Source organism: Pyrgilauda ruficollis, unplaced genomic scaffold (assembly GCF_017590135.1).
Source record: "Pyrgilauda ruficollis isolate IOZ18807 unplaced genomic scaffold, ASM1759013v1 scaffold58, whole genome shotgun sequence".
NCBI classification, from domain to species: domain Eukaryota; kingdom Metazoa; phylum Chordata; class Aves; order Passeriformes; family Passeridae; genus Pyrgilauda; species Pyrgilauda ruficollis.
Window position 1 is genome coordinate 927,402 of NW_024527488.1, and position 143,094 is coordinate 1,070,495.

Genomic DNA, 143,094 nt, shown 5'->3' on the forward strand with positions numbered 1-143,094 from the left:
CTTCCAGTAATTTCACTAAAAACAGGAGCAAGCCTTACATGTGCTGTTCTGCTCTCTCCTGGCATGATCCCACTCTCCAAGATCTTGGGAGCTCCCCGTGGGCCAGAGCTCCATGGTCAGCTGACACCTCATTAATTTATCCCCTGGATGCAGTATGTCTTGAAGCCTTTCCTTTTCCATTTCTACTGCTGCTTGTTATTTTAGGGACATTTTTAAAGTCACCTTGCTCATGCTGAAGTGCTGTGAGCTGGAAGGTAAGATGCAGGAACTTTGCAATTTGACTCTGTAGCCTTTGGAAGTGGAGGTATCCACCGTGAATTAAGACACTGTCCTTAGAGCTTTTATTCTTCCCATTAAGCCTGGAAAACACAGGAGACCTGGAAAATACGTGTAAAGAAGCCACTTTACCCATTCACAGGAGCAGACACTGCTCTATCTGAGTGTGGTCACCTCTGTGCCTCAAAGTAACCCTACCAAGCAGCTATCCACAAAAGATTGGGAAAGATTACATTAGAGATGTATAATGTGCCAGAGGATCTCCTAGGCAACTTCCAAAGCCCTTGGTTGCTTAGGGCACAAGGATTTCAAGCACTGAACACAGGTAAGTTGCATTGCACAGTAATTTACAATACTAAACCATCACTGTTTCCTGTGTTTAATGGCTCTCCACAAGCACAATTTTGACAGCATTCGGTCTGGTTTTTGTGCCACAATTATTACCTTCACATCCCTTCTTTCACCCCTAAATAATTTTCCTAAAATCTGCACTTAAGCATCATTATTCCCTCAGTGGCACAATTATATCACCCCTTCAAATCCATGTTATATTTGTGCATGAAGAATTCACTGTTGGATTCCTCCATCCTTTTCACTTTTAAACCAAAAAATGAACAAGTAATGAAAGGAATAAACTCCCACAAAGTCTCAGTATGGTCCTGCCACACAGCAGTCATTGAGACACCAAGTGAAAAGTAGCTTCTCCAACAAAAACGCTGGAGGAGGTTTAAAAGAAATGTAGGTGGATATTTGCTATTAAAAAAGGCTTATTGTACAGAGCTGGTATTAAACATGGGGTGATACCCCTGTGTCTGTCTTTGTACACCCAAACTTCAAGTCTGTGGGAATTTCCAAAGTGCAAAGAACATGGAGTATAAGCCAGAATTATTTGTAAACATGGAATAGCTGAGATTTATATAACAGGCATCTGCAGATTTATGAATCCAGGAAAGGAAATAATTACAAAGGAAATTAAAGTTAAAAATAGTCACGAACCACCAAAAAGAATGTGCTTGCACCTCTTTCTCTGGCAACAGAGTGTAACACCCACTTGCTGTGTGGCAGTTCATTCTTCTAGATAATTAGTACTGCCAGGAATGGGGTCTCCAGTTTAAAAAAGAAACTTTACTTGGTAAATACTTCTCATTATATGATCAAAATGGGTTTTAGATTGCCTAGACAAAAGGCTTATACTATATGCCTATACATCTAGCACAAAAAGTCTAATAATAGTGTGTTTCAGTATAATGCACTTCTTTTGAGAGCCGGAATAACTAAAAATAAGAGAAATTTTAAAGCCTAAAGCTAACCTACCATCTGACGCCATTTATTACCAGCAGAACTGCATAAAATGCAGCGTGTGAAATGTAAGATATGAATACTAGAGGAATGGCCACAGCTGCTTCTAGTTACCCTGCAGATAACTATTTATAAGGCTGGAGACACACAATAAAATCCAATATAAATCAAGAATGCAACTGGCCAGAAACAAGATGGGGAGAAAGAGCTCTACACAGCTGGATATTGCTGTCACCTGTGGTGCATATGGTGACACTGGGTCCATGTCAGGGAGCTGGGAGGATGTCCAGGATCTTTAGGGGCATCCAAATACTGCCCTGAAGCCAGGCACAGGTTTTTAGTGGGTTCAGTGAACACATCATAGCAAAACACAAGAGTGACCATTTTCTAAAGAGTAAGGAAATTATAATCTGTACCAAAAAATTCCATACTGAAAAAAGGAAGCAATAGCACAATTAAGCTTCATGTGTGCACATCCAGCAAGTGATGTGGGGTAGAAAGGTGGGATTTTAAAATAATAAATGAAGGATTTTATGAAAAAAAAAAAAAAAATATGTGCAGGTGCAACACAAGGACATTCAAGCGTGTTTTATGGACTGCCAAAATACAGCAATGGGATCTCGTGGAATCCCTACTGGTTTGCTTGCTTTCAAGTGTCATTTTCTGAAATTAAAAGTACCAGTTGTTCACAGAAATAGGATGTTTAATGCTGTCTGAAAACACTTTTCATAGAGGAATTTTAGCAAGTTTTTTTGTTTCTACAAGCTATACCCTGGGCTTGCTGAAATCACTGTCAATTTTGTGTGTTTGATGCCTGTTTCCTCACAGGACAATCTGTTTCCAATAGGTCTGAACGAGAGGCACAAGAACAGTCCTGAGAATCTGCCTAAATAACACTCGTATCAAAAATGCAGATTTTATTATCAGTGCTGGTTTTCTGTCACACTCATTAATTACACCAGAAGGAAATAGTTTATGAAAGTGATAGTTTGAAGAAATTAATAAAAATGAACATGTTTTGTTAGTATTCTCATATTCTACTCTGACTGCTGATCAAAGTGAAAATTATATTGCTTAGTTTAGAGGAATATGACAGCATATCCTTTATATAAGCTAAGTTATATTTTCCTTTGCATTTTATTTAGGGATTGAATTAAGAATATCTTGATCTTTCTACATTTTTCTTATATTCACATAAGATCTGGGCGCACAGATCCAGACAACAGTAAATTATTCATGGAGCAAGGATGATTTCCTCAGTTAAGGAACCTGTTTGACAATCAGTTTTTGGGTGCACCACAGAATGGGGAACTCCTTTGGAAGACAGGCAATGTTCAGTGAAACTCCTTGAACAAATATGCTTTGGATGTTAAAAAGACACTGAGTACTGAAAGGTCAAGTATGGAATAAATTAATTCCGTAATTGATAACAAGTGACTTCCAGCCCTGGCAAATTATGTACTTAAAACAAATTATTAATATTTGTTTGTTTTCTGAACTAAGTGTCTGTGATTTTATCCTCAGATGAAAAGAACCAAGGAATTTAAGATTTTGCCCTGAAGTTAAAGGATGTGGGTGTTTTGACCCAGCAGCTTCTGGTTTGTTGAAGTGAGTTTTCGCAGTGTTGTGAATATTTTGCATAAGGAATATTTATATTTCTTTATCTCTAAGCTCAGTGGTTGTTTGTTTTTAATGTAATCTAGAATGAACTCTTATAGTAAATGCTGATGTTATTTAGAGGAAGCATAAATCAACCACTGATATCCTCACAGCTCCAGCAACTTCAAACCCCCTAACTAAAGCAGAGCTGAAGACAGAATAAAGCACAGAGAGACAGTAATATGCTTTTCTCTTTCCTATTTATTTGCAATTGTTGTCTCAGCTGGGAGCAAGAGGGAAACATTTGGAATTCTGAGTTGATTACATGCTGCTCTTGGTCCAGCGAAGGTGTGAGATGCCCATGTCTGTACCCTGCAGCCTCCTTTGATACCAAACACAGCATCAGGAAAACAATTCCCTGGTATTCTTAGAGAACTCCCTGTAAGAGGATTGCCTGACAAGGACTTTTCAATCTGATAAGGTTATGGAAGGGCTCTTTACAGCCTCCTGATTAAATGAATTGTCTCCTCAAGTAACTGATGCCACTGAATCAGCTTCCAGCTCCACGATAGTGAATGCCTCATTCTGCTTACTGGGTTGTTGCAGGATTTTTAGAGGAGTCATACCTGTGAGTGTCATTTAATGTCAGTTGCAGTGACTGCTCCATTCCCCTAGAAAATGCCAAGGCTGCCCTAAAAAGGTGAATGGCTTAAGTCCCAGAAAAGACTATGAATATTCATAGTCATATTTTTGCTTTTATTAAATAGTATCAAGTACCCAGCAGCTTCTGGCTCTGTCTGAATAAATTCTGGCAGCCTCAACATCAGCTTGTCTTTGACCCTTGGATGGCATCACCCAAAGATAAAGCAATGGGCTAAATGACTTGGGAGCTTTTAGAACAGTGTTCAGAGAAGCATGTTCCACTGCAAAGCAGAAGAGGCATAAATAATTTAAAGACAGCGCTTTTACTCAGCTACTCCTCTTTGCTTACGAAGAAAGTCTTGGAATTTCAGGCATGAAAATAAACACAATGAGGTGAATGGTAATGCCACCCAATGTAAAACAAGTTAAAGCATAGAGGATGTAACCTTCCTTATCTTTCCTTAACTTGAAAGTTATATAATGAGACAACATTTATAAAATCTCTTTTCAGTTGCTATGCTAATAACTAAAGATGCAACATCATATGCTGGGAAAAATTAAGGATGAAATATTCTCTCTTTTCTGGACCATGAGAAAAAATTTGGGCAAGATTGAAAAGTTATACCCTAGAGACAACATTCAAGCCTGGGCCATTCTTGCTGTGTGCATATACATAACACCATCAGAAGCTGCCAGCCTTGCCCCAAAAAGGAAATGAACCTCTGGTATGTTACAGAGCAGACAGGGGTGAAAGAACCCCTTGATTTAGCCCCAGCCTGCAAAATGTGAATCTAGATATTACAGTCATTTTGTTACTCTGCTTTAAAGGTATTGAATTGTGTTGCAGTGCATTATATTTCATCTGTTAATCTCAAGCTGCCTCGAGAATGGCTGAATGTGTCAGGAGAGGCTTTCCTGGTGCTTCAGATCTGAGTCATCAACTGGGTTACAGAAGACAAAGGTAATTAATCAATTAATTTCTCCTATGACATGAGCTTTTAGGTTTGTGTGGCTAAGGTATCTTGAAGCTTTGATTATTAGTTTACCCTTTTAAAAGTAATTTCTACAAATACATTTCAAATGTCAAATATGTTTTATTGTCTGGAATCAGCGTACAGAAGGAAGGGCTGAGAAAATTGATTCAGCATCATTCCTTATTGGAAAGAAAATGAAGGAAAATCTCCTTCAAGAAGAGAGAGAATGAAAAGAAAGCAGGGGAAAAATATCAGGAACTAATTTGTAGACACTCCCCCAAAAGGTCATGGGAGGCAATGGAAGGAATGAAACTGGTGATGGAAATCAGCATCAGAGGCAAACATCCCAAAAATGCAATCTTCAAAAAAGCAGCAGGCAATCAGGCAGGGGTGCTGTGAGAATCCACAAAGCTCACGTCAGCACTAACCTACAGCAGCCACCAGCTCCAGTCCCTGTCACACCCAGGCAACACTCCTGCTTCCAGGGAGCTGCACTCAGGGGTCAGAAACGTGCACATAACACCAAGAGGCCACCTAAGAAGAGAAAATCCTGGCACCCATTTTCCATGGTCCTAGGCTGGGATGCAGTGACTCACTGCATTGTCCATGTGCAAGGCATGGTGAGAGCCTGAGGAGAACCAATTTCCTTGAACCGAGTAAAATGATGCTGAAAAAATAATTCTCAGGTGTAAAAATAGAGGGATCAGAAAACAGAACAAATCTAAATCTTAAAAATTATATGAATTGTTGGCACTAATTGCTAAAATTACTCTTTGTTACCAGTTTTGGAAATAGTTCTTATTCTTGCTGCATTAACAAAGGAAGCAACAAAGACATAGAAAACTGCAATGCTGCTGACTCTCCTAAGGCAAAGTGAAGCTGTTAAATCCCAGGTTACAAATACACACAGGGTAGCTCATTTTTTAGATCAACATTTTGGACTTAAGCTGACCTTTGCTTAAAATTACTGTGTGGAATAACTTCTGCACTTGATTTTATCTGTTGCACAACTAGACTTAAAGCCCCTCCATTTCCTGCCCACCAAGGGAATTGGAACAAGACCCAGAGTTTTGGCTATCCTGGCTTTTCTATTTCAAACCTGGTAACTTCAAGTTGTGGCATTACACTAAGAATAGAAATAATTTCTCCCTCTGCCTTATTTTGGTTGTTCTGGGACACATTCTGCCCTGTATTGATAAGAGTTTAAAAATAAGTCTAGTCAAACATAAAAATATTTTTGTGAGAAGAAAGTGCACGTTTTTTTACAGAGAATGTGAATATTAGTGTCCTTCAGAAAACAAATAAGTTCAAAGTTGTAGAGAGGTAAATATTTTTCCTTGTGTTAATTCCATATTTCAGTTTTTCAGCCAGGCCTGTATCAGCATTAAAGTTTTAACCTCCATCTCTTACAGCAGGCACTGGCACAACTTCCCCAAGTTCTAATGATAGCTTTGAGCTAAAATTTCTTTGTGTGACTTATCTGCATGGACCTCATTAAAGCCTTCAGGCACCATGTGGATAAAATAATTCGGAAGAGCCTCCCAAGACCCCATCCCTTCGGCACAGCAGACCAGGAAAGAGTGCTGGAGTGCACCAGCAGGGAAGGAGGTGGAAGGGGGACCTTCAATATGAAAACCAGGAATACTTAAACAATATTTTTCTTACTATGCTTAGTATGATGGGAATGTAATAGACAACAGAGAGGATAAACCTCGTTAGGTAACGCTGGCTTTGATTCTGGTCCATCTGCGGGGTGGAGCATGCCTGGAGCTGCTCTGAGCACGGCTCTGTCCTGCAGGGTGCTGGAGGCAGCTGGGGTCAGGGTTCACCCGTGGTTTGTGGCACTGCTCAAGGGATAATCCTGCCAGTGCCTTTCTGTGCCAGGTTAAGAGCTCCTGCCAGGCCCCCAGGGGCATCCATGCCCTTGTGCAGCGAGCGGGCTCATGCTCCCTGTTTGCTGATCCAGCTGAAAGTTGGCTCTGCAGGGAAAACCATGCGGAATGCTGGAGCAGACATGAGCTAGGAGGCAGGAACACGTGGCTCACAGAGAGGAGCCACGAGCCCTCTGCTCAGCTGGGCTCAGTTTCACTTTGGCCCAAGCAAATCCAGGCAGCCCACAGACAGGTCTCACTGTCAGGCCAGTGAGAGCAGCACCATGGCTTAGGAAATCTGTGTTTCTCACCCACAGGATTTATTTTGCAGGTACAAGGGGATACAACAGCCTTCTGATCCAGGAGCCCAAGGATGGGTATCCCTCAGGAAACACGGCATGGTGCAGCTTCTGGAAGCCTCGGGGGCATTGAGGGAATGTGGAGCTCAGCACCAGTGTTGACAGTGTGCAAGGACCTCGTGGAAGAAGGTACATGTACACACACACACACACACACACACACACACAGAGTCACTGTTTTGGTTTCCTCTAGTGTGCTACTGAAGGCTGGAGGAGGCACGCCTGGCTGATTTTAAAGAAATCTATGTGTTTTACCATGTCTGGGCGATTCTACAGAAATCTGTGTATTTATCATATTTGGCTACACCTGGCAGTCAGTCATGGCCATATGGGTCCAAAAACGCATGAAAAATTCACTTTTTATCTGGTGTCCGGGGGCCAGCTTTCTTCACCTGCTTCGGAGGGCACAAACAACGGGCGGGAAAACGAACAGCCCGTTACCGGGCGGCTCGGCCAACAAACTTCTCCGGTGCCTCGCAGTTAAGCGCTGCGAGGACAGGGGCGAGCGGCAGGTACCCGCGGGCGCGCAGGCGCTCGCTCCGCCAGCCGCTGCCGGGCGGGCAGCACCCCTTCTCCCGACGTAACGGGCAGCCAACCGCGCCGGGAGAGGGATCCATTAGCGAGCCTCCAATTTCGGGGCCGTGTGCCCGCCAGCTCCGCAAGGTACCGGCCCCGGCCACGCCCGCGGCCCCCGGCGCGCCGCGCACATCTGGCCGCTCCAGCTGTGCCCGCGCCTGCGCGCGCCGCGGAGGGGCGGGCGCGGCTCCCCGCACACACACACGGGGCAGGCACCGCCCCTCGCCATTGGCGGAGCGGCGTCTCGGTCCCGCCCCCGCGGGGGGCGGACTGCCTCGCCATTGGCCGGGCGGGCCGGCGGCGCCTCTCGGTTGGCTGCGGCGGCGCCGTGGGCGGGGCCGCGCCTTCACCGTGAGGTGCGGGAGGGCCCCGGCTGCTGCCGCCGCCGCCGGTTCCGGGTCCGCGGGGGAGAAGCCGCGGAGGGCGATGGCGTAAGTGCGGGGGGGAGCCGGGACCGGGCTGCGCTCCGCTCCCCACCGGGATGGGCCCGTCGCGCAGGGGTCGGCCCCGCCGCTCGCCCTGGGCCTGCCGGGAACACGCAGCCGCCCCCGCACCGGGAGGAGCCGCGGTTCGGCGCGGGGCTCTGCCGGGCCGGGACGGGGAGGAGGCCTGGTGCCTGTCCTTCCGCACCGGAGGGCGGTGTGGTGACCCTCGGGTGCCGGTCCCGCCGTGCTTCCCGCTCGGCGGGGGAGCGGTGCCAGGAGAGCCCCTCCGGTGTCTGGGATTCAGTGTTTTCCCTTGGCGTGGGGTAACGCCGTGCAGAAAGGCTGTGAGGCCAGGGGGCGGGAGCTCAGGCGCCTCCGGTTGTGTTTGGCCTGCGAGGGAAGTTTCCCTGTGCTGGTCCCTGGGTGGTGAAAGGCGATGTCTGCCAGTGCCTCTCGTCCTGAGAGGGTTTAACACACACACTGTGCTTTAACACGACGTGCCCTTGCTTTTTGGTGTGTCTGAAGCTGTAGTGGTAATGATACATAATGATGTTGTGATAACGTGTTTGCACTTTGCATTATCAATAAAAAACTCGATACCAATGTAAGGTGTGCATAACAGATATAATATGTAACATAACACTGATACGGGGGAGGTGTGTTTTGGAGGTGGCCATGTAGCAAATATCCCAATCACAATTTCTGTCTGGACTGGTTTCCCATCATAAGACACATCTCCACAGCAGCTTTCACTCAACTTTGTGAAAACTTCCCAAGTTGGCAGTTTGCTGCAATGTGTAACTTTATCAGGTTTAATATAGAGAAGGCCACGTTGTTGCCATGTGAGTTCTTCTGTTGTGTCACTTAATCCAGTAATTCTGCTTTTCTGGCTTGTTCTTTTTATTGTGGCCGTGCAGGGCCTTTTTTCCCCACCTCTACTTTTCATGTGTAGTGAGCAGTTACAGTGGGACCAGAAATTTTGGCAACTGAGAAGAAAAACTGGACGGGAGGAGGGACTATTGGTCTTGTTTGTTAAAGTATGTTAATAGGTTACTCAAACAGTCATTGACAAAAACAGTATTGAGCATCCACTTAGGCAGTTGGCTCTGAGTGGACGTTCAGGGGTGTTTGTTTAGGGTCATGGCCTGAATTTGCACATTCTGACCGTGGTCATGAGTAGGTTTTACCCGTGGTGGATAGTCTGGGCTCATTGTGTGAAGGTATGGACACATTTAAGGAGATCTTATCCTTGTTTATGGTGTGCTGAAGTCACTCACCCTTTTGGGAATGCTGTTAGAGAACTTTGGCATGTGAAATGTGCATCAGCTGCTGTTTGGTGATTGCTCTTTTGCACCATTTTATCCTGTGGGAAATAGGCAAGAGGTTAGTTAATGCTTTTAGTTAGCAGTGTGCAGAGTTATCCTGTGTTTACTGTCATGTGTAATAGCTTCTCCTAGTCACTTCTTATCTCTTCACATAACTTATTCTAGCACTTGTTGCTGCACCAAAATCTTTGTGGTGACTCCAGGTATAGGTAGTTCCCTTAAGGATGATGGTGTGTGTAGCTACAAGACTGACTCTTAGTTTGATTTATGGCAAAGACTTCCTCTTTCCCCAAATTGTGGGGAAAGAGAAATTTAGAGGAAGTATACTTCTGGAAGAATTCATAGGTGTGGAGTAGATGGCTTACTTTCATAGAGTATTTCAAACGTACAGTGCTGTACTCAAATGAAAAAAAGAGGAGGCAAAAAATGTTATTGCCTTGTTGTTAAGACCAACAACAAAGGCCCCAAAGGCAATATTTTGATTTTTCCCTTGAAGTTGAGGAGTGTGCATGAGGGAAATTCTTATTTATTTCTCCTGATGTAAGCCTTTAGATTCCGCTGCTCGTGGGTTTTGGGGGGTTTTTTGGTTTTTTGTTTGTTGTTTTTTTTTGGTTTTGTCCTTCTTTTCCTCTGCAGCATGAAAGCCTGACATTGTAAGCAGGAAAAGAACCGGCTCCCCTGAAGAAGTCTGGAAGGCAAGGTTAAGAAGTATTTTACTTTTAAGCAGTTAAATGAAAAATCATCCCAATTCAACCTAGAGATTCCTAGGCTAGCAATGGAAGTACTGTGTGTTGGTTGCCATAGCAGGAGTTTGTCTTTGATCTCTTTCCTAGGAAAACTCATGTCATGTACTATTAAAAATAGATAAATAAAAGCTACCTCTTGTGCTGTGAAACTCTACCTCATTCGGTGGGTTGTTGTGAGAATGGTTTTAATCTTGTATCTTACTGTTCCTTTGAGTGTGCTTTAATTTTGATTTAATTAATTTTGAAGTAGATCTGTTATTTGCTAAGCTACTGTAGTGCAAATTTTGTTTGACTAAGGCTGTCCACACACCGGCTCAGCCAGGTGTGGCTGTGCTGGGCTCTGCTTTCAGCACAGCTGCTTCTGCTGGGGGTTGCAGCAGGATTTCATTAGTATAATTAAAGCTCTAGTTTATTTTGTTTACAGTTTACCGCTAGTGGGACTTCAAGCACGGGCAGACAGGGAGGGAAATAGACCTGATTCTTTGCTGTTTTCTTAGAAAAGCTCAGAGCTAATTTTAATTGGGTACCAGGTATGAAGGCAATGCAATTTGCCCTGTGGCAGAATTGCACTGTGGGTGCTGTCACTTCCCTTGGTTTTTTGTCTGATTTTTTAAAAATTTTTTTTTAGTTTTTTTTGAGAACAACTTTCCTTCTCTTCCTTCCTCTTTCCTTTGCTTGCTGACTGAAGAGTAGCTGAGTTTCCTAAGCTGTGCTGGGATGGGTTTGAAGTGTTTGACCTAGCTGGAGAGTTTTGGGACAGGCGCCAAGGTTGGCAGCTTTTTGTTTTGTGAGATGTGTTTAGTGTGCCTCTGGGTGCTGACAGTGTAAGAATATCCTGAGAGGAAAGTTGTGTCTGTGTTGGTGAGTCTCCTTTATTATATCATTTACTTATCTAAACTTCTGATTTCAGAGCAGAAGTGCTGGAGACCCTTTGAAAGGCAGTCATGGAGTGGGTAATGCAAAAAAAACCAAACTTTTCTTTCCTTTAAAGAGCTGCATTAGGTATGGCTTCTGTTTTGAGATGAGGCATCCAGGCATGTCGTCTGTTTGCATTTATTGAGACCAGGGGGATTTGCCTCCTGTCATTTAATGTGTCACTTTGGGTGTAATTGTAACTCCACTGATTAGTAATTGCTGTAGAAGTTGGGAGTATCTTCGGAATGGCAGTTAACCTCTAATAACACCAATTAACATATATTCGATAAGCACTTGATTTCTGTGAAGATCTGAGGGATATGTCTGGCAGATTTAACCTCCTGGTTTATTCCCCCTGAGAATTCCAGCAGTAATTAGAGAATTGGCCATGTCCATTATTTCCCTACCCGCTTCATGACCATATAAAAATATTTCTTATCAATATAAAATGCCAGTTTTCCCCCCACCTTTGGACACCCCTTTTATTCAGCTGTGTCTACAAGGGAGTGCCAGGAAAATTACTTTACAAAGGATGTGGTAAACAGCCATTTCTTTTTCTTTCTCCTCTTCTTGCCCAGCTCAAGACCCACATCCCCCTAAGGTTCCCAGGCACCGAGTAAAACATTTGTTGCCTTTGTGCTCAGCTGTAGGTGCAGGACAGACCTTTTCCAGGTGGGCGCAGCTGTCCCTGCCAAGTGGCTGCACTCTGGTCACCGAGTTTCTGGTTTCTCTCCTGCCAGCTCTTGCATCTATGCATGCCTCCTGTAAATTTTTAATGACTTAGCTCAAGCAGAGGTTTGTTCTTGGTGTTGAGTTAATTTGCCAAGCTGAGGTTAAAACGAGTTTACCTATCTGATGTGATTGGAATGAGTTTATAAAGATTAGGAGCAGCTGCTTTTGAGTACTTGGCATTTTAGGCATGGAATATTTGAGGTGAAAATTGGTTTGGACTTGTAACACTGGAAGCAGGCTGAAAATGAAGTGCATCCCCCCAGGATTATAACTTCCCTTGCATCTTTTTAGTACTGTGAAGAATGGATTATGTGTGACACAAGTAATTAAAATTCACTTTTTACAGTGTGTTAAGTATATGTGTTTGCTATAAAAACAGCCTGGCTGACCATGAGGTTCAACTTCACAGTAAAATCAAACCCTCATATATTAAAGGCAGTCCAGTGTCTGCCTTGAGCCTGCTAAGTGTTCCAAACATGCATAAACTGAAAAGCAGACCCCTAGTATTTCAGTTTGGGCATCGTAAATGAGGGATTTGGCCTTTATCTCTCCTTGCTTCAGATATTCATTTGGAGAAAGACAACTGCATGACACCCTAAAGGACTGCTGTGAAGATAAAATATGAGTATCAGTGTTCTGTCACCTCAGTGCCACAGAATATTTCTTTTCTCCTCTCTTCTTCCCAGGAGAAAGCTAATACATTTTGTATTTATTAACGTGGTGTGTGGAAAATTAGAGCCACAAGTGACATAATGAATAGTAAAAATGTGCTTAGAAAATAAAGCAAGGGGGAAGGCAAATAAATCCAAGCACTTGTCATGGTTTTGGATTGTATTTCAGCATGCTGACTGAGCTGTTCAGCACAGAACAGCACAGGCCTTGAGAAAAGATGATAAAATAAATGTAGAGATACAAATGTGAAGTTCTGGGTTTCTGTTCCTCTTTGTTACATTTTCTTTTGTGTATTTGTATGGTTATCAAGAGTCAGTTTCACACCCTCGGGTCTTGTCATTCCAAGAGCAGTTCCTTGTAGAGTTTACTTCAGAGAATACAGTAGGCAGTATGAAAGAACATTCCAGCCCCAGCAGCCTGTGGATCACTGCTCCTGGAGAGTGCGGCAGTTTGCTCTGATGGCCAAGTTGTTTGCACACGGGAGTAAATGTAGCAGCGTGTGGGCAGCGAGAGGCCTGCGGGACTCATTGCTGTGGTTACAGTGTATAGGCATGGAACAGGGAGGCTGCCAGGCCCAGGATTTAAACCCATGGTTACAGTGTATAGGGGCTGGAAGGTGCAGCCCTGTGGGCAGAAAGAAACGCTGGTTACTGAAAGTAACAAATACCCCTTCTGAAAAGACTGCATCCCTACCTCTAAGCAATCCTGATGGTGCAGGTCCTGCCCCTTCATCCTCTGGGCTTTATAAATGCACAGGGGCATTATGAACAGTGTGTACTCCTTAAGTCTCTGCTTGTATCCCCTTTTTATTGCAGTAATTAATCATCTAAGTGGATTAAGCACCTGATTGCTCTGAGAGGTGTGTTGAGAGCTTACATCCAGTACAGGTGCTGCTACTGCCTGGTTTTGGGTGGTTATACTTTTATTGCCAGCATCCTCCCTCCAGGAACTTGATCAAAGGCAAAGACTACCCTAAGTAAAGAAAAAAAAAAATCTGTGGGCCAGGGTGTTAAAGGATCATCTTTGAAACTCAAATATGTTGTATTGACACATGATGAATGATGGGGGATTGCTGAATTTATTTGCATGCAGGTAACAAATGTATCCCAGAAAAAAATGTCTTTAAGTAACTAAGTATCAAGATTCAATACTTTCAGTCTCCAAATTGTCTTGCCACGGTTTTCTTTAATGATTTTTAATCATGTTTCAGTATCTTGTGGTTTTGGGTGATAATTTCTTAGGAAAAAGCCATGGTTTGCTTTCTTGATGAGATAAATATTGGTGGTTGAGGAAAGAGATACGCAGTCCTCACCTACTGACAACATTTCCATGGTGGTCTTGGTCACAACAGAGTGACCCTGTTGCCCTTTGGTGAGAAAGGGCAAGGTCAAGTCCTTCCATCCTTTTATGCTGGAAGTGTTGATTTGGCTTTCTCTCTTTACCCTGTGATTCAGGGGTTAAAGGCTCCCGGAGGCTGCCTGCAGAGGCATCATCTGCTCCATCATACAAACTGGCATGTGGCTTTTTTATTAAGGTACTGTGGATGTCTTAAAGCAAATCACAGTGCCATTATGTGATTTAATTTGCTGTTCTAAAGTCCCTTCTGAAACAACGGCTCCTTTCTTATCCTGTGTGCCTGTGTGTGATGTTTATTCCTCTTATTCCTCCCCCTTGTAGGGGAGTAAGGTGGTAGCTTTTTTATCATCCCTGCTTGAAACTGGTGTTGGTTCATGGTGTTTCTTTGTTGTTTCTTTTTTTTCTGTTGTTTCTTTGTTCTGTTGCTGCTTTCAATTTTATTTCCTCCCCATTCTGTTCCTTCTTGCAGGAGGGGTAATGAACAAATTATTAACCCTTATTCTTGGGACTGTAATCCTATAGTTGCTCTAAACACAGGCTGTTGGTTCAGGGTACAACAAGTGAAACAAGTGCATTAAAAGTAATTTTTTCCCAACTTCTTCCAGTTAAAATAATTAGAGCAGTTTGAGTATTAAAGGGAAAAACAGATGAATAGCTGCATTTACTGCAAACATTTGCAAAAACTGATTATTCGAAGCTGTTATGCTGAAAAATAAAGGACACCTCAATATTAGTTTTATGTTCTAGAGCCCTTGATGGAGAAACCAGCAGAGACTTCATAACAAAGGGGAATCAAGTCTACTCATATTTTTTGAGGGGTGAATACTGTCAGGAAGACAGGCTGCCAGGAGCTGGAAAGTGTTAGAAAATAAAAAAAAAAGAAGCAGAATTAATGCTTCTTTTTTTGTAAGGAGATTTGACAGATAACATCCAAGGGAGAAGACTTCAAATGAAACCAATGCAACAAAAATACTGCTGTGTAATTACAGATGTTGCTGAGTTGAGCAACTACCTGCTAATCACATTTGATTAATATAACCCATTTGCAAGTGATTTGAATGTGTGTGTAAGATGAGAGGGCTGGTTTTCTGTTCTCTGTAACAGATCAACCAGATAGTCGGTTTTAACAGAATGATACAAATCCATCCTTAAGCAGAATTATGGACACAGCAGATCAGAGAGTTTTGGGAATTTTCTGTAACTCCTAGAAGTCTCTCCTTTGGCCTTCCCTTCTGCAAGGGCAGGGGTTTAGTCTCATGTTACATTTTTGCATATTGGTAAGCTTAATACAGCCTCATTTTTACTTGTATGTTCAATTGCCTTTTGACTTACTGCTGTGGCACAACAGTTTTAGACATTTATTTGCTTTTGTATGCTGTGCAGGGCATCCAGGGTACTAAATTTGGAGAGCATATTTTGGTATTTTTTTGCTCTGTAGTTTGTTTGGAGCAGTCTTGTGCCAGGAAACTGTTCCAGCAGAGATGAGTGAAAGTGTTTCTGGAGCTCTGGAGTAGAAGAGGAGGTAGCTGAGAATCATGAAGTTGTTATTGAAGGAATAAAACAAGTACATTTGTATTTGTGTGAAACAGACTGATGGAGATGATTTAAGATGGCACATAGTCCGTTTTTTCCAAACTGTACTGTGCTTGTTACTCATTTTGGTTTTGGAATGGTTTTCTTTTTCTTTCAGTTCTATAGGTGCTGGTGCAAAAACAGTGTAGCAATGGATCAAAGAAAAAATGATAGTTTTGTCCCAAGTATCACGCAGCTGGAAGATTTCCTCACAGAACATGACTCCAACGTGGTTTGGCTGTTAGTAGGTAAGGTTAACTCTTCTGTTTTGGTTAAATTTCTTCTATGATACCATGACAAAGGATTAGCATGACAGTCAGCTACAATAACTTCCAATATGTGCCTACCTGCCATTTAATCTGGTGTAGTTTGGAAAGTGATCTAAGGATTATTGTGTTTAATGACACAGCTTCCTGACTAAATTTTGTTCCACAATGAGCCTTTAAGCCCAGCTGTCATTTAATCAGTTATGAGCTGCATTTGTAAACATGCCTGATTTAGGTATGCTGGTTTTTTTTTAGCACTAGTGCTATTGCTTATATTGGTGTAGGCATTTTTATTCATCTACGAACAAGTGGCTCAAGGACAGCAAAATAAATATGAAGTTGTACTCAGGTCCATCTAACAATACTGAAAGTGTGAAATGAGTTCAGACTTTTCCGAAGGTAGATAATGCCTGCTTTCCAGCCTTGACTCTTGGACTTGGAGTGAGGGGCAACACAGGTTCAACAACTTTATTTTTTCACTTTCACTTCTGACAAGTTAAAGTCTATTGGCTGTTGACATTCTGGAGTTATTTTTCAGTAGGCCAAATTGAACAGAAAGGATATAGGTAAATTATTTGAGGGTGCTTACTGTTTGTTATGTATTTCACTTTTATTGTGTTGAAATGGAAAGTTTCTACTCAACATAGAGTTCTCAGTGTAGTTGAGATGAAAATAGGGGAAGTCACTGGTAGTAGCCCATGGTAAAATGTGGAACAGATGCAAATAGATCTGAAAATTTTGTCTTCAAAAGCTTTGACTTGCTTCCTGTTATGAGGTTTGATAGAAACACATTCGAGTGATGTTTATTAACTGATCCAATTTCAACCAGCCTCTCCTCCTTTGCTTTTATCTGCTGACCTATGGCATCCTGTTATAAGGGGATATAAAAAGATATCAGTTTTCCTCTCCTGAATGCTGAAACAGCTAACTACTGCTCTCAGTAAAAGGTGATGAATTCCAGAAATGAGCGTGCTCCTCAAAGAGCCATTGCTCACTTCTGGAACCATTTCTAAACATCACATGCAGTAAAACTTTGGAAATGCAGTTTCCAAAACTTGGTTTCAGTGAAGAGGCTTTAAAAATCAAGAATATAATAATGAAGTTAATGGGATTTGGTCAAGAAAAAGGCTACAGTTTGTGGCAGAGGTGAGTCTAGTGATGAAGGCAATGGATCAAGACTGGAAATTGCACTGGTTTCCTAATTTTTCTCAGTATGTTTAACCTTGAGAGGGCATCTTCTTGACTGCAATCATCCAGCAGTGCCAAGTTGAACTTTAACCTCAAATTAAACTCCATGGACCCTCAGAGTGTGAGTCATCCCACCTTTCTCCCTCCCCACAGAGGACCAGCAGGGAGGAGCTTACTCACCTGAAAGTGGGGGAGGTGAGCATTGTCCTTGGAGTGTGCCTGCCTTCAATGGCAGCTGGAGTTTCTTTCCTGGGATGTAGCTTCCACCCTCCCTGCTCTTTCCTGTGTAATCACCCACACAGATTTGGTTTGTTTAACTTGTCAAGCAGCTTATTGCCCAAGGGTATGACCTGCTTGAATTTTGGTCACACTGGATCCATTTTCTAGTAAGGAAATGACAAAAGTCATGGGAGTCATTTTCACCTTCTCTTTCTCTTTCAACAAAGTACTGTTATGAAGCAGTGGAGTATCCCACTGAAAAAAATAAAGCAACAGTAGAAGAACAGCTAGGTATTTTTTTTTCAGTAATTATCTGAACTCACCTCAAAGTTAAGGCTCCTATGTGTTTCTGCACATCAGTTTTTCCATAAAAATTTTCCATTTTTAGCATAAATAAAAAATTCTTTTACAAAGTTCAGGGGTTTTTTTTCCCTGTTCTGCTGTGGGTGAAACAGAATGGTAATTATCAGTAAGGTGAATTAGAACTAGTCCATTCCTTGGCAGTGCCATTCCTTTTGGGTTTGTCCTTCTGGAAGCTTAGAGAACCCTTGTAATTAGAAATAGGTTACTAGCTCTTAATCAACTAAAGTAAAAATTACTTTGGGGATTAGCAGACCTAATTTTTTTTTTAAACTTGTTTCTCATTGGATTGCTATTTCCTTTTTTCCCTATCAAATTCCATGCTTGAACTGTTGAGGTATTTCTGCTAACCCAAGGGCTGGTACATTTCTCTCAGGAGGCAGCAGTGTAGGAAATGGTTTTGTATGTGATAATGCTTCCTGTGATAATATATGAAAGATTAGAAATTTAAGTTACAGTTCACAATTTGGAGAAGAGTAGGGAAGGTATGTGGTATGACTTTGGTGGTGTTGGGGTTTTTTAGGGTGTTCTGAAATAAATGTCCATGTGGGACAATGCATGTTACAATTCGATTTATAAAATCTGGCTTCTTAGATGGTGAGTGATGTAATGAAATAATGTGGTGCCTTCTGCAGGTCCTCTGGGAGCACAGGTTTTTTTTTATATTGGGGAATGGAAGAGCAGTGAAGAATCTGCATTTTTCTGGACTTCCCATTTCTCCTTTTTGTTCCCCCTCCATCTCTTCACACCCTTCTCACACCATCTCTCTGAAATCACCCATTAAATTGTCCATCGGTTTCAAATTTTTTGGAGAGCAGGAAGAACACTGCTGTGCCTTGTAGTCCTAATGGGTAAGGTTTTTATCTGGGTCAGTGTACTTTAAAAAATGCTTTAATTCATTGTAATCTTTCAACAGCAACAATATTGTCCTGTGGATGGATTATCTACCTAACTTACTATAATTCCCGGAACATTGGACTCATTTTAACGTTGGTTCTTAACAGATTATATAAACATGGCTACATCCATATTGGTAAGTTATGATTAATGTAATGCCACTCTTTGTCTGCTGCTGTTTATCGTACCTCAGTTTGCTAAAAACCTGAAGTCAACTCAGTGTTCCTTCGTTAGAGTGATTTGAAAACATTCAGTGGATTCCAAGCAGAGACTCAAGCATTCCAGCACTGTTCCAGCACTGCCCTTGCTTTCTAAATAAGCTGTCAGAACAACTAATCACAGGTTGATCCATACTGGGACTATGATATGTAGAATTGATACTGGCTAGAACATTTTGCATCAAAATCCATTAACTTTTTATTAAAATATTTTAAACTTTTTTCAATAAAACAGGTCAGTGCAAATCACTTGGGCACTCACCCACTTACAAAAATATCTGGTGCTGAGTCACAGAGGGCTGTAGCCCACAACCTCACTGATCACACTTTTAATTTTCTTTCACTTGCTCTTCTGCCTTCCTCTTTCTGCTTCACAGATTAGCAATGACTTCAGTTCTGGACTTTTTCTGCAACTATACCTCATAAATGTAATGGAAACTTAAAACCAAAAAACCCCACTCACACTTGGCCTGCCACAGACACCCTTGCAATTCAGTTGCTTATATCCTCAAGAACCAAAGAACTGTACTCCAAACCATGTTCAGATCCAGGTTTTTTGAAGAGCAAAATAGATTAAATACTTACTGGCTGCTACACTTATCTATAGCCTTTTATTAAAATTTCTCTGTGAGATTGCCATTAAGTAAGGGCAGCTGATATGGCTGGCCAAATATGTGGTATTCTTTATGAACCTCATCAGTAAGTAGAACATAACGTTAATTAAATCCTATGATTTGCAGCTTGGTTTCAGTTGTTTAATGTTGATTTTGTTTTTTTTTTAAATTATGGTGTACTTTCTGTGAGTGAGGTGAAAAGCCTTAGGAGAAATCTGGGCTATTGCATTACCTGCTGGTCTTTTCATACTTATTAATCCTTTTTGATACAAACATAATTTGTTGTAATAATTGGACCAAAATCCTTACAGCCATTTAAAATTTTTAAAAACAGTCCATCAGGAATCTTTGTTCCTCTGATTATGGTCTTGCACACCATGTCCTGAGACTTTAAATGTTCAAAACAGCTTTTTTAACTCTTTTGAGATTTGCATGGCCCCTGGGTGTTTCTGAGTCACTTTTGTACCTCAGGGGCTTGGTTGTATTGTTGGGTGGTGCCAAACCCAGCATCCTTTAGTTGTGTACTTTGTCTTCTGTGTTCTGAATTTCTGACTTCCCATCCGAAAAGGAACTCAAGATACCCAGTTAACCCAGTTCAGATAATTGATAATTCTCTCTGTTCGCAAAATCAACAGCTTTAGGGTAATAAGCTTTTTTTTTTTTTTTTATAATTAGGTTCCTTTTCATTTTCTGTGCTGTCTGGAAAAGTCATGGTGCGTGAAATCTACTTCATCACAGAGGACATGTCCATCAGGTACATATTTACAAGGGAGTCCCCTTCTAAATAAGTATTTTAAATACAGATCTAAATAGCACAAATCAAAATGTAGTTTTCCAAATGAGCAGTGTATTTATAAGTGTTAGACTGTCTCTTTTTTTTTTTTTTGCTAGTATTTAACACTCCTACATACTTGGGAGCTCGTTTGCTGCTTTAGCCTTATAATTTAGAAGTGAGTGCTGGATAAGATGGTAGTTGTCCTTCATATTTGTCAAATAAACCACTTTGGAGTGTGAAGGATAACAGTATTTTCTTTTATGTTTTTGACTCGCTCTTGCTCCTAAGTCTGAAAGATTCATGTTGGCCAAGTAGCTGGCATTTACTTACTGAGATACAGAATAATTTGTTTTGTGAACAGTATGCCAGCAAATAGTTTGTAGTTTTGATTCATGCTGTTAGAATTGGAAAGCCTTGAGGAGGAAATGGATGTGGGGTTTTATATGAGTTTCAGCTAAAGCAGGAATTGTGTAATACACCATGTGCAGTAATGCTTTGTGCTTTCATGTTGCTTGTAGACTGCCTCAGCTGCAGATCTCTGCACAAATTGCTTATAGGATGTTGGATTGTCACTCTCTCAACTTCTGTTTTATTCCAATTTATTTGATTTAGAATTCAAGATGGATTTATTATTTTTCGCTGGTGGAAGATGTACAACCCAAAGCAGAAGCAGCACGGTAGGTTTTCCAAAAAGGTTTCAAAGTTTCAATTTACAGGTAGCCTACAGAAACACACTTCCTTTGCACAATCACAGGCATGCAATTGCTTTGTTAATATGTACCTGAAGTACTCTGGATCCTCAGAAGGTATGGATTTGTTCACTGGTTGCAGAGGAGATGAAATAAATACAGGATTCATTATCGAGAACACGAACCCTTCCTGACACAAACCATTAATCTTAATAGTAGCATTCATTAGCTGCAGTCCAAGCATAATTGTCTCTGTATTGAAGTTGATAACTATGATGAATAGAGATGTCTTATGTTCTGCAAGTGATTTTAGTTTGAGTTTCAGCAAGTGTGTTCTTTCAGTATTTTAGTTAAAGTGTTACGGTAAGGGATGTTCTTTAGTATTTGACAAGCCTGTGTCTTGATGACATCTGTGGTTGCAGAAGTGGGGAAGTATGAAAAAAGTCATTTTTCGTCCTTATCTCTGGCTGAAGATGGATGATTAACACAGATGCAGGAGATTAATTCTATCTGCAGAAAACACAGAGAGAAAGCATAAGTAGCCTAGGGCTGTGTGCTTAATCATTTATAGGATTAGAATTTTGTTGGATGAGTCTCGGGTCCTGTTTCTCTTGACTTTTGGAGGCATCACAGCTCCATTGCTCATTCAAGGAGGTCTGGAAATGTCAGCTATCTACATCTGTGTACACGAATAGAGAGGGTCATTGAAGTTTGGAGGTTTTTTTTTCCCCACCTTGTCTTTGGAAGTGGCTTCTGCTGGTGTGAAGCCTCTTAGACTTGTCAGCAAGCTCATGGAGCTGTTGCTGTGTCAGTGCCAGTTCAGCAGTGGCAGCAGTACTACATGCAGAGTCAGTCAGGTGAATGTGAGACACTGCTCTGGGCAGTGATAGGAGTTTGGAAGAGCTGCTCATTTCTATTTACTGAGGCACTGCTCACCCTATGAGGTGGTAGGGACCATTCAAATTCATTATACTATAAAAAAGTAATTCAAGAAGTGGACCCCCATCTTAGAGTTAATTAGATTTTGCCAACCACAGGTTGCTGTCCAACGGGTTTTCATAGGATTGTCTTCATCTGCTAGTTAAAACATATTTGTCTGGTAGCTCAAAGAATGAAAAAAGGAATTGAATTTAATGCAGTGAAGATGGTTGCCTGTCCTCTGTGGTGGCATTTTTGCTTGGCAACATTGCAGGTCTTTAATGTTTCTTGCTGGCATTTAAGGCCACGTGATTAGTGGACAAATAATCCAGGTAACCACAGAAGTTAGAGGTGTCCGGGTCTGACAAAAAAAAGTAACGTGACTAAAATGCTCTTTAAGTGTTAAGTCATGCTGGGACTTGAGGTTTTGTATATATTTGGGAAATGAAAGTGGTTTAGGAACAAAAGGTGGAGGATCATGTTGTGGATAGGGCACACCCCAATGACTTGGCTTAGGTGCCACAGCCCATTATCAATTTTCACATTGTGAAACAATCTGGTAGTTACTTGTACATAATCTACCTAAATGCTTCTTTGAATCATTTAGTATCATAATATTCAGATTTGCTTGTCTCTTTTTCCTTGCCCCTTTTTTCTTTCTTTTCCAAAACTGTTTTAGCCAACCAAATTGATGTGTGGAGGTCAAACCTTATTTTTGTTGTTAGGAAAAAGAGATACTCGTCTCTTTAAATCCCGTTTAAGTAAATGAATTAGTATATATGATTTCATTTAGTAAATCAAGTCTAATGCTTGCATCCAGGAATTGAAAAATTACATTTATTTGTGTTCTTGATGCTGCTGAGATCTCCCGGGTGAGCAATTGTGTGTCCCAATCTTTGTCCATGTCATTCTTTGCCTGACTCTTATTGATGCAAGTTAAGATTGGCAACAAATGGATTTGATGGTGGTTTTATGAAAACAGGAAGGAACTGAAGCTGGCTCATTAACTTTTCTCTGTCTTCTGTTCAAGAAACCTGTGATGTCAATGGGTTCTGGAAACGTACTTTCTATGTGTATATATTTTGATAATTACATGGAAATTTCTGGTACTTTAGGTGTGCTGGGGAAAAGTGGGTTGTTATTGGGCCAGTGTTGCAGAGATGTGTGATTTTGGGGGACAGATGAGTTTTTTATCAAATTGGGTGCCTTTAATCAAGCAGATATCTCTAAACCTTGGATCTTGGGCATCTGCATTTCTTCTTTTGACCCTGACCACGAATGTTTGCTCTGAGTTTTAATTTTCCGTTTCTTTGCTGCCTTCAGTTTGTACCCCCTGAATTACAGCTTGGGGACTGCTGTAATAACCATTGATTCTTCAGCTGCCTGAAGTCTGTTTGACTTAGAAAGACCAGATGAGGTTTTTAGAGCAGCTCAGGTCTCTTGAGTCAATGTGTAATGGGCACTCTTTCAACTGGGTAATTAGGGGGAAGTGGTGCAAGCTTTTCCCTCACATTAACTGCATAATTAGGTCATACTTTCTGAGGCAAAAGTATGTCAAAGTATGTCACAATCAGCTCTCTATATGATCAGCAGATGTTAAAATAGATTTTAAGGATCAGAGAGCCAAGCTGATATAACAGTTGAAATTTTAAATTTGTGAGAATGTTGGCTGATGGTGCAAAATGAGTATGATCTGGTTAATTCTGCATATTAATGTTTTCTGTTTCTCTGTAAAAGAAAGCTTTTTTCCACTTCAGGCATGCTGTACCAGGGAGCTTGGCTAGAAAACCATTTGGGTTTTGAGATTGAGTTGCTCTCAGTGATATCTGTGCTAAAAAGCAGACATTTTTGCCAAGGCTTCTGTTCTATGCATCAAGCGAGATATTTGTTTGTTTTCATACATGAGACTGAAAAACTTCATTTACCATTTTGTGCAGTTTTTGTCTGGGTTTATTTTTGGACTGTGACCTAAGGGTGAAATGCCTTTCAGATTTAATATTTTGTATGCAGCTGTCTTATTTGCCAAGTTTTACTGATTTGCTTAGAATGCTGTAATTATTTCATGGAGTTTTTTACTGCTTTTTAATATGCACTTCAGCAGCTGTTCAGTACTGTGTGGATTGGTTTTTGCAAAATGTGCATTTTTGAGAAACTGTAAATATTCCAAGGGAATGTTGAAATAGAATTAGAACCTCTTTTCCTACTATTTGGTTAGATCCAAAGGCAGAAACTCGACTGTATATTATGGTGAATGACTTTGAATTTCACGTGTACAACCGCTCTGAGCTTTATGGACAACTTCAAGAACTGTTTGGCTTGGATCCCACAATAATTCCAGCAAAGAAAGATGATGAGAGAGCACAAGTGAATGGTAGGCAGAGAACACACACCAATCTTGAAAGGTAAATAGTTATTAATTTTGCTGTTTTGTTGATGCTTTGTTCTGCAAAGTGCTGAACTAATTGGGGAATGTTTTGTTAATGTGTGCTCTGGAGGCCAAACGAGGGAAGTACAGCTGAGAGAAATTGCACTGACAAGCCTGACAGTCTGAATCTTTTCCCTTTCCTCAGATTTCCTACCAGTAATAATTAAAAAACACAGCCAAACAAACCAAGCACTCTTGTTTAATGATCAGAGACAGGCTGAAAAATCTATTTGAAATACAGTGTGGAGAGGAAGCATGTGTTGAAGAGGATTATGCTGGCAGAATAATAATGGTTTTGCTCAGTAGAAGTAACAGCTGCTCAAGACATTGAATAGGCAAAATGTGAGGATCTCTATGGTCTTGTGTTCAGCTACACAAACTGTCTTCTGTTAATTCCTCTTTTTGGGGTACCCCAGAAAACATGGAGTGGAAATATAAAGAGTATTACATGGCTTATGTGCAGTGCAGTCAGATGTTCAATAATCAGCCTCTCTTTGGGCAGGACCTCACCAGACTGATTTACTGTCAGGAGCAGAGAGGATCTAATGAGACTTGAGTCCTGCCACTGCTGCTGGCCAGTTGCTAAATTTCAGAGTGGGCAGCTGCAGGATGCTGTGGCAGTCCTGAGTTTGAGTAAGGACTCTGCCTCCCAGCCAGTCTCATTGTGGTTTTATCTCAAGCCCTTATTGACAGGCACAGGAAAGATTTCTGCCTTTGAGGAGGATGTGTCTTGGGAAATGAAAAATCCCATGCCTCAACAGGAGTATTTAGAACAGGCCAAGATCCTCTGAGGAAGATTTATTTAACTATTGCTCTGAATTAAACAAGGCATGCTTGTTTCCTACTTGTGTCCAGCACCAAGGTGTAGCTCCATGTGCTTCCTGCTGTTCTCCCAGGCTTGGGAAGCCTGGCCAGTCATCTGCTAGCAGGTCCTTTGCAGGAGGCACTCTGCTGGGGAAGGCGTGTTCCCCAGGATCTGTGTCCTGATGACCTCTAGAAGAAAAATTTGCATGATGCTTCAGAAAAAGCAAAATACTAACTCCTTTTTTTTTTTTTGTTTTAAATTTAGTGTTAAAGTAAAAACAGAATCTCAAGACCCCTCTTCTTCCTGGAGGTCACTTATTCCAGTCATTAAAGTCAATGTGAGCACGGTGAGTGAAAAGACCCTTATAAGGAAACTATCAGTATTTGCCTAAAAAATGACACTTGCCATTCATTTTTCTTACACATTATATTTAAAATTTTTCTTTGCCTTCATGCTTTAAAAAAGCTAAAATTACATCATCAGCACTCCCCTGATAGAGTCACAAATCCTGCTGGTGCTGGTGGAAACACAGCTGTGTTCTAACTTCTGGGAAATACTCATGCCTTAGGCTTAGTAATGATTTCCAGAATATCACCAAGTAATTAAATTGTGGCTGTAGTACAGTATAGGGTGTGTTGGTTTTTTGGCTGGTGTTTGGGGTTCTTTTTTTTTTCCCCCCTGCATGTTTTAATAGGGGAATTTGGACACATTGTTTAAAAGTTGATGTTATATCCCAAAACCACACCCCGCCTCAAAAAACCCAAATGAACGACAGCAAAAAAGGATCAGGAAAGCTGTTATTGAGTTAATAGAAGAAAAAAGTCAGAGTTTAACATACAAGGTAATATTTATAGATATGCACAGGTTATGGCCAGGACTTTTGTCCATGTACTTCATTTGTCCATGGCTGGTTCAATTGCATTTTTATAGGTAAATAAATACTTAAATGTAAGAGTTTGAGTGTAATGTAAACAGATATGTAAATATAAGAGATCAGTGATTACCTGTGAGTTACTGGTTTTGCTTTTTGATTTAGGGTCGCTTGGCATTTGGGAATCATTATCAGCCACAAACACTTTGCATTAACTTTGATGATGCCTTTTTGACATACACCACAAAACCACCTTCAAGCCACCTTGACCAGTTCATGCACATTGTGAAGGGAAAATTGGAAAATGTTCGAGTCATGCTGGTTCCGAGTCCAAGATACGTTGGTCTTCAAAATGATGAGTAAGTTTGGGGTATTTCTGTATCCATATTGTTTTATTATTTATTTTAGAAACACAAAAAAGAGAATTTTTTTTTGTGCTACAATGTCTTTAATTTACTCAGTGTGTTTAGATAGTTGCCATTTGTTACCACTCTGAAGGTTTTTGATTTTGGATCTTTGAACAAATTTCATTTATGGAAAGCACTGGTTTTCTGTGTTATTCTAGGTTTGTGGGTTTTGTGTGTGTTCTGCTCTATTATTAATCATAGAATAGTTTGAGTTAGAAAGGTTTCTTTGAATGCCATCTAGTTCAACCCCTCTACAATGAGTAGGGACATCTTCAACCAGATCAGATTACTCAGAGCCCCATCCAGCCTGGCCTTGAATGTTTTCAGGGATGTGGCATCTTGTGTCCAAGGTCTGTTCTCCTTCTCTCAGGTACAAGAGCTATACCCAGGCTTTGCCACCACTGAATTTCTAGCTGAAATGCAAGGGTTTAAGGTGTTGACTTTTGTGAAGCTGATTCATGGTTTAGGAAATACTAATAAAAACTGGGCAAAAGCTGTGTAATACTTGGTAGAGGGGAAAATGTGTTATCTTTTGAAGACAGATTGCTGATCCTTTTACCTCTGTGTGTTTTGCATAAGCAGGGTTAGGCAGCTTGAACAAACTGAAGGAAGTCAAACACAAGCCTGAGTACTTGCATGAAGTAATAAAATAAACTGTACATCATTTGTACCTTAATTGGCTTTTTATCAGCCAAATACTGCTGTTTGTAACATGGCTTTATGTTTTTCCAAGAACATTCTGTGGCTGTGCACAGAATCTTACTCTTTCAACATGACGACAAAGGAAATTTCTGCAACTAATATTGAAAACAAACAAGATTAAAACAAAATAGGATTAAGATACTCAAACTATTAGCTTTTCCTCCTGCTTCCTCTAAGTATTTGCTTTTTATGCTCTTACCATCCCTGCAGCTCCTGATGGCTGACGGATGGCATTTGTGCACAAAATGTGCTCTAATTTACTGGACAAATTCAAAAAATTGCTGAATTCACTGGAAATTGAGAATATTCAACTCTTTAGAGCCTGCACTCTTACCCTGCTGGGTGTTTTAACTTACAGAAATTTCTGTAGCCAGTGAATATATGAAAAACAGCCAAGTAGCTTGATGAAATTTGTAACAGACTGACAAATCAATACAAACATCAACATTTCACCTTGGAAACTGACATTTTGTTTTAAAAACATCAATCTCAACACTTTTATCACTCTTTGCAAATAAGTCCTCTGAAATTGAAGAAAAGAAAAAAAGTGGTGCTAGGGAAAGCAGGTCAAAGTAGACATTTGGAGGCAGCAGGCTGAAGGTTCAGGATAGATATTAGGGAATACTTTAAAATGATAATGATAATCTCATTTTAAATTATTGCCAATATCTAGTTTGTGTTAAAGTATTTGGTCTTTTGCTGCTGTTGTTACTGTCAAAGTAAACTTAGTTTCAAGGTTCCTGCTCTGTTGCTTTTGAAGTTTCTGGCAGTACATGATTTCTACATCTGCAGTCTACCATGTTTTCCAAGGTTTCCTGCCTTTGAAAGTGAGCTGTGGTAAAATGGGCTATGTGCTCTAACAGGTCACGTTCAAACAGTCATAGGAATTGTCTTTTTTTTGTCAAGAAATGACAGTTTATGAAAGTGGCTGAGAAGCTTCAATAGTGCCTTTTGCAGTAAAACCAGAATTATTAATATGTAAATTAAGGTGGGAAAGGGATTGTAATATACCAGTATAATAGTGTTAGGAGAAATGTTTCATCTCTTAGCTTTATCACTTAGATCTTTTTATATTGAGGGAAGTGTTATTGAGGCGAAACAGCTTTTTTTTTCTTTTTCCTTTTTTTTATTAACTAATAGTCTAATTACTGAAAGTCTTGTCCCTTTGGTGTAGAGGGCTATTTTAGTGAGAAAACAATTAGCAGGTGAAAGAACAATATAGGACAAGGAGAAAGGAACTCTTGACTGAAAGAAACACTGAAAGTAAAACTTCAGTAGTTACTTGTGGTTTAGAATGTGAGAAATACCTTTGTGGAGAAGAACCTGGTACCTTCATGCTTGAGTTAACTAAACTTTTAAGTTATTTAATGTAATAGTTATAATAGTGGTAGCAATGTTATGATCAAGGGTTTGGTTTTTTTCTCAAATCATTATGCAAATCCATTATGCTTAATATGTTGCATTTGAAATTACTTGAATTCATCAAGGTCTATCTTGGCATGTGGAATTTTACTCTTCATCTTTTCACTCTTTCCTTGCAGACCACCGAGGCTGATGGGTGAAGGTTTTGTTGTAATGCAGTCCAATGATGTTGATATCTATTACTACATGGATGAACCAGGTACAATCTGTTAAATACAAAGATAGTTTGGGTTTTTTTTTAGAGGTGAAAAATCCAAATGCTAAGAGAGCTAATGCAATGTTTTGGAGCCAATAGAATTATCATAAATATGCTTTTGCTCTAACTGCCCTTGAAGTATTGCCTGAATCTTGAAAAAAGACAACACATTTGGTAATGGTGTGTACAGGTGTAGGACAGGTGGCAATTTTGGATCATTTCTGGTCATATTTCTTGTCCTTCCACTGGAAGTCTGCATTGAATTGTGTCTTGATATGTACACACTGTAGTGCTCTCAAATCAAACTGCTCTGAGGACACTAATTGTCTTGTGCTTAAGCAAACATCTCTCATGCTGACTTGAAGCAGCTTCCTTTAATAATGTGTTTAATATTTTATGTAATACAGGTCTTGTACCAGAGGAGACAGAGGAAAGTAATGATGGAGAAGCCAGCAATGAAGACAGCAAATTACAGGACCTGCCACCATGCTGGGGTTTGGACATTGTGTGTGGGAAAGGGACAGACTTCAACTATGGGCCTTGGGCTGATAGGCAGAGGTATGAACATGATTTACAGCTTTCATCTTAATATCCAGTATTACTGAGAAAGCTTTCTCAAGTTTTCATTGTGTGATTGCTCAGAATTTGTGTGTTTTAGGGCAGACCAAGTCTGAAAGAAGAGTCCTGCCACAATGGTTTAAGATTAGTAAATTCACTGGTGTTTGTCTTGTTGACCTTCCAAAGTTAGGATTACTCTCACTATTAAATTAATAGATTATGTTCCCTTTTTGTAAGCAAAGTATTTTTACTGTTGATTATCAAGTAAAAGGTTTAACTTGTTAATTGGTTATCTTAGATTTATCAAGCTCCTGTTAGCTAATATGGGAATAAACTGCATATTGATGAGGAAATTTTAGGGAAGCGGAAATTTGGCTATGAAAATACTAAAGGAGGAATAATTTATCCTTGCTTAACATAATCAGCTGCTTGATGTTATCTCCAAAGTATTTATTATCTAGCTATTTTAATACAAAATATTAGGCTAGAGTTCTATTGCTCTTCACTTGGCCCTGGATGTTTTGCACATGAGCATTTCTGGTGAGGACAATAGGGTTGTTTAGAGAGTGAAGGACTATTAAGCACAAGTGACATAATCAGTGCTTTCCCTCTTTTCCCCTGTTAATTACAGGCTGGCACTTGGCCTTCACTAATTCTCCTGTGAAACTGTTATGATTTCCTGTCTCTCAGGAGTGTGAGGATGGCAGCCCAAAGAGTAGTCATTAGATATGATAGTGCATTTAAGAGAAAATGTCGCTTTCTAGAACTTTTGGCTAGAAATATGAGGTCAATGAATCATTAATGATACTTTTAATACTCCAAATAAAGCTTGCCCTATAATGGACTGCTTTTTATAATCTTAACTGGCTCAGTAGAAAGCAGTTTAGTGCAGAGTGCATACAGTTCCTAGATACTAGGAACAATTTTGCATCTTGCTGTGGATAGATCATGGAAGTTTGGAAACTTTTAAGCTGCTACAACAGCCAGATACAACAGGGTGCAGGAAGGAATTCCACCCCATTGAGACCTATGTAAGCTCTGCTGTCTGTGCTTCATCACTCTGCCTTTCCTGTCAGGTATTTCATGGCACATTCAGCTATAAATCTGTAGAAATGTGGCTTCCATTCTGAGGTCTAAAGTTTTGTATTTTCTTCATTTCTGGGCTTACATCCATTATTTATGCACAAAATGAAGAATAAAAAGATGACTTCCTACTATGCTTTTGTAACAGATTTTATAAACCAAGGATTAGAAATAAGAAGAAAAACAAGATTTGTTTGCCTTCTGAATTAACTTGAAGACAAAAGCCACAAATTTTAACTTCTTGCCATTGGCACTTTTGGAGATTTCAATAATGAGTTGGAAGATGAATCTGGAATGATAAAAATATTCAACAAACATTCTTCCTTACCACATCCACTGCTTGTCTAAAGACAGCCAGTCAGAGTGAAGACCTCTCAGCTAAGATAGTTAAATGAACCAAGTAGATGCACAAATATACGTATGTATTTCTTCTGAGAACAAAAAGCAACTCTGTTTTTTTTTTCTTTTTCTTCTCCACTAGGGATTGCTTGTGGAAGTTTTTCTTCCCACCAGACTACCAAGTTATGAAAGTCTCAGAAATTGCTCAGCCTGGGAAACCAAGACAGATCCTTGCTTTTGAGCTGCGAATGAATATCATTGCAGATGCCACCATTGATTTGCTTTTTACCAAGAACAGGGTAAATAATGAAACTTTATCAAGAAATTAACTTTGTCTACTGTGCTTTTTGGGTGTGCACTGTTTTACTTGTCTCAGGTGTTTATTACAGAACTATGGATTTAAAAGCCAGGTGATTTTTATCTTAGTTTTTTATAATTATGAGCAAACCTTTCAAACGGAAATGTATTCTTAGTGGCATTACTTTAAGTTTAAGCTTTAAAGGTAATCTTAAGCCATGCCAGCTCCTACAGTCTTGGGGCTTCATGATCTGGGCATGTCCTGTGCAATCTTAAATTCTGATGAAGGTCACCATGGTAGATAAAAAACCCAATTTGTTCTAATATTTCTGAATGAGGAGATTGCATTGGGGGGCACCAAACTTGTATGTGTAGGAGTTGGGATTTTTCTTGTCCTTGTTGCTACTCTTCTAAGTGGGGTACAGCATCACTTCGTTGTACCTCTGTTTTGCTCTTTTGTGGGGGAACTGAAAGGGTTAGAATTGTAGTGTCAGATACATAAATTAGTCTGTCCTCCCAGGCCTTGGATCAGAGTATTTTATGCTGTTTCTCTAACTGGACTTCAGTCAGCACTTGTTAAGCCTAAAAACAGTGTTATTTTGTATCAATATATATTGATAGTTCATTAGTGAATTTTCCGAAGGTAAGAAAGACTTCAGTCATCAGGTGCTTTAGTCCAGGTGTGGATAATGGCATCCAGGGGCATAAACAAACCTAGGAATCACATTTGGACTGTTTTGCTTTCTTGCAATGCAGGAAACAAACGCTGTGCATGTAAACGTTGGTGCAGGATCCTATTTGGAAATAAATATTCCCATGACAGTGAGTGAAAATGGTGAGTTAAGGCTAAGCCTGATTTGTTTCCCTACTGTTTTTCCTGAGCATTTACCTTAATTCCTGTGTGTGTCAATATCTTTTTTATTTTATCTTTTTCCTTTGTAGTCTTGAGATTTGTATTCCTAAGGAAAGGAACAAAAATACTTCCTTGTACAGTTTACTGCAAGATATTAAGGCAAATATCCCTTAGGGTACTACTTGTAGTGGACTACTGAAATCACTGGTAAAAATTGTTTAAATATTGGTCTAACTCTTGTGTCTGAATGATCATTTGATAACTTTTGTTTGCCAGGCTATTCACCTACAATTAAAGGGCAACTCCTCCACGTGGATGCCACCAGCAGCATGCAGTACAGGACTCTCTTGGAAGCAGAAATGCTGGCTGTAAGTGTTCATTAATAAGCACAAAGCTTCAGTCTCCAGAGGATTTTTTAAAAAGAACATATTTATTTTTCTGTGGAGCAGTCTTTAGTTTCTTAATGCAGGAAAATGCCTTTTTAGTATGTTTTGCAGGACCTTAATATATAAGGAATTTATATATATCAACATAATTGTGCATGTGTGTAACCTTTAGCGACTTAAAAAGCACTAACTTGGTGTATAAATTACCTATTTAGAAATGTTGCCTCATTTGCTATGTAGCCACGTGTTCATACACGCTTTGCCTTAATTAATAATTATGCTCACTAGCTCTGCTAAAGGATGTGTGTGCACAAGTACTTAAAAACACTCAAGTGTGCTTGAACTACTTGAGACATATTTAATGCTGCATTAATCTTTTGTTTGCCTAATATTTAACTTCTGCAGTATTGTGGTTGTGTAGATTACCCTTCTTATTGGTTTTTAAATGATCTTATTCAATTGATATTTTTAATATTTGAATTTGAACAATATATCAATGGTTGAAAAATATTCTGGGGTATTTTCTTTTTTTCTTTTCATTAAAAGTGGTGCTTTTAATGAAAACTTTACATTTTAAATTGCTTTGTACATCTACAGCAGCAGATGTATCTGAAACTCATACTATACCTTTCCAAATAAATGAATACACTAACATTTGACCTTCAAACACAGAAGGAGAGACAGATTAAATTATTAAGGAACTAGAAGTACCTTCTGTTCATCCCAGCAGGGAAACAGTTTTAATTATTCAGCAGGGTACATATGTGAAAACTGCTGAGAGACGGGGTCGGGCATTGTCATCTTTTCAGGTAATCCTGATGCTTTAATTTCTTGCCCACAGTTCCATATCAATGCCAGCTATCCCCGGATATGGAACATGCCACAGACATGGCAGTGTGAGCTGGAGGTCTATAAAGCAACCTATCATTTCATCTTTGCTCAGAAGAGCTTCTTTACAGGTAACCTCTTTGCTGAATAAGTTATGTGACAAATATTCTTTCTTTGGGATTTCTTTTCAAATTTTGCTGAGTTGTGCAAGGTCAGGTTCTCTGATTTCATGTATTTAAGGTAACAAATTGTTTCTGAGGACAAAGTTCCTGATGCCTATAGAATGTCCAACTACATGGTATTCTTACATTTGAATAGAAGTACAAATAATTTAATTTTCTAATGTCTAAATAAATTTGATTTGCAGTTAAGTGATCCTAAATTTATTTCTTACTAGAACTCTTACCACAGCTACTGATTTGCTTAGTTTGTCACCCATGATGTTGATTTCTTCTGATATCTCTCTTTGCTTGGCTCATTTTCAACTACTTGGGCTTTGGATTGTGTCCCTGTGGCTGACAGATGATGAGGAAAAGTAATTTGCTCCTCAGGGTTCTGGCTGTGAGAAAGAAGGCAATGCAAGGTGGAACAGCACCACCCAACTGCTACTGGAAGCTCCAGCTGCAGTAATGGAAAGAATACAGCCCCATCACTGCAGTGCTGCCTGGGCTAATTAGCCCTGCTGGGAGGAAGGTTTAATTAGCGCCAGCATGGTGCCGTGCTAATAAAGTTATCCCCTGAGTGAGGCCAGAGCCATTGTCTGGGTAGTGCCACAGTGCCCAGAGTAACCTGCTGCTGTGGTCAGGGCAAAAAATCAGCTTCTCCAACACAAAAATCCTAAGGAATCACTCACCTGATAGCTACTAACTCACTTTTTATTGCTTGGGGTGGGTCTAGATTTGATCCAAGACTGGTCCAGTGACAGCGCACCTGATATTTTTTCATTTGTTCCATATATGTGGAACTTCAAAGTCATGTTCCATCAGTTTGAAATGATCTGGGCAGCAAATCAGCACAACTGGATTGACTGTTCCACCAAACAGCAGGAGAATGGTGAGATCACTTTTTTTTTATTAGGGAGAAGTAGCATATACAACAAAAAATCATCAACAAAATGCAGTGTGTATAAATGTACATAAAGTGCTAGAATTACATCCAAAACCTTGTGGGTAAAAAAAGCACCAAGTTATTATAGTTATTTCTATTGTTTTCCTGCAGTTTCCTTGTGCTAAGTACAGTGTCTTTTTAGAAAGAACAAGCTGTAGGTAGCAAATACTTTCAGAATAATTGATTACAGTAATTTATTACTTCAAGTACAGCATAGTTAAATGGTAATATTCTGTGTCATGAGTTCTTTAATATCTTTTAATTATAACTACCTTATGTTTGATATTTTATCCAAGAACGAAATAGGGGGTAATTGTGACAAATTTGTTTGTTTTTTCCTTTTCCCTCCCAGTTTATCTAGCAGCTTGTGGAGAAACACTGAACATTGTTTTTTCTCTGCCTTTCACTGACTTTGTTCCAACCACATGCAATACTAGATTCTCCTTAAGGGTAAGGAGATGTTATAAATGTGAGACTTGTCTTGTAAATGTGAGACCCTTTCCTGAAAGAAAAATAGTCTTTTTCACTTTCAGTTCATAGAATTTTTCTTTTAGTAACCCAGAGGTAAATGGTTTCAGTTTACTTGTGCGAAGCATTTAATCATAGGCTGTTGTAATTTATATATACATAGATGCACAAAAATAAAAATATTTCTGAAAAATACAAACATGCATATGCTTCACACAATACATATAGATACACATTTAGTATGTATATTTATTATACATACTTAAACTGTATGTCTATGTTTTATCACTTGGAATTCTGTTCCCCTTTATTTATGGAATGTGAAAACCTAATGTGTGTTCAAAGATAGAATCAAATACTGTACTGGGTACCCCCAAACCATTTTGGAAAGCAATCTTCCAGATTTTTAAGGGGTTCTGTAACATAAATGATGGTCACAAAGTGTTTTTAACAGATGCAGATAATTCTTTGAATTACTGTGCTTTTTGTCTTCCTTAAAATAGAAGCTGTCTACTGCTGCTAAAAATAAAAAACTAATTGATGGTGATGTTGCTCATTTGGTATAATTTGATAGCAAAGAAATCGATGTTTTATAGATTTCATTCTTTTTAAAGTGTGATTTAGTTGAGATGTGGAGTCAGCTTGTTTTAGTTATTTAATTTCTGCAGTAGAACAACAGTGATCACTAAAAGCTGCCCAGTGTTTTATAGATTGCTCTAGTGATGTGAAAGTTATTGGAATTGTAAGCATTCAGAACTGCAGAGCTCTTGGGATTGCACTAAAACTTGCTGGGAAACAGATTTCTTGTCTAATTATGCCTTTATGGAAAATAAAGATGGTGGCACATATAAAAATGAAAATAGCTTGAGCCTTGTGCATAAAGTGAATGTAAACCAACTTTCCTGTTGCTGATGTTTGTTTTTTAGGGAGAAGATGTTGATCTTCATTTGTATCTGCCTGATTGCCATCCTAGTAAATATTCCCTTTTTATGCTGGTAAAGGATTGTCAGCCCAATAAAATAAGTCCTGAGTCCTGTATTTCTTCAGAATGTCAAAGTGGTCAGAAAACAGGCAAACCCAAATGGAGGAACATTACTCAAGAAGAGTGAGTTTTATTGAGCTATTTCAATATATATATATTTATGTTGACTATTCTTATTTATTTGTTTTGTTTGTGACTCATGAACTTTTGAGGTTGCTTTAAAAATACTTAAAAGAAGTATTGTGCTTGAAATAAAAGGGTGCTGTTTCCTTTTGAAAGGGCTGGATGGGTTGAATGCTGGACAGTCCCAAGTGTTGTGTTTACAATTGACTACTCCTGGCACCCAATTTATCCTCAGAAGGCAGACGAGCAGTTAAAGCAATCCTGTAAGTGTCACTACCTTTTCCTTGTTAGCTTGGTTCATTTGGGAAGCTGCTGGGACTTTGGATCACACTGCTTCCATCTGTAGAGATGAACTTGGAACTGAATTGCTGTTTTATGTCTCAGGGGAGTGTTTTGATCATTAGAATGCACTGGGATTGATTTAAAACCTGACAGGATTCCATGCTGCTACATTTCAGGATGTGTCCCAGTTCCTGATGTAAAAAAGAGCATACTGTCTGCAGTTCACTTCTCCTTGTCCTTAACAAAGTGGATCTCTTAAATAGGTTGTTGCACAAGATAAAATATCACTTGGTATATTAAACACCAGGATATTAAATAGGAAGTAAAATATTTTTGGCCATATCATGTTCCTTAGGTTTTCTAAGTTTTTTTTGATTTTTGGATGTTGTGATCTGATCTTCTGATTTAAGTGTTTAAATACATTGTATATGAGATGTAAAATACTGTCTTCCCTTTATGGATATCAAACTGTGACTTTATTGTTCACTGTTCAAGTGAACCATCAGAAATGAGTGTTGAACTGGTCAGTCAAATTCTCAAGTCCAAGAATTTATTTTAACTGTCTAAATATTTCTAGATAACTAACATCCTATAATTATGTGCTTGCAAAAAAAAAATGTTACAGAGATTAAAGTAAGTTAATTTAAATGCAGAGGGAGGTGTGCAGGAGGTTATGGGGTTACATAAAACTCTTTCCAGTTGAGATTCTAGAAGCAGAATTGATGGAGGAGAAATGTTAGAAGAATAATGAGGGCTAATTTGAAAGGGCCACAATCAGCAGGTGTTAGAAGACATGCTGGATGGCATTTTTAGGGTTTGAGTTCCAACAATTCACATCTAAAAGAACTCTGATTTGTGAGGGTGAAGCAGAAAAGGTGAGATTGATTTTGCAGATGCTCATTAAGTGCTCTTGAGAGACTGTCAGCTTGTGTCAAATGTGCATCCCTCACATTCTGCAAACATTTCCTCATATTTGTAGCAATTGAAACCTGCATTTGCAAGTTTGTACATACACAGGTAATTCATCTGCAGCTTCCTCAAGTGATTAATTCAGCAGTCCACCTCATTCCTACTCTGTGGTGCTGATGGAATCTGCAGTAGCAGCATCTGTGTTTTATTTTGAGTCAGTCCATAAAACTCTGAGAAATCTGTTGCATTACAGAAGCTGTAGTTTCCATAAAAAGTGGTCATCTCACTGCAGCATTTGGCTGATGCATAACTCATAAGGTGGTGCAAGCACTGAAGACAATAACTGGGAGTTCAAGCCTTGGAGGTTTCTGGCTGCAGGTGTCTGCAGTTTTGTGTGTGCCAGTTCTTCCCGTTAAACTGGCACCTGAAATCTTCCTCCAGCTGGAGCATCAATTTTTGATGGTTTTCCCACGGAGTTCTCTACTCCCCAGCAATCAATTCACATCCCCAAAATACTTCCAGTTACTCATTGCATTCTCATTGCCTTTCCTCTATTAAGAAAGACAGTTTTTGGGCTCTCTTGTTCCTAACTCCAACTAGAAAGAAGGGGTAGGAAGCAGGATGTGAATTTCCAAACTGTTTTGTGACTAGAGTAATTGAGTTGTTGGAGACAAAATTTTGGCCTACAGAGCTACTAGTTGAGAATAGATTTTTAGTACAACTTTGCACTTTGCATGTTTATTCTCTCTTGTTTATCCTGCAGTAGCTGTGTGGTTGTGGGAAATCTGCTCTGCTGAAATGAAAGCATGTCTCTGTTTAACTTCAAAAGCAAGATAAATACACTGAATACTTTCTTTTCAGAACTTCAGGGATTGTTTTTCTCTTGCATAATTAACATTGACTAAAATATTCAATAGTTTCTTGTCTTCCCATAGTTACTAGAGATGAAAAACTAGATCTGTAGCATAGACATGCTAATGTAATTATACAAGTTAGATGCCAAAAGTTGTATATTTAATACACGTTCCTGTTGGCTAAACTTTGTCCAACAGAAGCCTAAGTTGTAATCGGAATCTATTTTCTACTCTTCTTTTGCTCCCAAGTGTCAGAAATGGAAGAAACCATGTTGTCTGTGCTCAGGCCGTCGCAGAAAACCAGCGACAGCGTGATTTCATCTCCCACAGCTTCCACCCGCCTCCCCCTCGACCCCTCGGAGCTGCCCCCGGATAAGCTGCACGTGGAGCTGGAACTCTCCCCAGATTCCCAGATAACCCTCTATGGACCCTTGCTCAAAGCCTTTCTCTCCATAAAGGTAGGCAGAGGAGCACGACTGGTCAAATTTATGAGTGGCCACTTGTAGGAAAGGGAAAGAATTGGTTTTAACATGGAAAGTTCAAATTCTGAAGAATAAATAAATTTGGATGCAAACTTTTGGTAGGCACTAGTTCTGGTTGAGAATTGCTTTGGTGATCTGGTATAGCTGGGATGAATTTTATTGTCACAGGCTTGTGAGAAGACTTATTCTTTCCAGAAATACTGCATGTTCTGGACATGTGCAGAAAATTTCTTCTTTCAGTTTTCTACTAGTAAAATAAAAAAAAAAATTCCATGATCATGACTAGAGCTAATCTAAACTCCAATTTTTATGCCAAGTTATACCAGAGCCCATGCTTTTGGTGCATTTTAAGTTCTCCAGTGTGTTGTTATTCTTAGCTAGATTCCATGACATTTCTGGAGTTGGGATCATGGAGGGGATTGGGGAAGGACATGAGAATAAGCTTAATTTAAAAAGCTTCTTCAGTAAATATTAGAGAAGGATTATGCATCCTTTTCTTGGCATTAGTCTATTATGCTTTAGAATGTGTGTTTTGTTTTTTTTGCTGTTTTGTCTTCCATGACTGTTTTTTTAGGGTGTCTAAATTTAATTCCTTCCTATCTCCCTTGCCCTCCCTTGTGGTGACAAAAGCCAAGACAGTTGAGTGTGTCAATTCTGTTGGACTAACAGCAAAATGCTTGGGGTTTGGTTGATTTTTGTGGTTGTTTGTTTTTTGTTGGTTTTTTTGTTTGGTTTTTTTTTTTTGTTTTTTTTTTTTTTTTTTTTTTGTGTGTGGGGGGTTTTGGGTTTGGTTTTTTTTGGTGGGTTTTTACTGGTTTGTTTTCTCTGAACATCTGTTCAACCTGTGCCAGTCTAGGCTGAGGTAATGCTTCTGGAGGCTGGCATTTTGGAGCAGAGGTTGAGGAATTTTCTGAGACAGGTGATCAATATAAGGACTCGCTGAAACAGTAATTTTCATTAATTTCTATAAACTATAGCATGTAAGCAAGGAACAGCAGAAAATACTGTTTTGTAGAGTATAGGACTTGCAAATATGCTCATTATTTTTTCATGTTGTCGATAAAATAAATAGGATTAAAATTAGGCCAGTACTGCATCTTGAAGACTTGTTTTCTCCTGGTACAGAGCAAATGAAGCCATGTTTGAATTGTTTATTGGACCCTCTTTTTGAAGCCCATAAATTCATGGGGGAGTTCTGGCTTTTCAAAGCAGCCCCATTTCAGTGCTTTTTGCCTCCGGAGAGAAATGCAAACATTAGATCCCTGATTCTGTAGTGATTTCATTTTTAGGTGCACATTTCTCATGTGAAATTTAGCTTTTCTATTCTGATTCTCAAAAGAAATTTTTAATTAATAGCTTGTTTATGCAAATGTGCACCTATTGCTCTTTTTAGCATTTTTGTGGCTCTGTTTAGAACTTTTAGTCCAGCTGTGATGGCATAATCTCTTGAAAGATTTCTAGGAGGGCCTTTTTTTTGTTTGTTTTCCTGACTTGTGGTTGTTTTCAGTTTGTTTTCATTGATTTTTTTTTTTTTTAATACGTGGTGTAGAGATCCCTGGACACACATTGTCTATGCAGCTTTGTTGAGCCTTCTAGCCTTGGGAGGTAGTTTTTTGGTGTAGCACACCTTGCTAAGGGTTTACTGTCTGGAAATGAAGGATTCACAGCAGGAGTTGTCAGGAGTGAGTTACTGGAGCACCTACCACCCTCTGCTGGGTCTGCCTTATTAAAAATCTCTGGAAGAAAATATTTCTTGAGAATTTAGCTGTTCTTTTAAGGGAGAAGATGTGATAGATTGCCAGAAACCTGATGGATTTTCTGTTTCCCAGTAGAATTTGGCAGTGTTACTTTGGCCTTAGATAATTGAAGGGGATTTGCGTAGACACAAGGTGGCTTTTAGACCTGAGCAAGAAATGTTTATGACCTAGTATTTTAGAAGCATGTTTAGGACTTTTAAGCCTGCTGAAAAAAAGGTTCAGAAAGTTGGAGGAGGGTGACTTCCTGCAGGATCTGTTTTGTGTTTTTACTCTGTTATGTATCTTTAAAAGCACAGAATCTGTTTAAAAGTGTCAGTAATAATATTTCAGTTACTTGTGTTGCATGTTTCTCCAGTACCAGTACTGTGAGAACTACTGAGCTGCCTTCATTTTCTGCAAAGCACAATGCCTAAATTTGCACATTTAAGCTATCCAGCTTTCATGAAAGTACCTATGTTCCTTTAGCTATAGATTATAGCTATGCCACTTATTTTAGGGAGGTTTAAAACCAGAAGATTTGATTTCTATTTCAATTCATTGCCTGCGTAATTTTCATTTGATTTCCCTATAATCATAACAATTCTTTTTCCTAGGAAAATTATTTTGGGGAAGATGACATGTACACTGATTTTGAAGAGGTTATTTCAAGCCCTGTTTTGTCTCTGTCAACATCCTCAAGCTCTGGCTGGACAGCTGTAGGAGTGGAAAATGACAGAAAAGAAAATGAAATTTCAGTCAAGCCCGTTCACCCTCTTACTTTACGCCCATGGGATATCACTGTGCTTGTTAATTTGTACAAAGTGCATGGGAGATTGCCAGTGGTAAGTACTTTATAATAATAAAAGAATTTGCTTCATGTAATTTTTATTTCTTTTTTTTAGTTTTGTAATGTGGAATCACATTTAACTGCCTGGAACATTTAGTTGCTGTGGTGCTTACCAAAATGTAAGCATACATACCAAAATGTGTAGATACTCTCTGCTGAAACTGTGGCTATCTAAACAATTTTGAGACAGGATTGATTTTGCTTATCTGGGAGGCAGAACTGGATAATTTTTTAATGCCTTTGTTTTTCCCAGAACATGATTTGTGTGATATTTTTGATTGACCATTACAATTTTTCTGCTGATTAGCAAATTTGTCGTATAATGGTGCAGTCTGCTTTATGCTCCTGACTTCTGAGGGAACCCCAGGAATAAAAAAATCCAGATAAAACATTGGGTTCACCCCAATCTTTTTAAATTACTTTTTATGCAATTGTCAAAAGGTTTTTGAAGTGGCACAGGCTTATTCTTGAGTATCCACTGAGAGGAAAATCAGCATACTTCCTGCTCACAGGTTTGCAGCTGATAGTAAAGTTTCAACCATGTTATGTGCTTTCAGGTTCTGAAACAGATGTGTTTATCTTTTATTTCAGCATTGCAGTCCAGATGGTCCAGACTGCCCTACAGCTTTCTTGGAGAGGCTATGTTTCGAGATGAAGAAAGGATTTAGAGAAACAATGCTTCAGCTTGTATTGTCTCCAGTGAATCTGTTTCTGAATGACAATTATCAGGTCAGTCAGTGTTTGTGTGGCTATATTGTGGAAGTTGTGTTGATGTTAAAATCGAATTATTTTTTGGTGGAAATTTTCCTGTTGTGCAAAGGTTTTATTAAGGCTTGTGAATCATAAGAAAAATCTGATGTGTATTTTGTAGAAATCTTTATTTTTGTCCAGATTTTTTTGTCAGTAAAATAAATGGGATAAAGTTGAGCTAGTGTTGCATCTTTTCCAAGAGTTGTCTCTCACTTCCTTGTCCTTGGCAGCGCCCTGCAGTGGACGAGGTGCTCCGGGAGGGTCACATCAGCCTGTCGGGCCTGCAGCTCCGTGCCCATGCCATGTTTTCTGCAGAAGGGCTGCCCCTGGGAAGTGACACTTTGGAATATGCCTGGCTGATAGATGTGCAGGCTGGAAGCCTCACAGCCAAAGTGACAGCACCACAGGTACCATCCAGAAAGAAGTATTGCCATCTTCCTTCTAGAACTGGCGTGGCGTGGATTTCTGGAAAGCACATGATCTGTGCCTGAAGTAACCTTTACTTTATAGCTTTAAAATCCAATAATTTCTGTAAAGGGACTGGAGATGCCAAATAAGCCATTGTCAGAGTGATGTTTTAAAGCAGGAGGCAAATGAGATCATTTGTGGGAGCACAGTATGGACAGGCCTCTGGAATAGCTGCTCACTGCAAAAATTCTGCTCCCTTGTCGCACTGGAACATAATTTGTTTTCCCAGTATTGCGTTTTGTTAGGTCAGTCTTAGCACTAACCCCTTTTAATTTTGCCATTTATGTTACGTTTGTCTTTCCACCTAGATGAATTACTCAAAGTGTACAACAGGCAGATCATTCTGATTTATTTCTGCTGTGGTCTGCCAGAAAGGAGGGTTGCTTTGCCAGTCTATTCTGGGGCACAAGAGAAGTCCATACATTCTATTTAGTAGTTACTATTTGCTTTAATTATTTTTAATTTTTTAAGACACTTCTACATCTTCTTATTCCTCTAAAAATTGGTATTATTTTCTAGGATTAAGCCCATATTTAATTGGGAGACTTCTGCAGCAAATAAAATAAGGCATAGAAGCAAGTTTAGTAAATCTAAAGAATAGACGTTTTCTTGCTACATATACAGACATTTGTGGTGGTACTTCCCAAAATGCTGCCACTGATTTAGATCATCTGTAGGATTTGCTCCACTGTTCTATGGGTCAAAATTAAACTTTATTGATTCAAAGTAGTCCAAGGTTAACAAATGTTTCTTAAGGCTTAATGCAACTGAAGGATTTTCTTCCCTTATAAAGCCATTCTCAGTTGTATGCAATTGTATTTTTTTTAGTTGTCAGTGCTTGAATTTGCTGTTTCAGGTTCATTGGCTTTTTTCCTTCCATAGCATGATGTATTGCAAGAAATTGTGAAGGGACTACACTGAATGGAGAAGGAGAGATTTTGTGCGGGATCCTACCATAGCCAGATTAAATTCCATTCAAATTACTGCTGATTTTAAGTGCCCTTTCCTTCGGCAAGCCAAAGAAAACCCATTTCCCTCTCATAACAGAGACAGACAGTCATGAATCATTTCCTTTATGAGCGAGCTAACTATATAAAAGACTTAAATCAACAATAGGCTAATTACTAGGTCTAGGAAGAATCAGCAGTGTTTTCTTGAGCCAGTTTCCTCCTGTGCAATCTAAATGTAACTTTGTTGCTTTTATAGAAGCAAATCTGACATTTAAATTATGAATGGTAATGAAGCACCTTGAGCTATTCTTTGTGATAAAGCTGGGGGAGCTCTGCCTTTACAATGAAGTTCTCAGCTGACTGTAAGAGCAAAAGTTGCTGCCTTTTATTAAGAAATAATTTAGGAAATTGTTTAATATCACCGTGCTTTTCCATTGGGAAGTACAGACTCGCATGTTGTGGTGCACACAAGAATAAAAGTCAGCCTTGAGTAGCAGGAAGGTGCTGCAGCCAGGAGGGTGTGCTGAAGCCTCCTGCCCACATCCCAGCCCTTGGGGTTGTTTTCTGTTCTCCATGGAATGCCACAAGTCTATTTTGTGTGGGTGGTGATGGACAATGTGCTGTTGTTTGCTTACAGCTCGCCTGTCTTCTGGAATGGGGGCAGACCTTTGTGTTCCATGTGGTGTGCCGGGAGTTTGAGCTGGAGAGGCCCAAATCTGTAATCCTGTGCCAGCACGGCATCGATCGCCGCTTTTGTGACCCAAAGGTACCTTTTCATCCATCCCTGCTGCTCACTGCACGGGCACAGGTTCTCTGGAGCACTTGAGAAATCCACCCTTAATGTTATCAGAACATAAATAAAAGGCTCAGCCCAAATTAAGCTCCTAGTAGATGTTTATATGTTTTTTCCTTTATTCTTTCTTTTCCTTCAGACAAACTCTGTGCCTGGGCCATGCCCAACATCGGATGACTTAAAGTACACGATGACACGCTTAGCCATGGATGGAGCAGATCTGTATGTGGTAGAACATGGCTGTGCCACCAATATCAAGGTAAAAATAGTTCTCTTAACAGCAGTTAAAATACTTTGTCAATTTTTTGATAGAATATCTACCTACATTGATGGCTTGCTTGCACGCAGTGAATTAAGCAGAATTTCTAAAACTTTAAGTGATAAAAAGTCATCATGGGCTGGGTCAGGAGTAGATCAATTTGGCTTCTATTTAATAATTCCATTAATTATGTTGGCAAATGGTAAGGGGGAGTATGTCTCCCAAAATAAAAGTGGAAGCTGCGGCTTTGGTTTAAATTAATTTCAAACACCCTGGGCAATATAAATCTCAGTGTTTGTACCTGAGAGTTGATAAGAACTTGTGCTGTGAATTAATAATTCAGCAAATGGAAATTATTGATATGGATTATGTGCAAGTCAGTGCTGGATAACTCAAGATCCTCTTGTGAGAATTTAGATGTATTTTTGGTAGAGAAGGGAGAAGTTTGTGCCACTGCCTGACTGAATCCTCTGTTCAAAAAGGGCTGTGCAGAGAAGAGCTGATATTCTCTCCATTATCCTACTGCACAGGAAAAAAAGGAATAATTTACTCAGTGTAGCAAAATATAAGTTTAGATACAGTTGAGTTATGGTAACAACAGCAAAGAAGAAAACCACCGTGCTGACATAACTGAGTAGTAATTGTACTGTTAGTTAATAAATGCAGTTTTAAATGGTAGACTTAAAACTAGAAGTTTTGGGCACAGCCTCACATTATGAGCAAGAATCTAACTCAAGGGCACTGGTAATTATTTTAAACATTTTTTTAATGACGTGATATCTCATCATTTGAATGACTTGCTGCCCTGTGGCAGTAAAAAAACCAGTTTGAGTCTCCAAATCGGTTGAATCCAATATTAAAAAATGCCATCATAAATATTAACAATGTCTGTAGGCATAAATATGAATGGCAGTATTTTCAAAGGCAACTTAATAACCTGAACCACTCTAGAAAATTATATCCTGAATATGTTTCATTCAAATTAAAAAAAAAATAAAGAAGGTTTCCTTTATCATCTGTGACAGAGATGAGAAATAGTAATTTAATTTTAACCCTGTGGGTAGCTCTTCTATGGCTGGGTTATCTTTCAGCTTTTCTTGGTTTAGATTTGGCAAACTCCATCTGAAATTTCAGGTGCTTCATGGTGGTATTTTGGAGAGGACTCAAGCTATGCAGGAAATCTGGTCCAATGTCTTCCGATTACCTGAAGTTTGAGGACTAAACAAGTTTGAAAGATTCAAATTTTTTGGGTTTTAGATGACAGTGAAAAAGTTAATGATTTAAGTTTTTTAAAGTTTTGTGACAGTGTCTATTGACAGTTGTTTTCTGTGTTGTTTACAAAAGGGTGCTTCTAAGCAAATTTTTTTTTTGGTTAGGTAAAAAGTGGCTGGGATTAATTTCCAAGCTTGCCTACTTTTGTGTGTGTGTTGACTTGCAAATCAAACTGCTTCCCCAGACAGAATTTTACTGAGATCTTTTTGGGCTGTAGTTTGGGATGTGTTAACTGGTTTAAGGCCACTCTTCCTTTGTTTCACTGACAAATAGTCAGAGTTCCTGTGTAAATCCTGTTTGCAGATGGGTGCCATACGCATTGCCAACTGCAACCTCCACAACCAGTCTGTCGGGGAAGGCGTCAGCGCTGCCATCCAGGACCTGCAGCTCAGGCAGTACGTCGAGCAGGTGAACAACTGCAGAACTGGCCTCCAGCCAATACTGAGGAGGGCATACTGGCTGGAAGCTGGCTCTGTCAACCTGGGCCTCATCACTGCTGACATTGCTTTGGCTGCAGATCATCCTTCTAAACACGAGGTGCAGAGGCATTTCTTGGAAACGCACGATAACCGAACCAAGAGGTGAGCGATGCGGTCCAGGGAGGTGCATTTGAGAGGGATATTTTTTCATCTTGCTTTCACTGAGCTTCAGCATGGTCATGTTTTTCTTTTGTTTTCTGCTCTTCTTCCTTTTATAGGTTGTGGTTTTTGTGGCCTGATGATAATTTGAGAAATAAGAGAAGCAAGAACAAGTGTGGCTGTCTCGGTGGTTGTCGATTCTTCGGTGGCACCTTAACGGGACTGGATTTTTTCAAACTTGAGGAACTGACACCTTCAAGCAGCTCTGCTTTCTCAAGCACAAGTGCAGAATCTGATATGTTCTATGGACAGTCTTTACTGCAGCCAGGAGAATGGATAATTACTAAGGAAATTCCTAAAATTTTAGATGGTGAGAATTCACGTACTGTATTTTTACTCTATTTTGCTCAAAAATATAATTTCTTAAAATTTTGTGGTTTGTAGTGTTTATACATCTGATTAGTCAAGTACAACTGCTTGTGCTCTTGTGGCCTGACCCCTTCTAAGAGCAGGCAGAGCTTGAGCAAGCTTTCATGTGCTGGATTTTTATATTAACATGCACCTCCTTGCTGAGTAAAAAGGAGATTTTTGAGTCCAAAAAAGAAAGCAGCCAGCTGAGACAATCTGATGTTTTGCTGACATGGTTTTATTAATTTTTGTCAGGACAACATGCTAGTATGTGCATGCATTTCAAAACTAGGGCTTTTATTTAATAATTTTTCTTTCAGTAGGCAGGGAAGAGTCCACTGCAGTTGTGTTACCAGATACTCAGTTTTTCTTTTCCTTCCCTGATCCTAGGTAAAGCAAATGGTGTCAAAAGAAAAGATTGGGACTGCAGATCTGTGGGGATAGAAGTGGAAAGGAAAGCACAACACCTGAGCCTCCAAGTGCCGCTGCGCTCCCACAGCTCCTCCTCCTCTTCAGAGGAAACAAGCAGCTCCAGTGCTGCCCTGCCCTTGCTTGCAGGGGAGAAGGACAGCCCCTCATCCACTGCTGAGGATCACCTGGGACAGAAGGAGTTCCTGCCCAGTGCAAAAAGGGAAGATGCTCATGGAAGGTTAGTACTCTTGTCTGGGTAGGCATCTAATTCAACTCTTGAATGCTCTAAGATGTAAGAAAAACCTTTGATTTAGCTATTTTTCAAGAGTTATTGGTGCTGCTGAAATGTGTTTCCTAGTTTAAATGCTGATTTGGATCCCTAATAGGGGCTGGTTACCTGAGCAAGGTGGAAAATTCAGCATGTAAAGATACCAGCACTTGTTAAATGCTTGGTTTTACATGCCCTGTATGTAGACAAGTGACAGAGTTTTCAGTATGTAACCAGCATTATGAAAATAATGGCTATGCTAGTAGAGAGCCACAGAATCACTGATGCTGCTGCAGTGCAGGAAGAGAAGCATTAGTAATGAAATAAGCAAGTGAAGTGTTGGTTTGTGTTCCCAGTGTCACAGTGGAGGGTGCAGAGGGGCGGCCTGCATCCCCTGGCCCGCAGGAGAGGCCCGTGGGCCAGTCCCCCATGAGGTCCCCCCTGAAGAGACAAGCGTCCGTGTGCTCCACGCGCCTGGGCAGCACCAAGAGCCTGACGGCGGCCTTCTACGGGGACAAGCAGGCCGTGCCCGTGGGAGTGCAGTTCAGCAGCGACGTGTCCCGCAGCGACGAGAACGTCCTGGACTCCCCGAAGCAGAGGAGGAGCTTTGGCTCTTTCCCCTACACGCCGTCAGCAGATTCCAACTCCTTCCACCAGTACCGCTCCATGGATTCCAGCATGTCCATGGCGGATAGCGAGGCTTATTTTTCAGCTGCAGAAGAGTTTGAGCCTATAAGCAGTGATGAAGGTCCAGGAACCTATCCAGGGAGGAAGAAGAGAAAAAAGCAAGCTCAGAAAGCTGAATACAGTCGGGGCTCTATTTATCACAGCGTGGAGGGACCCTTAACAAGCACAATCCATAGAGAAATCAGTCAAGATATGAAAACGTTGCCAATTAAGACTCATCCTTCCCAGGCTTCATTTGTTTCAGCTCTGGGAGGAGATGATGAGCACGCTGACAACATGTATGTCCTGGACTCTGAGAAGACTGTGGAACGGGAGCAAATCACTTCCCAGCAGCCTGTAATGGCATGTTACCAAAATTACCTGACACAGTTCCAGGTGATCAACTGGTCAGTAAAGCATCCAACTAACAAAAGAACTTCCAAATCCTCATTGCATCGCCCTTTAGACCTTGACACGCCAACGAGTGAAGAAAGTTCCTCATCCTTTGAGCAACTCTCTGTCCCAACTTTTAAGGTATGGAAGATGCAGGAGTAAGAATTCAAAATAACTGAAAATTGCTTAGTACCAGTTGTATGAGTAAGTACAAGAAACTTGAAATTCCTTTGCTTTTAGTTAAAGAATACCTTGAATTTCTGACTTCAGATCAAGGGGCTGAGTGGCTGGAAGGTTGTGGGCAAAAAAAGGAGTTAGAATTCTGTGAATGTGTGTTCTGAATTATCACTGTTGCACTTAAAAATGCTGCCTGTTGAATGATATGCAGCTGGGGGACATTTATGTGAATTTTGTTTAAAATACATTATAGAGAACTGCAATAGCAGTACATTTAATACTGATAAAGTATAATTCAGGCTCTCAGTGCTTTATTTCAGAATGAAATTGGAACTCGGATTTAGGGAATGATTTTTTTTTTTTTAAAGTGACCTGAGCATACATGCTTAAGGAAGGAGCTGAACTGAAATATATGAAACATAATGGAAATTGCTTGATGTAAAACAGGTGTTTGAACTCTGGAATTGAATTTGTTATCATTTTGCAGAAAAGGTTTGTGTTGATGCAAACCTTATGTAGATTAGTATTTGAAGGTTTTTTTATAAAAGCAATAAATAAATGTTTATGTAAAAGCAGTGTAATCTGATTTTTGAAGGAATTTAAAAGGCAAACCTGCAAGTTCCTGTATCCTATATTGAAGAATCTAAGTGTTCTTTTAACAAAAAGAGCTTTAAGAGGAATTTTTAAAGATCGCTTGGCTGGGGTTTTTATTATATATAGAAGGAATGTAATAAACTTCTTTGCACTTTTATCTTAGATTGTTAAACAGGGTCTCACAGCTAATTCATTACTGGACAGAGGCATGCAGCTTACAGGATCAACATCTAAGTAAGTTGAACACAGCCTGACATTATTATCATATTTTTCAAAGTAGGATTTTCATGATAGTCTTCTGAAATATTTTGGCTCCCATGAGCCCTTTCAAAATTTGATTTACAGGAGTAGTTTTCAGTACCAGATCTATTTCAGAACAGGTCATTCTATTATGAAATATTTGCGTTTGGTCAGACAGAAAGTACACAGTGCAAGCGTTAAATCATTTCACATATACATTTTCAAGATTATGGATGGTCATTTCATTTAGATTAATTTGGGGGTGCTAATGGCAAGTGTCCATTTCATTGCCAGCAGCTTAACTTGAATTTAGGGAAGGCCTTACCCTGGGATTGTATTTTTGTACTTTCTAAGATACACAGTAGAAGAAACCTGCTGTTATGTGGATTTTGTTAATAGTGAAAATTATACCAGAACACTTTTGTATTTGTTTTTACAAAGCCTGATCATTGATGTGTGTTTGACTTGTTTAGCACACCTTACACTCCCTTGGATAAGAAGTCTGCAGAGAATACAGATGATGAAACAATAACAGAGGAATGGACGTTGGATCACCCGGTCTTCCAGACAAGGACCACGGCAATCGTGGAAGTAAAAGGAACTGTAGATGTAGTTCTCACTCCTCTTGTAGCAGAGGCACTGGATAGGTAATTTTATTTTCATGATACTAAAAATTGTCTAAAATCACAGCTGTTCTGTTCACCAAAGGCTTAGGTAAAAGGAATGAATAGCGTGGCTGATGGAGCAGCAGGGCCTGGTGCCCACCGGATGTAATGCTGCATTTCCTGTGAGGTGGCTGGAAGAATGGGAAGTGCCCATTGTGTCTGTCAGTGCTTGTTTTCCCTCTGTAGTGTTAATTGCACGTGGCTGTCGGTGTGCCATGTGAAACTGGGAGCTTCAATGGTCTCTTGTGGCTCTTTTCCCCTCGCAGGTACATCGAGGCCATGGTGCACTGTGCCAGCTCCCGGCACCCGGCAGCAATCGTGGATGACCTGCACTGCAAAGTCCTGAGGGATGCTGTGCAGAACAGCAAGACCAGTTCCTCAGAAAATGTGAGGAGAGAACAAAGAAATCCACATGGATTTGAGAAAATACTCTTTTCTGTATCTTACATGGAAAATGTTTTAACTGAATTTAGTGTTTTGAGATATAATAGCTAAATTAATAACTGTATTAATTTGGAATGCATACTTTCATGCATTTTCATAATCAACTCTTACATATTGTCTTTGACTCTCCAGGAGTCTTACAGGATAGAAGTTTTTCTGTTTTGGATGGTCTAGAGTAATTTACATCAGATGAAATCACACATTCTCTTCTTTGAAATTACTATAGCTGGTATTCTTAAGTATTACATTTATCTCAGTGAGATGTTACTTATTGTTTTATAGTAGTTAGGGAGAGCTGTGAAAGTGCCTGTGGGCTTTTTTTTGCAGTTCATCTGAGACCTTAAAAAATTAACTTAAATAGAATTGCATGATAGTTCTACAGAATTAGGTCTTCTTTCTGTCCAAGGTAATGACCATATTTATATTTTATGGTTTCTTAGACTTCACAGTGTAGTGGACACTAATAACTTGTTTCATAGTAAGTTATTTTGTATAACTTACATGTGTAGAATTCAAACTTTCAGCTGAAGTCTGGTTGTAAAAGTTTACTGCAGAATGGCACTGCTGCCCTTAGGTTTTAGACCTACTCTACCTCTAAATGCTGTAGCCCTTGTTCTGAAAGTCACGGTAAATTGCCCGAAGTGAAGTCAGAATCTCTTTCTGCTTCAATGCTAATAAAAAATCCTGTTACTCCTGAGCTCAGCAACTCTTGAGTTTGTGCTAATAAATTATTTTTCTCCCCTCTTCAAGTTGTCTTCAAAGCAAGACATCAGAGGAACAAAAATAGACACGACCACAACAGGAACAACAAACCAGGGACCAGCACAGACCAATCTCTCACTTAAGCAGGATAATGTGACAATTAAAGGTCTTCAGGCCAATGTTACAGTTCCAAAGGTAACAACTTTTTTTTAGCTTATCAGTGGAAAAATGCTTCACAAAATGACCCTTATTTTGGATCCCTGTTTGTTCCCCAAAAGCTGAAGTGAAGCTGTGCGTTTGTGCCAGAGAACTAAAGTTTTGACTTTTGGAGCTGTTTAATTTTATGATGGTAGACATGCAGTAGTTAAATATCAACCACCATAGAGGTAACTGGTGCCATGTCTTTAAATTATATTCTGGTTGTCATGGTTTTATTTTTCTTTTTGCTGAAAGTATAAGACAAGGTTCTGTCCGAAATTAGTGATTAATGTAACATATCTTTCTGAGTGTCTTTACTCTTTCATGGAATTCTGTGTGCAGGTGAACCTGTGTTTGCTACAAGCATCTGTGGATGAATCCCCAGGAGTTTCTTCCAGCAAAACAGTGACTCATGTTTCCTTAGTAGCTTTGTGTTTTGATAGAATTGCCACTCAAGTTCGTATGAACAGGTAACAATAGCACATGTCACTGTTTGTCGTAAACTTCAGACATGTTTCATTTGATTGTTTGTGTTTATCTTGAGATTTGCTTCATTTTTTTTTTCTTCCCTGATATTGTAAAGGGGTATAGTTGAGGAGACTTCGAACAACACAGAAGCTGGGAGGAATTCTGTCACATTCGATCGCTACATCCAAACCAGCAAAATGCAGCCCCAGTCTTCTGGCTCACTGAGATCAAATTCTGGAGCAGAAAAAGGAAAAGAAATTGCTGCTAAATTGAACATCCATCGTGTTCATGGACAGCTTAGAGGTCTTGATACAACAGGTATGTAACAATATTATGACATTATGTGGAAATGTCACTTTTAATAGAACCAAGTAGTTAGAGTTGGCCTTGATCTTGTAGTTTGGTTGTAGGTTTTTTATCAACATAGATAAAAAGCTACTTGCACCCAGAGCTTTTTCAGGTACTTGAAAAAGAAGTTTGGGATGAATTATTATTCCACTAAGTGCTAGATTTAAACTTAGGCAAACTAAAAGCTGTCAAGACAAACTTGTAAGCAGTTTGTGTGGCAGATGTGTTGCCCTGTAAACATCGACCTGCATTGCTGGAATTTGAGGCCTGAGCTCTCTTCCTCCCAGCTAATCTCTTTTCAGCTACCATTTCTTGTCACCTTTGGCAGGGAATGAATTACACTTATTTGCTTTCTTACTGCATTCTAACACTTTCAATAATGTGCCTGTTGTGCCAGAAATGTCAGCATGACAACCTGTAGATTGTTAACTATAACAGCTCTAAAGCTGAAAATGAGATCTACCCAATTGACTTCCTTGTTGTTTGTGTTAAGGAAATGCCTTCAAGAAGCTATGAGTTAAATTTTGCTATAACTCCTGATCCAGGAAAAACTAACCAGGAAAAGTTGACCAAAAGTAGAAGCAGTTTTTGTTAAACTGCTTCAATTTTGATGCAATCTACACCAGCTTTGACTCCGCTCCATAAGGAACAGGAGTCTTCAGACATGAGGAAGTACTCTGTAAAGCCAGGATGATTAAAAAATACACAATAAATAAATAAACAACAGAAAATCCCACTGCTGTGCAAAGATGAGGGAGCAAATGAAATAAGAGAAAAACTAAAACAGAACGCTGAAATGGTTACCTCCCTTTTTATTTAGTTGTGCATAGAGTCTTAGGAGTAGTGCCCTGTCAAGTATGCTACAGACATTCAAGAGGGCCAATTTTGGAGTTCTAACCAAGAAATGTCATCATCTTCTATTTAAAAGGTTTGAGAAGAGCCTTTCTAAAGATCTTAGTATCTCATATTTACTTCAAAAGTGGGTGCAGTTACAAACTGGAGGCAGAGAGTAAGGATTAGAAGAGATATAATTGACTCAGTGTAGTTCTTTTCCTGAGGTATTTGACATTTAGGTATAAAGTGATTTCAAATTTGGCTCAGTCCTTGGGTTTGGGATTTTTTTTTTTTTCAAATTTAAGAATTATCCTGCCCATATTAACAAACCAGGAGAAAGGCTTTTTTATCCTCTTTATGTGCTTCTTTTTCTTGCTCATGTTTCAAGTTTAGACATTCTTTCTTTTTTATTTCCCCCTCCTGTTTGAGGAATACTAAAGGGATAACTCCCCCAAAACACTCTAAACTTTAGAGAGCTTTTTGGAAGACATAAAGTTTTTTCCATTTTGAAGCAAAGTTGTAAATATTTATTTATCTATTTATTTTCACAGATATTGGAACTTGTGCAATAACAGCCATTCCTTTTGGGAAATCAAAAGTTCTTTTTACTTTGGAAGAGTTGGATGAGTTCACTTTTGTGGATGAAACAGATCAGCAAGCTGTTCCAGATGTGGCTCGAATTGGTCCTAGTCAAGAGAAGTGGGGTTGGATAATGTTTGAGTGTGGGATTGAAAATTTAACTATAAAAGGTAAAGCTTTGCAAGGCTGTATTTTGGGTTTTTTTATGAGATTATTGACAATTCTGTTGATAGGTCTTCTGGCTTAGCAATTATTTGATTAGAAATTGTTGCATCTGGATGATGCTGAATAATACATGTCTGTGGTAAATAAATTTCATAGGTTATACAGTGAAAACATTTTTAGTTGTAAGTGCCACTACTAATTGTATATGAAATAAATTCATATAAACTTTCATCAGTTTCTTAAGGTTAAAAGTGATGCTTTCACTCATCACTCAAATCCTCACCTTATCCACAGGAAGTGCGTTATAGAGCCAGAGTTTTGCTCTTAGAAGGGAAAGCTAGTTACAAAAAGTAAAAGAAATCCCACAGTATACATGTGTTTTCTATCATCCCAGTTACTTTTTTTTTCCAGAGAATAATGTTTAAGAAGTCTTTATGTGAGTACTCTTCATCTACTTGTGGAAGAGGCTCAAAAGCATCAGAAGCTCAAAATAGTAGTGATAAGTTGTTGAATAGAATGGTAATACATCTTGTTTAACCAAAACCATGTGTATTTCTATGCTTAAGCACAGATCTTCTCTATGGGCCATAACTTACAGCAGTTTATGTGTTGCCAACCTTTACAGTCTGGGTATTTTTCCAGGGGGAAGACAGTCTGGGGCAGTGCTGTATAACACATTTGGAGTCATGGGCAAATCAAGAGACGCAGAGAGAGGTGGATTGCTTGCATCAAACAACTCTTCAGATTCCCCCACTGGTAGTGGCTACAACACTGATGTGTCTGAAGATAACCTCCCTTGTGACAGAATAAGTCCCTCGTCAGATATTAATGGAAATTCAGTTTCAGATGAGCAGGTATGTTCAAACTGGGTACAAATCGTTAGTAACTCATCCTGTTTGCTTAGACACTAAACTTCCAGCTTTCTGCAGGGTCTCTTGGGAGGATTAGTGGACAGCATTAGTTTATTTTGCTTTGCCTAAATACCTCTGGAAAAAAATAAATTATGAGCACGTGTGGTATGTTCATGCTTTTCAGTGTAATAATTTTGGGAGATGATTTCCCTTCTAACTTCATGATTCCTTGTTTTTGAAGGATGAAGGTGTTGAATCAGATGATCTGAAAAAAGATATCCCCTTGATGCCTCCTCCCCCTGACTCCTGCAGCATGAAGTTGACAATCAAAGAAATTTGGTTTAGTTTTGCAGCTCCCACCAATGTGCGCTCCCCAGCCCATATATATTCAAGGTATAATTTTACCTGATATAAAGGAGAGAAAATGGCAGTTCTGCTTTGTTAAATTGCATTTGTATTTAGTAGGTTCTGAATGGAATTTCAATAATTTTTGAAGCTTCTTTGGAAATGATAATTTTGAGTTTGTATATATCAGAGTAAGACTTCAGTTTTTTACTGTTGTATTTTCTGTGGACGTGCTGCTAGGAAATTCTTAGTTAGATGTGATTAAAAGAAGAAAAAAGGAAGAGTGAAAAAGCCAAATGAAACCAAAAGCCCTCACTAACAACTTCTGGTGAGATGGAAATGTATGAAGGAGAAAGGCAAGGGAAGGTGTTTGTTTTGAGTAGGTGAGATGCTAGTGAAGAGAACAGCTCAGTGCTTTTGGTATTCAACCTGATATCATGCATGATCTGACTGCCATTGCACTGTCAAGTTCTAGATGTGTGTTTCTAAGATAGTTTTTCACATCATGTATGTAGAATTTGCCAAATATTTCGGTCTGACAGTATAAAGCCATAAGTTAGAAAATACTCTGCTGGTACTCTTGCCTCAGCCCTTTAGCAAAAGTCCTTCATGACATGTAACACTTCATGTGTGATTCAGTCAGTGATGGGAATTTCAAACTGTATGATTTCAGTAGGGAATACAAATGGGAAAAGGAAGGAATTGCAGTAGCAAAAGTGGGAAGAATCATGAGTGTGTGAGTGAGTAAAACAGAAATTGCCTCAGGTACTTTCTGCCAGTTCTTGTTTTCTGGGCAGTAAGTCTGTGTTTATTACTTTGCATCAGTGTCCCACCTATTTGGCTGTCGTTCATAAGAGCACCAGAAAATCCTGCTCATTGCTGCTGCTGCCTGTGAACAGCCCTTTCTCTTTGTCTCCACAGGCAGCTGAACCTCCTGAGCACTGCAACACCTGCAGTTGGTGCTTGGCTTGTTCCCATAGATCAAGTGAAGTCTTCATTAAATAAGCTGGAAACTGAAGGAACCCTGCGAATCTGTGCTGTTATGGGGTGCATTATGACAGAAGCTCTAGAGGTAAATCGCCTTTATAAAATCAATGAGCATATCAGAACAGGACAGTGTGATAGGTAAAATGTAGTTTGTGGAATTCTGGATGTCTTCCCTGGCAAATTTAGAGCATCTCTTGTGAGCCTTTGGAATTGGTCACAAGAAGTCACAAAAAGCTCTGCTTCTTGCACACAGTCCGAGTTTCAGAGCCAAGTCTCGTGCTTCTTACAGGAGTGCATCTCCAGGTAAAATAAGAGTAAGAAGTATGGCTGTGGTGCCTGGTATATTTTATGAAGTATTTTTGTTTGCTGTTGGTTGGATTGGCACCATCTAGTGGCAAGATTTGGACGTGATACTCACACTGAGATCCTGTCTTGCTTAGTGAGATGGATGACCTAAGTGTGACACTGATTTTCTGCTCTGTTCAAATATTACCCTTTGCAGCAGTCTCTTATTCCTACCTGCCTTCCTGTTTCTTTTTCCTACCCTCTCTCTAGCATTAAACCAGATTTTAAAAAGTGCCTGTTTTGTCTTTAACTAGGAATAAACTGTTTGTTCAAAAACTGCAGCTAGCTTTGCATATATATCTGTTAGTGCAGATGTAACTTTATAAGGCCTGCAATTTGAATCCATTGAAATTGAAAATTTTGAGTTTTCTTTTGTTGCTTCATATAAAGAAATATGCATCCAGAATTATTTTTCACATGCAGTATTTAAAATGAGGTGGGTACCCATAAGGCAAATCCTTGTTGCAGAAGTTCAAAATGAAGTTAAAAGTTTGTTGTTTTGTGGATGAAATCTTGTCATTGGTGCTCTATTTGCAATTATGTTTATATGTTGAAAATGTTTATATTTTAATCTAGAATAAAAGTGTGCACTTCCCTCTGAGAAGCAAGTACAACAGGCTTACCAAAGTGGCTCGTTTCTTGCAAGAAAATCCCTCTTGTTTACTCTGTAATATATTGCACCATTACCTTCATCAAGCAAATTACTCCATTATTGAGGATGCCACGATGGTAAGTTACCCTGGAAAACTGGAAATGTCTCAGTCCTTTAGTTTCAAATATGCCAATTCTAATGTCTTAAATTTGGCAACAGTTTGAGGAAGGTTAACAAACAAGGAAATATAACCCAGACTCATATGCATCTTTAAAGTGATAAGTAAATATTGTTTTTCTAATTTCATTTTCTTTGCTGTTTTTGTTATGGCCTGCATATATGCATGTTTATCAAACTATTAGTAAATACATGAGATCACAAACCAAAAAGGGATGTCTTTAAAACTGTATGTGGCTTTTAAAATCAGATTTCATTCCCTCTCTATCATATTTCAATGGCCTTTTTATAAGATTTCATTTTTCATTGTTTTAAAATTGAATAAGTCTCAAATATTGAGGCAAGTGCATGAACTGGTTAGTTTATTCCAAATTCTTTCCTTGGAACTAGTTTTCATGTCTTCTAGAAACACTGGGGTAATGCAGACAGTTTAAGGAAGGAACTAGAATTGTACAAACTTTAGGGTTTAAGAATCTAATATTTTTCTTAATGGCTTTAGAATGTTAATATCTAGATTGTAGTGGGAAATAATAGTTATTTGAACAAACATCAGGCAGAAGGGGAGGAGTGTTTATTCCTGATTTTGTGTCATTTTCATAATCCAATTCCACAGCTGTCAGATTTAAACACTTTGGTATTCAGCTGAGAGCCAGTGATCAGGAATAGCACAGTTTGATTTGTGGTCAAAATACCAAGCTTTTGTTTTCTTTAGGCCAATTCAGTGATGTAATCAGAACAATCCCTATATTTGGCCTCAGATTTATGCTCCTAAAACACTCCTTATGAACAATGGAAAAAACAATCTTTTTGATTTCAGTTCTGTTTGTAAAGAGTTGCTATGAATCTTAGCCCATAGCTCAGAGCCCGATAATTACTCAAGTGCTTTTAGCTTCTTATTTAACAAACCTGCTTCCTGTTGTTTATTTTTGGCCTCTTGGGCTAGATCCTCAAGTCATGTAGACAAATGTATTTACTGTGTTCATTGAAGCTGTAATTTTTTATCTCTCAGTTCCTTGGCTTCTTGCTTGATGTGTTGTGGTGCCAGCATGTTTGTCATAAGCTTCTTAAGTATAGAGATTTAAGAGAGCTTTGACTTTTTCTCCCCTCCAGTTTACTTCAAAATGCTGTGATATGAATTTTTAATGTGGCTTTTTTAAAAATTTTTTATTTAAAGAGTGATGGTCTTCCTGCCTTAGTGACCTTAAAGAAAGGTCTGGTTGCCTTAGCAAGGCAGTGGATGAAGTTCATTGTGGTCACCCCAGCCTTTAAAGGAGTCAGCTTGCACAGACCAACCCAGCCCATGAAACTGCAGCCGAATGCCTGCCATGAGCATGAGGATGGCCTTGGATTGGACAATGGAGGGGGCCTTCAGAGTGACACAAGTGCTGATGGAGCAGAGTTTGAATTTGATGCAGGTATTTTCATGTTATCTCCATAAAAATTTATAGAGGCAAGCAGCTCCTCTCAGACATATGTATCTTGTTTACTTTTAATGCTTGACACATTATAGTCTCCTTTTTAGAATTATCAAGCTGCTTTTTTTATATCACCTTCATTCTGAAGCTGCTGCTAACAATGACAATTATAGTATTACAGTAACTAGTGCTTGTTCAGGGAGAAACAAAATAGGAGACCTCTCTTTCTTCACATCTTTTGTCTTTTTTCCTGCACAAAATAAATCAACTTAATTATTTTCTACCTTTCAGTTAAAAGCCAGGCAGCAGTTAGCAGCTTTAAGAGAGCAAAGATGTTTGTGTGAGAAACTTGTATGTAATCATACAGTATAAAGGAAATTTTTGCCCCCTTCTCTCAAATATGTTTAGATTAAGAAGAAACACTTGGATAATTAAACAAAACCCAGCAGACCCCTGTCTGAGGTATTCTTATTTGTCTGTAAATCAGACAGCACTGTGTGGGTGTGTGCCAGCACTTGAAGTTCATGACTGCTTGTAGATAAATGTGCCTGATAATAGATAATCTTGGTTCTCCAAATATATCTAAATGAGGACAAATATTTGCTTGGGTGCAGCTACCGTGAGTGAGCACACGATGCTGCTGGAAGGAACAGCCAATCGCCCTCCCCCTGCCAGCGCCTCCTCCGGGCCTGTCACTGGTGCTGAGATCATGAGGAAGTTGTCCAAGACTCACACTCACAGCGATTCTGTGCTGAAAATCAAGGTGAGTGCACAGGGCTGGGCACCAGGGCAAAGGGGGTTGTGGCTGGCCCATTCAGGAGCAGTTCTGTAGCTGCAGATTTATAAATGCATGCAAAAAGTAGCTGTAGCACGTGGAAGGTGTGCTCCTGACCTTAGAAAAGGGATGCTCCAGCAGTTGGTCTGTATTCTTCATCTGTTCTTTGTTGTTTTCCTTGCCAATTAACTTCATGTGCATCATTCAAGGATGTGCCCTAACCTTTACAGCTTTTGATCTTTTATTTAGGGCAGCAGAAACAATGATTTAACCGTCATGGTACAAAATCAAAGACTGGCAAGGCTCTCCAGTAACTTGTAGCAAAATTATAGTGTTCCAACCTTATATTGCTTTGTTTTTGCAGTGTCCACAGTACTTCATTAATTTCTTTGTTTTCTGCTCACAGGGCATCCATCCATATCATTCCCTGAGTTACACCAGTGGAGATACAGCTACGGATTCACCAGTGCATGTTGGCCGCTCCGGAATGGGAGTCAGGGAAAGCCCAAGGAAAGAAAGTCTGCTCAGCTATCTCACTGGGAGCTTTCCTAGCCTGCACAATCTTTTGGAAGGGACTCCTCAAAGAAGTTCAACTGCAGTTAAAAGTAGTTCTTTAACAAGAACAGGTAGGATGTAGCATAAAAAAGTATGATGTAGCATAAACAGGTATGATGTAGCATAATTTTCGAGTCTTTTTGAATGAATAAGGAAATAACCTTTTTGTATTTGTTTTTTCTTAACCTTGTGAGTAGTTCAAAAAGAGAGCTGAAACTAATATTTCAGTAACATAGTTTGCCTATGATAAACTGAAGACTTTTAGTAATGGTGTATGAAGATGTTTCTTTTCAACAAATATTTTAGAAGCTTGAAACATTGAAATGTTTATGCTCTGTGTTATTTTTCAGAGTGTATTGTTATCAGTTTTTCTTAATATGTAAATTACGTACTGTATTTGATACTGTATTTTCTCTAAAACCTCTCTCCTTTGCTGTCAGGGACTGAAATATTGTTCAGAAAAAAAGGTATTTTGGTTTCTTAATGACTCCTTTCCTCTAATTAATGGTAGAGATGCAAATGCAAAGCCATGTGTAGTGCAACATCCATTAGTGCCACATGTAACTTCTGTGGTAGCACCCATAGTGCTGTTTGACACATAATTTAGTAGAATAAACCTTGAGAATTAGGCTTATTTTTATAGTTTATAGGTGTTGGCAGTGAAATCATGCCATGTTCCTTGTTTCTCCTGGCTTGGATGCAAGAAATGCTGAAGTTTCTGCTTTACCTGCACAGGAAACACCGTGGCCACAGACATGTTGTCTGAGCACCCTTTGCTGTCTGAGCCCTCCTCTGTGAGTTTCTATAACTGGATGTCCAATGCTGTGGGCAACAGGGGAAGTGTCATGCAGGAAAGTCCAGCCACCAAGTCTGGGCACAACAGCCTTCCAACAGGTATTGCTAATTTGCAGCTGAGCTCCAGGTGGTTCTGGGTTGGCTGTGCCTGTGTTTGCCACTTTGTGACTGAAAGTAATTGAGAGAGTGATTTATGGTCAACAGGACTTAATTGGTTCAAAGTATTACTTGTGGGACTTCACAGCAACCTGGAAAATGAGAAGATGGGATTTAAGCAAAACTGTTGTTTTCTTTTGCCTCACCCTGCCTCCAAAAATTTAGCTTTTTCTTGCATTTCGAGCTGTCAGTATAGCTGCCAAAGCAGTGTGTAGCTGCCAAAACTTAAGCCATAAAATCATCTTCTGTTGCTGAGTTCCTTGGTTTTGTTGGCTATTTTTGATCTAATTTGCATATGCTTATTTTGTGATTTGTGCATTGGAATCCTTGCTCTTTCTCAGTTCAATTTTGAGACTAAACGTGTTTTGAAATGAGTTAACTGGCGTAAGGGAATAAAGAAAAAAATTATTTCTGCAAGTTTATAAGTGTATTAAAGAACCAGATGTAACAATTTATCGCAGCTCATTTATTTTTCTTCTTGGCCTGATGATGATTCAGACTTTTCAATGTGTGTCTTAATTTTCTTTTTCACTAACACTACACTGGAATCTTTTTGCTGTTAACACCCCTTCAACTGTGCTATATTAATCTTAGGCAATAGGAGGTTGTTTTAGTTTGTTTTTAATATTGAACCAGCAATCTGATCCTACAAACATCATTGTGCTGTACATATTGCTGAGCTATTGTGGCTCCTTTGTAAACTGGGATATGTTTCTCTGCAGAATGACTCTTTCCAAGTTTGAATTGGACAATCTCTACCTGTTCCAGCAATATCAGGCCGTTTCTTTGTCCTGAATGCCACCTTTGTGAGGTTACAGAACCCACTGTGGTTTGTTTATCTGTGTAAATAATCTTGCTGAATTAATCGAGTCAGCAGTGGTAAGATTTGCTGTGGTGTTAGTGTTCCATGGGTATTTATTTTCCAGGTGTGGCACCCAATCTTCCTACTATCCCCTCTGCTTCAGACTTCAACACAGTTCTGTCCAGCGACCAGAACACCCTGGATGGCACCCACTCTCAGCACAGCACCAGCCAGGATGACATTGCAGGAGTAGAAGAGGGCAACCAGGGCTTTCCTGCTGTCCAGCTGGCAGATGCACAGGTAACTGGGGTTGCACATCACTAAATGGTGAGCAGGTGTGTGGAAATGATCAAGGCCTTCTGTAACTGAATGGATGGGTTTTGTTTTGTAGGTTGTTTTCAAACCTCTGCTAAGTTACACGGGGATTCAGTCGCAGGATGCGATGCCTCTGTGCTACAGGATGTACTTTGGAGAGTACCTCTCTTTCTCAGGAACTCTGGACTGCCTCAGAGCAGATATTGTTGATTCAGACACAGCAAAGGAGAGGAAGAGCAAGCGAGCCCGAAGGTATGATAAGAGGTTTAAACATGCGTGTATTGGCTAAAGAACAGAAATTAAGCTTTTCATGTGGTGACAGATTTCCAAAGCACTTTCACAGGATAAGGAGCAGCCCTTTATTCTTCTAATCTTTCATTTTGTCTTCCTGTTAAAATATTTTTTTAATCTTCCTATGGAATGATTTGGGAATTGTAACTGTTTGAATCTCAGCTGCTTTTGAAAATTGAAGATTGGGGAAAGGGAAGAGCTGGTGGGAATAATAGTGGGGGAGAATTTGAGTGGCTCTGAAATAGTGTTTAGTAATTAATCCTGTAAATAATAATGACGTGACTTTTTGTGAAAATGCTGAATCTTCCCCCACACCAATTCTGGGCAAAGCTTTAGGATATAATGTAATTGTTGCATGCCAAGCTAGGTTTCATAGAACTGGATGATTTCTATGTTAGTAGCACACAGTATGAAACTGTAAAAGTTCATTTTATTATATTTAGAACTGTGGTAAAAAGGTGATATCCTAAGGGAAATAAAAGTCTGGGTTCAATAAATTAGATGTAAGCTGTGTAAAAAAGGTATTTGACACTCTCATAAAAAGCAGCACAGTAGTAACTTTTACCTTTCCTTTCCTTAGGCAAGGAGCTGTCAATCTTCCTCCTCTGGAATTCAAACCAGCTTTGATGTTGGAGACTTTCAGCATTAGCGCTGTGGTGATGGAGAAATCCATGTGCACACCTCACAACTCCACCAACGCCCTTTCCTTCCACGACTTGAACAAGCGCTATTACAACACCTTCCACTGCAACTTCACCATTTCCTGCCAGTCCATCAGCCAGCACGTGGACATGGCCCTGGTACGCCTCATCCACCAGTTCAGCACCATGATTGACGACATCAAGGCCACACAGACAGACATCAAACTGAGCAGGTACACGGCTGGCTCGGCCTCCCCAACCCCCACCTTCAAAACCCGCAAGCACCGGGACTTCCGCTCCTCGGATTTCAGCCGCAGCTCCCGGGGCAGCCTCAACGGGGGCACCAGGGTGAACAACACCAAGAACAAGAGAGCAAACAATGACAACAACAAGAAGGAGGCTCGCAACAAGAATTCCCTGGGGAGGTCGGAGCGAAGGACATCCAAAGTGTCCAGGAAAGGCTCCAAAGATGTGGTTGACCACGTGACAATCCATATGGATGACTCCGACTCCATTACCGTGTCGGAACAGAGCGAGCCCTCTGCGGAGTGCTGGCAAAATATGTATAAGCTACTGAACTTCTATTCACTCATTTCTGATCCCACCGGCATCTTAGAAAAGTCTTCTGAAACCTTTGGGCCAACAGGTAAAGTGGTTCATGAACCCAAATAACCAACTGTGTGCTTTTGCTTAAATGGTGGTTCTAAAGCTTGCTCATCAGGTGTTTTTTGTCAGCTGCCCACCCCATCTAACTTGGATCAGAGGGGAAAGTGGTGAGGACAGAGGTGAGCTTTTGATTAGTTCACCAAGATGATGTACAAAAGGAAAGCTTAACTTTTCTCACTAATTGCATAGTGTGGATTGTGTTTGTTCCTCGTGAGGTACTGTTGTGTGTTCAAGGGGGTACTGAAAATGCTGTATATTATCATTCTGTGAAAATATGCAAGCATGTACATAAGCCATCCTGAGGGAATTCATCTCTGCCTTGAGAATGACTGACAGGAAAAAAAAAATCTGTGAATCTTGCTGTGAGAGAAGGAAAGGTGAAATAGTGATTTTGGTCAAGTCCCATGAAGATTACAAGTGTTTGGGCCATATTTTCACTTAAACTTTGAGATCTGATGTGATTTTTGCTATTTCCAATGTATTTCAACACAGCAGAGTAAGTCTGAGAGCTGACTTAGCATCATTCTCTTTGTTGCTGAACTTATTTGCTGTGAATATGCTGGGGTTGGTATAGTTGCTCTATTGCCATATTTTCCTTGGACTTCTTTTTACTAAAGAACAAACAACTTTTGACAAAGTGTCAGAATGTATTGAACAGATACCAGTGTCTTTCATGCATAGAATATCATATCCACAGTTACAATATCTACACAAAATGTAAATTTTCTTGAATTGTTTTTAGCCTCCTGAATGTTGAAAAGGACAATTTGTTCATCCAAAACAGAATTATAAGAACCTTTGCCTGTGGAATGATCGAAAAATAAACAGGACAGTTGGAAACTCTCAGGGCATTTTTCTGGTATAACAATAAAATCAGATTATTACAAATATTTATATAAGGTTCATAAGAGCATATCAATGAATAATAATGAAACCACATCACTGATTACTGTCTTCATTGTGTCTTGGATTCAGTTCAGGTGCAGTGTTATTGGGGTGGAGTGAGCAAGGCACAGACAATTTTCCTGAAGAGTTTTCTTGACGTGAAAGATGTGTGATCCTCAGTTTGAAATACAAATATAAATGGGATATGCCAAGGATTTATTACAAATGAAGCCTTGAATAAGTGCTGGTGTTTCTGCAGGTGTCCGAAGCCCCACGGAGCCTGCCTGCAGGGTGGTGTTTGAGAACGAGCAGGACAACGGGCGGAAGCGCAGCCTGGTGACCTCGGAGCCGCAGCACGTGACCCTCATCGTCTTTGGGATAGGGATGGTGAACAGAACCCACCTGGAGGCTGACATTGGTGGCCTCACCATGGAATCAGAGCTGAAGAGGATCCATGGCAGCTTCACCCTGAAGGAGAAAATGAAAGGTGGGATGTAAAAGCATGCTCTATACTTCAATTCATGGCAGCTTTACATGTGTATGTGCAGTGTGTGTGTGTGTGTGTGTAATATAATTATATTCAACGAATGCTTTTAAAAAATTATTACTAGGAGGCTGAAGGATTATAGAAGGATGCAAGCTTTTCAGAAAGTGCCATGGAGGAAATTCTCTTAGAAGACAGTCACTCATTTTCAAAAGCTTTCTTGTCACAATTTATACCTGACATCACTTATTCTGACTGTTAAAGCTGTAATTTTTCAGCTTTTTTTCCTGCTGCAATATTTTAAAAAGCAGTAAGCATACCTGAAGTATTGTACTGACTGAAATGCTGTTAAATATATTTTTTTTCCTAAAGATGTGCTACACCAAAAGATGACTGAGACATGTGCCACTGCTCACATAGGAGGTGTCAATATTGTTTTGCTGGAGGGAATTACTCCAAATATCCAGTAAGTAGGAGGTCTCACAATTTAAAATTATTCAAGTTCATAGAAGTGGTATGAGTTTTGTTCTTTCTCTTATGCTTCTAATTCCTTTTAGAAACTTGTAGGTTGAAACCATATGAGATTTGTAGGGAGTAGTTAATCTACTGATGCTAATTATTCCTGTTTAAGAGTTATAGTCTTTCTTTAATAGATATATTTTTCAACACTCATGATGCATCATTCTTTGTTCTCTCATGTTAGTTTTACAGTTCTAATATCCCTTCTCCAGCTTTTATGTAATTGACACAACATGGCAGGGGAGAGGAAGAGAACCACTTCTTATGCATGAACATAATGAATCTCTTGCTCAGCATCCACATTTTTCTGGCTTTTTTATTTCTGCCAGGTTCACAGACTCAAAAAGGCCATGCATTATTTTAATTTGTTCCCAGCTGCATCTCTTTCTGTTTGAGTTGCAGAATGAGCTGAACCACAATTCTTGGTAGCACAGATCACCCTCACACAATTGGGTGTTAGCTGGGTAACCCTCAGTATGTGTACTGGTCTTAGAACAGGACTCTTGTAGAATGGGGCTAAACAATGTCACTTGAGTTTCTCTCTCCTTTTAATTCCTGGGTAGTTTGGAGGATGTTACATATAAGTTAAAACCTACAGAATGTTATCATTTCCTCGGCTAAATTGCTTCCAGTAAGTTTGTTTCAGGGGGTTAAATAAAAGTTCCAATCTGACAGTCATGAAGGTGACTGAAGCTCTTCATGCTTGTTTTACATATAGGGAGGGTACAAAAGGAAAGGGTGGAAATAATGATAAATCTTAAAAACAAGAAGAGCAAAAAACAAACATGAGCAAAACCAAAACCTTCACCTTGTTAATTTTGAAAATAAATGTCATATTGTGGGTTACAAGTAATTAACTGACTAATTTTGCATGACTGTTTATTCTTTATTTGCTTTGTTTTTGTTTTTCTTGCTTTCTCTTCAATCTTCATCTGTAGACTGGAGGATTTTCCTACATCTCCTACAAGCACAGCCAAACAAGAGTTTCTGTATGTCATATTATTATGTTTAATAGTCTTGCAATTAACACTGTGTTGTGTAGATAGTGGCTGCTTTCCTACTGTGTGTGATTGTGGAGGCAGTTGTTGCTTGAATACATCTTGGTTCACCATCTAGTATTACCTAGATAAGTCTTTTTTAATGAAGCCTGCTAATACTGCCCAAAAAAGCCCTTGTCAATCTTAGCAATATAGTTTTAGGGACTGCTATTACACTGCACTGACTGATGTAATGTTAGAATGGTTTCACTGGCCTTTAAGTTCTTTAGATCTGCTTCTGTACTTAGGTTAATGAGCTGAAATACTGATGATAAATGTAAGGGAACACAGAGGTGAGATTTGCTTTGAAACTACTGTGCTTGGAATGATAGTTGTGGTGTCATGAACAGGGCCATTCCTTTTTGTCTTTGTTTCCCTGTGTGCTGGTTTAATTCCCAGGCATACTGAAGATCTGTGTGTGTGGGTGCAGGTTTCCTCTCTGTGTCTGTTTATTCAGTGTTCTGGTAATGCAGGATTAAATTTAAAATGTCCTTATAGCTCTATAGGAAGGAGAGATGATGGACTGAAAAACTGCAAGTGATGTAGGGAAAATATTGGGATTTGTGTTCCTTTTTGTCTGGTAGCAGCATTAAACCAGTGCATCACTGAGTTGTTGAATTGGCTGCCATATGATGTGGTCAACAAAAGTATAAATGATTAAAAGGATTGGATAGGTCTGGTGGTGAGTCATGAACATGATGCAGCCTCTGGCTTAGAAAGTTCCAGTTCCTTATGGCTGAAATTAAGGCAAGGATCCCTTTACTTACACCTCAGGTATCTGCTGCTGCCTGAGTTTTCGGCCGACTCGGTGCAGTAGCTCCTGTGTGTTACAGGCCTCCTGCTGACATCCCCCCTCCCCGCACATACTTGTTGCAACATTCCCAAAAATCTGTTGAGTACTGGCCTTGTAGTAGGTTCTGTAGTGGGACAAAGACTTCTTGTCACAAATTTGTCTGGAGAGTGATCATTTATGGTCTTGATGTGAGAATACAGAATTCTTTCTGGAAGCATTACCAGTATATAACTGAAATAATCATTAATTATTTTAATGAGCTACAACCAGATGTGTTACAGGCATATCACTGCAGTTGAGCAAACTGCAGATCTTTAATAATAAATGGATAGCCAGACAGTTGTTCCCATTTCATTCTTGTCATGGAAATAGTTTTTTTGTAGGCAAGCAGCAGTGAAATTAATTTGTTGCATGAAATATGGAGAAAAACACAGTTAATTTTGCTGAGCTTTTTTCTTGTGCAACAGCTATACTGGTGTAATATATTTTTAATTAAGGAAATGTTTAAAATTGTTTGAATGCAGTAGTATTTTGTGTTATAGATGGCGATGGAAGTGTGTTCTTGATTGGCTGCACAACAGTTGAGTCAGAGTGGTAGCAGGAAGAGAGTGGGAAATGAGCAAACATCAAGAAAAATAATGATGTTTTTCTTTTAAAGAGGTGGATTAAAGCAATTCTGGCTTTAAGTAATATTTCTTTGTATAATGTTTTTTTCTGAATATTGTTGTGAATTGTTTCCTCCTTCATCACGTATTTTGAAGTAATTTTTACTTGATGGTCTGCCCTAAAATATTAATTCTGAACTGCTTTAGGTCACTTGCATCTCTTGCATAGCTGTGAAAATCTGAGAGTTCCTTGAACTTCAGTCAATTAATTTGCTGTTGATAGGCCAGTGGTTGCCTTACAGTGCTGTGTATTTCTTGATTGTAAGCGGAAGGGTGATGTCTTTTTTTTGGTTTAGTTTGGATTTCCACATCCGGGTTGCTTTGGGCTTGCTGACATTTTAACATAACAATAAGAAGAAACATTACTTAGAGAGTAGAGTTCATAGAATATCGTATCTTCCACCATGAGACCAAACTGTCTATAAGCAGTTTAAATATGATACAAAAAGTGTTTGACCCCTTGAAATACAGTATTTGAGAGACTTGCATTGAATTTTGCAATTTTATGGTCTATTTTTCAGCCGTTTTAGCTGATGTATTGCATCTTGACAACTACATTCCTTCTCTTTAAGGCTGTAATTCTGTGTTGGCTGCATAATATACTTCCATTGGGTAACCCTCCAGGAATTGACCATAGAAACATCAATGTGTTACCCAATGTATTTGTAATAGGAGTGTAGTGAATTCTGCTATGCCAAAATTCTGTTATGACATCAAAAACTGTCATCTTAGTGCAGTCACATTTTTTTATCTTGGGTAACCATTGTGAACCGTATGCTCCTCAACATTAAAATCAAGTTTAGATGATGTATTTTGGAATAATATGTTTGAACTAAACATCAGTATAATTCACAAATTCATCCATCACATGCTGTGTATTTACTGTTAAGTATTTCCTCCAACGATCTACTTGGATGCAAAACTCAGATTTGACTTTTTACCAAAAGGATGATTCAATATTATTCCTGAACAGGAGTTGAAATGGAAGGCTCTTTTTTTGTTTCTCTGTGTGCAAATTTGTCTGTCTATGTGCACCCTGGTGTGTATGCACTGAAATGACCTTACTTTGAGCAAGGATAGCAGTTTTGAATAGATATTTTTTGCCATGCATGATGTGTAGTTCCCTTAAGTGTAGCGTAGTTGTTTGTGGCATGTAGTGCATCTGTGTGTAAAGTGGAAGAAAAGGGAGGTGGGTGTAGTTGACAAACAGTACTACTTCAAAATTCAGCTAACATTAAAAACTCAGTGTAAGGTGCAACTGGAAGGGCGTGCAAATGACTGCTGTTCCCTTTTGCTGTCAGAACCGTGGTGAAGTGCAGCATTGCCAAATCCCAGGCCCTGTACAGCGCCCAGAGGGGGCTGAAAACCAACAACGCGGCCGTGGTGAAGGTGGGCGCCATCAGCATCAACATCCCGCAGCACCCGGCCACGCTGCACAGCATGATGGTGCGCAGCTCCCACCAGCTCTCCAAGCAGATCTCCGACCTCATCCGCCAGCCCTCCACCGCGTGAGTGCTCCCAAACCCCTCCTCCTGCCAGGGTTTTGTTACCTCAGGTGTCTGTGGCAGATTAACAGGAAGGGTTTCCTGCTCTTTGTCTCGGTCCACAGGCCCCAGCCAGCCAAAGAAGATGTGGCCACTCCTCTGCCCTCTGAGAAGACTCCAACGAGCATCAATCAAACGCCAGTTGAAACAAATGAGTTCCCCCAGCTGCCAGAAGGCTTGGAAAAGAAGCCCATAGTGCTGAAGTTCAGTGCCATGATAGATGGGATTGCTATCGGAGCAGCGCTCCTGCCCTCCCTGAAGGCGGAATACAAGATGGGAAGAATGAGGAGTCATGGAATGACAGGTGACAGTTCTCTGGAGCTTTAAAAACATTACTGCTTTTAAGCATCCAAAAGCACCTGGTGTTTCTGTTGAGTTATAGCTAGAGCTACGAATCTGTTGCCATCAGCTTTTTTTTTTAACATGGGCTTCAGCCAGGTGGGCCCATATGGAGAATTTTCACTGTGGTCGTTATAGATAATTCCCAGAGGCAGAATGCAGGAGCACATGAAGACATGTATACATTCATATATAGCATCCTACCAGGAAGCTTCCCTCTAACTGCTGAAATAAGTGTATGATCTTTGCTTAATTAAATTTTAATTTGTAATGCTACTTGAGAATAGTACGGCCTCAGTACTCTTGAGGTGGTTTGCATGACTTCCCCCTTATTACTGTGGAATCTTTGTTTTCTTTAGAAATTAAGACAATTATATGGATAGATATTTATAGTTCTTTGGGTCTGTGAACTCCAGTAACATTTTAACCATTTAAAATTTTTTTTCATTGTTCCAAAACTGTTCTTAAATTTAAGGATAAATAAGAGATTCTTTTGCCAGTTCATACCTTTTCTTTCCCCGCCTTCATTTTACAGGTGCCCAAACCAGATTTAATTTTGAGCTTCCAAACCACAGACTGCGCTTCACTTCAAAAGTTTCTGCCACTGACATGTCAACCATTCCTCCTTCGGCCAGTCTCAACCTGCCTCCTGTCACCATGTCAGGGAAATATGTCATGGAAGAGCACGACACTTACTCTGACCAGATCTGGAGCATCGATGAGCTCCCTGCCAAGCAAGGCTACTACCTGCAGGGCAACTACCTGCGCTGTGTGGCTGAGGTAGCTCTTGAAGGCTGCAGGCATCTTTGATAACTTACTTCCCTTCTGTTACGATTCTGTCTGTGCATCTTCACATTTTGTTTAAACAATCTGCCTCCTCCAGAACTCTCAGGTTTACAGGTTGAATCCAAATAGTGAAAAACTGGAAGATTTTTTTATTGTTTTATAGCTGGTTTGTTTTTTGTGATTAGACAGCTCCATAAGTGGAATAATGACATAACATAGAACCTTAATGATATAAAATGTTCTGTTCAACACAGAGTGTTCTATTCATAAATTCTACTTGTGTTCCAATTTCCATAGTTAATTTTTCCAGAGAGAAAAGGGATGCTGCTTAAAAGAAAAAGCAGGGCATTCCTACTAATTTCCTAGTCAGAAAAATAGTCTGGCATGTTTGTAATTGAGAAGACTCATGTTTCCAGCTTAAAAAAACCCCAAAAAAACCTAAAAATCCACTGTTTTCAAAACTAAGGTTTGTTCTCAAATGTTCCATTTCCACAGGTTGGCTCCTTTGAACATAATCTCACGACTGACCTTTTAAACCATTTAGTATTTGTGCAAAAAGTGTTCATGAAGGAAGTAAACGAGGTCATACAGAAGGTTTCAGGTAAGCAGAACACTTAAAAGCTGCTTTAAGTAAGATCCTCAGACCTTGTTTGATGGCAACATTGCCATGTAGCTCTCAGGATCAGCTCATTAATTTCACAGACACCCTCATTTCACCTCTAGCACTGTAAGCAGCAGCAGGAAGCAGAACTGGACTTGGAAATGATAACAGAGGCTCTGGAAGTTATTCTAGGTCTATCATAAGCAGGACTTTTATTGGGAAGCAGGATTGTTTGGCATTCTGGGGATCAGCCTCTATGTCTCGCTAGGCTATGTTTGGCTGGGATACTTTGTGTGTTCACTTGGTTTGATTTGAACATTTTTTTTGAGTTATCCTAAAAGGCTAATTTTTAGTTTAGTAAGATTCATCTATAGCTGGAAACATCATGAGGAAAGAAAGAATAAAAAGTAGTAACTAAGTAAAAAGAGTGTCTGTGTGTACATCTACCTCCTTTCATGTCCCTCTGTGTGTGTGTGTGTGTATATATATTCAGGTATACAAATGCAATAAAAGAATGGTGCAGGTCCACATGATGTGCCCTTGAGGCAGTTAGAAAATGCAGTAGAGAAAATGGAAAATGCCAAATTCCCTGAAGGCTAACAAGAAATACCCTGATATTTGCTCCAGCCAAAATATATTAGTTTTGGGTAGTAAGAAAATGCTTAGGGAATGAATAAATCTTCTGACAGCTGTCATTATTCTGTTAGAACATTTTTTTTGTGGTGGAGCATACAGTGCTGAACCAGGAAACGTGTATTAGCTTTTACAGCATTTTTTAGAGCCTGCCTTTCAATCTCCACTGCGTTTTTATGTGAGGAATTTATTACCAGTGCTGGTTCTCTGCTTTTCCAGACTGTAAATTTGTATTGCACGTTAGCAGCCTGATGATTTTTGAAATGTGACTGTTGGCTTCCATACTGGGGTAGTTCAGCAGGGACGTGGTCAGGTCAACAATCCATGGGTCTGGATGTTCAGTGTAGAACGATAGGGGCAGAAATTGGCTTGGTCCCTCTGGCTTGGAGCAGAGTAATTTTTTTAATGGCTTGAAAACACCAATTAGTGTGATGTGCTGCAGTATTTTTTTCTAATTACTGTTTATGTTGCACTAAAGTATTGTTTGCATGTTATCCTTATATAAAAACTGTAAGTACCAATTACTGAAGGTGAAGTTGCACAGATTGAGAGCTAGTTAATGAACAGAGCAGTCTGTAATAATTGCATCTGGAAATTGAAGGCAGTGTTGATTAAAAGAAAATTATCCAGATACAAAATGGAGTGATTAAAATTTATTGTTGTTTGGGGTTTTTTTGAATCCATGATTCAACTGCTTGTCCTTACCACCAAATAACTGTAACTAGATCAATTGGCATATTTGGAGAGAATTAATGGCTTGGCCTTTTCCAGCAGCAAGCCCTTCCTATGAACTAAGTTGGAATGTAGATAAATATCAAGGAGAATTAAAACCAGATTGCTTCTTCAAGGGTATATAACTTGGAATGAAATGTGCCAGGATGAGGAAGTACACCCAAAAATAAAATAATTGCAGAATACTCTTTCCTCCTCTCATGGAAAAATACTGATATAATTTGAATTCCTCATTTTCATGGGATTTGCATAGTATTTGGTCAAGTATTAAACTTGTATTGTCAGATAACTAGGAGATACATTGGTGCAGGAGACAAATAACATTTTTTTGAGAAGTAGGTGTCACTACTTACAGGCTTTGAGACTTCCTGAGGAAAGATTCCCAGGAGGGGGTAACATGTCTCTGTTCCTTCATTCTTAGTGGAGAGATATTAATTGTATGTCAGAAGCTGAATCTGTGCTGATGTCTCCAATCCTCACTTGTTTTTATAAACCTTCAACTGGTGACTGTTTAAAAGAGGCTTAATTCATGGTCACCTTTTTATATGCATTGGTTTTAAAATGTTTTCTGTGATGAAACTGTGACTGCATATTTAATGTGTACAGGAGGGGAGCAGCCAATACCCCTTTGGAATGAACATGATGGCACAACAGATGGAGATAAACCAAAAATTCTTCTTTACTCCTTGAGCCTGCAGTTTAAGGTAATCTTATGATGACAAAACAGTAGTGGGTTTGTTTTTTTTCCATTCTCATCATGTCTCTGAACCAGGTGCTCCTAACTTGGTGCCTTCCTTATCCATTAGGGAATTCAGGTGACAGCTACAACTCCCTCGATGCGTGCTGTGAGGTTTGAAACAGGCTTGATAGAACTTGAGCTCTCCAACAGACTGCAAACCAAAGCAATGCCTGGAAGTAGCAGCTACCTCAAACTGTTTGGAAAATGCCAGGTGGATTTGAATCTGGCACTGGGACAGATTGTTAAACATCAGGTTAGTGCTCAAAATCTTTGCATGTAATGTTCTTAATAATGTGTGATTAAGAAATTACATAATCAAGCCAAGAGGTTGTTGCAGTGCTGTTTTTTTCTGGGGTTTTTTCCCCATATTATTAATATCTTAGAACTTCTTAGCCCTTTAGAACAGTAATAGCCTTTCTACTGAGTCAAACTCAAAACTTTTGTTGATATTAATGTAATTTTTTAGAATATTTGAATGAAATAAGAAGATCAGAGGAAATCCAAACTTTGCTAGACCTACATTTTGACCTATTTGTCTGTCTTGGTTTGACAGTTGTACCTCCTGTACTCTTTCAAACCTGCCGTTACCTGGAATCACTTGTTCTAGGATATGAAAGTGTTTTGTGATGCCTAGAAACAAACAGACAGAGAAATCTTAGGACATATAAATCAGCTGTCACAGTAGAGGATCTGGATATATAAATAGCTACGTTAGTTAACAATTTATGAAAAATAAAGAAAATAATGCTGTGATCACACCTTAATGCAAGAATACTGAAGATCCTCAAAGGGTCTTTGGCTAGAGGAGAAAAAGAGGAAAGGACGCAACTTGTTTTAATTTTATATTTTGTCAAATGCAATAATTTGGGGGTTTTTTTCTTCCCCCTCCCCATCCCTGAACTCTTCCCTGCTGCAAACCCCTACCTCTTCCCATTTTTTGGAATGTTTTAAGGTTTATGAAGAAGCTGGCTCAGACTTCCATCAAGTTGCCTATTTCAAGACAAGAATTGGATTAAGAAATGCTCTCCGAGAGGAAATCAGTGGCTCATCAGACAGGGAAGCTGTGCTCATTACTCTGAACAGACCCATTGTTTTTGCCCAGCCCGTGGCCTTTGACAGAGGTATTGTAGAAACAATTGCTATAAGTTTGTGTTCATACTGAGGAAAAGATTTTTTTCTCAAAAATCTTGATTATTCAAGATTCAATGTATTGCATGTTAAGCAGCTGAAAAATTTGGGAGATCTCCTCCGTGCCAACAGATTGATAAATCTGTCATCAAACATCAAAAATTCCACATGTTGAGGTGATTAGTTTTCAGATGGTTTGGAGAAAGTTGCTGTTGTAAATCCTCACAGGTGAATAAAGCTGACAACAGCAGGACTTTCTGTATTTTAATGTATTAACTTTGATGGTAAGTGATCAGGTTTTCCATCTTGTCCTTCGAAGCACAAGCCTGATTGCTGCACCCTGAACGTGTTATACATTGTTCTACCCCCTCTGACTTCAAGTAATGGAGGAGCTGTAAAAAGGGAGAACAAAAAGCATTTATTTAGTGAATGTACATTATTTTTTTCAAGGTGTTGATTTCAATAAAGCATTTTTGGTTTCCTCATTAAGCTGTGCTATTCTGGCTGAACTACAAGGCAGCGTATGACAACTGGAATGAACAGAGAATGGCTTTGCATAAAGATATTCATATGGCCACAAAAGAAGTGGTGGATATGCTGCCTGGAATCCAGCAAACCTCTGCACAGGCTTTTGGGACCCTGTTCCTTCAGCTGACTGTCAATGACTTAGGAATTTGCCTGCCCATCACAAACACACCCCAGGTAAGCAAAAGCCTGACTACTGGAAGTCTGTTAAAACACCAGTCTGTGTGTGGTGTACATATGCAAGAACCAGGTGATAGAAGCTTCAAAAAAGGTCTAGTTTATAAAAGGAAATAAGTGGGCTTTTTAACAGGGAAACATAATTATAGATGTACATATACAGAGCTAGAAATTAATCAGTCAATCTGTACACTTAGGATTGCACACAATTGTACACATCAAAACAAACACCAAAAAAAATCACATAAAAATTAAAGCTACTTTTTGTCATTGTTCTGTCAAGTCAGGTGTCATCTTTCTTGGAGAAAAGAATTGATCCTTGGCTTGTGTTCTGTGGTCATGGGGCCATATGGATTATAGCCCTTGATCAAATAGGGATTTTTGTTCCTTTTCCAGATGAGCTTGACTCCCACTGCCCTAATAAATTTATAATGTAGATGTTGAATTTAGGAGACAGCAATGCAAGGCATAGTATGGGCAGAGGTGATGCTTTTGAAACTCTCTGCAGAGAAGAAAAAATACAAGGAGATACGAGTAGGGAGTCAGTTAATAGGGAAAGATAAATGGCATTTAGTAAATTTAATGACTTTGACATTGCATTGACCAGTAAGTTCTCCCTGTGATTTTATTTTCCAGTCTAACCATTCTGCAGATCTCGACACTGGCTCTGCTTTGGTCCTGACTATTGAAAGCACACTCATCACTGCCTGCTCCTCGGAGTCTTTAGTTAGCAAAGGTCATTTTAAAAACTTCTGCATCCGCTTTGCTGATGGCTTTGAGACAAGTTGGGATGACTGGAAACCAGAAATAAGAGGAGATCTAGTCATGAATGCATGTAAGTGTGGGTGATTTCATACTGGACAAGTGTATTTCAGATATAAATCCACTTTTGCCTTTCCCATTGACTTGAAAAACAGCTGAGCTTTCCCAAAAAACCTCAAGAAAATACTTTGGCCTTTTGAAAGCAAAATAATATGGATCCAAAAGGTTATATTCCTTTGTTGTTGTTGTTTTCCTTTATTAATGAACTTTTCTGCTTTATATATCATTGTAATAATTTAAGCTCTGCCTGAGAGATATTGTCAGAGTTGGATGCATTGCTATTACACAATTACATAAGATCCCAGTAAGATTTTAATAGTCTAATATAGAATATTTTTTGTAATGTGAGCATTCTAAAATTTTTATGGGTTTTGAAGTTGATTCAATACATATGTATATTTATACAAAATACATATGTAGAATTTTGTATGTTATCTAGTAGGTTCACTTTACTAAATGAGAAGTCCTTCGATGGGAAATAAAACTAGAACTCCTGTCATTATTTAATTGTGGCAGGCAGGAGACTGAGGGTGGGATTGGGAAGGGCTGCTCTAAAGCTGCTTTTACTGGCTGCCTAATCAGTGACTTGCTTTGTGTGCTTCATGTAGGTGTTGTGCCAGATGGTACCTATGAAGTGTGCTCTAGGACAACAGGCCAAGCTGCAGCAGGTAATGTGCTTGTTTTAATAAATCAATTCCTACATAAAAAAAAAAATTCACAGAATATGAAATTGAAGTCCTTTAACTGTGTTTTAATTTAATTGGTTGGAGAAGAGTCAGTAAGGGTTGCCATAACAGTCAACATTGCTTCCTGTCCTAAGAATTGCTCAATCTTCCTCATGATGAGGCTTTGCACCCTGAGCTGCCATCCCTCTCTTTCCTCTCCCAGAAAAGGCTTCTCTTTTTCCTAAATTCCCTCTCTGCCCAGTCTAAGTAGTCTGGACCTTCTCTAGAACATTCAGAAATAGCTGTCAGTCTCTGTATTTGTCATACTTCCATCTAGAAAGAAAACCAGTATCTTGTGTTGTCGTGCTTAGAGCAAGGGTCTGTATTTTGATGTTGAAAAATGGCACTCAGAAAAATCCTGGGCAGACAAGATATTCACTAGGCACACAACACATATAATATATCTTCCAGCATCATTGTTCAAGACTTGAATAAATAGGTCAGCATTTGTACATGCAGAATGACGTGCTTTATGTTTCTTGCTGTTAGAAATTCTGTTTTGAAATAGTGTACTTGCCTGCATTTGTATCAGCTGAAGCTTGAGATGCTCTTTACTTGCTCTGAAGGGAATGTATGTTCATTAGGTCTGCCTATGTTATATCAGTTGTTAAAGAAATACTGGGAAGTATTTTCATAAAGCATTTCAGTTGTGGGATGTGTTTTTCTCAGAATGGGCAGAAAAGGCAGTTCTGTGTAACTGAAAACCACTGTTTTGGCTAATGGATAGGTAATCCACTATGGGGGATTTTTTAAAAGAGGAAAAACTATTTAAACTGATTTATTTCTTTTAACACAGAAAGTAGTAGTGCTGGAACCTGGACACTGAATGTGTTGTGGAAGATGTGTGGTATTGATGTCCACATGGATCCAAACATTGGGAAAAGACTGAATGCTTTGGGCAACACCCTCACAACATTGACAGGAGAGGAAGATATTGATGACATTGCTGACCTCAACTCTGTGAACATAGCTGACCTTTCAGATGAGGATGAAGTTGACACCATGTCTCCCACTATACATGCAGTAAGTGAATCCACCAAAATAAGTGCTACTAATTGGAAAAAGTCTTCTGTCAAATGGAAAGGTCTTAATCTTGAGTCCAGCATGCAAGTCTTTATAGCTCATGCAGGTCTCGTTGCAAATCAGAAACGTTTGTGTTTGTGTTTTCTAACTCCATATTTCAAAGGCAACAAATTGCAGATCATATTTCTACTGGTGTTATGTGGAAATAACGATCTGGATTTGAAAACATGGAGGGGACGCAGCACCTAACCTCAGGTACCTGAACTGTAAAAGCTGTGGCTTTCTTCTAGGTTTTCTTCACAGGAGAGTAAGTTACTAATGTGAAAAAAAATTTTAAAAACCTACTTCTACTCAATATGCTGCTGACCTTGCTTTTTGGTTTTCTACAAAACCATTTTAACAGCTCTTCCTTAATGTCTCTAGCCTGCTGACAGAGGAAACATTATCCCAGCACACTAATGCTCCTGTTTGTTGTTCAGAAATCAGGTGGAGGTTCCTTGGGTGGAGATGCACGCAAGCTCACATTTGGGCAGCGGATTGTAAATCACCTGCTGGGTTTGAGCCCCCCAACACACCGATACTCTGTTCCTGTAGAATATCTCTTGGGCTCAGCGAAGCGGGATTTGCTCCAGCCTAGCAGAGCACATATGAAAGCAGGCAGATCCTGCTCATGGGGACATGTATGTAGTAGTTACAGTGTGTCTAACTGAATGATGGGCTTTGGATCACTGGAAAAAATCCAATCAGCTACCTATTCACACGAATTGATTCTTTTGCATGCACTAGTCCAAATCTGAAGGTGTGAAATTCACTTTGCCTGCTGTTCAGAATGTACTGCTGTCCAATTTTTCATGAGGACATTAATGAAACGTTCATTTTGAACAGGAGATCGTTGATCACCGGCGGCAGGGAGCTTCCAGTATCCAAACTGGAGAACAGCGAGGAAGGAAATTTATGAAGCGTTTGGTTGATATTAGAGAGCTCAACGAGCAAGCAAAAGTCATTGATGACCTAAAGTAAGTGGGGTTTGCTTCATATTTGTATCATACATCTTGTGGCACTGTTAGGGTTAAGTGCAAATCGTTGGTTTTATTTGAAAATAAAAGGGTTCCAAAAGCAAAGGCTATATATGCAAGTACTCTCTCAAATCTCTCGGGTTGTTCCATAAGTGTCAGATTAGTCTGTATTTTTCTGACTCTGCATTTTAATGACTGATATATAATCCTCTTCCTATTGATTCAAAATCATACTTCCATCTTGATTTATTATGCTGATTACTTTAGCAAAATGTATTACTTTGAAACTGTAATAAGCTTAGGAAGAAGAAAAATATTTAAATTGACTTTTTTTTTGCATCTTGTACATTATGTTTTCAAGATAAAACTTGAAAACTTTCTTATACTGTACTTGAGAAAACCCTTAAGAAAAACTTATTTCAGATTTTCTGAATTTCATCTGACATTCTGTGTGTTTTATTAATAGTATTTTCAAATATGGTTTGTTGGGCTTGTTTGGGCTTTTTCCCCCCTTTTCCCCAAGACAGACTTAATATAAATGGATCTGTCTGTGATGGGAATACAGAGGTTGGTAGTTATGTGTTAAATAATGAAAAGGGATATGCATTTTACTGTTTGTACTTAAAATGAAATTGCTGTCACCATTCAGAGGGATATTTTAAATGAAATCAGGAATTTAGGTTAAATGTTTGTTTTCGTACTTCTGTGGCTATATTTGGCACATATAGCCATATAGCCATATGGTCATAAGTATTGGGACAAAAGAGAAAATGGGATAATTCCCAGATAAAGCATTCTTACAACACAGTTTTTTGAAGTCGTGGAAATAATATCTGTAAGGTAACTCAGCCATGCTTTACCTCCAGGAAATTAGGTGCAAGTGAAGGGACCATAAACCAAGAAATTCAGCGCTATCAGCAGCTGGAGTCAGTGGCTGTGAACGACATCCGCAGGGACGTCCGCAAAAAGCTCCGTAGATCCAGCATGAGGGTGAGCAGGATTAGGTTGTTTTGAGTGTTTATGTCCCAAAAACCCTTTTACTTTGCTGGCACTCCCACGTACATTAGCATTTTACCTTGCCAGTGTTTTTCTCTGTGTTCTCAGTTGCTGCATTTCCATATTATTTCTGGTTTAGGCTGCCTCCTTGAAGGACAAGTGGGGTCTGAGCTACAAACCCAGCTACAGCCGATCGAAGAGCATTTCGGCATCAGGGAGGCCACCTCTGAAGAGAATGGACAGAACAAGGTGAGCCTCTGGGAATCTGGGATCTGTGATAGCCACAGCAGCTCATGGAACAGGGGAAAAGTTGGACTTTTTTCTCAAGAGTCCTTTTACCACAGGCAGCAGTTGTTTGTGGTGGAACTGGATAGGAAGCGGTAATTTTGCAAGGCAGGCATGTTCTAAAAAGCATTATTTCTCATTTTTCTGAAACCTCTGGGAAGATTTTACTTCTACAGCAACTTGGGGTTTTCTACAGAATCCTGTTTTCAAAACATATTGAAGAAATATATGTAAGGAAAAATGGTGTAGTGTAATAATCTTGTTTTCTACATCTGATTTGCAATCATCTGCCTTTTAAAAGGGCTGTTGTAATGACAAGAAGAAAGGGAGATGCTTTTTTCTGTGTGAATAATTGTCCCATGTAGCAGATTACAAATAGCTTACTTTTCTGTAATTTCTGCATGTTGGCTCAGGATTGAAAAGCTTGCATAGAGAAATTAGCAGAGATAGAGTACTGGCCAAGTCCTGTGCAGCTTCTTTCTCTTTTCTTCTCACCCTCCTTCCTTTTCACGTACCCAAGTGCTTCAATTATGATTTTATATATTCGTCCCTTAAAAAATGATAAGTGTAACCTTGTATTTGTGTCGGTAAATGTTTGCATGACCCTACAATCCTTGTTGTACTTGGAGTGGTACAACTCAAGAAGCTGTTTTGGTTTTGTTTTGCTTGCAGCTCTCGACTGGGAGACAGTGAAGACCTCCCAGATATCCGTGTGGATGCTGCGTCCCCTGGGCCAAGAGTAACCTTCAACATACAAGATTCTGTAAGAATTACTTTATATGCCATATAATTGTGTTTCCTCTGCCATTTGGTCACCAGTTCATGAGATAATTATATCCAGGCAAACCTGAATTGTGTCTGCTTTGCCTCAAATTACAGATATGTTTTTGCAAGATGGACTTATGTTGTTAGATGTATTTTCATTTCTTGGCACAGAAATTAATTGACTCATGAGAGAAAAATATTTTAAAATGGCTTGATTTGTTTCTAAGGCTCACACAGTAGTAATTTGCTTGGAATTTTTGTCAGAGGTGTGCAAAAAATCACCTAGGATTTTTTTGTGTTTGAATATATTTAGGCTTTTGGAAATGGGTATTAGTTGGCTGTAGCTCTACAGGTGTATCCTTCTCAGTGTTTGAAATGGATTGTTGAATTGGTTTGGGTTTTTTTTTCTCCTTTTTTTTTGCTATATTTTCTCATGTTTAAAATGTTTATTTTGCATGGCTGAGATTATTGTAATTATTTTAATTTCTATATTTTTTTCATTTCTGTTAAGTTGAATCAAACAGCTTTGGGGATTGCACAACAATCCAGCTGTCCAGGGGAAGGGTATTTTCAGGTATTTCTGAGCAGAAACAAGTATTCTTTGCCAGAGGACTAATTTATCTCATAGGGAGCTGCTTTTCAATATTTCATCTCTTTTGCACTCAGCTAAACAGAATGTATATCGAGCTTGAAAATATTTAAATACATAAACTAAGTAGAGGAATGTGATTTATTGTTGACGAAGAACAATCAAAGTGCTTCTACACCCTTATGTAGATGTAAAGCTTCTTTTAAAATGAATTACTGGCTTTTTGCTTAAAGGCTGAGCAAGGCTGATGTCAAGTGACCCAAGTCTAGCCTTGAAATGTGCCTTCGAGGATGATTTTAGTGTGTGCCTTCACCTGTTACATTGTGTTCCAATGTGACGGCAGTCAACACTGGTACAAAATAATTACCAGGTGGGAGGACGACTTCTCACACTCTTATTTCTGTTTAAATTCTTGTATTTAATGTGGAATAAGACATTTTCAAATAACAGTAAGTAGGGAATGTTCCAAAACTTAATATCCCAAGAACAAGGCAAAATTTTTAACTGCTTTCAAAAACATATTTAGGGAAAATAGTATTTTTCTAAAAAAAAGAATTAATCAAGCAAACCCAAAACTCAAAACAAATCAGGAAAGGCAAAACTAAATAAGCAAACCAAAAAAAAACCCCAAACTGAAGAGACAGTAATGTACTTTTTCTCCCTTCTGACTCTCCTTATGCTCCCAGGAAATAAATTCCTATTTCTGAGAGAATGGTGGAAATGACACATGGGAATGTGCTTTGCATATTTAAATATGTTCACATTTAAAAGCTACCCTGCCTATCGTTGTTATGTAAAAGCCCAGTTAGCTTAGGTTTTGTTGGCATACCAAAAAACTATTCATCACTTAGAGGTATCAAATGTTGAATATTTTTTTAAAACTGTGTTTTGCTGATATCATGCCAGTTGTTCAGCAGAGCTCTAATTTGAATTTGCAGACAACACTGGGTACACTTACAGAGTGACACAGTCACATTGCAGTGACACTGCATAGGAAGTGCTGGTGTTCAAGACTTGTAGATGCTTTTCACCGGCATTTTAAGAATTTAATGTTGGAAAATGGCTTGTGGCATGATTTCTGGGAGAAGCAGGAGGCTCCTTTAGGCCATTTGGTTCTGTGCTCGGGCTGGGATGCCTGGGGCAGTGCTGTACATTCTGTCTAGTGCCCTGCGTGCCCTCACTAACGCTTCCTGCAAGTCATGGGCACTTGGGCTGCTTTCTGTCCTTTTCTTTCAAAATAGTTCTTAAATTTTAATGAAATGTTTCCTTTTCTTCTAAACTGGTAAGAGCATGATGAGTCTTTGTCTACCAGGCTGAGCTCAATCACTAGGCAATGGCAAACGTCTCCCCACCAAGCTTTCATTACCTTCCATTCCCTTCTTTTTCATAATCCCTCTTGCGATTCTTTTACCTGCTCTCTCCATGTTATGAGGAACTCAGAAGTGAGAGTTTCTCATAGCAGGCCTGCTTCTTTATTTCCAGATCTATCTACTGCATTCTCTGTGGAAATCAAATCTGTGGAAATTTACTATCTTTTTGTCTTTTCACAATCAGTTTCCAGAGGAGACAGAAATGGACCTTTTGTCCGTAACTATTGATGGTCCCTCCCATTACTCATCTACTAGTGAAGGCTCATGCTCGGTATTTGGTTCACCCAAAACTCCAGTTGTCTTCTCACCCGGCATTCCCTTCCAGCCTGAAGAAGGACGCCGGGATGACAGCTTATCCTCCAGCAGTGAGGACTCGGAGAAGGAGGATGACCATGAAAGGGAGAGGACCTATTTTTATAGGAAACCACCGTAAGTAACGGTCCTTAGGAACAACACAGAAATGAAGAAGATACCTGAATATACTTTCAGTACTCTCAATCTTGAAATATTGAATTTAAAACTACAAATTCTGTTGCTGATGAAGTACTGAATACAGTCAAGTGTGTGTGTGAAAGGCAGGTGAGGTGTTCACTAGAGGTGATTGTGTGGGAAGGAGGGATCCTGATTGGAAAAGAAGGTAACTGTTACAAATTTCAGGTCTTGGAACAGAATAAGAAAACTTGGAAAGTGAGTTTTCTTGAGGCACAGAAGAGGGTGTAGTTCCATAAACTGGATGTGAAAATGTGGATACTTAAAAATCTGAAATCTATTGTGTATATATATTTTTGTTCCTTTTTTGATTGAGAATTTTAGGAAAGCTTCAGTTTTTGTACTACTATTGCTGCATATCAGATAAGGCCTTTTCCCAAAATGTTTTTATAAGACCAGTGGACATAAGTACAGTGTGGACATAGTTTGGGAATGCCTTGTAGCCCCTGCTGAGGTAAATATCCTGCTGATTGCTGCCCCCCACCTGTGCCTGTGCAGGAGCACCTCTCGCAAGAAAGCCACGGGCTTTGCTGCTGTGCACCAGCTGTTCACCGAGCGCTGGCCAACAACACCCACCAACAGGAGTGTCACTGGCACCACCACGGAGAGAAACATTGACTTTGAGCTTGATATCAGGGTTGAAATTGATTGTGGGAAGTGTGTGCTGCATCCCACAATGCTCCAGCAAGAGCACGATGACATCAGTTTGCGAAGGTAAGAAATGCACTTTTACCAGCACTTTTTTTGGTAATTATAACTGCTTAATAACATAAGTTGCAATTGTTCTGGCACAGGAAATGACTTCAATAACATGAGTGTATTCATTTCAGGAGCTATGATCGGAGTTCAAGGAGTTTGGATCAAGAGTCTCCTTCAAAAAAGAAGAAATTTCAAACTAATTATGCATCTACTACTCACTTACTTGCTGGCAAGAAAGTGCCATCATCTCTACAGACAAAATCCAGTGATGTGGAAACAACAGTGTTTTATATTCCTGGGGTGGATGTAAAGGTAAAATGAAGGGATAACTCAGCAGGGAGGCAGTGACAATGTTTTCTTTCCAACACAGTCAAACTGTACACTCCCTTGGTTTTCTAATAATTGTTTCTATGTCCTAGCATGAACAGGTCTCAACAAAAATGTCCTTGTATTTTGTGATTTGAAATCGTAATGGAGTAAGAACAGGGAAAAATCTGTCACTGCTGAATGAAAACTCTATGTAATTGTTGAGGCAATGTCATAAATCCTCACTTGATACAGCTTGGCTTTTCTAGTCTTTCAATGTGGAAGGACTATGTGTGTCCATGTCCAGTATTCCATGCTGGATTCAGGGACAACAGTTATACCTCAGGTCCTGCCTGTTGCTTTTAGTCAAATTCAGGAATGACTAAACATTCTCTACAACTTTTATGTTCTGTGTTCTCAGTAGTAGTCTACTGTGCACATGGAGGAGGTGTGAACTCCTGGGTTCAGAGGTATTTTGATTTTTTATGCCAGTTTCTGTAAGCCTGTGTTTAGTAGTGGAGCAGTTGCACCACACATTAAGACAGAAAGGAGGCTGTGTGCATAGGTGGCACAGGATGCATGTGATGTAACAGAGAGAGAAACAAGCTTTAGTGTTCCTAAATAATTAATTTCCTCTGTTTCTCTGTGTTTTGTTGAATTTTTTAATAGTTTATTAGTTTATCTTTTTTTTTTTGTACTAAGTTTTCAGTTCTTTTTGTGTATAGGATGTGAATTGGAATGTAATGTATCTTACAATGATATTTCTGTAAAAAATGAAAAGAAATAAATTTTGGAGGGAAGGAGTGATACCAAATGGCTGTACAGAAATTGAGTTCTTCATGTGGAGTAACTTGATCTTGCTTTGCTTTCCAGCTGCACTACAACTCCAAGACTCTAAAGACTGAATCGCCAAACACTTCTCGAGGATCCTCTTTGCCACGCACTCTTTCCAAAGAGTCCAAGCTGTATGGTATGAAAGATACTGCCACATCTTCTCCTCTCTCTAGCACTATCCACAGCAAGACTAACACCTTACTTCCTCCCCAACCCCCACCCATCCCATCAGGTACTTATAGACAAACTTTCTGAACCTTTCATGGATATATTTTCCCTTGGTGTAATCTACTGCCTTTAGATCTGGCTGCACCTTACCTGGATGACTATGTTTATCCAGGCTTGACTTTGGCTGCAGAAATCTGACCCCAGAAGCAAGAATGCAGTTCATAAAGCTGCATTTTCAGATGTTGTTTGCCGAACCAATGTCAGTAATATTTTTGTCATAGTCACTGTATCCCAGTGTTGGGCTGTCACTGCCTTCTCCCAGTTTTCATTTAACAAAAGAATGTTGGAAAGCAGTGTAAATACCTGTAAATATCTCACCCATTGAAGGCCTTTAAATAGCCATGATTTGCAGTAAGATGAGTTCTAATACAAGTTTTGTTGTGTCTCCAATGATTGCTGTTTTCAAGCAGAAGACTTTTGTTACATCATGTTGGATCCAGAGGCATGTAGATTGCATCTCCAATTTCTGAGACATTCACTGTTCTCCCCTTTGGCATTTAAATACTGCTTTAAACACAAAGCCAAAAGTTTTATCAGAAGTTTTATCAAGTTTTATCAGAACTGGATCACCAAGCAAAATGAGCAACTGGGAGTTGTGCTTGTGGGCTTTGCCTTATAAAATCACCAGAGATGCTGGGAGAGAACAGTGAAATGGGGCTACCTTCCTCAATTTCCATGCTGTTGAACCATTAGCTCTTACTCTTTTAGGTGGCCATCCTCTTTATGATTACTAGATGCTATGTAGTGGTTTATGCTACTTCTCTTCACTTTTGTTCTCTACTCTATCTTCTTTCTAATCTTTGCCTTTGAATTCTTACCACATGATGTCCAGGTACTGAGTCTTGCCGCTTAAATGTCTGTAAGCTCTGCAATTGGTGTGGAAATTGCACTTGTACAATAATATATATGCCCCCCCAGGCTACAGATTGGCTTGTAATTATTTTATTTCTTTATGCATTTTATTTCTGTAAGTATTTATTAGTCCTGAATGGTTTTGAAACACACCTATTGTTGTTTATACTACTTATTTGTAATAGTACTTTTCCTCTGGAATGGAGACCAACTTGTCGTATTGTCTTTGGTTTCCAGTAAAAGTAAGATAGGACAATGTAGTCAGAGACATGAGGCAGAACAATTTGCACAGAATGAATGAAAAATCAGTGTTTTCTTGTTTTTTTTTTTTTGTTTTTTTGTTTTTTTTAGCAAGTGAAAGGATTTTTAATCTCTGTTTTAGTAGTTAATTTTTATATTTGTCTTGGAGAATTTAAAATCTGTCTCCATTGATGTATATTCATTCTAATAGCTATATTGCATAGAGACGGTAAGTGAGCTGGTACTAATATCTTCTCTGCATATTAATATTTGAGAATGGATTCAAGATTCCTCTTCCACAAATTTACAAGACAGTAACCTTTTTATTAGTTTATACTCTGGCTAATTTCAAGCTTTCAAAAATTATGCTTTAGAATATTTAGTCATTCTTTGCATAAATATAGTAGGACTTGCCGTTTGCAGTTTTAATTTTTTGATGTATTTTCTCTATTTAAATTGACATTCTTTCCAGACTTGTGCATTTATTTTTCCTAATACCACTTTCATTTCCAGTCAGCTGTGGTTACTTCGCACTGGGTATTTGGAGAAGAACTGTCTGTGTTTACCTTCAGTGCTATTTTCTAAAAAATGAGGTCTTGACAATGACAACAGAGTGCTTGGTTGAGAATATGAGCAGCGATGGAATTACTACAATTAAGCCTTACAGACTAATGGTTATTTTTGCAAAGTGAAAACGTAATTACTTCATTGCTTCTAGCAGATGTGATCTAGATCTCTTCAGGTGATAGAGAAAATGAAAGGACACAGCTTGATAAGTTATGAAGTGTCTTCCAATGTTTATCAGTTACTGCTCAGTGGTCTTACCTTAGGCAAATGTATCTTCTCGATGTTGCAGCCAAAGGGAAAGGAAGCGGTGGAGTGAAAACTGCTAAACTCTACGCATGGGTTGCGCTCCAGTCACTGCCAGAGGAGATGGTGATCAGCCCCTGCCTCCTGGACTTCCTGGAGAAAGCCCTTGAAACCATTCCCATCACACCCATTGAAAGGAATTACACAGGTCAGTTGCACAGTTGTGTTCTGGCCCTCTGTGCTCTTTTGGTATTGAGCTGCTTTTCTCTTCAAATTCCACTTTCTAATGAGTTCTTGTACTTGTTAAAAGCTGTTAGCTCCCAGGATGAAGACATGGGACAGTTCGATATACAAGATCCCTTGGAAGAGTCCACAACATCCTTGGTGTCATCCTCAACATCAGCATATTCCTCCTTCCCTGTAGATGTAGTGGTTTATGTACGAGTCCAGGTGAGGTTTTAACTCAACATTCATGCTAGTAACTTGCTTTAGTCACTGTCTTTTAAGCAATCCATTCTTCTAAGTTTGATTTTTAAAGATTAAAAAGTCAAGTGTCCCTTCTGAATCCATTATTTTCTTTCTGCCTGCCAGCCCTCTCAAATCAAGTTCAGCTGCTTGCCAGTGTCCAGAGTTGAATGTATGCTGAAGTTGCCTTCCCTGGATCTTGTTTTCTCTTCCAACCGAGGAGAACTGGAAACTTTAGGCACAACATACCCATCAGAAAGTGTGTCCATTGGTGGCAGTACTCCACAGAGTGGCTCAAAGAATTCAGCTGGTAAATCTGGAGCACCAGGTAATATGTGTGTAAATGTTGATTCTGATTCAGAATATTTAAGCTATATTGCTGATAGAGGGGATAATTTGAAGTGTATTTGATCTGTTTAATACTGCCGTTAATATTAAGTATTTAATGTTTGAAAATGCTTTAAAAATCTGATTTTTGCCCCATAAAAATGACTGCAGGTTCCTCGCCTGGTCTCGGCAGCCCTCTGGGCAGGACGAGGCACAGCAGCAGTCAGTCAGATCTGACGACTTCCAGCAGCAGCTCTTCAGGCCTGAGCTTCACTGCCTGCATGTCTGACTTCTCCCTCTATGTGTTCCATCCCTACGGAGCTGGAAAACAAAAATCAGCTGTTACTGTGCTAACCCCTGGATCGGGAGCCTTGGGTATGGAACAAGGTTTTGTTTGCTTGTATGAACATGATTCAAGTGTGGCATGGGTTTCTGAACTGCAGATTTGAAAGGATCACAGAAGATGAAAATGTTTCCTTCCTGCTTCTAGGGAACGTGGATGAGGAGCCAACTTCAGTCACTGGCCGGAAGGACTCCCTGAGCATCAACCTGGAGTTTGTGAAAGTCAGCCTGTCACGGATTAGGCGATCGGGAGGCTCCTCCTTTTTTGAGAGTCAGTCTGCGAGCAAAGCTACCAGCAAGATAGACACCACATTGATCAACATATCTGGTAAATGCTTCTTTCATTTTAATCCCAGCTAATTAGAGAACTGCTGTTCTTGGCAGCTTTTTTTTTTTTGTTTTTTTTTTTTTTTTTTTTTTTTTTTTTTGGTTTTTTTTTGTTGTTGTTGTTGTAAGTTCTGTGTATGTATTTTCCTGCCCCTGCACATGGGATCCTGACTTACTGGGAAAACAGCAGGATGGTTTTGCTTAATCTGCCACTAAAATCCTCCCATGAGGAGTCTGAGGCACATCCAACACAAGCAGGACTCAACATAATCTTTGTTCTTGGCTTCTACTGTGTGTTTATGAAATGCATTTGTATCTAATGTTTGGACTTGGAGAAATGGCAACAGTTCAGAAAAACTATTTTTTCATGACAGCAGAGACAATACTACTAGGTAAAGGAGAATATGACTTACCAAAACCTGTTATTCCTGGGAATTTACAACTGTGTGCATGTGCTTTTTCAGCTGTGTGTGACATAGGATCCGCTTCTTTCAAATACGACATGCGCCGCCTCAGTGAGATCCTGGCCTTTCCCAGGGCTTGGTACAGGAGAAGCATTGCTAGAAGGCTTTTCCTGGGTGATCAGACAATAAATCTGCCAGGTAGGAAACTGCTGCTCATCACAAAAATACTTGTTACACAAAGAGTTACGGTAGGAATTTCATAAGCCTTTATTACCTGTGTCATATTATATCATTGAATATATGTAAATGTATTATGATTTACTCCATAAGCAGTCACTCAGAGACATTTAATAGGAAATCCTAGACAGAAGTGAAAAATTCCTAACATAGATCACTGAATAATTTAAAGAGCGTATTCCCAGGCCAGGTTGGATGGGGCCCTGAGCAGCCCAATCTAATAAATGGCATCCCTGCCCATTGCAGGGCTGGAAGCAGATGATATTTAAGGTCCCTTCCCAAACCATTCTGTATTTCTATGACACATAAACAAAACCAGTAGAAAACTTTTATTTATGTTAAATTAAATACATTTATTTCTTAATACTTCTTAGTATATGTGAGGATATGGTTAGACACAAATGAAATAGTGTTTCTGTATTTCCTGTGCTGCTTTTTCTCCAGTAGCATCAGGCCCTGGCACACCAGATTCAATTGAAGGAGTGAGCCAGCACCTTTCTCCTGAATCCTCAAGGAAAGCATACTGTAGGACATGGGAGCAGCCCTGCCAGTCTGCTTCCTTCACTCACATGGCACAGTCCCCCAATGTTTTCAGTGAGCACAGTGCCAGCAGCAGTATGTCACCTGGGACAGCATCTCACAGCCTCAAGTCTCCAGCTGTCACAAGATCCAGGAGCGTGTCTGACTCCTCAGTGCCTCAGAGAGGTGAGTAGATAATGTCTTGGAATTTTTTTAAAAGTATTTCCATCAGTTGTATGAAAGAAGTATGTCATTACCGCTTTGAAAATACTCTTTTCCACAGTGCTTGGCACTGGAGAATCAATGGCTTAGAGAAGGGAAAATGCCTAAAATGGGATGACTGAAAGTTGTTAGCATATTTTCCATAAAATTTCCCCATCTGTGAGTTAATTTCTGTGACAGCTAAAGCAATGCATATTGCAAATCCTCTAGTTCTCACTTATCTTCTCTCATGGTTTTGTGTTCTTTATGAATATGGTTCTTGTCAGTCCTTTTGTAATATTCAAAATGGATATATTCTGCCAGTTTTTCTTAGCATGTGGAATAATTTACATTTTTGTCTATTTTCTTTTTTCTGTTTAGATACTCTCTCAAAAACATCAACTCCATTTAATAAGTCAAATAAAGCTGGCAGCCAGCAAGGAACACCGTGGGAAACACTGGTTGTGTTTGCTATGAACCTGAAACAATTAAATGTTCAAATGAATATGAGCAATGTAATGGGCAATACTACGTAAGTATAAAATATGATCAAGCGTGTTTTAACAGTTGGTGGTGTTTTGGGGGCAGAAACCCAATCTTTTCCCCACAGAATGTTAACAGTCTGTTGCCTTTTAGCTTTAAAATCCTGCCCTTTTCAGTTTTGAACTGAGAATCCTCTCATGAATACTGTAGTTGCTTAATCCTGAAGTCACATATGCCTAAACCACTTCATTTACTGCTTTCCAGTAGATAATATTCAGTTTCTCTTTTGGCAACCTAGGAAGTTGTCTATTTTGACCTCTGTTCTAGGTGGACCACCAGTGGTTTGAAAAGTCAGGGCCGTCTGTCTGTGGGCAGTAGCAGAGATCGGGAAATCAGCATGTCTGTGGGCTTGGGAAGATCCCAGCTGGACTCCAGAGGGGGAGTTGTTGGAGGTACCATAGATGTTAACACCCTGGAGATGGTGGGTAAGTTAGAAAGCCTCCTGCTGTTAGCACGTGCTCCAGTCAATAAAGGTGATATCACTGGAAAAACTGATTTTCATCTCTAATTCTTTATCTCTCTGTTGCTTTGGTTCTATTTCAGCTCATATTTCTGAACATCCAAACCAACAGCCCAATCATAAAATTGAAATTACTATGGGTTCTACTGAAGCACGTGTTGACTACATGGGATCCAGTATCCTAATGGGAATCTTCAGTAATGCCGATCTTAAACTGCAGGATGAATGGAAAATTAATCTGTATAATAACCTGGATTCGAGCATGACTGATAAAAGGTAATAATATTTCCTGTAGCTAAAATGTATGATGTTTGATAATGTCAAATATCTTCTGTCCAATACTGCTAACCAGAAATGTAAGTGTCTGTTAAAATGCAAAGGGTTCATTGTGTGGCTTTGGTTGATGGTTTTGGGGTTTTTTTAATTGTCAGTAGGGAATATATTAACAGCTAATTTTCTTGCTATTTTTAATACCTAGTGAGATATTTGTCCATGGGGACTTGAAATGGGATATCTTCCAAGTAATGATTTCAAGGTCAACTACGCCAGACCTGATAAAAATAGGAATGAAGCTCCAGGAGTTCTTCACTCAGCAGTTTGATACAAGCAAGCGAGCTCTGTCCACATGGGGACCTGTTCCGTATCTCCCTCCCAAGACGGTGGCAAACAACTTAGAGAGAACCTCACACGAGCAATGTAAGTGCTACCAAAAAATAATATGATTCCCAATTAAAATGTGTTCATTGCAAAAATTACCTAGGAGACAGTGTCAGTGAGACAGATAAGAAAAAATCACTCCGAATTCCAGTTTTTACTAAAAATATAAATATGCCAGCAATTTTTTCTGTATCTTGCCTGAGGTTTGTTGTTCTCCTTTGCTCTGCAGTGTTGGATGCAGCCCACCATCGCCACTGGCCAGGCGTTCTGAAGGTGGTATCTGGGTGCCACATATCCCTGTTCCAGATGCCACTGCCAGAAGATGGGATGCAGTTTGGAGGATCCATGAGCCTGCATGGCAACCATATGACCCTGGCTTGTTTTCATGGACCTAATTTCCGCTCAAAATCATGGGCCTTATTTCACCTGGAAGAACCCAATATTGCATTTTGGACAGAAGCCCAGAAAGTTTTGGAAGATGGTAATATAAACTGTTTACTCATTCCTCTAAATTTCTTTAAATGAGTTTTTAATAATGTATTATTACATAAGAATAAATCAAAGAAAAATCTATTTTATTTGTCTGAATGGAGAATATTTCCCAAAAATATACCACTTACCTAAACATAATCTGTTCCCCCTACATCTTTACCACAATTTGCTTTATCTGTGGAATAAAGTACATTTTGAAATGTATTGGATATGTCCCTGATAATGAGCCTACTGAGTAGATTGCCTGGCTTTTTAATTGTGTGTATTTGCGTAGTTCTTTCTAGCTGTATGATGAATTTTGATCATCTTATTGCTTGTATTTGTCTTAATATTGTCAAGTTTTATTGTCTGTAGCTACTGAGGATTTAATTTATCTGTTTTCAAGCTTTATACCAGGTTTTATTCCACTGGCACATTAATTATTCATATTAAATACCTGTAGGAGAATGGGGGAAAATTCCACTACCTTCACTAAGCTGCTTTTACTTTTTTTTTTCCTCTCCCACCCCACGCTGCCCACACCTTCAATGCAGGTACCAGTGAACACTCCACGTACATTGTTCAAACCCTGGACTTTCATTTGGGCCATAACACCATGGTCACCAAGCCCTGTGGGGCCCTGGAAAGCCCCATGGCCACCATCACGAAGATCACGCGGCGCCGCCACGAAAATCCTCCCCACGGAGTTGCCAGTGTGAAGGAGTGGTTCAATTATGTGACTGCCACGAGGAATGAAGGTTAGAGTCAGGTTCATGCAGTCTGGGGAGTGATCTGCTTGCAGATGGAGCTGTTGAAAAGCTGCTACATCTCAAGTGTATAAGCAACAAATTGGATTGACCTTTTCTGGCCACGCTTTTGGGAGCAGAATAAAAGATAAAATCTTCTCAATAATCATACAGCAGCAGTTTTACAAGTGACTTTTCTTAGCTTTTTTGCCTTGTCATGATTTAACATCTCTCATTGTTCCTGCAGAGTTGAACCTGCTACGGAATGTTGATGCCAACAACCCAGAGAGCAGCACAACAGTGAAAAGCTCAAGCTTGTTAAGTGGCTTCAGGGGTGGCTCCAGTTACAACCATGAAACTGAAACCATCTTTGCATTGCCAAGGATGCAGCTGGATTTTAAATCTATTCATGTTCAGGAGCCCCAAGAGCCTTCATTACAAGGTACAGTAAAACATAATGTGGTTTTCCTTGGTGAAAAACTATTTCTCGCAAGTTAGGAGTTAAAGGCTAAGATAGTGTGCTGATAAGAGGATTTAATATGAGAATTGCTGCAGATCTGCAAGACAACACTTGGTAGTAAAATGTAGAGGGAATTATTTTGAGAGAGTGAAGATCCAGTGCAGAGACTGGTTGCTGTAGAAAAAAACCTAAGAAATTAACATGAACATTTCAGCTACACTGGCTGTTTTCATAGGCTTGGTTTCCTTATATTTATTACAATATTAACTGTGGTCCTTCCTCTCAAGAGTTGCTGGTTCAATGAAAAATATTATTTTCAAATGATTTTTAGTTTTACTGTATGTACTTGTAAGTGTATTGATGCTATTTTTATCTGGCTGCAGATACAAGTGTTAAACCAAAGGTGGAATGCAGTGTGGTAACTGAATTTACAGACCACATCTGTGTGACCATGGATGCTGAATTGATCATGTTTCTGCATGACTTGGTGTCTGCTTATCTAAAAGAAAAAGAAAAAGGTGAGTTGTTGTTCATGAAGTAGCCCTTGTCTGACAATCTGCAGTTGTCAGATTATTTGACAGTAAATACTCTAAGTCATAATCATGCTCCTATTCTGACACCTGGTGTTTAACTTTCTCTTCATAAGATGGTATAGGCAGATGAAAACTTTTAGAAAGTTCTTGTTATTGCAAGCCTTTCATCAGTGGAGTCCTTTCAAGACATGCCTTTTTCTGATTTCAGAAGGAATTACTTTTCTACCTTTCTAATGTTCATTTGCAGCATTCAAATTTGGCCTGTTCATTCTTAAGCAATATGTGGCCTTCTGCAGAAAATCTGGAAACATGAGGTGGTTTTCTTCTTGTTGAGGCTTGTGTTTTTGTTTTATTTAAACTGTGTGCAAAAAGAATCCAAGTGAGCTGCTCGTGGCTGACTGGTGGTTTTCCTCTCTCCCCTTTGCAGCAATTTTTCCTCCTCGCATTCTGGCTGCTCGTCCAGGGCAGAAGAACTCTGTTGGTGTCCTTGAGGACAGCTCCACTGACAAAGAGGCAGAGGAAAGCATTACCTACACTACAGTTGACTGGAGGGAGTTTATGTGCAATACTTGGCATTTGGAACCCACGCTCAGGTAAGAAACACCTTTAGTAGCTGCAGTCTCCTTGGCTGTGCATAAACTTCTGGGTTAGAATTTTTGCAGATTAAAGGCATTGTTGGAAGCCCTTCTGAATTAGGTTACAGTAAACTTAAATTCATTAATTTCAGTCCGATTTTTCACCTCCTTAAAGATCTTCCTCCTTTGAGAAAATGTTCCCTTGATCATCTTGAGCTTATCTGTCTAAATCAAGTTCGAAACAATGCCTATTAGATTTAAGTTAGTCATGAGTAACACTGGGGAAAATAGATATTTTTGTATATACAAATGCCTGTTTGCTATATTTATATATTTGAGACTGAGTCTTCTATTTATTGCTTTTTTAGATTAATATCCTGGACTGGGAGAAAAATCGATCCTGTTGGTGTTGACTACATCCTCCAAAAGCTGGGTTTTCACCATGCAAGGACTACTATCCCTAAGTGGCTGCAGCGTGGTGTCATGGATCCTTTGGACAAAGTTTTGTCAGTCCTTATAAAGAAACTTGGTACTGCACTACAGGATGAAAAGGAAAAGAAAGGAAAAGACAAAGAAGAATATTAAAAATACAATGTGACAACCCTAACTCCATTTGATTTTATCAAAGTGTTTTATTATATTTTAAGAACTTAAATATGGTTTAAAGAGAAACCTAACAGCTTTTTGCTACTCTATTTAAAACTTACATTGTGAGTAACTGTTTACTGTGGTACTTGATACCATTCTGTATTTGAAGTTATTGCATGATGATGATGATGACCAATGTATATTCTGTGAAGGAATAGCTGGAACACTGTAAATCTGCTCCTCAGCGTCCATTTTATGATGTGCAATATGATCCTGCATCTTTACAATACTTGCAGATTAACTGTGAATTTTCTTAAAATTTTACTTGCCATAACACAAACCCCTCGTTGATGTGACCAGTAATTGATTTGTCAATGTAGACTGGTGTAAATTATATATATATATATAACTTATGAAACTGTGATCGCCTTAGTGCTAAAAATCATGAAGTTTATTACACTTGTAATAAAATTTAACTACTGTACAGGACCTTTTTTGCATTGATCGAGGAAGATGAGCAACATGAAGAGTGTTTTAAGTGTATCTTTACAGAGTGTGATTTAAGTGAGGTAAAGCCCCCAAAGGCCGGGCGCCAGGAGCTTGGGAAGCAGCCCGAAGGCGGGAAGCGCCCCCCGACTGAGAAGCGGGGACGCGGCGCTTTCGCTGGGATCGGAGAAGGAGCTGCTCCCTCTCCCTGGCGGCTGTGGCGGCTTCGGGTGCCGCCCTTGCCCGGTGGGAGCGGCCCGAGAAGGCGAGCAGGGAAGCGCTACTGAAGCTGAAGCCGAATCGGTAGCGCAGGGGCAAAACTCAGCGGCGGCCTCACCCCCGCAGCCGCTCCCTCAGCTCCTCCCTCAGCCGCAGCTGCGGCCTCGCGCCTCGGCCGCGCCCCTCACCAAAGGGCGGGAAGGGCCGCCCCCGGCTCCGGCGGGCTGAGGCGGGCGGGCTGCTCGGAGCTTGGAGGCCATCGCCTCAGGGCGGCCGGCACCTCCCCGGCTCCTCCAGCTTCGTGTGCCCTCCGGGGTGCTCCGCCTGCCCGCGGGGTGTGAGCGCTGAGGAACCCTCCACAGCAGGAGCAGGGCAGCAGGTGCAGGTACGAAACCCTTCAGCTCCAGTGACGGCCTGTCCTGGAAACTTGAGAGGGATCAGCTTTGCTGCTTTCGTTCGCCTCACTCCGTCAGGAGAGTTGGCTTGAGGAGTTGGTGTGTCCTTCGAGGGGCAGAGCCGCGTTAGGCGTGAGGGACGGCGGTCTAACAAAAGGGAGAAGTGGCCGCCGTGTGGGGAATGATACCGGGTCTGGGTTCTACCCCAGCCCTGGGCGAGTTGTTCCCGGTGTTCCTGTGAAATAGCTTGACCAGGGGAACTGCTGGGGTTTTTGCAGGGTGTTTTTACTACTGGCAGCGTTAGTGAGTTAAGTTTCCTTAGGTCGGTCGGAAATGGCGAGCAGCAATGGCTGCTTTGAGGGTGCGGCAATGTTCGCCTTCGACCCCGCACATGAGAAGATTTTGCTCCCCGAGGTTCTCAGACAGCCAATTTCAAAGGATCTCTCCAAGGCTGTGACTGCAAGGCTGAATCTTCCACCTTGTATGACGTGCAGTGAACCAGGGGTGGTGAAAAATCCAGGTATAGTTTGCAGTTTATGCACCGGGATTGGCTGCTAATGCTATTGGAAGTAACTTTGCTTTTTCTTATTGCAGTATTTTCTTACATGACTTATTTGGCATCTCCTTAAACTTGTCCCTCCTCTTCTAAAGTCTTTTTGTGTTGGAAGTTTTTTTAGCCATTTGTTGTAGGGTGGACTATGTAGTAGCAGTATTACCTGCTTATAAAGTTCACGTTAAAAAGTACTGTAGAGTGACAAAGTATAGACTATGTTCTGCTGCATGAATTTTTATAAATAACTTGTGAAGTGTTTAACTGCAGATGTCCCAGGATGTATTTTGAATTGCTTTGAGTAGTTGTGTTGCGGTAAAGACGCTTAAAAATGAGGATTTCTTTTACTTGTGGGTTGGAAAGTGGTTGTACTTGGGTATATCACATCCCTGAAGTTGATAATTTCATCCATCCAGTGGTTGCTGAAACTTCTATAGTGTCTTAGAACAAGGAGTCCTGCTGCTGCTCAGCTTTGTGTGGAAAAAACACAGGTTCCACTGTTTGGTGTCTGCCATCAGCAAAATTGATTTGATTGTTGATTTACAAGAAAGGGGAGGGGGGTATATATTGCATTTTTTTGTAGTGTATCTCTCTGTATATATTCAGAGATTAAGGGATTTACTACAGCAAAAGGTTTGATGCTTGTAAAAGAGGATGCACACACTGCTTTGGAATTGCTGTTGTTGCTAATGTAGGGTTAAGTACAAAGCAGTAATGCTCTCCAGCAAATTTTGGTTTGGTTTTTTAAGAAGCATCTGAAAATCGTTTATTGTAAGTAGATTTTCAGGGATTGCTTTCTGTTCTCGCCTTAATTTTGTTTAAGGATCTTTCCTTTTTAAAGGAGCTGACACCACCACATTTTCAGCCTTTCCCTCACAGAGAGACCTGGATTTGATTGAAAGATACAAACAGGGAGTAATAAACTCAGTATCTGCCTTGCACCTATTTGCCAAAACACACCAGCTGCAGCTTGAACTGAAAGAAACGAGCGTGGCAGGTAAACACTTCTGCTGCCAAATAAAGTGGTGTTTGCTTATCCTTGAGAGTATCTGAGTTGATGTGACGGTGCTGATGCAGCTGAACCTTGTTTACTGTTGATTGCACTGCTCCCTCGTAGGCTGGGGGTTGGCTGTTCTTGCGTTGCCTCCACAGCTGTTTGTCATTTTGAGGTGCTACAGAAATTGATCAGGTGACTTGGATTTAATTATGGGTGTTATCAGAACTTCTGTGAGGAGTGGGTGAAGTGAAAGCTGCCAAATTTTTGGGGGGGGGGGGGGGTTAGGGATGAGGGGTTTTACTTTGGAAAAACTGTCTTTTTGTCTTGTATTTGTTCTAGGAATTAAAATAAGGACATAAAGCTAGGGAAGAAGTGCCTTAAAATAATTTCACTGATTGCATTTGCTTTTTTCTTCTCCCTTAAAGGCGATGTCATAAGGCCTTATTTTGCCTTTTGTGCCGTGATAAATGGTGTTTGCTACAAGACTGGGCTGGGAAAGAACAAGAAGGAATCTAAATTAAATGCAGCTAAACTGGCCCTTGCTGAACTGCTGAACCTGGAGACTACAGGGGCAAAGTCTTTTGAAGATTCAGGTAACAATTGTAGCAACACTTAATTGGGCCTTGAAATGCTTGGCTTAATGGTGTCCTGTGCAAAACATCTGTGGTTTTATTAAGTGCTGCAGTATTGGTCTCTGTCAGGTTTTTTGAATTCTTGGGGCAAATCTGTGGTGTAGTTCTGAAACTGTTCTTTATTTTTGTCATTTGTGTATTCATAGTTGCATCAGCTGATGCCAGGAATACTGAAGGAATTAAGTCATGGCTGTTGCACTTGATTTGCTATTCACTAGGTGCAGCAACATGAAGTACATCTCAAGTGGGTTTGAAGTTTTATGATTAAAAGGGTTCCCCACTGAGGTGCTGCTTTTCAACAGTTCAGTTGCCATAATATTTTATCTTCTTCTGAGTTTTGTTGTCTGAATCTCATTCTAATTTTACAAGGACTTCAGAATCAGAATAAAAAGTTCATTCAGAATTAGAAACTTGCTGCAAATAGTGTGAGATACATGTTTAGAAATCAGGCATGTCCATCCTTCAAAATGTTCTTCAATTCTTAGCTTTTCCCTGTGTTCCTGCTGAGCCCCGACCTCCAGGAAACTCTGCTGGTATTTCAAGGACTGGTAAGGAATGGTCTTGCTTTTTCACTCTTGATTCAAATTGTTCAGCAAATAGTTTCTTTTTAAAAATTTTTCATCTTTTAATACATTTAGTGATCTCTATGTTGTTAGTATTGTTTTAAACATATTTGAAGGCTGTAAGAACTGGTATTACTAGGAGGGTTCCACAAAAGGACATACCTTCAGTAAATTGCTTGAATTCAGTGAATTTCTGTCACCAGTCTACACCAGTAGTAGAAATAGAAACAATATTCTCTGTCCTTACTTGAGCTAGTGTGCAGTAGGTGATCAAACTTGGGCTGTATCTGTTGTTACTGTCATGGACAATACATCAAGTATTTGGGTGTTCTTGAGCTGTTTTTAATCCTGAGGGTCTTCAGAATCCCAAAAGTATGTGTGGTTGTGTTTATACCATGTGCTGAGGGTTATAATTTAGCGAGTTGCTCATGTCTGCTTTTTCTGCTGCCTGCAAATTTGCACCTTGATGGATTCTATTGTTTCATTTAGGAGGAGAACATACCTATCAAAAACTCTCACAAATGCTTGAGGAAGTGTTTAACCGCCTGACTAGGCAACACCCCGAGTACCAAAGCTGTGGCAGCTCCCTGGCTGCCTTCATCATTGAAAAGGGCAAGTCTGGTTTGATTGTGAGCTTTGGGGAGTGCGAAACCTGCTCCCACGGAGCACTGAGAGCTTGGGAGCAGCTTGGTGGGCAGCCAGCCCGGGTGAGCCCACCACCATCTCTGGTTTTAGGTGGGCAGCAGGAAGTGGTGGCTCTGGGGACAGGAGAATGCAACTACAGCCGGCGCTTGGAGTCCTGTGGGAGGCTCTTGCACGACAGCCATGCCATTGTCACTGCCAGGCGTTCCCTGCTCAGGTGGGAACGTCTCTGCAAATCCTTCCCTTGCCGCCAGTTTGTGTCAGTTTCACTTCTGCACTTGAATTCTGTAGTTATGTAAACAAATAATAATAATAATAATGTAAATATGTATCTAGATTATATATAAATACATAATAAATTATATAATGTATTTAAAATAAAGTATTTAATGTAAAATGTATTATTTATTTTTCTTTTAGGTATTTGTACAGGCATCTTTTGCTGTTCTATAACAAAAATCCAGCCAAGGCAGAGAGATCCATATTCTGCACAGCCCCAGGCTCAAAGCTGCTTACCTTAAAGCAAAATATAACTCTCTCTCTCTACATGAACCAGCTTCCAAAAGGAACTGCTCAGTTAAAATCAGAGGTGTAAGTACCATGGCATTTCTCGAGATATAGTGGAAGATGAATTTTTATCTTGTTTTGGGAACATTAATGTACAGGGTAGTGATAAATATGCAATACAGCTCAATATGAAGATACAGAAAATTTCTATATGGGTTATGGTTTATTGGTTTTGTTTGTTACAGACAATAACCCGTTAACCCCTTTCTCAAGATACTGTTCCAACACCATTAAATAATGAATTTAACCACTGAGCAAGTGGATGTAATGATTTAATGCCATCATATGCACTACAAGATGGGAGTACAAAAAGCCTTGAATTTTGGAACAAAAAGCACTGTTTTGATGTCCTACCTCTTTATAACTAAGGAAAAAAACTGTTTTACTTCAGAACAGCCACTGGTTTGTCTCCCTTAGGTGTTGTATCTTCTTATTTAAGTGTTTTGAGTCACAGTGTGAGTTACGTTTTAAAGGAGATTTTAAGAACCTTACAGCTGTTTTTTTACAAGTAACTTCTGTTAGAGTGTGAGTGGACAAAAAGTGACAGCTTGTTTGCAGCTGATTTTTTTAATGTGTGCATTAAAATTAGACTGGTGGGTAAGATTAGATTGAGTGGCTATTTCCTATTTAAATACTGATTTCAGTATTCCAGGCACTCAAGCAGCTCAATCTGGTGTTTTTAAGAATTACAGACATTGAAGATAATACAAGGCCTAGATCTACTGATAATTTTTTTTTCGGAAACAGCCTTAGATACCGCTTACTGCAATCTCTGATCAGAGAGCTTTCTCACTGAAATCCATTCTCCTGTCCTGCCGTAGGCATCTCGGTCCCCAGTCTATATCTGCTTACGAAGTCAGCGAAGAACTGAGTCTGCACGTTGCTCTAGAAGGCAGGATTTACCTGGCTGTTTGCTGTCCCCCCAAGACTGTCAGAGTGAGCAGCATGTCAGCTGGTGACAAACTGACCAAGTGGGAGGTGGTTGGTCTGCAGGGAGCCTTGCTGAGCCACTTCATCGAACCTGTGTACATCAGCAACATTCTCGTGGGTATGTTCAGTGCGAATTCCAGGTGGGGGGGTTGTGTGTTTCTGTATTTCAGTTTGATTGCGTTTTATAAAGCATGAACTAAACCAAAAATTCTTTGAAGAATTACAGAATTGTTCATTGAGATGCAGTGGACCGAAGTGTATTTATTTAGTAGGCAGTCAGAAGTGTTGTTGGATGTGAGGTAATGTGGGCAAACTCCTCAACAGATTTTCTAGTCTGAAAGGTTGAAATTCTGTTTTAGCAGGGAACATAAAGAGTTGGTGAAAAACAGTGGTTCAGAAAAAGAAAACATCCAGTGAAAATAATGGTGCCTCCAGAGGAGAAAGTGGGAAATCATTTTTGTTCTGTGAATTGAATATTGGAACTGATCTTTACAAACCTGAATTTTATGTGAAAAAAATGACTGCAACAGATTAAGAATGCAGAAATGTCTGCATTTTTAACTGTTTAATTTTGTGTGCTTGTATGTGACTGATCCTGTCCTGTTTACTAGGAAACGGCAGTTGTAAGGATACAAAAGGACTGGACATAACCATAAAGCAGCGTCTGGATGATGAACTTATTTCAAAGCTTCCCGTGCATTACCTGGTCAATAGGTCTCATATTTACTTGGTGAAAGCTGCATTGCCAATCCAAACAGATTTGAACCAGTGGTCGCTTAGTTTGAATTGGACCTTGTCAGATGCATGTCTGGAGGTTGTGGATGGATTAAGTGGGAAAACCACTGAAAGGTCAGCATTTATCTTCATTTTGTTGGATATAATGGGTTTGTGCTGGTTTATTTGAGTATTCAGTTTTTAAGCTATGAGAGAAATTCTCTCCTGTGTTAGTGAAAGCATCCTGTGATTAGGTGAAGTTTTTGAGATCTTGTAAGTTCACATTGAGGTACCGAGACACCAAACAAAACAGTTCTCTCAGTGGAGATTGCCTGTAGTAGTGAAAATGTTTTAGCTTTCACAATGCATAAAACTAATTAGGATTCCAGTTGAGATGCATTCCAGCATGATGGCATTCACAAAGTGTTAGGAGGGAGGGGAGAACCCCTGTAAGGATTAGAGCATCTCCATGTAGTGAGTTTGTTCCCGAGTTCCATCCCCATTTCCCCGCTCTGCCCGCAGCTCCCCGTTCCGCAGCGGCACCTGCCTGGCCAGCCGCCTGTGCAAGGCCGCCATGTTCAGCCGCTTCAGGATGCTCACCAGGGAAGCAGGACGGGCTGACCTGCTCCAGTTTGCAACATACCACGAGGCAAAGGTGAGCTGACACAGAGAGGGTATCACCTGTGCAGTGTTTGTGCTTATAACATGTTGGTGGTAAAGAACTCACATCTCTGTAACCGTAATCCTTGAGATTTTTCAAGGTTTTTTCTTTTTTCTTCTTTTAGGTTAAATCTCAGTTGTACCAAGAAGCTAAAAGCTTGCTGCAGAGCTACTTAGAACAACACAGTTACGGATCATGGATTGTGAAGTCTCCACATATTGAACAGTTCAGTGATTGATGGAGGTGGATTAAATGTCAAGCCAATTTGAATGATCTGTTTCAGTAAATAGAGTTCTGAGTAGTAAAATGTTCAACTTTAAGTTTGTAGTTACAGGAAGAAAACAATTCCAGAGCTGCTTCTTGTCAGTTTAAATGCAGTTATTAAACCACCTGTAATAGTTCAGTCTTTTCCCAAAAATAGATGTTTCCTCATAGGTGGGAGTATCCAACAGCTTTGTTCTCCTTTGTCCCCCAGTGCCACCTTATTTCAGCTCACTGACCCTGACTCCTGCAAATCCCCACCCTGTGAAATTAGCATGTTTTTTTCCCTGATAGTTTCAGGGTTTCTGTATATTGATTTCTTATTTTTCCTCCCTTTCTCATAACTTTAGAAAAGAAAAAAAATCACTAAAAGCTGGGTTTCTTTAAAAAAACCGCATACTAACATGAGCGTCTTTCAGGGAGAAAAAAGAAACGGACCGTCTGTGCTGTATTTGTAGGCATTCCTCCTTTGCTGAGAGCTTTGTTTAATGTGAATCTGCCAACTGGCTTATTATTTATGTTGTTTGTGCTAGAAGAGTTAAATAATAATTTTTGTATTTCCAAATGTGAAACCTGCAATGACCAGCTGCTACTCAACTGTTCTGTGATGATTACTGGCTCTGGTAGTACGTTTAAAGCATGCAGGTGTCAAAGCTGTAATTCAGAAAATAATGTAGTACAATGTAGTACAGAAGTCTCCAGAAGCAAGGTTTTTGCAGCTTCTGTGGTTTGCCTCAAACCCCATCAGTGTTAATGCTTATGGATGAGTTGGACTCCTGCGCTGAAGGTGACTTCATCACTGCACTGACAAGTCCTAGTGGAATCATCTGCGTTCACAGTAATCTGGAAAATAGTGCCTGTCCCAAGGGAATTTACTTAATTTTAAGTCCTGGTAAGAACATGGTAGCATTGAGAAGGTGTTGTTAAGTGCCACGTTTGGAGTTGGTGTGGTCTTGTGAACAGTTATGTGTTTGAGCTAAAGTGCCATGTTTGGAGTTGGTGTGGTCTTGTGAACAGTTATGTGTTTGAGCTAGGTAGTACACCTGGATTATGTTTGTGATTCCTGTAAATCATGCAAGTGGGGAGTTAGTGTTCTCATACATCAGGGATAGTGAGCGTAGTGCTGAGTCATGTTTCACCTTCTTAGTTTTAGAGGATTCTCAAAGAAGTTCCTCCTCCTGGTGTTTGTTTTTTTCCTTAATCTGTTCTTCCAGCTAGTATGTAGAGTCTTCTGTGGGGATGATCTTACGGTGATTCACAAGTTGTTGAAACTCGCTGACTTGTTACTGCTTGGTCCTTGACCTTTTTGTGACTAATGTGCTATCTTGTTTTCTATTACTGTCCCTTAACTTTTTGGGGTTGTGTGGTGGTTTTTGGTTTATTGTGGCACGTGTTCCACAGACTGCTTGTTCCTTGTAATGTTTTCTAAGAATGCTTGGGAATGGCCATCATATTCCGGGCTAGAGCACAGTGTTGCCTTTTTGCAGGGGTGTTAAAAGTTCAATAAATGTCCTTGACAATGCATTAGCTGTATCTTCATGCATACAGATGATGGGAAGTAAGATACATGTCAAATCTGACATAGACATAGTATACCACACATGTATTTGCAGTCTGTACACTCCTGGATTGTTTTTTGTATGGACTTAGTCTTCTGCTGAAATATTGGCACCAAGGTGTTTACTGTTGTTGACTCAGAAGTATGAAATATGCACAAGTACATACTTATTACAAGCTTTTATTGTGTGCTTTTTGTTAATTGAACAGCAAACTGAAATTTCCATGGAGCTTAGGTGCTGCCTTAGGAAGAGATGTTTGTTAGTGAAAAGGATGTGTTTGGTTTGACACGATCACTGTGTCCTTGAGCAGTAACTTGATGGCACCAGTGTAGGCCCAGTTCTTTTATCTGGATTGTTCTTTGATTAAGTAGTAGCATATGCAGCATGCACTAAGCTAGTAAATGGAAGCATGGAGACGTTGCATCCAGGTTTTTCCTCAGCTACTTGAGTAATTCTGATATGTATGATCAATACAAGCTTGAGAGAGGCAGGAGTGCTGCAGTTCCAGTGCTGAGGCTGAAGCTGTATTCCCAACAGCTGTGTTCCATGCACACGGAGCAGGTGTGCGTCACACAGATGTGGCACAGAGCAGACAGAGGCAGGTGAGTACCAGCAGCAGCAATCTGCGGCGGAGCTCAGCCTCTCCCCTCCCTGCTTGAGAAGAACTGAGCTCACGGGGGAAGAATGGATGTACACATGGATATGGAGTGGGGTGGTGTGTGGGGGTGTGCTTACCAACTCAGGAAGCTCTACCTGGCTCACACAGCTGGAGTTACACAGGGTGACCTTCAGGAATGGTACTTCCCAGTTGCGTGCCCCCAGTGAGACTCCAAACCACATGCTGCTCTCTCTACTTCTCTGCTTCTCCCTTCACCTTCCCTCTGCAGTGGGATGGAGTAGAAAATTGGGGGCAGAAAGGCAAAGGCCGTGGAGTTGGGATAAGAACAATTTACTACAAATGGTGATGGTTCACATGGGGAGGGAAAACCCCAGTAGTAGACAACAGTGGACAGCTCCCTTCACCATTTTCTGAACCAGAAGGAAATCTTCCCTGCAAGAGGATCCCTTTCCTCCATCCCTGGTAATGATGTGAGGTGATAGAGAATGACCTCTGTGTCTTGGCTGTGCTCTCTCCTGGATGGAACCAGAACATTATTCATCCTTACATAGGAACACAGATCTCATTTCCATAGTCAATGGCTCTCCCTCCAAGATTTGAGTTCATTTGAGTTAATTTGGCCCATCACTGTGCGTTCTGTCTATCCTAGATGTACACATAATACATACAATATTACACAGTTCAACATTACAGACTGTTCTCACCCAGAAATCAAATTGCCTTCAAGTACAAATTGCATTTCCCCATCTCTCTGCATTACTGGCCGTGTGCCCGTGCATTTGGGGGCAAAAAGCAATCCCACAGCTGGTTTTGCCTCTGCTTGAGGCAGGGCTAATCCACTTATGATGTCATGGATCATACCATGTCACGCCACTTCTCAGACTTCATACATTCAGGTGCATGTCACATAAATGTCATGTGCCACATATGTTCACACCCCTGTTGTGTCACGTGTCAAACATCTTGATTTGGTACTAAAGCTGTGCAATCAATTAGGAGAAGGCAGCTCAGGAAATCAATTTTGATAACTCTTTTTAGGGGTTCTGTGGATTTTTGACACATAGCACGGAAAGGTATGTCTAGTCAAGTTCCCCTTGTTACGCATTTTCAGATGCTTTTAACAACACTCTTGTTCTCTAAAGGCATCTTTTAAAACTTAGGCAAATACAGAAGCTGGTCCTGCAGATGCTGTTTAAGAATGTGAACCTTCCTGTAATTAGATGTAGATTTGACAGACGTAACCATGTGTAGCACAAGCATCTTCCTCACACCTCAGCTAGCTCTTTGTGTCAGCAGTCTTTATACAAGTATTTGAAAAAGCATTTTGAACTTCTTGCTGGAGATGCTTTGTGTGGAGCAAGGTAGCCTGAACGTGCTTTGAAATTCAACATTGGATCCTGGCTACTGTGCAAGTGTGATGTTATCCCTAAAACTAGAGCCAGGACAGGCAAAACCTCCTTTTTCCATGTCTCTGAACCTGCGTGTGTCTCAGAATAGCCCAACTCCAAAGCAGTTTGTGCAGATCAAATGCCACAAAAAGTGTATGTAGTTTCACACTGGTTGTGTTTGTGAAATTGTTAGTGAGCTCCAGCTTCTTCCTTTCCTTATGAATGCACGGGTGAGTATCTCTCTACCGTCCTTTCCTGCTTTCTGAACTATTTGACTGTTCCTGCCTTACTGAATGCTTACTGTTTAGGGATTTAGGACATGTCTTGGTTATTCCACGTGGGATGTCCAGCTGCACAGACTCACTCCAGGATAGGTTTAACCCGACTGCCAAAGCTGAGGGCTGTTGGGCTTAAGGAAATAATAAAGAAAGCCTTACTTATTAAGAGAATTGTATTTAGTGAAAGCTGCTCCTTTGCTCTCTCTCTGGTTGCTGAGAGCTGGGGCAGCACTGCCACAACACTGCCCATGGACAAATGTCTGAGGTGATACTGAAAGAGGTTTGTTTGCAAAGCCGTATGTTGTGGGTGATGCTGTTTCTTTCTACATGCTGCATTTAAGAATTTTTAGAATAAGAAGGAATCTATGTAAAGAGAAGGATTTTTCTACAAAGACTGCCAAGGTAGAAGGAATTCTTAGGCAGAAGTTTCTTGCCTGTTTGCTCATCTTCTGTGTCCTGTATTCAAGTGTTTTTGTTGTTACTATCCTCTGATTTGAGGAGAGGGTGGGGCTTATCTCTTTGTGGCTGAGGTGACTGACAGTATTTACTTTCCTGAGTCCTTGTGGGTGGGGACAGAGCGCTCCTTCACCGTGGGAAGAGAAGGTGAGTGGAGAAACAGGCGGCAGTGCTGTGAGTATTTTCCCAGTTTTGGCAGAAAGCTGTCATTAACGCCCATTTTCTCTTTACAGCATGCAAGGAAACTGCTGTTTTTTCCATTGTTAGTCTGGTTTTAAGTCTAAGGTGAAGTACTCCATACCACACCCACCAGGAAAGCACATCAAAGTCTAAACGATGATAGCTGATAGCTGTTGTAGTAGGCTCACTTTCATCAATTATAGCCTGCTTTGTTAGTATTGACTTGGGGCTTTTGTGTAGTAAAATATGCTCTTACATTGTTTCTCTGTCACAGAACTGAGTCCATCTGCGTTGGGTGTAAGGGCATTTCTGAGGTTCCACAGAAAGATTTTTGACAATGCAGTGTGTTCACATGGATTTATACATTCGTCTTCAGTTTCATGTCAGTTCTGTTGTTCTGGGTCTTCAGTTACCTGCACAGTTGTTATTTCAAGTGTGTTACTGTTTTCATAATGCTTCCCTGTCTCTGAAGAATTCTGAGAACTATATATTTTGCTTACACCAATGAGAAAAATGTGTCCTGCAGGAAGCTTGTGTAGATGAGTAGTACAGCTCAGGAAAAAATGAAGTTTTCTTTTCTGAGGGGAAGCAATTTGGTACTCTATACCTTGTGCTGTATGCCAGCATAAACTGCCATTTTCTATTGCTTAAAAAAGGTTATCTGCAGGTGTCTTGCTTTGAGCCTGGTACCTGCACACTTGCTTGCTGCTGAATGCTTCACTGGGGGTTTCTATGTGTTTTTTAAAAAAAAAATAGAGTATTAAGTCACCTGTAAAAAGGACAGTGTCATAACAAAGAAGACTTTAGACATGATTTTTATATGTCCATGACATTTATTAAATATAATCCGCAATAACTTTTAGTAGCTTTTTCAATAAATAGTTGTCTCAGGTTGTTGACAAAGTGACAATGAGTTTTCCAAAGAACGTTGAGCCCCTAGGGCTTACAGAAAGGATCAAGTGTGATCTTAGAAGAGACTCTTACCACCCACATTAAGAACATTTAGTGGTCCCAAAATGGACAAGCTAGTAGTATGCCACATGGCAAAGTACATAAATTATTCAGAATTAAATATTTCAATAAATAATGTAGCAGTAAAAATAAAAATTGTTATAAAATTTGTTTCTGCATAGATTGCAGGAATCTGGTCATTTCTTGGTGAAATTCAGGAAACTTTTTCTTCTCATTGGCTTCACACTTCTTGCATGTCGAGTTTGAGAAATGAGGGCCCTGCAATACAGAGAATTTTATTGATTGGTGGTAACTTCCTTGCTAGCTGGTTTTAACAATGGTGCATCAATTTCTGTAAAGATTTTCCTTTAACAAAAAACAACCCTTAATATTTGTAGCCTGAGGAGTACACCTAAAATGCTACAAGGATCTCTAGGCTATGGATTTTAGTCTAGTAGTATGTCAGGGTGTACTACATTCATCCTTGGGCCCTCCAGTCGTAAACTTTTTAGAAAATTGCCAGAGTTTTCAAAGCCATTGCTATGTAAATATTTGTTATGCTTTTGTCAGCATAAGATGCTTTGCATGATTCAGCAAAGAAAAGATATTTTGTTAAATGTTGGCTTGTGTGACCCGTAGGGCTCAAATCTATTTTACTGTATTAGATTGCCGTGCAAATAGATGTTTTCACGTAGTTAATGTTAGAATTTTTTGGTACAAAAGCCTGTATTTCGTGAGTTGATAACACAGATCTTGATGTATGAACGTGCTGATTTTGGCATGGTTTTTCACTAATGGTGAAACACTTTTTTTTATTTCCTTTTTTTTTTTTTTTTTTGTAGTACTTGAAAAAGATTGCCTACCATAAACTCCTCAAGATTCTTCTCGATATTTATTACAGGTTGCTTGTACTCCTCTTCCACATCTTGTTTCAAGACCTTCAGTTCTTTCAGGAAGCATGCTATAGTAGTGTAGTTGCACTCCTAGAACAGTCAGCAAAATTGTTATATTAGTGACTTCTCTTCCTTGTTCCAGTTTCCAAAATCTCAATTCCGTGGGTTTTTTACCCTCATCTCAGGAACTGAGCTGTTTGTTTTCTGCCGTGCATTACAGTTCATTTTTTTTGCCCTCAAAGTTGTATTGCGGGATGTTACATGTGACCTTAATTCTGTAGATTTTGAAAAGTGAGTAACCTTTACAAGACACTTGAAGTGTTGCAATATCTCTTGGGGACACAAAGCTGCAATATATATTCTTGAAGTGAGCCTTACTCCTGGTTGCTATCTGAAAATCATGGGTTAGCAAACAGGTGGCCTCTCCTAGAGGCATCTTGAGTTGATGCACTTTGGTTGCTCTATCTCATTAGTCTGCATCAGTGCTGGCTTTGGAACAGGGTAAATAAATTTACACACCCCTTTTGCAAGCTGTTTCAGGCACTCGCTGACAATACCTTACTGATCAGCCCCAAACATTTGCATTTAAGACTTGGAGCTCTGAGATAGCCAGATCTTAATGCTGCCAGCACATGAGAAAAGGGACACAGATAAGGAAGTGGTTGCAGAATCTGACTTTAAATCTATACTGAAATAAAAGTGTTGTTAAGTGGGGAAGTCTTCTGAATTAGAAACTTACCAGAGGTTCAAAGCAGCTAACAGATAACTTGTGTAAAGTTTTTAACTACTTCCCAGTACTAAATAATTCACGCTCTTGTTTATTGGGCTGTTTGCATGCTGAATGAAAGGTAGTACAAATCAGCAGCCTGTCTGCAGTAGAGTATTCGGAATACTCTCTGCATGCTGATGTGCTGAGTTTCAGAGAGAGGTGACCACAATGATGGTGTTCTTGTGGGAATAAGCCTCAGGTATTAACTCAGTGCTATACAACATAATGTACAGCTTATGTATCCAGAAGGGCTTGGTTAAGTTGTATTCATGAAGAGAATTAAGTAGAGCATAACTGAGTTTCATCTTTGATGGGATGCAGAAAACTTAAAAAACCTTAAACAGAACCAACTCTGCCTCTGGTTTAGATAAAGTCTAGATATAGTCTGGCTCTACCTCTAGTTTAGATAAAATGTGGGTGATTTCATGTGGATACTCCTTTAATCTATTTCTAAGTCTGGTTTCATTCTTAGAGTTGTTCCTGTGTCAGAGTTAACAGTATTGCCTCCTGCAAATCTTATACCATCTTTAAATTTTTCATGAACCACTTTTTTCCTGTGAATTCAAGCATGTTTTAAGCAGAATGAATACAAAGTATTCATTTTGTGTTAATTACTGCACAGAGGCAATGAGATAATATTGCATATCAGCCTTTTAATGCTTGAGAATAAAAAGCAAAAGCAGAAGTTCCTTTAAGAAATTGCACTCCCTAAATTGAATTAAAACTGAAAAGAAAATTCAAACTCACCTGTCTGTCATTCGGTGTGTAAAAGTCAAGAAAATCCTGTAGAGAAGGAGGGGGAATGTTAATTTTTCTGAAAAAATTACATAGTAAAAACAAATACGAATTAATCTTCAGATAGAAGAAAGTCACCACTTACATTGTTGATGTCTTTCAGGAGTTCTAAATCAGCTATTGAAGCTTGAAGACGTGCCTCTTTTTCAGTCTTATTAAGAGGTGCTCCATAAACTGCAGTCATGAGAATTACTGCTCCAACACAGCCAAAGATGAGGGCTTTGCACATCATGTCCGTGTTATCTGGATGCCAATATTAGAGTTGGGATGGAAGGTGAGAGCTGATAAGTTGTCATTAAGCTGTTCAGTGTATTTATACTCTTCTTTCTGGGGGGGAAAAAGATGGGGGCGTCACGAAGAAGAGGTTTTATTACACATTTTTTCATATGTTCTACCTGTATGGCAAGAATCATTACTTTTGTTTTTCCTCCCCTGATGACACTTTGGAATTTTTATCAAGCAGGAGGGATTTTACCTACATTCACTGCTGTAAGAGAAGCCCACACTCACTTTTGGCAGTGTCTCTTTGTGCTTCCTGCATGAAACACTTTTTCCCTGCGCTGTCCTACTCCCCCATAGAAAAGGCCACAGAATATACTCCTGCCATACAAAATGTTGTCCTAAAGGTGTATCTTTTAATCATTACTTTAGTGAAGAAGAAAGAAGCCTTCTAATTTTAGTAATTGTTGATTAAACAACAGGAAGAAAGTTGGCTTCCTGTCTGAAGGTGGTGTTTTTACCTGTCATCTTTCGCAAAGGCAGCGTAAGCTTAGGTGCCTAACTCAGTCTTTATAGCATCAAATTTGTAACATTTATGAAAAAAATCCATCAGAATCCCTTGTTTGGAGATGAGAAGCTATTCCTTCTATTGCTCTTTATCTTAACACTACTCTTTTTTTCTTGTGTGCAACTTTCACTTTTCTGCAGCTTAGAGTGAAAATGCAACACTGTAAAATGTTTACAGATTTTATTGCTGATATCTAACCCGCTGCATTTTGTGGTGTGTATCACAGCACTGAAGTTGATAGTAGGCAGTCATTTGACACTGAACTCTGGCAAAGATAGTATTGCTAAATTGTTTTCTTTTTCTGCTTCATGTGCCTGTTGGCTGATTTCTTTGGGATGTGAAGTGTTTAAAATTCATGGTTTCCTTCATTTTGCATGTAGTTCTGAGACAAATACTCCCCCTGCTGCCCAGCAGGTTCTGACATTATGTGAAACATGGTTCTGCTCAGTGAATTCAGCTGCTGAAGCTGTGTGGAATAAATTCTGGTTTGCACACTGCTGTCGTTTGAAGTTTGGTAGCATTTAGGATATGCAGGACTGGGTTAGTAACTATTTCACCTGCCATTGCATTATGGAAATCCACATTGCATGTTCTGATCCTGCCATCAGAGAGGATGTGGATCTGCTGGAAGTTGGTTAGAATGCACTTTGACTTGGATTAAACACAGCCATTAGTATAATTATTTTTATTAGTGTGTGTCTGTCCCTTGGTCATTGACTCAGTGCAAATTAGCAATGCAATCCCAGCTCTAGAGAACATCTTAATTTCCTGGTTTTGAAATAAGTACAAGCATTTCATGTCTATGGTCATAAGCAAGTCCTAGTAGTTATTGGAACTTGTAATTTTGTAATATTTGTGCAGTTTCAAACTTTTTCTGGCACCTTATATTTGTATCTTGTATTTATTCTGGATAGTAACCAGTTGGTAATGAGGTGAGCGGCTGAGCACTGGTTTGTCAACTTTTCTGCAGCTTCCTACTGTTTTCTTTTTCAGGTCTTGGAGATCTTAGACAAAAAGAAAGCCTGAGCATTCTGTCAGAACTTTTCAGCAAGTTTGCAGCCAGGTCAGTACAAAGTAGACTATTCTAGTTGTAGTCTAGATGTAGTTGGAAGCAGCTCTTTATCTGTTCATTCTTTTCAAAGACAAAGAGGCTGGCACATCCAGGCAAGAAGATGGAATCTTAATAAGCAGCATTTAATAAATTGTGCACAGGATTTTGAGTGATTCATTTCTGCTTAACATTGTGCTATAGGATTTGTTGTCCAACAGGATAAAGCAACAGATCTTGTTTTGACCATTTTTATTGGATGTACCAGGTGAGGAAGAGATGGCTTGGAATGTATTGATGAGCTGAGAAACAGCAAACTCTCAGTTAATGGTAGCACACAACTTTGCTGTGCTGGTCGGATTTCAGTTATCATGCTCAGTCTGTGCTTATATTTATTACAGGACAAGGAATTACTTGGGGTTTTATTAATTGATTTAATCCTCCCAGCTTTACTTCACTAGAGTTGCTAGCATTTTAATGGGAAATGAAGTTACTCTTTTAAATTGTCCTGAATCACAGAGGATAAAGTAGTGCTACAAACACTGAACTGGAGAAATCCTGCCTTAAAAAGTCATGGGGCTAGGTACCAGTGACCATATCATACAGTGGGATTTTTTTTTGTTTTAATGCACTATTATGAAAGGTAAGTTGATTTGTATCTCATTTTATCTCCGAATTTAATTACACTAAAACAATGATATAAGAAAATGCATCCTGACTGAAAAGCTTTAAGAAACACTGTAAAAGTCTTGCCCACATTTTCAAGGAAGATTAATTAGCAGTAAACCACATATTTTAAAGAGAAACAGGATTTGTGGGTCAGGGAGTGGGAAAGGGAGAAGATTCTTGTTTTAGTGGATTGTTTATACTTTTGGTAGTACTTGTACCTAATTTAAAGAAGAAGGGCTGATTTTCTCTTTTAGAGAGTGACTAAAAGTAAATGGCACACACTCACTAAACCCCTAATCTGTACAACTTCAAAGTCTGGAAAAGTTTTTACATAGGATCTGACTCCTCTCAGTTTAGACTTTCTTTTCTTCTAATCTGAAAACTTCCATCTTTGGGGTTTTTTTGTTTTGTTTTTTCATTTTTTCATTTTCTGCCTTTGAAAACCTGCTGACTGGTGAATTTTGGGGACAGGTTGTAGTTTCAGGGAGGCATTTGGCATCTTGTTGACCAAGGTGCTTGCCTCCTTTCTCCATCCCCAGAACAAAGCAGTATTCAGCTGAAGTGAATGTCTTGGTTGGTACTTTAGTTCATATGCAGGTTTTTTTCCAAACTCCTATTGCAGTACAAGAGTACTGTCAGTAGAGTCAAGGAACCACAACAGAGTTCATACATCTGATGAAAGCAATAACCAATTTTTGATCATGGTCTGTTGGTTTAATATTTTCTAGCTGTGTTTCAGAGAATTGTGGGGGAACCAAGGTTGACTTCTGCTTGCAGATCTCATAATTTTAAGCAATAGCCTGTAGAAAATAAACCTTTAGTATTCCTGTTCTGCTCAGTAGAGAGACTCGTGGAAACATGTTGAAGATTTGAATAAAGGTTTGAGTGACCGTTGTTTTTAAATTGATTTTACACCATCAAAAGGAGACATTTACCACTTTTCTTTAGCCTTTTCTCTGTCTTTCTCATCTTTTTGCTAGATGCTAAAAGTAGAATAGTTTCCAGATAAATGCAGCGGATTCCCTAATGTATTAGTATTTAAATGTAGGAGTGAATAATGGATTTAGCTGGTTGAATATTGTACTTGATCAGGGACACTGTTTCAGGAGAAAGTGCCAAAAAACCCCAACCCCAAAGTGAGTAATTGTTAGAGTGAATTTTTCCTGCAAGGATGACAGTGGGGACTTTTTTTTAAGAAAGACTTTTGGTTTTGGAGGCTTGACTACAATGATCTGGAAATAGTTGACAATTGGGAATCTCTTCACAAAACCAATGTTTGCTATAATCGTCCATTGAAAGGACCAACATTAAGAGGGAATACTTTAAAAATTAAAAAAAAAAAAGTTCTAGTTATGAAAGAGCCTGTCCTTGGGGAAAGTAACTTTAATCTCTCCTTAGGAGCTGTGTGACATGCAAGTTTCATCTTTCTAAAAATCTTGTCTGTGGTTGTTCAATAGGTGTGGATTTAGTTAAGGTATGGGGAGCCCTTGGTGTTTCCTGTCACTGTAGGCTACTTTTCAGGAAGTAATTTTACAAAGGTTATGAACTTTGGAGTCAGTGTTTTTGTTTTCTGGTAAAATTTGGTTTGATTGCAAGTCTGAATGAGAAGATGAATTACTGTGAGAGTTATGGCCGAATGCAAAGTTGGGAAGGTTGATCAATAAGGGGTAAGAATTAAGGTTGGATGTAATGCACATTAAGATGGTGTGCTGTGTTTACAGATGAAATAGTTTAATTTTTGCAAAATTCCTGGGTGAACTTGAATGGCTTCTTTTTGTCTAGGGATAATCTATCTTCAGGAGGTCCAGCATATATTATCAAGGATGATAAGTCCTGTTTACTCATGTTTTCCTTTTACATCCAAATGGACTTTGTAAAGCTGTCTTCATAGTGAGGTGTTGCAAAACTTTAGTTACCAACTTCTTCTTAGTACCAATGTTGTTGGTATACCCAGAAAATAATACAAGTGTTAACCTCTGCTAGTTTTGGTTCACACTTCTCTTTAGGTGCACAGCTGTAGAGACCAATACAAATGCACTGCTGATGAGGCACAAATCTGTTAGGGAAAGCCAAATGGAGGTGTCCTGCAAAGAGGAAATCAAATTAGAGCATCCTGGTGAATTTAATATGAAAAAGTGCTTTGTTCTGGCTGGAAAGAAGCAGGTCTGTCAGCTACTCTGGGTAGCTCAAATTAGAACAGTGCTTGTTTTCATTTTGGAATGAGAAGTGAAAGCCCAAAGGCAAAAGATTTCTGATTTTCAATATTATTGTTTTGCAGTGGAAAAGAGACTGGTACATACACTGACAAGCCAGGTTGTTGCCAAACTGTTTTCAGGGTCTAGATTTAAGAAATGTATGATAAAATGCAAGTTGAAATCGCTCTACTGGGTCAAAAGGCCAGTGTCAGGTTATAACCATACAGGATGCTAACAGCCCACAAACAAAGAAGCGTGTCTTGCCTTGCTGAGTGCTGTGATAGTGCACATGCTGTGCAGATGGCCTAGATTTGTCACTGGAGAGGGACAAAAGGTGTTCAGGTACCCCCTCAGTGCTGGCTGGCTCCCAGTTGTATGCAGGCATTGTTACGACCGTTGTTCCCTTTCTCTCAAAGTTCCCTTTCTTGAGTCCTTTTTCCCTTTGCTCACTTTTCCTGCTTTCTTCAGACTGGTTGTGTGGAATTTACTGAGGAACAGCAGGGACTTGCCCACAGTGATTTGTTTTTCCCACTTCCCGTGCCCATGGCCAGTATGATATTCCTGTACTTCCTTGAACCGCTCTTAGGACCCACAGCACAAATGTTTGGCAGGTTCCACGCATCAGCCTACTGTGGTTCTGCATGTTTTGATCCTCAGTCCTGTTAGGGCTATTTGGTGGTTTTACCTTTTGATCCTGGTATTGGAAGAGGTGGTGAGTCTTCCTGTCTACCTGTGCTGTGACACTCAGAATTAGGTGGAACTTTGTGGACAAGAATTGCCGCTTTTCTAGCCTTTCTTTACTGTCCTACTCGTTTGCTGAAAAAAGAACAGAAATTTGATTGTGGTTTTTGCCCTTGCTTTTGTGCCCTGTGAAGCTCTGCTGTTCTTTGGAAATGAGGGGACTGCATCCTTTTCCCTTCTTCACCAAAAACAATCCAAAGTTGCCATTTGCTTTATTTTTGAGTGAGAGTTTTAAGGGATACCCCTCAGAAATAATGAATACAAGTGCAAATTTGTGATTACAAGGGTAAATTTCCATACGAGTGACCTGGCATGATGTGAATTTGAACGTAAAACTGGAGAAAAAAAATCTTTTGCTAGGAAAATCCTCTGTGTCAGTGGGATTCCGAGCTAAGGAGTGTTCCTGGTTCTTTAACTTTTACTCACTATGAAAATAATTTCATTACCATAGATGGAGGAGAGCCATCTTTGGTCCTAATGCAAATGCTGTAGTAGACAAGCTGAATTTCTTCCGTATCTGTAATGCCTCGTTACTACTAAAAATGACAGTTTGAAGGAGTTTACATCTGTTCCTATTAGGCACAGCAGTTCAGTGTCTTTAGTTCGTTCAAAAACATTCAACACAAGTGTTTCATGTATAGAAAAATTATGTTCAGTTGATTTGGCGCAAAAGCATCAGTACAGGGATCAGAGCTAAATTTTATACCCTGTCCAAGGTCTCAGTAATATTTGTGAGGTATGATGAAATTTATGCAGTATGGTACGAGCATATTTCATAATTCAGATCCTGTGGTGATTTTAGAAGGGCCTGCCCCTAGAGCTGCACGTCTGCCCCAGCCACATCATGACCCCGTAGCCGAGCGAGCCCTGTGCGTGCGTCACCCTCCCTCCTGCAGCGTGGTTTTCTCAGAAAGGAAATGCTCTTGCGTGGGCTGCAGAGGAGATTGGGTGTTCTAGCTCACCTCTGATCTGGACGATTGGGGTCGCACCTGTGTCAGCTCCCGCCCAGCTCGCAGCCTCAGTGGAGAAATCAGACATGACAGTGTGTGTGGTTCTTCCCTTTGGTGCCTAAAGAGCGTCATGAAAGGCTCCGGAAAATCCATGGATCTTGGTAGAAGCAAGTTTTTCCAGGGTTGTGTTGGAATGGGGAGGGTAAGTTTCTGCAGTACTCAGCCAGTTAGGAAACAGGGTATTACATTCCAAACCGGTGAAGACTTCTTGGGTGGCAGAATTGCAAGAGGTCTGAAACACTTCAGACCTAGAACATATTTTCTGTCTAAATGCATGCACTGTTATTGTTATTCCCGTTATAATAATGCCCACCCATGACCAGTGAAATCCGAATACTGTCTGTTCACTGTATGAATACAGAAGGATGGAAGCTGCTGTCACATTGCATTGAGCACACCACTGAGCAATTATGGGTAATAATAATTCCTAGAAGACTTGAGTTCAGCAGGATTAAGCTGTAAAGTCTTGCACATCAAGGTTTCCTGGAGTTTGGCAAAGATGCTTCTACACTTCTGCAGCTCTGATGGCTGTTCACAGCAAGGTGAGACTGAACAGCACAGTAGCAGAAAGAATATGACTGATTTTCACACTTGCTGTTCTGAAGCAATGGAATGTACTCTGAGAAAAGTGGGCTGAAGTATCCAAATACTATAAGACCATTTGGTCTGTGACCTCATCATGTCTATTACCATTTACTTTTTCTCACTAGTATTAAAAAGTGCAGGAAATAGAAACTTTGATCATGTAGTTAGAGGTTTCATAAGGGACCACAGTGATCTGATTAGAGTTTATACTCCTCCTTGGTTTCTGCAATCTTAATAGAGTAGGAGAAGTCTATTAAACCACAGAGTACAAGGTTTAAATTACACAATTACAATGTGTATTGGATCATTTTCTGCTTCAATAGCCAGATATGAAAGTCAGTAGAACCTACTGTGGAAAGTGAGGTTGAAATTTTGGTGCTGGGTTCTCACTTGGTCTTTGGACTTTCTTCATGATAAATTTGGCAATGGAAGCAAAAGTGATGGAGAAATTTGCTGGGGTATTGGTCTTCCCACCGTTATTCAAATTTCTGTACTTTTTATTTTCCATATCTCGCTGAAGGAAAGATTGACAGTGATTTATTGGTGGCAAGTGCATCACAGCAACTTCAGTCATATATTCCATAATGAGATGCATGAGAGAGTAAGCGTTTGGTCCCCTCGCACTGTCTAGATCCCGCTTTGAAACTACAAAGGGTTTTATATCAGTGAACAGGAGCCAAGAAGTCCCTGAATGTGTCATTTTGTGCCTATTGGATTTCAGAGTTTTTAAGAAAAGCATCTTTTGGATTTGGTGTATCAGAAGTACAGCACATGAGAAAGGCTTCCAGGAGGTAGAGTGGGGACCAGCAAATGTGTGATGGGTGAGAAGTTCCTTTTTAACCACAGAAAACACCAGTTGTGGAACCAAGTATGAAAATTACTGTGGTTTATTCTACTGTAATTACCTAACTATGCTGCTGGCCATGGAGTGGCATTCACATCCAAATGCTAAGGTCTTGCTTTCTGGAAGGGGAGAGGCAAAAAGGTGGGAGAGGAGGATGGGATGGAGAAAAAAAACCCATATGAAAACAGATAACTGAACGCACCTTCCACCTGTGGACAAGGGAAAAGTGAAGGATTTCAATCTGCTGCAGGATGTAGCCCATGAATATCACAGAATCGTAGAATATCCTCAGTTGCAAGGGACCCATCAGGATCAATTCTAACTCCTGGCCCTGCACAGGACATTCCCAAGAGTCACACTGTGTACCTGAGAGCATTGTCCAAACATTTCTTGAGCTCTGTGAGGCTTGGTGCTGTGACCACTTCCCTACGAAGCCACTTCCAGTGCCCAACCACCCTCTGGGGGAAGAAACTTCTCCTGATATCCAACCTAACCCTCCCTGGCTCACTTCATGCCATTTCCTCAAGTCCTGTCTCTGGTCATGAGAAGGAAGGGATCAGCACCTGCCCCTTGTGAGGATGCTGAAGACCTCCATGAGATGTCCCCTCAGTCTCCTCAAATACAAATAAATATCTTGGATGCCTGAGGATTTCCTGTAGGGAAATAGAGGATTTTCTACACCTTAGAAGCTCAATGCATGAAACTGCTCTTATGTATTATCACAATAATGATAAAAGGAATTTTCAGTGTATTTTTTTCAGATTTAGGCTACAGAAAGAGAATTGAGCATGCAATTTTGTTATTATTTTGATTCTAAAGAACTGCTTTTATATTTGTGATAATTTTATATAATTATTTCTTTTCGCAAAACACTCTTCTTTTTTTGGCCTTTAATGACCAATCTGACACAAGCCATTTGTTTCTAAATTGAGGTGTAAAGATTTGAGCCAGATATTGAAATAAAGTACCAGGCTTTTGTCACTGGTTCCTAATCACTGCTTTCCAGAAGCCTTTTCTGATAATTAGCTTTCCATGCAAAATAGGAGGATTTGATCAGCTTTTGAGTGCCCCAGACAAACCTCTTGATATTTCCAGAAGGAAACAAAATATTATTGCTGTGAAACATCTCCTATTCAAAGGATTTTCTGACTGTTTTGCTGTAGCATGATTTTTATTTCTTTTTTTCACATGTTGATATGGAGTTACCATCAAAATTTGAATCTTGCTGTTTTAAAGAGATTTTATGCTGATGGTTCTTCCTGATCCTGTCAAGATGGAGTAATTGGTTATGGAGTATAAGAATTAGCCATTGTTAGCATGAGCATCTGAAAATTGAAGCTTATTAATAGAGTTATATGTATTTTTGGTGATCTTTGTTCCCTTTCTGCTGAGATGTTTTTTGTTTTGGAATTTGTAGTCAGTAAAACACTTCATGGCTGAAAATTACTTCCCCTGATGGCAGAGGCAAGTCATTATAATACCCTTTGTGAAGGGGAGATGATATCAACTGATTATATTAGACATTAAAATCTCTTAAAAATAAGAACAGTTTAAGAAAATGAGAACATTTACAGCTGAATTAACTGACCAACTGTACACTAAAACAAAAAAGTAGAGCCAAGAATATCTAATGGATAGAAGGATGGACTTTTTGGGGAGACGTCACTTCTTAGGATGCCAACACCCAAGCATGGCAAGAGGATTTTCTGACTTTTTAAATCCAAGAATCCATTTCCTATTTATTTAGGAGGTGTGAAAATGAGCCACTGAGTTTTATTGAGTCCTACCTCTTCTCTTCCATTTTTGAAGGTGTAATAGCAAAATTGTTACTTCTGCCAAAAACATCAGAAGTGATCAGAAGTCACGTTGGAACAATTGGGATTTGGATTTATGTGGTAAAGGACTCAGCTGCTGTGGAAAACAGAGTAGTAAGAGATGTACAGATTTTCCTGAGGCGTGTTGTGACATCAGTACAGAAGTTTGTTGTAGATTGTTTGTTCGTTTGCATTTACTCCCAAACCAAAAATGTCACTCCTTAGAAAACACTGATCGAGGCTTAGAAATTTAGGAAGAGTTCCATGCCTTTCCTCTCTTTAAACCTAGCCTTGGCTATGTTGCTAGATTCATTTGTGTTGAAAAGTTCTAGCTGATAAAGCACAGGGTAGAGGAAACGTAGAAATGGCACGTAGTAGAAATTTGGATCAGATTTCAGCTGGAATTTTCCCAGCTTGAATCTTTCAGCACTTAAGATTGTGTGCATTTGTCTGTGAAATAAGAGATCACGGCTTATCTCATGCTATTCAATGGCTATAATTTCAGGAGGTTTTTTAGAAAGTGGATATGCATATGGGTGGTGTGTAATGAAGGTAGCTCTAGTACAAGGGAAGTTTTTTGGGGGTTTTTGTTTGATTTTTCCACATTTATTATCCTTTCGGCAACCTGGTCTGGTGGAAGGGGTCCCTACCCATGGCAAGGGGGTTGAAACTAGATGATCTTTAAGGTGCCTTCCAGCCCAAAACATTGTGTGACTCTACGTTCCTTGACTTAAACATCTATCTAAAATTTTGCTTAATTTCAAATACTTGTTACTGCAAATGTTATCTTCCAAAACTTGATCTCCCAGTGTCTCACAATCTTAATGTGCAAAGCCTGTGTGATTGAGACAGATTATTTCTCTTACAGCACGAGAAACAGTAGCAATTCTGACCCTATTTCCTATCTTTATAACAAAAAAATTAAAAAAAAAAAAAAGGGGTTAGGATATAGAATACCTCTTGTGGTTTGGGTTATAATTTCATTATTAATGAATGTGATTCATAGGTAGAACGTAGGGGTTTCCCCCTATGCTATGTAGTAGATCCCTGCCTGTGGTAATTCAGGGTTTTCCCTCTCCTGCTTTCTTAGCTGGGCTATAGAATCTTAATTCTTCCTGTTCTCCTAGATGACTGTGTATTAATTTCTTCCTTTCTGCCCAGTCCTGATGGGTTTTTGTAGGATTACCTACAAGGTAAGTGGTAAAGTGTGACCTTCAGCATGGCTGTGGTTCAGAGGCTCCCATGTTGTCATTCTGTCTGTGACACTGCCTCCCCCATGCCTGGGGAAGGTGCTGACTCTGCTCTAATCTTCATGAGTAAATGAGAGTGAAATTTCACTGCTGCATTTTGCAGGAACTTGGTGCCTCCTTCTCAATAATCCACCGTTAATCCTGATCTCACAGAAACCAAGAACTGATTTGCATTGATGAATTTTTTCATTTTGATGTACAGCTTTGGAACACTTACCTTATACGTCTGTCTCCTGATTTTGGCTCATTTTTTTCCCCCCAATGGAATTGGTGGTAAAATAATGCACTTTGGCTTAATAATAGTAGGAAGGATGACATGTAGTTCTGAAAAAACCCACTCATCTCCAGAGCATCTCTCCATTCCAAAAGTAATTTTATTACTTTATTCTGATTAAGTCCTGCATTGCCACATGGCTAAATGATTTTTCCCTAATGCTGGTTTCTATATCCATATAAAATTTTGTAAGTTGTTCTTTGTCTGGTATATATGAAAATCTCTACATATAGATTCTACATTCAGAAAAACTGGGAGAATATTTCCTGAGACATAGTGTATTTCATGATCTATCCCATAGAGCAATATTATTACTGCCTGCAGAACTCATAGCTATGTGTGGCTAAGCAAAAATTTCAAAAGGTTCCACTTAAATGCCTAAGGAAAAAAACAGAGAGTGTGGGAGAGAAATTTCTGATGTTAAACAGCAACTACAAATATTCAGCAGAAATATTAGCAGAAGCATCGTTAATAACTCTACAGATGTACACATGTTCATTTTCTCACACATTTTATCTCCAAGTAATATTAGTACATTTATGGGAAACTTAAAATTATTTAAGCTGCTTAATTTAATATTTAAATTGGAAATTTTGTGAGAAGAAATAATAATAATTTTTGTGTGTTTGCTAAACAGCTGATAGGAGGAATACCAACCAGTCCTGTAGCCATTTAAGTCTAGCCAATGTTAAAAACGGAGTTGTGTTCACTCTTTGACAGCTCCAATACTAAAATTACCTGAAGTTTGTGCTGTTTATGGAATTTCTTATTCTTTATGTTCTGTAATAATACTCAACTCCTGCATAGCAGTGTTAATTGGACAATTAGTAGCAATTTTCCTCATGTAGAATTTGGGCACAAAGATACAAGTATTCATTTTGAATCTGTGTGTGCCTGGACATTCTCTGCAAATCAGTAGAAGCAGAGACAGGAAAAACCAAACCACCGAACAGCAAGCTCCAGGTCATTGTATTTGGGAAAACTCCAGACCTACTATGTAGTGCCCTGAAAGTAAAAAACATTTCCTTTGCTGCTATAGATAAAAGGATTGTGTGGGGCCTCTTGCACTGCAGCACTTGTGAGAATCCTGAATTCTAAGTAGAAGTGAAAGGACTTTTACTTGTGTTCAGAAACTAAGTTGATGTTTTTTTCCATACAGAAAATGATTGAAAGGTTGTAAGGACAAAACAACAAAAGAAAAAAAAAACAGAGTAAGAGTATGAGTTGGCCTTGACTCAATGTTTTATTATATTTTAAAAGTACAGGTGCATTAGTCATATTCTCTGAAGGATTTCTTGTAAAAGAGCTTTGCTGTTTGTAAGCTTTCCCTGTGATTAATTTTTTTTTTCTTTTTAAATAAAAGTATTTTTTAAATTAGGTGAATTGGTACTTTGGAAATTGATAATGGTGGAAACTGAAATTATCTGCTCCAGACTTTCAGGGACACTGAGTGCTGTGAGCAGCGTGCAGAGAGCTGTGCAGAGGAAGCATTTCTGGCAGGGCTGGGCCGGTGTGTGGTTCTCAGGAAACCCCAGGAGGTGACACAGGACCTGTCGTGAGGCCCCATCTGCTGGTGCCTCCTCCTCCAGCCTGTGGCCGTGCATCAGGTACAAGGTGTAGTCTGTGCTCTCTCTGAGGTCACATCCCTCTGCTTTCACTGAAGAGGACCTGTTCTCACCATTTAAGTCTTGCAGGATAAGCCAGGAATTGAAAGTCATACAGTGCAAAATAAGGGAGAAGTATAGAGTAATGGGGAAGCATGTTTGTTATGTTGCAAAGCAGCTAAACCAAATAAAATCTGTGTAAATAATAATAAAAAGGTGGGCTACTTCTAGTATGATTTTGGGTATCAAAAGTCTGAGATCTAATCTCTGTCAGGCTCCTGTGAAGGTTATATTCTAGAACCCATCAACATGGCCAGTTTTCAGCTGATCACCATTAGCAGCTGGATGCTGTCAGAATAGTTTTTTCTATATAAGCAACATTCAAACAGCAGCAAAGAAAGAACTGGAATTTTAATCATATTTATGATAACAGTTAGAAAATAGTGTTCTAAAAATGTTTGGAACTACATATCTGTCTTACATTTAGAGAGTTTAAAATATGTTTGTCATATTTTTTAAGGCATGAATCATTGTTCTTTACCTGAAAAACTGAGCATGAATTATCCAAAGCCATGTGACTGCTGATATCTGACTGTTGGTGCAGAGCAGTTTCACTGGACTGAGCTTGTAGTGTTGGCGCTTTGTCTTGATGGAAAATAAGGAGATCTGTGGGGCCTGGGAAAGCACCCTGGGTGCTTTTGATTGCAAAATGTGTTATTGATGGATCAATACTCATACAGAAACTTTCACTGAGGGAGAAGTTCTAAATGAGATTACTATCCATCTTTGTTCTCCCAGTGACTTTTCAACCTACGGTTTCTTTCATTCCACAGAGGAATTTACTGTTTGCTGTGTACCTCTGCTGCTCTTCATCTGACCTTTATTGCTCTGCTGCCCACTGAGTTGTTCTTAAAGCCTGAAAAAGGCGTATGTGTCAGAGTGGGAAATTTGCCGGAGAATTGTCTCAAACACTGAGACAAATCATACGAGAACCGCATAGAACTAGCTAGAAAATATTTCCCCATCTCACAGAAGTGTCACTTTTCCAATTTTGACCTTTATTTCCCTCTGTGTCACTCTGAAATGATATTGAGAACTTTCTGCTGTTTTAATAAAAAAGCACTCAAGAAAGTGTAAGACTGATCCACAGCCATCAGTAGCCTGTGGAGCAGGCACCTCCTCTGTCACATTGGTGGAGTGTGTCCCAGTGGAGAAGCCAAATAAAGCAGAACAGGGTTTGGAGCCCAACGCCAGCAATCACTTCCTATCCCAAAAACCTGCGTTCTGCTCTGCTTTTGTTTACATGCTTTTGTTTATAACAGAAATTCCATCCTGGACCTCAGAAAAGGTTTTTGTCAGACTGTTGCAGTGAAAGTTGTAAAGTTTCAGTTTCAACAAATTGTCATCCTGCAGTGGGAGAACTTGTGCTGAAAAATTCCCAACCAAGTCTGCTTCTGAGTTTGCCTTGTACAACATATTTTTAAGGGAAGTTTTCTGATGCAGAATAGTTACACTTCATGAGGGCATGTTTTAAAAGGCAGTCTCCACTTCATGAGGGCATGTTTTAAAAGGCAGTGTCTGGGTCACAGAACTGACCCAGAGCAAATATAATTTGCCACCTCACTCTCTCCCCACAAAAATGCAACTGTTGGGGACTGGTAGGGGGAAAAAGTGGGAATGGTTTAAGCCAATCCTGCCCAGTGCAACAGGTGGAAAAGGAGCTTGAGGTAGTACGTTCCCAGTATTCTGTTCTTCGGTGCCATAAAAAAATTCTTAATGCCAGCTCAGTTGTTCAGGGATTTGTACTACACCTTTCCCACCAATTCCAGCTGCACCTGCTGCATTCCACATGTTACCTGGTGTTCGTTCAGCTCTTTGCAGGGTGTAAAACAGGAAATGAATTGATAAAAGTAAAATAAGGGGGCAGTAGAGTGTAGCAGCTGTCTTACAGGATGTGGAGCACCTAAAGGGAGAGGCAGTACGTCCATAAGGAATGCTTGTAACTGTTCATCTGCAGGTACTGGGTTAGCAATTTTGAAATGGGCCAAATGCTCCATGCCGAAGGGAAGTGTGAATCTCCCAGGAACAGCACAGATCCTGTAATTTAATTTTTTTGTTTTGGTTTGGTTGTTTTTGGTTTTTTTTTTTCCCGCTTAGTCTTTGTTTTCAGTTGTAATTTAATTTTTTTGTTTTGTTTTGGTTGTTTTTGTTTTTTTTTTTTCCCCGCTTAGTCTTTGTTTTCAGGTGATGCTTCTCCTAATGGTAAGGTGGCAAGTTTTTCCAATGCTTTGTCCTGTCTGGTGTTAATGCAAGAGTTGTAAGTCTCAGGCCCTGACATAACTGACGTCGTTACCCCCATAACTAAAGTGGTTTCCCTAAAGGAGAGATGGAGGGTAGAAGGGAGGAGTGAAATGAATGACGAGTAAAGTGTTTGGGAAAGAACAAAATGTAGGAAGAAGTAGGAATTACAAGTAGGTGGTATTTGAAATGTGCCTGTAAAAGATCACAGAAATGTGAGCATTTTTAGTTAAGTCCCCTTTTTGGACTGCATTTCCCCACATTTGAGGGTTCGTAGATTAATTTGTTACGAGCTGGGCGGGGTCAGGAGGAGAAGGAGCAGAGTGAAGATTTCCTTTCCTTTCTCAGCTGCCTGCTGCCCTCTTGTGCAGTGATTTGCTCTCTACACTGGTGCATTTCCTAGGCATTCAAAAGTTTATCAAAGTGATAAACTTAGACTTGCTTCTTGGTTTGATGAAACGCTGGATTTGGGGTGCCGAGCTCAAACACTTTTCTGTGTTTCACCCCCTGCAGATCCTGTCCTCATATCAACTGGCACTGGCCTTGACCCCTTTGTCGTTCATTGTCTCTACATCTTTTAAGGATTTTTTTAAGGGAGAATGGAGAGAGCTGCTTTATCATTGTGTTTGTCTGATCTGTTGTGATAAGCTTCATATGAAACCTACTATATTTCCTGGTACAGCTGGTTTGTGAGTGCTTCCCTCACTTCTTTGGCTTAGAAGGGAAAATCTTTCTGACTTCTTTGTTGTCAGGATATTCTCCTGGGGATGGTAAGGAATTAAACCTTATGTGGGCCACTAGCATTATGTTCAACTCTTTTTCCATTTTAATGGAATTGTGCAGCTGATGATCTTGCGCCATGTGAGTGTCTGAAAATTCCCTGATAACAGAAAGATAGCTGGAGGAAGTGTAACAGGAGGAAGAAAGTGAACTGGGATTGGGAGAATAAGTGTTGAGAATTAGAATGGGAGGGAGATGGAGAACCAGGAGTAGGCAGTGAAGTTTAATAATAAGGTCATCTTCAAAAAATGGTAAGAGGATTGTTTACAAAGAGTCTAAAAAGAGCAGGAGAACTCCTGGTAGGTTGTTGGACACTTAATGAAGGAACACATGGACACAGCATCCCTTTGTACATTCTCTTGCAAAGGGAAAGGAGCTGCTGAAGAGCCTGACTGGTGTGGTAAGGGATGTTTTTAAACATGGGCTTCATGATGTTACAACACTAACACTATTGGACCTTCAGCTGTGTGAAGAGGAAAAGGGAAAACTGAACGGGAAGTGGAGAACTTAGTTGTTATGTCTGTGGTGTATCTCAAAGCTCACTGTCATGACAGTGACTCAGCTTGCCGGTTCTGTGTCTGGAACTGCTTTGAATTTCCAAACTGCCATCAAAAGGTGGCAGTACAGGAGCGGAGATCAGCAGCCCGGGCAAAGATGTTTGAGTAGGAAACGTTCTCTTTCACCTTTGCTCATGTTACAACATGGGTCACCAGCACAAGTGCAAAGCAGAGAACACTGTAGGGAAGTTTTGTAGTTATCTGTTTGTAGTGAGAACTATTCCCTGTGGGTTTTCCCACCGGATGGAGTCTGCACACAAGAAAACAGCAGGAATCACGTATGCTGGGATTCATCCAGAATTAACTGTTAGTCAAATCTGACTCATCTCATTCAGTGAGATGAAGAAATACTCAGGAACAATTTACACCGCTCCAAACCAGGTCTGTGAAACAGGTGGCTGGAAATCCCACAGGGAATGGTTCTCACACTGCTAACTACAAAAATACGTTCTTGAAGAAAAGAACAAGAGAAAATGGTAGTAGCTAAAATTGTTTAATATCACAGACATATAAATTAATCAGACCACATAGTCCTTAGTACAAACATTCCCTTTACAGAAATGCAATAAATAATTAAATTAGATTAATCAATTGGTATAAAAATAAAGAATCTTCTCAGGAAAAGTAAATATTATACAAAATTGTATATACCATGCTAAAACACATCTCGAAGTGCCTACAAAGGGCTCTTATGATCAAAATCATAAATATATTGTAAAGCCTCCCTAGGAGGTAGTAAGCTTGTATGGCTTGCATTTTGTACTCTGTTAATGAAACACACATTGTTTCTGCGGAGTGCACTTAGTACAAAGAGAGTTCATCTCATGAAAAGAAAAAAGTCAAGAGGGTGTACACATTTGGATTTGTGGTGTCTGGTCGTTCCTAAAGTCACAAGTTCCTCCTGGGGCATCTTCATGTTTCCTTCTGAGAATGCTGTTGCAGAAGAAGATGATGTCTTCTTGAACACTGGTTTGTTCTGCACAAATTTCCTGTTCTTCATTCATCTTGTTCTTCAAATAGCACACCCTAAATAATACACTCAGTCTTTGATCGCTCTTGACAAATCAAAGAGTGAACACAAGTCCTCACATCTTGTAAATCAGTGCATATTTGAAGTGCACAGAGTTGCCCACAATGATTGTGCTGACACTGCCCAGGGGTGTGGTGTTGGCCAAAATCACCTGTCCAAATTTTGTGATTAATATTCTCCATATGTACCTGGACTGGCTTGTCTAATAATTTCAGTTTTCAGCAAGATCTCTGAGCAATTAATCGTCTAAAGTTACGTTTGCTGCAGTTTCTCACTAGTTTTTTGAACACTACAAGTGAGCATTTTAAATTAACTTGTTCTGCAGGTACAAGAAATAACTTCAATTAATAAACAACTATATTGTGTTTAAAACAAGAAAAAACAAGCTTTAGCACTATGTTTGGTGTGATAAAATCCATAGTTAAAAACAATGAAGCAAGTCACTAAACAGAAGTAGGTGCATTACTTGCGCATTACGTGCTGCCTCTTGGACAAAACCCAGACATTGCTGCAGTGTAGGCAGGAGTACCTAGTTAGCTTATGACATTCCTGTAGGGAATTGCTTCTCATTCCTTAAATGTCCATCCCAGCTACACAAGTTGTTTCTCAATGCTTTGTAATGATTGCTAATAAATATGTAATACACAATGTTGTGTTTGTCAGGGCATGCTAATCCCATTTTGTCTGCACAGCAAGGATTTTAACAGGCTCTTTTAGAACAGTGATTTCAATGCACTTGGCAAGTTACTGGAAAAAACATTTACAGATAAAGAAACACATACTGTACTCTTTGTACAAAAATAAAACTCTTTCTCCAAAAACCAGCACATGCAAATATTCCATGGAGGTGCATGAGAAGTGATGGTTTATTGGTTGTCCTCCTAGGACTCACATAAAAATGCACTTAATTAATGATAAAGGCATTCAATTAAAACCCCTCCATAAAAACACAAATGTAGAAATATCAGCAGGTACGCTGCAACTGCAGGACATGGTTCAATGCTTTTGCAGTTGCTTTTATTCAACTCTGCAATAGAATTTTACCCTGGCTTTAAAATCTCTTGCAGTAGCAGCTTTGCATAGTGCTCACCGATTGGTGATGAAGGGACTTCATGGGTAGGTGAGTCAGAGAAACAGGGATAGAAGGTGCAGAAAGAACATAATTTAAACTCAGTACTTCGATTACTTATGTATGAGTAGTAGATATTTTTTAGAATGTTAATTCTGACACAGTAATGTGGAAACGTGGAGGTATGAAATAGAGCATTACACAAAGGAAAAGCGAGTTTTGAAACAGAAAAGGGAAAGGAGAAGAAAAAGATGTTCTAAATCAAAATGAGCATCACCAGAAACAAGGAGAGTTCACTTGGTTTGCTGTGCCCTGAGGATCTTCCTTCCTCTTTCTGATGTACATTTTTGAGGAGGTTCACATTTCAGGACAGTGAAAATGTGGAGGCAGCAAAGCTTTTTGTATTAGTTTTCCTTTAGGCCAACGACATTGGTAGGAATGGAAATATTTTTAATACTACCTCATTATTTTTAGAGGTAACTAAGCTTGTCATTTTCCATCCTAACACTAGATGCAGTTTTCCAGTTTCCTCTCTCTGCCACATTTCTACTAAGTAGAGAGAAAATTAGATGAAATGTTAATTTTTACTGGAAGGCTCTATGCTCTTTTCCAATATCAGTTTCCTCCTGTGGGTTTAATAACTGTTTGGGCAAATTAACCCAAATGGAAGAACCCAGAGGTTCAGAATCCTTGCATGCAGAATATGGTGTATATAATAAAGCTGCCAAAACTAGTTTTAGGTAATACTCACTTTCATTTAAAAAAAATTCAATGGTATATCTGGCCATAGTTCCACAGAAATGTTCAGGATTCAGGAGCTGTACAGTAAGGTTTGCATAGAACAAAAACTTGACAGATTTTTAAAGAAAAAGTGTCAAATAACAAACTGTAAAATTTAATCAGAGGGAATGAATAGAGTTAATGGTACATTAATATGAGGGTAAATGTTGTCCTCTGAGAAAGAGCAGTATGTATTGGAGCTGTTTCATTCTGACTAATCATCAATTACTGTGTTTATTGGACATTTTGTAGTGACTGGTTGTACCAGCCTGTCATGCCCTGCTGTATCTGTCATGTTAAGCTGGGGCAGTGTTGATGAAATTCCATTTTCTGAAACAGGATTTTCCCTCAGAATCCTGTATCTCCACTTAGAGCATGTGGGTTACATCTCTTCCCTATTGAATCCTATGGCAAATGTGCCATTAGCTTCAAGATGTTAATCACAGCCATGCAGTATGATTTGTAAATGTTTTTTCCAGTATTGAGAAGGCAGTTAAATGCAGGACATTTTTCCATAGTTAGCTAACATGCAGTCTAAGAATTCATAAATAAAGCTCTGTGTGTGGTATTATTGTAAATAAGGAAATCAGTCCAAGCAGATTCCTTTGAGGCTTCAAAACCCCTGATAATTTTTTTGTTAATTTTCTTTGAAAAGTTGCAGAAATTTCTGCATGGGATTCAGTTAAGATCAAAGCAAAAGTACAAAAGTAACCATCTCTTGTATTTCTAGTTTAGCAGAAGGGGGACAGTTAAGTCCCTTACTAGAGCTGGTTTTTGTGAAATTAGAATTTAATTTTCCCTGTAAGGTGGGGCTAGCATCCATCTTACAAATACCCATCCAAATAAGGCACCTTAATATTTTGGGAGAAGTTTTCACTTACCACACACAGAGAACACATAATAGCACTAGGAAGTATTTACATTTTTCACATCTTAAACATAACATAGTGTCTGCTTTAAAAAATAGATTTTCAGTAGCCTTCAGCTCTGGTGTGTCCTACATTCGTTCTTGTATAGCTGTAAAAACAACATGTTGTTAGTAAGGATGTAAACTAAGGATATCTGTAATGGTTTGCAAAATGTCAAGAAGCACCCAGGAGGAATGAACTCTGCTTACCATTTGCATAAGATTTTCAAAGCCCTTCAGAAATTCTTTGGGGGTTTTCTTCTCATAAGATTCACATGTTTTCTCATACAACTCACAGTTCTGGAAGATAAAAGAGAATCATGGCGCTTCTAAACAGCACATCACAGTCCTAAATCAAACCTCAGGCTTTCTCACTGAAAAATCAAGAGGGTTGTAACCAATGCCTTTTCTAGCTGGAAAAGCTTTGACACAAGCTCTTTCCAAAGGGAAGGAATTTAGTAATGACACCTTCCATTCACTTTTTTTGCAGTGATCCCTGTCCTTCTGCCAGCACGTTGTGTGTTTGCCAAATACACGTATGCGAATTTTTATGGTTACAGGGAACGCTTCTCCCAAAAATTCAAAACTTGGACTGTTTAATTGCCAAAGTAATGAAGGGCAGATTACTGTTTCTAATAATTTGCTTTCTACAATTCCCCCATTGCAGGAGGCTCCTGCTATAGAAAATAAGGAGAAATGATCACAATTATGAGCACTCTGAGGAAATCTTACCTTTCCAGAGTTTCTGTAGGTAAAGTTCTGCACGGTTCTAATGGCTTTGGTGAACGCCCCCTTATCTTGGTTGCTTGCTGGTTGTAATTTCAGGGTCCCACTCTTGAAGCAGGTCACAGCTGTGGACAGGCATCCCTCCTAAGGCAGGAGAAGAAGGAACTGTTTTAAAGCCAATGTTGCAGCACTTTTTCCTGCTAATGTTAGATTGTGGTCCATGTGCAGAAGAAGGTATCCAGGATATTAACTGAGACTATTCAGCTGTACCTTTTTTTTATTCGTTTTTGATACACAAGTGATATTGAGCTTTACATTGGCTGTTCTTGCATAATTACTTAGGTATTTCCTAATGAAATAAATTTCCACTTGGCTATTAATCATGACAGCATTTGAAAGAAAACAATCCTGAAGAGTAGATCAGTTACATGTAGTAGGTTTTCACCTGCTAAAGCATGAGCATTTTGTTTTTTAAAAATTACAAATATCTCTCAGTGCTATGTGTGGGAATATACTTCTTTGTCTTCCTCATTTTGGTACCCTTTCTAATAATGCTTAGTTAATAATTAGAATTGACGAAGAACTGTGTGTTTTCAAATACTCTTAAAATGTTGTTATATGATAACATCAGAAGTGATACAGAAACTATCCCCAAAACTAACCTAACAGTCCACAGAGAAAGAAAAGCAATGTTTACTGCAGCCAGTTTAAGTTACTTTCTGTTTTCCAAGGAAGGAAGCTGCTGATTACACATACTAGAAAGACTCCAAAGCCATCATCCTTCTCAGCATACCAACTGCTGCCCAAGCTGAGTCTCATCTGCCTTGTGAGATGTCACTGCAGTTTGCTGCTTGGGCATGGACGCAGCAGCCTTCATGGATGTTGCTTTGAGCAAATTTGGCTGGCAACATTCTGTGTTGGTCAGATAAAGTATTTTATTTTCCTTAAATGCCAAACGTTTATGTTTGTTTCAAGCATCCTTACCGTAACTGGCCTTGCTTACTGGAAAAAAACACTACTCGTCTTTTAAAGAGATCGATTTTCCAGCTGAAACTGAAAACATTTTTGGTCTCATCCGTGCTGAGCTGAGAAACCAGCATTTCTCATCTGTGCTGCCTTTTCTGTTTTGCTGAGCTGTCACTTATAGCTGAGGCAGCCAACGATCAGGCACCACAAGTATTGTGGGGCCCGGCGTGTTGTCACAGGCTGACTACTTTGGGGGTGAGGCATGAAGGAGCACATACCACTGGAAATGGTCTGAGGGGAGCTAGAAACGTGTAAAATATTTGTATCAGTGGCAGTTGGCAGCAGCACTCTGCATCTGACTCAAACTAGCTTTACAGATGAGCCCGTAGAGCCCTTGCTTCCGGAATTAGTGATCAGCGGGGTGAGATACAGATCCAGGGCACATCAGCATCTTGTCACTCAGCGGCACTTCAGCTGCCAGTCACCAACAGGAGAGCTCATTTGCCCTCCAGACTGGAATTACCTCAGCATTAACACTGCTTTTTCACTTTTTAATACTGCTGTTTTCCCTTGAATTGATGTCCTCTAACTTCTCTTTAGTCAAAGGAAAGAATACTTCATTGTTGAGAATACAAGGAAATTATATGGGATTGAATTGCGGCTAACAGTCCACACAAAAGAACCTCAAGGACACCAAAATGGATTGGGATAAACCACCTAATTCTAAATATTATAATAGGTGATTTTCTCATTGAATATTCAAGACCAAATGCAAATCTGACATGAGCAGGTTATAATTTTTAAAAATTCAAATATTTTGATATTTGAAATGCAGTTATGTGGGCAACTTCTTATTAAATTGAGTTTCACTAGGCTGTGGTGGCACCTAATCACTGAGTGCCACTTTAGCACACTGTGATACATATTTTAGTCACCCTGTAGGATGAAAAATTTGTTGATTTGGTTCCTGGTGATAATTACTGTTAGCACACTAATGTTTTTTTTTTTTTACATTTTGCATCAGAAGCTGAACCCATATCAATAATTTCTAAATACGTGAATTCTCTGTCTTCTCTAGTATTCAGAGGAGGCACTCAGGACCTCCCAGAATCAGACAGTAAAGCCCTAAGCTGCAAGTGAGCTGTCGTTTTCCTTCCTGAGGTGAGCATGACTTTTTTTAAGAAAAAACCCCAACAACCTCATTAAGCAATTAGTCACTAGTTGTCTTTGCTTAGTTTCAGAGGCAGCGGCAAACGCTGGATTAAATGACAGCAAATAATCTCCTCCTTTTCACTTTGACACCAAGTTAGAAAGAGTTTTAGTGGGAAAAGCCCGGCAATGCATTTGTGCACTGAAGTTGTTCCTAGCAATTCAAAGGAATGCATCTGGTTTGGTCATGCTTCTGTATAATTTTTGGCAAGTTAAACATGTACCGAGCTGTAAAGCCTAGGAAGAGGCTAACCAAAACCTGTGTGAAATGAGGTGAGTTTTTTTCCTTTCTTCTTGTAGCTGCTTGCAAGGGAGTTTAGGATCCTGAGTAGATAAATTTTTAACAATGTCTACAGTTTTTACGGCATAGTAGTGCATAGTGATGGCTTTTACATGTCAATCAAAATTGTTTGTGCTACAAAATAGGGCTTAAAAATTTAAGACAGCTGATAACACAAGTATAGTATTAGGTAGCCACAGGTTGCTCTACATACCTCAGTTGCATATTGAGGGATTACCAAAGTAGCACGCATTTATCCTCCAAGTTTTTAAGACGTGATTTTACTATGATTAGCATTTAAATTCACAGTACATCCTGCATCCTACCACTTCTGAGAGTGCACAGACTTGGTGACTCACTGTATGTAAGAAGATCTTAGCCTTGGAAGATGCAAAATATCAGCACTAAATAATGTATAAATACATATTTGTATTAAAAAGGAGTTCACAGGGAGCTGCTCTTGCATTTTTAACTGGTTATAATCTGAAGAGAATATTTGCAGGTGCAGTTTTTCTTCCTGTTGGTAGCACAGTCCCTGCACAAATAGTCTCTGAGAAAGCAGTGTGACTGCACATGAGATGAGGCACTCATTGACATGACCTTGCAGTGCCACTCTTGTCGTTTGGCTGCAGTGGGAGGCAAGGGGGGCAGCTCAGCCATGCTGGAGCTCATGGTAGCTGGAGGCACTTCCACTCCAATTACCTGCATCCCCAAAAGCGCTGCAGCTTGTCTGGGTCTTGTATGAATCCTTACTCTTAGCACTATTTCTTAATTAAATGGAATTTGTGCAACTCTGGATCTATTGGTGGGTTATGATACACATAAAATAGCAAAATAGTAATTGTGATGCCAAAATATAAACACTTCTGCTGTTAAATATCCAGAAAGGGAACTTTTAGAAAGTATTTTCTTATTTAGTCTAGCTTGCATTAAGAGTACTAGGTCAGAGATGTGAAGAAGACATTCTCCATTTGTCAATGGAATAAACCAGCACAAAATCAAAACTATATAATTATGAAAAAAATGTTAAAGCAGCCTCACCACAAAGTTTTCTGGTGTATGCAGCAATTCAGCATCCTAAAATAAAACAAATCTAAGTTAGAAAAGTTTTAACATTGGAAAGTGATGTCCCTCATAAGATCTATACTAAGCAATATACAATGCTTGAAAGTAATTTCAATATTACGACAAATACCATCACTTACCTTATCTTTCACCAGTCTTTTTAAGACTCCAATTTTATTTAGAATCTGTTTGTATTTTACTGTTCTGGGTGAAGCTGCAGTCAACATCATAGTGGAGCAGAAGAAAAGCATGCAGAAAATAATCATCCTCTTCATCCTGATGAGTTCTGTTTTAAAATGTGCCAGGAGCAAAGTTGTGCTGTTCAAGTGTAACACTCCAGTTTGAGCTGTGCTCAGGTAAGCTCTGCACCTACCTATATATTGCTCCCTGCTGGAGATGGAGAACCCACCCATTTCAGTTTGGAAAGCTTTGTAGAATGGATTAATGAGTAACCCTTTTTTCTTTTCCACTGGCTAGGTGCATGTATGCAGGCTTGTGCGTGGGGGGGCAGGGATTGATGGAGTGAAAGAAAATGTGCCCCATCTGCACACTGGGCAGGAAAAAAGAGAAAAGGGTGAATTCCCATTTTCACTTTGAGTCAAGAAATGAACGCACTAAAAAGTTGGTTCTTTGAAACCACAAGCCTAGGTAAACAAAGATTCTGCATTTTTTTCCTGTGTCATACAGCAATGAATTTCTTCAATCCATCTGCAGCTTTCTATACTCTTCTGGAGAAATATGACAGGGCTTCTTTCAAAATGTAAATTTATCCCACTTTATGGCTCCAAGGAGTGTTTGTCAGCTATTTCCTCCTGCTGTATATGAACTGTGGCTTTTTCATTTTCAGCATGCATTGTGTTAGAGCTGTAAGTAAAAGCTCATCTTAGCATTTAAACCAGCTGAAATTTGCTTTATATTTGCTTGGAACCAGTAGCACATATATGAACAGCATTGTGGAGGGCATGTCCACTGGGAGTGAAGGTTGCAGGGAGATGCCTTGTCCTGGGAGAGATGAATCCCTGGAGCATGCCCATTACCAAGAGGGGAGCAGTACTGGAAGAGCAGGGACTAAATCCTGGTGTGTCAGTCCCAAGGGACACTATTGCTTGTGGCAGTGATTCAATGCTTGTGGCACCTAAACACATTCAGTTTCATCCTTCACCAGCTGAGAATTTCCTTGGGAATGTAGAGGAATATATGAAGTCCAAATAAAAGTCTGTGCAGTAAGTAGGGACTTACTGGACTTCCAGCTCTAGGAGTCAGTTGATTTTAAAATTTAAAAAATTTTTTTAAATTTTTTGATCTTGACATTTCATCACAAAGAGAGGAAAACCAGCTTTAAATTACTTTTATGTATTATCATTATTTAATTACTATCAATAGCATTGAAGGGTTCCTATGTGGAATTAGTAGAGAGCAGTTAAAGTCACTTAGGCACCTTCGCCTGTGATGAATAAAAAGATGGTAATGTGTCTGTCAAATTACATCTTTTCCTCTGAAAATCTGAAGATTCCAGATGGCTTTGGGGATGCTTTACATAATCTACAAAGAGTTTGGACTGCAGTTGGATTTCTGGTAAGCTGTGTAATATCCTGACATGGTATAAAATGTCCCTGTATAAATCTGTCTGGTGGGTGAGTCTGGGCTGTCAGGCTGGGTCACTTGTTCATTGTTCATTTAAAAAGGAGTGTTTGAGCTGGTGAGAGCTCTATCTGACATGCTCTGGCACGTTTCTTTTCTGTGTACAAATGATTATTTATGCTGTTTATGTGCTTAAGTTGTTTTTCACCATTCAGAAAAGGAATCGCTTAAAGGAATAAATTTTATAGGTGTATGTGTAAATACACAACTGCACTCAGAGTCTCATGCATGCACACACAGACTCTCTCCTGGTGAAAGGGGTAGCTACTAACGCCCAATAGAAGAGAAATTCTGAAAAATGAGAACTGAAACAAGTAAGAAAAAGTACTTTCTTCTACCACATAGTCTGAAATTTTATTTCTTGAAGAAAAGGTAGTGTGATGATTCTTCCCCTCTATGGATGCATCTTAAAATAATTTTAGATAAGCAGCACAGCTGTGAAGTACAGAGGATCTCATTAGGTTTTATTTGAAATGTCTGTTAATTTATAGCTAGGGCTCATTAAAGGAAATCAACAGCATCTTTGGTCTGAGAAACCACATGGTGACCAGTACTTCTTTTGTCTTCTCTCCCTCCATCCCATTCCTGGGAAGCATTGTGGAATTATATTTTTATTTTTTTTTTGTCTGTTGTGTAACACCTCCCTGAGGCTGCTGAGAACACAGAGAGGTTACTTCCAATAATGGTGTTCTTTACACAAAGAGGGGAGTTGGCTCTGCTCCTCTTTACCATAACCTTTACATAGGTTGTTGCCTGGTAAAGTGGATGAACATTCATTTATCCTCAATCCACTTTTTGATTTACTCTTGGGAGTGTTCATAGTAAAGAAACAGTCTGGTGCTAATGTTTGCTGTTACCTCTTTTGTCAGTATTTCAACTGTGGATTCTTCTGGGAAGTTTCTTTGAGCCCAGCTACAGTAGGTGGTCGTGGTAGCACTGTCAGCCATTTATACATCTTTATTTGGTTGATAGGTTGGGAACTTCCCACTTGGATGTGTAACAGGACTCTATTAACTGTGACATCTTGTGGTGCTTGGCAGTGTTTCACGCAAAGAGATCAGTGAAGGTTGGTGCTGGTCCAGACAACTTTGGAACCTATTAAAAACTGAAGTTGATGTACAGTGTAACTCTCCTTGTGTTTTCAGAAGCACAGGGCTTAAAAGGGCAGAGGCAGATCTCCACCAAAATCATGGGAGGTGAGATGGCTCTGTCTGAGCTACTCCAGATTAAATCAGTTGTATCTGAGATCAGTTTTAAAGCTGGTGGAGTAAATGGGAAATTAAACAGGCATTTGACAATGTGGTAACTTGTATTTGCATATGAGGTCTCTAAAGCTGCTGTATAGTCTTCTATTTTGTGTTAGAGGCTGTAGGGCCACAAGAACTGCATCAAGGAAGCCATGCTGACAGAGAAAGTGAAATGCAGGGACAAAGGAGGACTTCCTCTTGTCTAGGCAGTGGAGAAAACTCCTTGATATCCCTCTTATCAGATAAGAGTGAGCAGCAAGTTTTTTACATACGTCACTGCTCTCTTGTGGCTTAGGAACACGCTGAGTCAAACAATGACAGCCTCTCTCACACTGTCGCCGGCCCGGCCCCACAGGGATGGCTGGAAAGAGGAAATGTGAGAAACCTCCCGGCCCAACCCCGCCGGCCGAGTCCTCCTCTTTCCTCTTCGCGATGGTGCCATCCAAGAGCTGCATGACTTCGACCCTGAAAGCCCGGTTCCCCCACCTACATTTTCCTTTACAGGAGAACTGAATGGAGGTTTTTCCCATGGCTTAGTCATCGCTATGGTTCAGCCAGAAAAGTCTGTAATATACAGGGCTGCTTTCAAAGAATTTTTATAACTTGGATTTGTGAAATTTCATGTGTGTACTATCTGTGACGGGGGATTGTAGGAGATAAGGGGAGAGAGTTATGCTGAAAAATGGAAGACTAGGAAGAAGATTCCTGTAAGACAGATTTAGAAAAACTAGTCTTCAAAATATTCCTGACAGCTTTGCAAGACAGTTCTACCCTCTTGTAATCTTATTTTCCTATTATAAGCTTTGGTATAATTCTTTGGTCTTTTAACTGTGCTTTGTATTTGTAAAGACAAAACTGAACCTGGGAAAAAAAATCTATTCTTAACTTGTATTTGCTGTAAAAAAAAAATCGTAACTCTGTAAATATAACTCTGTGGAGACACAAGACACTAAAATATTAATAGGCAGCAATATAAAACCATTTACATTCTCCATAATGTTCCTTCAGGACTACTTGTAGCCTATTTCTTTCCCATCCTACTCCTAGGTCAAGCCAGTAATGCTTTTTAGGCACATAGTTTGATGTATTTATGTCCTTACCAGCTACTAATGACAAACTGTACTGAGGAAATATCCTGTCAACACCTAGAGCCTGAGACAAGCTTAGACCCATCCTGCACAGAGCCAGATATTCAGAACTGTCCTCTTGTGGGCACATCCTTTTAAGTCTCCTTTAGTGGTGGGAGCAGCCTCCCATCTCCTGGGTCACAACTTTCACTGCATGTAGGATGGAAGAAGCCTCACTGCGTGACCAAGTGGGATCTTCTGCCACTGCAGTAAGCCATATCATGCAGTTCCTTTCACATCTCAGCTAAAACCTCCTGCATATGGCCTGAACAGTTTGATCTCTGTAACTTAGAGCTGTGCCTGAGCTGTGTTCAAGCTTTCATAGAGAGCTCATTCTTCTTTACGGTTGTGCTCACAATCCTTCCCCACTACAAGAGGACAGCCACGTTCAGAAGACAAGGCAGCAGCTGACAGGATGTTTGGCTACCACAGTTCTCTTAAAATTTTGAGGGCAGAAGGGAGTTGTTCAGCTGAAAGCCACAGATGGGGACAGGCTGAGGCAAGTCATTGCTCCTGCTCTCTGTGGCAGCCAGGACTTCTGCTGCTCAGGGGTTTGATGCATAGCAGGTCTGCAGATCTCCTTATGAAGGAAGGCACACAGAGCACCACCTTCCTACCACAGGAGTGTTGTCTGTTTCCCAACATTCCCAACACATTTCCCAATGATTCCAGTAAGAGACAAGCCTATGTGTGAAAAGCAGGAATGTAGTAATGCTGAAACCCAACAGCATGTCTCATGTTCATCCCAAATGTTGAGAAAGAAAAATCAGAAGAGATAGACACAGGTTTTGGACAGTGAATGGAGGATGCAGAATGGAACAATGCAAGATGCTTCCTTTGTTCATTTACTGTTGTTAATGAACAGAAGGAGCAGAAGTCAGACGGGACTGACTCACTTCTGTGTTACAATACCAGTAGCATAAAACAAATAACCACTGAACCGTTGCAGGTTCAAGATGTGTGTGGTGCACAGTCTGGTAAACTGGTAACTATTCCACTGGCAGCTGGGGCTCCCTGTATCTTGATGTGCCTTGCATGGTGATCAGCATGACACTACAGTTTGAGGTTTGAAAACAGAATTCAGGGTTTGATGTTACAGATTCTTTTGGAAGTCACTCCCAGGGTTTGGTGAGGCTTCTGAGCTGGTGTGGGATCTCCACAGCAGTGCAGTTCTTCCTTCTTACACAGTCTAAAGCTAAACACAGGGCACAGCCACTGAGGGGCTATGGCCGTTTTGCCTCCTCCAGCAGATCTGCTCTGATTTGGCCTTTATAATACTTTTTACATAAAGTTATCTTCAACATAAAAAGCAATTTTCTCCTTTTAATTATCATTATTATTGGTAGAAGCAGATGACTGAATGCCACTTATTTCTGACTAGTTCTGCTTTCTGGTTTTCAGGTACTGCCAAAATACCACAGATTGTACCCTCTTTCATCTTTGTATATGTGTTTACTGTTTATACTCAGTTTCTAATAGAATTATTTTTAATGATAGTGTTGATTCCAAACCCTAGTAACTCAGTCACATTGCTCTCCTGCCCTTTCTTTTGTGTCTTCCCAGGGACGGTGTCACGTCTCATGGTGCTGGCACAGCAAGAAGTAGTGAGGACAGAGAAGCAGTGTGACATTGCACTGGAGGATGCAGTCTGCCTCCCGTTGGAGTGACTCCAAGTCTTTGCTGGCACACCAGCTCCTCAGCTTGCCCTGAGCACCACCACCACTGGGTGGTGACCACTGGGTCAGCCACCAGATGTGTACTTCAGCCCCTGCAGAAGATGGGAGGCTTTGGTGTCACACTGCGTAGCTGAAGGGAAGGCTGAGGCGGAAGCCACGTCTGCAGTTCTCAGGGAGTACAAATGCAGGTGCTTTCTTCAGCAGCAAAGCCGTTTTAAAAAATTTCTACTTCAGGTCACTGCTACTCTCTGCCACAGTTTGTCACAATCTGAGGAGCTTCTGTTACCAGGGCCTTGGGTCAATACAATGAAATCCCTCTTGCAAAGGCCTTGAGAGCCTGTTTAGCTTTGCTTTAATTTCAATCACTTCACTGTCAACGCTGTTTTCTCCTTAGCATACCTGACAAATTTGCAAATAGAAATGAGTTGCCAGAAGCCTGAAACTCGCCTTCTATTGGCTTTACTATTGAACACAACTGTGATCTCCTATGCAACAAGTGCTTCCTTAGCACGTGAGGCTGAGGGGACCAGTGGCTCCCACTCAGCAGCATCGTTCCAGGAACAGCAATTTGGTGCCAGTGCAGACAGGATTTCATGATTCTGGCAGAATTATTTTATAGAAGAGTGTTTAGGGGAATCTTAACTCCGCGCCCTTGCCTACCTTTAGGACTCTTGAAGGTATGATGGTGTTGTTCAGGCAGGATTTGTCATTACTTTTCAGGTAGTTATATCAATGAAAGCTGTGATGCAGAAGTAACTATACTAGTCTAGAATTCTCTTAAATGGGAATACTCTTCTGTTTCTCATACATTAATTGCTCTGGTAATGAAATTCACTTAGTTATGACTTTTAACTTCATAAATAGGTCTGCTGTTTAATGTTTACAGGAGGTTGAAGAATGCTGAGGTGACTAGCTCGTGCTATCCTTAACAGATAAGCTAGTAACATTGTAAAAACAGTCTTTCTTGTTTTTTCTTTTTTTCCAGATGTCTCTGTCTTCATCTGTAAGTAGCCGTATCTAACTCAGGGATGTGTGTGTGTGTGCCTGTGCCTGCAGATTTATCGGTTATGTGCACACACATACAGATTTGAGAAGCTATATAGCAGAGTTGTTTGCATAATGAGTTTCATTTCTCTTCACAGGTCAGCACCTTAAGCGAACCTTGGAAAAACTATTGTGTGAGCAGTCAGCACACCAAGGCAGAAGCACCCGTTGGGTAGAGCTTGTCTTGGATAAAAAGCTGAACGCTGTGGTTTCACTGACTTGTCGTTGAAACCTTGTGGTTTCTGTGTAGGAGGCTGTATAGGCTGGACACATTCGACATCCTTGTTTCTGAGCTGTGAAATCTGTACATCTAATTTATGAAAATTATCTCTGGTTTAATTTTATTCTTTTTGTTTTAATGAAGTCAACATATTTTCCTTGCATTCAGTAGAAACAGTAATGGAAATTTTTTAAGATGCATTGTGAGCATTTTTGACCTCAAAAAGCAAGACAAGTCAAGATATTCTTGGTTATGATTAAGGTTTAGGAAGGAAATTTTAAATTAAACACAGAGAACCAGATGTGAGAGGAAAGCATTTTCTCAAGTGTGAAGACAAATAGAGTAAGTAACTGTGGGAAATGACAGAGGCATTATAAAATAAAATCTTCCACCTGAGAATTTGGTTTTAAAGACCCCAAACAGCTTAATAAGATAATTTAGAATAAACTATGGTACTGGTACCATTTAAGGTAACCAGCAGTATCTCTAGTCTGAAAAGGTGGTCAAAATAAATAATTTTTTAAAATCCAAGACTAAAGAATCTAAAAGTAGGACAGAGAGAGGGAGCTGCAGCAGAAGTGGTAGCAATCGCAACAAAACATAATGGGACAGTTGATCAGTTGAGTGTTTTTCCTTCTGTAGTTGAGTTCCACACTGCAATCAGTGAATTGATTCTCAGGATGACAGAATCATCACTTAACTGGAGCCAGGAGAGCTATGGATCCACCTGTATGAGCCTTTACTCCTCCCCTCACTCTCTTCCCTTCTGCTCTGGTGAGTGCCTCCCATCCTGTAACTCCCCAGAAAGCTGAGCTGCAGCAATACAGGACACCTGAACCTCTAATATTGGCAAATCACATTCCCTTCACTGCTGGCAGCAGTGACTGCATTGACTTCCAAACTTTGAGTTTTCACCAACAACAATTTTGCCTCTGCCAGGCAAGTTCCCAGAGGCATGTCACCGTTCCCTCTAAGTGAACCTATGGGAATGACTTCAGAATGACAAAGACCTCTGGATAGAAAACAAAGGAAAAGAAAAATAACATTCAAGTTAATAAAACAAAGTTTCTTGCTGAAATGTAAGTGAAATTACTGTTTGTGTGGGAAAAAAACTACTCTGTGTTTGTGGGAGTACCAAAATCTGTCTGAAAACATAATCAAAGCATTCTTTGTGAATAAAGATTGAAAGTGTGATCACCCACTTAGCTATTTCAGAGGGATGATAGCAAGGTTCATCTTAATTTTCAGTAATTTCCATATCAAAACATCAATAGAAGACCATAGATTTTAATTCCTCATTACTATCTCATTGGTCCATCCTGGAGAGTTGTTCCTTTTCAAGGGAAAAAAATTAAAAGTGTTACTCTAACGTTGTACCTTTGACTGGAAAACTGAGGTGTCTTGTCTTACTTGTGTTTTCATAAATCTGAGACAGTAAATATGATGTCTGCATCTGTCAATGAATATACAAGAAAATAGTAAAACTGGTTTCTAAAAATACTCTTCTGTTCAAGGACATTTTTGTTGCCTGTTACTTATGAGCTTCTTGCAGACTTTACAATTGATACATGTTCCTTGAGCAGGACAGTGCTGTTTCTCTGATTTCTTGTGGGAAACCAAAAGGCAAACAAGGAGTCAATGAAGATCCTAGCCCAGAACAATGGTGGCTTTTGAAAATCACATTTTTCCCATTATCACTGCAAGATAGGCAGATAACCAAGGATTAGCTTTCTTTTGAAGCACCCATATTTTACCCAGAAGCAATATCATAGGACTCATCATTCCTTCCCATATAGCTCAGTTTCCACTCCTGGATCCTCCTCTTCTGATTACCATAAGGATTACACAACTACTTTGTTATTCAACCCATGG

The 143,094-nt window shown here is 39.7% G+C and overlaps 3 protein-coding genes across 11 annotated transcripts; 2 read left to right on the forward strand and 1 right to left on the reverse strand.

Annotated features, from left to right (window-relative positions):
- Positions 1 to 7,936: 7,936 nt before the first annotated feature.
- On the forward strand, positions 7,937 to 94,758 carry KIAA1109 (KIAA1109 ortholog). Of its 9 annotated transcripts, none has more exons than XM_041482252.1 (86): positions 7,937 to 8,027; positions 15,458 to 15,587; positions 18,289 to 18,405; positions 19,777 to 19,855; positions 20,489 to 20,553; positions 23,699 to 23,885; positions 24,978 to 25,059; positions 25,750 to 25,943; positions 28,235 to 28,314; positions 28,719 to 28,869; positions 30,434 to 30,590; positions 31,345 to 31,423; positions 31,718 to 31,809; positions 32,669 to 32,786; positions 33,553 to 33,708; positions 34,115 to 34,212; positions 35,157 to 35,335; positions 35,492 to 35,598; positions 37,630 to 37,838; positions 40,213 to 40,440; positions 41,037 to 41,174; positions 41,426 to 41,602; positions 43,251 to 43,379; positions 43,546 to 43,665; positions 45,241 to 45,518; positions 45,635 to 45,885; positions 46,314 to 46,572; positions 46,959 to 47,802; positions 48,596 to 48,666; positions 49,146 to 49,319; positions 49,604 to 49,724; positions 50,532 to 50,678; positions 51,024 to 51,151; positions 51,265 to 51,467; positions 52,883 to 53,080; positions 53,718 to 53,929; positions 54,168 to 54,319; positions 55,193 to 55,343; positions 56,180 to 56,332; positions 57,547 to 57,787; positions 58,402 to 58,550; positions 58,969 to 59,188; positions 59,853 to 60,011; positions 60,995 to 61,170; positions 61,262 to 61,437; positions 62,057 to 62,763; positions 63,928 to 64,155; positions 64,525 to 64,618; positions 65,610 to 65,660; positions 68,468 to 68,674; positions 68,776 to 69,014; positions 69,585 to 69,829; positions 70,331 to 70,436; positions 72,408 to 72,505; positions 72,608 to 72,793; positions 73,493 to 73,661; positions 74,159 to 74,370; positions 75,007 to 75,205; positions 75,801 to 75,860; positions 76,714 to 76,940; positions 77,826 to 77,956; positions 78,823 to 78,946; positions 79,092 to 79,201; positions 79,910 to 80,000; positions 80,514 to 80,576; positions 82,146 to 82,390; positions 82,949 to 83,164; positions 83,281 to 83,461; positions 84,329 to 84,521; positions 86,466 to 86,627; positions 86,730 to 86,869; positions 87,011 to 87,212; positions 87,383 to 87,586; positions 87,702 to 87,881; positions 88,345 to 88,482; positions 88,966 to 89,226; positions 89,623 to 89,773; positions 90,052 to 90,209; positions 90,328 to 90,520; positions 90,723 to 90,940; positions 91,131 to 91,382; positions 91,927 to 92,130; positions 92,366 to 92,560; positions 92,962 to 93,096; positions 93,539 to 93,704; positions 94,055 to 94,758. In XM_041482252.1, the coding sequence occupies exons 2-86, from the start codon at positions 15,491 to 15,493 to the stop codon at positions 94,269 to 94,271; spliced, it is 15,060 nt and encodes a 5,019-aa protein (XP_041338186.1). In that variant the 5' UTR covers positions 7,937 to 8,027; positions 15,458 to 15,490; the 3' UTR covers positions 94,272 to 94,758. The 9 variants fall into 9 exon arrangements, with proteins under 9 accessions (XP_041338186.1, XP_041338188.1, XP_041338189.1 ...); XM_041482254.1 differs by lacking the exon at positions 7,937 to 8,027 and adding an exon at positions 13,878 to 13,945 and having other exon boundaries at positions 88,969 to 89,226; XM_041482255.1 differs by lacking the exon at positions 7,937 to 8,027 and adding an exon at positions 13,878 to 13,945 and having other exon boundaries at positions 61,034 to 61,170.
- Positions 94,759 to 95,235: 477 nt separating this feature from the next.
- On the forward strand, positions 95,236 to 111,605 carry ADAD1 (adenosine deaminase domain containing 1). Its single transcript, XM_041482300.1, has 14 exons — positions 95,236 to 95,364; positions 95,697 to 95,894; positions 96,748 to 96,921; positions 97,347 to 97,514; positions 98,039 to 98,101; positions 98,606 to 98,728; positions 98,852 to 98,975; positions 99,179 to 99,349; positions 100,147 to 100,373; positions 100,867 to 101,104; positions 101,492 to 101,624; positions 101,755 to 102,783; positions 109,883 to 110,053; positions 111,560 to 111,605. The coding sequence occupies exons 2-12, from the start codon at positions 95,708 to 95,710 to the stop codon at positions 101,866 to 101,868; spliced, it is 1,722 nt and encodes a 573-aa protein (XP_041338234.1). The 5' UTR covers positions 95,236 to 95,364; positions 95,697 to 95,707; the 3' UTR covers positions 101,869 to 102,783; positions 109,883 to 110,053; positions 111,560 to 111,605.
- Positions 111,606 to 130,095: 18,490 nt separating this feature from the next.
- Positions 130,096 to 134,542, reverse strand: IL21 (interleukin 21). Its single transcript, XM_041482289.1, has 5 exons — positions 134,408 to 134,542; positions 134,244 to 134,279; positions 130,754 to 130,891; positions 130,232 to 130,321; positions 130,096 to 130,131 (listed from the first exon to the last, which is right to left on the reverse strand). The coding sequence occupies exons 1-5, from the start codon at positions 134,540 to 134,542 to the stop codon at positions 130,096 to 130,098; spliced, it is 435 nt and encodes a 144-aa protein (XP_041338223.1).
- Between the last annotated feature and the right edge of the window lie 8,552 nt (positions 134,543 to 143,094).

Excerpts from the sequence above, each read along its gene's own strand:
- ADAD1 (XM_041482300.1), top strand. The coding sequence starts at position 95,708 with ATGGCGAGCAGCAATGGCTGCTTTGAGGGTGCGGCAATGTTCGCCTTC. Across the intron at positions 98,102-98,605 it reads TGCTGGTATTTCAAGGACTG|GAGGAGAACATACCTATCAA; the intron begins GTAAGGAATGGT and ends TGTTTCATTTAG. Across the intron at positions 99,350-100,146 it reads GCTCAGTTAAAATCAGAGGT|GCATCTCGGTCCCCAGTCTA; the intron begins GTAAGTACCATG and ends GTCCTGCCGTAG.
- IL21 (XM_041482289.1), bottom strand. The coding sequence starts at position 134,542 with ATGAAGAGGATGATTATTTTCTGCATGCTTTTCTTCTGCTCCACTATG. Across the intron at positions 134,280-134,407 it reads AAAGACTGGTGAAAGATAAG|GATGCTGAATTGCTGCATAC; the intron begins GTAAGTGATGGT and ends GTTTTATTTTAG. Across the intron at positions 130,322-130,753 it reads CCTACAGAAACTCTGGAAAG|AACTGTGAGTTGTATGAGAA; the intron begins GTAAGATTTCCT and ends TTTATCTTCCAG.
- KIAA1109 (XM_041482252.1), top strand. The coding sequence starts at position 15,491 with ATGGATCAAAGAAAAAATGATAGTTTTGTCCCAAGTATCACGCAGCTG. Across the intron at positions 79,202-79,909 it reads AAGAGAATGGACAGAACAAG|CTCTCGACTGGGAGACAGTG; the intron begins GTGAGCCTCTGG and ends TTTTGCTTGCAG. Across the intron at positions 80,577-82,145 it reads CAGGGGAAGGGTATTTTCAG|TTTCCAGAGGAGACAGAAAT; the intron begins GTATTTCTGAGC and ends TTTCACAATCAG.